Raw genomic sequence first — 144,179 nt, forward strand, 5'->3', positions numbered from 1 at the left:
AACTGCCTAAGTATGTAACAGTACAGACACAGAGGCTATTAAACTGCATAAAGTGTATGAGAACATGATGGAGGAACGTGATTATGTTGTTGTTTTTTATTAATAGGCCACACAGGGATAATTAGGTTAATGCGTTGAGGCGGTAGGCCAATCTGAACAAATGAGTTTTTAGTGCACGCTTAAAACTGTGGGGATTGGGGATTAATTGTATTAACCTAGGTAGTGCATTCCAAAGAATCGGCGCCGCACGTGTAAAGTCTTGGAGACGGGAGTGGGAGGTTCTGATTATTGAGGATGCTAACCTGAGGTCATTAGCAGAGCGGAGGGCACGGGTAGGTTGGTAGACTGAGACCAGAGAGGAGATGTAGGGTGGTGCTGAGCCATGGAGTGCTTTGTGGATGAGGGTAGTAGTTTTGTACTGGATTCTGGATTGGATGGGTAGCCAGTGTAATGACTGGCACAAGGTAGAGGCATCGGTGTAACGGTTGGCGAGGAATATGATCCTGGCAGCAGCATTCAGGACAGATTGGAGCGGGGAGAGTCTGGTAAAAGGTAGGCCAATTAGTAGAGAGTTACAATAGTCCAGACGAGAATGAATAAGTGAGACAGTAAGAGTTTTTGCAGAGTCGAAAGTAAGAAAAGGGCGAATTCTGGAAATGTTTTTGAGATGCAGATAAGAAGAGCGAGCCAGTGATCGGATGTGGGGGGTGAATGAAAGCTCGGAATCAAGGATGACTCCAAGGCAGCGGGCATGTTGCTTTGGAGTAATGGTGGAACCGCACACAGAGATGGCAATGTCGGGCAAAGGTAGGTTTGTAGAGGGAGAGAACACGAGGAGTTCAGTTTTTGACAGGTTCAGTTTCAGATAGAGGGAGGACATGATGTTAGAGACAGCGGTAAGACAATCACTGGTGTTTTCTAAAAAGGTCGGCGTGATAACAGGAGAAGAGGTATATAATTGGGTGTCGTCAGCATAGAGATGGTACTGGAAACCAAATCTACTGATTGTTTGTCCAATAGGGGCAGTATACAAAGAGAAGAGGAGGGGGCCTAGGACTGATCCTTGAGGAACCCCAACAGTAAGGGGAAGGTGAGAGGAGGAGGAATCAGCAAAACAAACAGTGAAGGATCGGCCAGAGAGATAGGAGGAGAACCAAGAGAGAACGGTGTCCTTGAGGCCGATGGAGCGGAGCATAGTGAGGAGGAGCTGATGATCCACAGTGTCGAATGCTGCGGAGAGATCCAAGAGAATTAGCATGGAATAGTGACCATTAGATTTAGCTGTTAGTAGGTCAGTAGAGACTTTAGTGAGGGCAGTTTCAGTAGAGTGTAAAGAGCGGAAACCAGATTGAAGAGGGTCGAGAAGAGAATTATCTGAGAGATAGCGGGTAAGACGAGAGTGGACCAGGCGTTCCAGGAGTTTAGAGATGAAGGGAAGATTAGAGACAGGTCTATAATTAGCGGCACAATTTTGATCGAGGGAGGGCTTTTTAAGTAGTGGATGTATGATGGCATGCTTAAATGAGGAGGGAAAAATACCGGAAGTGAGGGAAAGGTTGAATATTTTTGTTAGGTGAGAGGTGACAGCCGGGGAAAGGGACTGGAGGAGATGCGACGGAATGGGGTCGCTGGTGCAAGTGGTCGGGCGAGAAGATGCAAGGAGCCTGCTTACTTCTTCTTCTGTAACTGGTTCAAAGTCAGAGAGTGAACTAGATGCAGTGGGGGAGGGAGGACAGTGCTTGGTATGAAGAGATTGGGAAATGATTTCCTGTCGAATGTGGTCAATTTTTTCTTTGAAGTAATTGGCCAGATCGTCAGCGTGGAGATCTGTGGTTGGGGCCTGCTCTCTTGGGTTGAGTAGGGACCGGAAAGTGTCAAAGAGACGTTTAGGGTTATTGGACAGCGAGGTGATGAGGGTGTTGAAATAGGTTTGTTTGGAGAGGTGAAGGGCAGAGTTGTATGTTTTTAACATGAACTTATAATGGATGAAATCTTCGGGCAGATTAGATTTTCTCCACAGACGTTCGGCGCACCTGGAGCACCGCTGTAGGAAACGTGTTTGCAGCGTGTGCCACGGTTGTCGCCGTCTGTGCCGAGTTGTTCTATGTATAGGAGGTGCAGCTTCTTCCAGGGCACTTTGCAGGGTTTCATTGTAATGCTTCAGAGCAGAATCAGGACAAGAGATGGAGGAGATTGGGGCCAATGAAGACTGCAAGTTCTTCATAAGTTTCTGGGTGTTAATGGCCTGTATGTTTCTATAAGTGTGGAAAGTGGGGATGACCTGAGCGGGATGGCAGTTCTTGATAGAGAATGAAAGAAGGTTGTGGTCAGAGAGCGGGAGAGGGGAGTTTGTGAAATCATCCAGTGAGCAAAGCCGGGAGAAGACCAAATCAAGGGAGTTTCCATCATCATGTGTTGGAGAGTTAGTATGCTGCGAGAGGCCGAAAGAGGAGGTTAGAGATAAAAGGTGAGAAGCAGATGGGGAGAGGGGAGAAGCAATTGGGATATTGAAATCACCCATGATGAGGGTGGGGGTGTCATAAGAGAGAAAGTGTGGAAGCCAGGTGGCAAAATGATCCAGGAACTGGTGAGAGGGGCCGGGAGGACGATACACCACCGCCACTCGCATGGAGAAGGGGACGTAGAATCTGACAGCATGGACCTCAAAGGAAGGGAATACAAGTGAGGGTACTTGGGGGATAACTTGGAAGGTACATTTGGGTGAAAGGAGCAGACCAACGCCTCCACCTGCTCTGTTGTCTGATCTTGGGGTATGAGAAAAGTGTAGTCCACCAAATGAGAGAGCAGCAGCAGCGGTGGTGTCTGACTGCTGGATCCAGGTTTCAGTAAGAGCCAGGAGATTAAGAGAGTTAGAAAGGAAGAAGTCATGAATGAAGGAGAGTTTATTACACACAGAGCGAGAATTCCAAAGAGCACAATTGAAAGAGACAGAAGGCATGCATGGAATATTAATAAGGTTAGAGGGGTTTCTGGGTGTAGCAGTTGGGAGGTTTGACTGGCCCCCTTTCGCCCCAATCAAAATAAATCAATAAAAAAAAAATCAAACCTACACATATTTGGTATCGCCGCGTTCAGAATCGCCCGATCTATCAAAAAAAAAGCAATAACCTGATCGCTAAACAGCGTAGCGAGAAAAAATTTGAAACGCCAGAATTACGTTTTTTTGGTCGCCGCGACATTGCATTAAAATGCAATAACGGGCGATCAAAAGAACGTATCTGCACCAAAATGCTATCATTAAAAATGCCAGCTCGGCTCGCAAAAAATAAGCCCTCAACCGACCCCAGATCATGAAAAATGGAGACACTACGAGTATCGGAAAATGGCGCAATTTTTTTTAGCAAAGTTTGGATTTTTTTTTCACCACAGGTAAAAAATAACCTAGTCATGTTAGGTGTCTATGAACTCGTAGAGACCTGGAGAATCATAATGGCAGGTCAGTTTTAGCATTTAGTGAACCTAGCAAAAAAGCCAAACAAAAAACAAGTCTGAGACTGCACTTTTTTTTGCAATTTCACCACACTTGGAATTTTTTTCCCGTTTTCTAGTACACGACATGCTAAAACCAATGATGTCGTTCAAAAGTACAACTCGTCCCGCAAAAAATAAGCCCTCACATGGCCAAATTGATGGAAAATTAAAAAGTTATGGCTCTGGGAAGGAGGGGAGTGAAAAACGAACACGGAAAAACGAAAAATCCCAAGGTCATGAAGGGGTTAAAGGAAACTTACAAAATGTATTTTTTTTAGGGACTTATCTGTGTTGGAAGTGACTTTATTGGTCCCATATATTGGGAAACCCCCAAAAGTGATACCATTTTTAAAACAGCACCCCCTAACATATTGAAAACTGCGGTCAGGTACTTTAACCCTTCAGGTGATTTTCAGGAATGAATGCAAAGTGGCATGACAAATGAAAATGTGTATTTTTACCACCTAAATGCCTCTAACTTCTGAACAGGCCACAATAGCCTGCAGACTCTAAGGGTACTGTCACACTCTGCAACTTTCCAACGATCACGACCAGCGATACGACCTTGCCGTGATCGTTAGAAAGTCGTTGTGTGGTCGCTGGGGAGCTGTCACACAGACCGCTCTCCAGCGACCAACGATGCCGAAGGCCCCGGGTAACCAGGGTAAACATCGGGTTACTAAGGGCAGGGCCGCGCTTAGTAACCCGATGTTTACCCTGGTTACCATCGTAAAAGTAAAAAAAACAAAACAGTACATACTCACATTTCGGTGTCCGTCAGGTCCCTTGCCGTCTGCTTCCCGCTCTGACTGAGTGCCGCCGTAAAGTGAAAGCAGATCACAGCGGTGACATAACCGAAATGTGACTTACAAGCACGCGCACAGCTGCATTATAGCAGGGCTCCTGCTTGTAAAATATTTTAACCCCTTCAGATTACCTCGTGGGACGTCACAGATCTACGGAAGGTATGTATATTGTGAGTTTATTATTTTGCCAAGCGATGGTCTTCAAATGGATTGAGAGAGCAATAAAATATTAAAACAACCGGTGTGTTTATTTCATTAAAATACTTATTAATAATGTGTGTGTGTGTTTTTTAACCCTTTCAAACAATTGGATTAATAATGGATAGGTGTCAGAATTGACGCCTCTCCATTATTAATCTGGCTTAATGTCACCTTACAATAGCAAGGTGGCATTAACCCTTCATTACCCCATATCCCACCAATACACGGGAGTGGGAAGAGAGTGGCCAAGTGCCAGAATAGGCGCATCTTCCAGATGTGCCTTTTCTGGGGTGGCTGGGGGCAGATGTTTTTAGCCAGGGGGGGGCCAATAACCATGGACCCTCTCCTGGCTATTAATATCTGCCGTCAGTCACTGGCTTTACCGCTCTGGCGGAGAAAATTGCGCGGGAGCCCACGCCAATTTTTTCCGTGATTTAACCCTTTAATTTAATAGCTAGAGCCCCCAAATTTGACCCACAGACACTTCTTACATTAGTGAAGAGGAATATGTAATAAAAGAAGGGATATGAGATGGTTTACTGTATGTAAACTATGTCTCATATTCTGTCGGGTTTGTGAAGGAGAAATGAAAAGCCGGTAATTGAATTAGCGGCTTTTATGCTCTCTAGCGCTGCATTAAATATAAATATACATATATAGGTGTCTCACTGACATATATATATATGTATATATACACATTCTATGTGTATATATCTATTCTATTCTAACCTGTCAGTGTGATTTTACTGTACACAGCACTGATTTGCCGGCTTTTCAAAGGACACCGGTGCGTACAAATCGGACAGTAATACGGATGTCATGCGGATGATGCGATTAAAAATCGCATTGCACTCGCATGAAAATCGCATACGTTACATCCGTTTTTTCGGTCCAGATTACGGACCGATTTGTCTCTCGCCAGTGGAAATGAGCCCTAATAGAGAGGACCTTTGCTCCCCCTGGTGGACTGGAGTGTGAAGTGTGTTGTGTGTGGTTGTGATACCTGGACAGAAGATCTCCTTTATTGCCTTCAGACGTAATATTGCTCTCCCTGGTGGAAGAACAACATTACTGCAAAGACCAGGACTCTGGGCTCTGCATATCTACAATAATATATACCTGACAGGAGCCCATACAGTCTGTATCTACAATAATATATACCTGACAGGAGCCCGTACAGTCTATATCTACAATAATATATACCTGACAGGAGTTCGTGCAGTCTGTATATACAATAATATATACCTGAAAGGAGCCCGTACAGTCTGTATCTACAATAATATATACCTGACAGGAGCCCGTACAGTCTGTATCTACAATAATATATACCTGACAGGAGCCCGTACAGTCTGTATATACAATAATATATGCCTGAAAGGAGTCTGTACAGTCTATATCTACAATAATATATACCTGACAGGAGCCCGTACAGTCTGTATCTACAATAATATATACCTGACAGGAGCCCGTACAGTCCATATCTACAATAATATATACCTGACAGGAGCCCGTACAGTCTATATCTACAATAATATATACCTGACAGGAGCCCATACAGTCTGTATCTACAATAATATATACCTGACAGGAGTCCGTACAGTCTGTATCTACAATAATATATACCTGACAGGAGTCCGTACAGTCTGTATATACAATAATATACACCTGACAGGAGCCCATACAGTCCATATCTACAATAATATATACCTGACAGGAGCGCGTACAGTCCATATCTACAATAATATATACCTGACAGGAGCCCGTACAGTCCATATCTACAATAATATATACCTGACAGGAGCCCGTACAGTCTATATCTACAATAATATATACCTGACAGGAGCCTGTATGGTCTGTATCTACAATAATATATTCCTGACAGGAGCCCATACAGTCTGTATCTACAATAATATATACCTGACAGGAGCCCGTACAGTCTATATCTACAATAATATATACCTGACAGGAGCCTGTATGGTCTGTATCTACAATAATATATACCTGACAGGAGCCCGTACAGTCTGTATCTACAATAATATATACCTGACAGGAGCCCATACAGTCTGTATCTACAATATTATATACCTGACAGGAGCCCATACAGTCTGTATCTACAATAATATATACCTGACAGGAGCCTGTATGGTCTGTATCTACAATAATATATTCCTGACAGGAGCCCATACAGTCTGTATCTACAATAATATATACCTGACAGGAGCCCGTACAGTCTGTATCTACAATAATAAATACCTGACAGGAGACCGTACAGTCTGTATCTACAATAGTATATACCTGGAAGGAGCCCGTACAGTCTATATCTACAATAATATATTCCTGACAGGAGCCCGTACAGTCTATATCTACAATAATATATACCTGACAGGAGCCCGTACAGTCTGTATCTACAATAATATATACCTGACAGGAGCCCGTACAGTCTGTATCTACAATAATATATACCTGACAGGAGCGCGTACAGTCTGTATCTACAATAATATATACCTGACAGGAGCCCATACAGTCTGTATCTACAATAATATATACCTGACAGGAGCCCGTACAGTCTGTATCTACAATAATAAATACCTGACAGGAGACCGTACAGTCTGTATCTACAATAATATATACCTGACAGGAGCCCATACAGTCTATATCTACAATAATATATACCTGACAGGAGCCCATACAGTCTGTATCTACAATAGTATATACCTGACAGGAGCCCGTACAGTCTATATCTACAATAATATATACCTGACAGGAGCGCGTACAGTCTATATCTACAATAATATATACCTGACAGGAGCCCATACAGTCTATATCTACAATAATATATACCTGAGAGGAGCCCATACAGTCTGTATCTACAATAATATATTCCTGACAGGAGCCCATACAGTCTGTATCTACAATAATATATTCCTGACAGGAGCCCATACAGTCTATATCTACAATAATATATTCCTGACAGGAGCCCATACAGTCTGTATCTACAATAATATATACCTGACAGGAGCCCATACAGTCTGTATCTACAATAATATATACCTGACAGGAGCCCGTACAGTCTGTATCTACAATAATATATACCTGACAGGAGCCCATACAGTCTATATCTACAATAATATATACCTGACAGGAGCTTGTACAGTCTGTATCTACAATAATATATACCTGACAGGAGCCCATACAGTCTATATCTACAATAGTATATACCTGACAGGAGCCCATACAGTTTATATCTACAATAGTATATACCTGACAGGAGCCCGTACAGTCTATATCTACAATAGTATATACCTGACAGGAGCCCGTACAGTCTATATCTACAATAATATATACCTGACAGGAGCGCGTACAGTCTGTATCTACAATAATATATACCTGACAGGAGCCCGTACAGTCTATATCTACAATAATATATACCTGACAGGAGTCCGTACAGTCTGTATCTACAGTAATATATACCTGACAGGAGCCCGTACAGTCTATATCTACAATAATATATACCTGACAGGAGCCCATACAGTCTATATCTACAATAGTATATACCTGACAGGAGCCCGTACAGTCTATATCTACAATAGTATATACCTGACAGGAGCCCGTACAGTCTATATCTACAATAATATATACCTGACAGGAGCGCGTACAGTCTGTATCTACAGTAATATATACTTGACAGGAGCCCGTACAGTCTGTATCTACAATAATATATACCTGACAGGAGCCCATACAGTCTGTATTTACAATAATATATACCTGACAGGAGCCCATACAGTCTATATCTACAATAATATATACCTGACAGGAGCCCATACAGTCTGTATCTACAATAATATATACCTGACAGGAGCCCATACAGTCTGTATCTACAATAATATATACCTGACAGGAGCCCATACAGTCTGTATCTACAATAATATATGCCTGACAGGAGCCCATACAGTCTATATCTACAATAATATATACCTGACAGGAGCCCATACAGTCTGTATCTACAATAATATATACCTGACAGGAGCCCATACAGTCTGTATCTACAATAATATATACCTGACAGGAGCCCATACAGTCTGTATCTACAATAATATATACCTGACAGGAGCCCATACAGTCTATATCTACAATAATATATACCTGACAGGAGCGCGTACAGTCTGTATCTACAGTAATATATACCTGACAGGAGCCCATACAGTCTGTATCTACAATAATATATTCCTGACAGGAGCCTGTACAGTCTATATCTACAATAATATATACCTGACAGGAGCGCGTACAGTCTGTATCTACAGTAATATATACCTGACAGGAGCCCATACAGTCTGTATCTACAATAATATATTCCTGACAGGAGCCCATACAGTCTGTATCTACAATAATTATATACCTGACAGGAGCCCATACAGTCTATATCTACAATAGTATATACCTGAGAGGAGCCCGTACAGTCTGTATCTACAATAATATATACCTGACAGGAGCTCGTACAGTCTGTATCTACAATAATATATACCTGACAGGAGCCCGTACAGTCTGTATCTACAATAACATATATCTGACAGGAGCGCGTACAGTCTATATCTACAATAATATATACCTGACAGGAGCCCGTACAGTCTGTATCTACAATAATATATTCCTGACAGGAGCCCATACAGTCTATATCTACAATAGTATATACCTGAGAGGAGCCCGTACAGTCTGTATCTACAATAATATATACCTGACAGGAGCCCGTACAGTCTGTATCTACAATAATATATACCTGACAGGAGCCCGTACAGTCTGTATCTACAATAATATATACCTGACAGGAGCCCGTACAGTCTATATCTACAATAATATATACCTGACAGGAGCCCGTACAGTCTGTATCTACAATAATATATACCTGACAGGAGCCCGTACAGTCTGTATCTACAATAATATATACCTGACAGGAGCCCGTACAGTCTGTATCTACAATAATATATACCTGACAGGAGCCCATACAGTCTGTATCTACAATAATATATACCTGACAGGAGCCCGTACAGTCTGTATCTACAATAACATATATCTGACAGGAGCCCATACAGTCTGTATCTACAATAATATATACCTGACAGGAGCCCATACAGTCTGTATCTACAATAATATATACCTGACAGGAGCCCGTACAGTCTGTATCTACAATAATATATACCTGACAGGAGCCCATACAGTCTATATCTACAATAATATATACCTGACAGGAGCTCGTACAGTCTGTATCTACAATAATATATACCTGACAGGAGCCCATACAGTCTATATCTACAATAGTATATACCTGACAGGAGCCCATACAGTCTATATCTACAATAGTATATACCTGACAGGAGCCCGTACAGTCTATATCTACAATAGTATATACCTGACAGGAGCCCGTACAGTCTATATCTACAATAATATATACCTGACAGGAGCGCGTACAGTCTGTATCTACAATAATATATACCTGACAGGAGCCCGTACAGTCTATATCTACAATAATATATACCTGACAGGAGTCCGTACAGTCTGTATCTACAGTAATATATACCTGACAGGAGCCCGTACAGTCTATATCTACAATAATATATACCTGACAGGAGCCCATACAGTCTATATCTACAATAGTATATACCTGACAGGAGCCCGTACAGTCTATATCTACAATAGTATATACCTGACAGGAGCCCGTACAGTCTATATCTACAATAATATATACCTGACAGGAGCGCGTACAGTCTGTATCTACAGTAATATATACCTGACAGGAGCCCGTACAGTCTGTATCTACAGTAATATATACCTGACAGGAGCCCATACAGTCTGTATCTACAATAATATATACCTGACAGGAGCCCATACAGTCTATATCTACAATAATATATACCTGACAGGAGCCCATACAGTCTGTATCTACAATAATATATACCTGACAGGAGCCCATACAGTCTGTATCTACAATAATATATACCTGACAGTAGCCCATACAGTCTGTATCTACAATAATATATGCCTGACAGGAGCCCATACAGTCTATATCTACAATAATATATACCTGACAGGAGCCCATACAGTCTGTATCTACAATAATATATACCTGACAGGAGCCCATACAGTCTGTATCTACAATAATATATACCTGACAGGAGCCCATACAGTCTGTATCTACAATAATATATACCTGACAGGAGCCCATACAGTCTATATCTACAATAATATATACCTGACAGGAGCGCGTACAGTCTGTATCTACAGTAATATATACCTGACAGGAGCCCATACAGTCTGTATCTACAATAATATATTCCTGACAGGAGCCTGTACAGTCTATATCTACAATAATATATACCTGACAGGAGCGCGTACAGTCTGTATCTACAGTAATATATACCTGACAGGAGCCCATACAGTCTGTATCTACAATAATATATTCCTGACAGGAGCCCATACAGTCTGTATCTACAATAATTATATACCTGACAGGAGCCCATACAGTCTATATCTACAATAGTATATACCTGAGAGGAGCCCGTACAGTCTGTATCTACAATAATATATACCTGACAGGAGCGCGTACAGTCTATATCTACAATAATATATACCTGACAGGAGCCCGTACAGTCTGTATCTACAATAATATGTTCCTGACAGGAGCCCATACAGTCTATATCTACAATAGTATATACCTGAGAGGAGCCCGTACAGTCTGTATCTACAATAATATATACCTGACAGGAGCCCATACAGTCTGTATCTACAATAATATATACCTGACAGGAGCCCATACAGTCTGTATCTACAATAATATATACCTGACAGGAGCCCGTACAGTCTGTATCTACAATAATATATACCTGACAGGAGCCCGTACAGTCTGTATCTACAATAATATATACCTGACAGGAGCCCATACAGTCTGTATCTACAATAATATATACCTGACAGTAGCCCATACAGTCTGTATCTACAATAATATATGCCTGACAGGAGCCCATACAGTCTATATCTACAATAATATATACCTGACAGGAGCCCATACAGTCTGTATCTACAATAATATATACCTGACAGGAGCCCATACAGTCTGTATCTACAATAATATATACCTGACAGGAGCCCATACAGTCTGTATCTACAATAATATATACCTGACAGGAGCCCATACAGTCTATATCTACAATAATATATACCTGACAGGAGCGCGTACAGTCTGTATCTACAGTAATATATACCTGACAGGAGCCCATACAGTCTGTATCTACAATAATATATTCCTGACAGGAGCCTGTACAGTCTATATCTACAATAATATATACCTGACAGGAGCGCGTACAGTCTGTATCTACAGTAATATATACCTGACAGGAGCCCGTACAGTCTGAATCTACAATAATATATTCCTGACAGGAGCCCATACAGTCTGTATCTACAATAATTATATACCTGACAGGAGCCCATACAGTCTATATCTACAATAGTATATACCTGAGAGGAGCCCGTACAGTCTGTATCTACAATAATATATACCTGACAGGAGCGCGTACAGTCTATATCTACAATAATATATACCTGACAGGAGCCCGTACAGTCTGTATCTACAATAATATGTTCCTGACAGGAGCCCATACAGTCTATATCTACAATAGTATATACCTGAGAGGAGCCCGTACAGTCTATATGTACAATAATATATACCTGACAGGAGCCCGTACAGTCTGTATCTACAATAATATATGCCTGACAGGAGCCCGTACAGTCTGTATCTACAATAACATATATCTGACAGGAGCCCGTACAGTCTGTATCTACAATAATATATACCTGACAGGAGCCCGTACAGTCTGTATCTACAATAATATATACCTGACAGGAGCCCGTTCAGTCTGTATCTACAATAATATATACCTGACAGGAGCCCGTACAGTCTGTATCTACAATAATATATACCTGACAGGAGCCTGTACAGTCTATATCTACAATAATATATACCTGACAGGAGCCCGTACAGTCTGTATCTACAATAATATATACCTGACAGGAGCCTGTACAGTCTGTATCTACAATAACATATATCTGACAGGAGCCTGTACAGTCTGTATCTACAATAATATATACCTGACAGGAGCCTGTACAGTCTATATCTACAATAATATATACCTGACAGGAGCCCGTACAGTCTATATCTACAATAATATATACCTGACAGGAGCCCGTACAGTCTGTATCTACAATAATATATACCTGACAGGAGCCTGTACAGTCTATATCTACAATAATATATACCTGACAGGAGCCCGTACAGTCTGTATCTACAATAATATATACCTGACAGGAGCCTGTACAGTCTGTATCTACAATAATATATACCTGACAGGAGCCTGTACAGTCTGTATCTACAATAATATATACCTGACAGGAGCCTGTACAGTCTGTATCTACAATAACATATACCTGACAGGAGCCCGTACAGTCTGTATCTACAATAATATATACCTGACAGGAGCCCGTACAGTCTATATCTACAATAACATATATCTGACAGGAGCCCGTACAGTCTGTATCTACAATAACATATACCGGACAGGAGCCCGTACAGTCTGTATCTACAATAATATATACCTGACAGGAGCCCGTACAGTCTGTATCTACAATAACATATATCTGACAGGAGCCCGTACAGTCTGTATCTACAATAACATATATCTGACAGGAGCCCATACAGTCTAGAATCTTCAGTAGTACGCTGGCTACACTGTATGAGCTGCAGTCAGAGAACCTGGAAGGAGCCCATACAGTCTAGGTTCAACCCCTGGGGAGGAGCCTCTATCAGTAGCACACTTGTCTGATCACGTGATCTTGCCGCAGGCGGAGCTTCTGGTCGGCTTCGCGTGACGCGCTTCCTGCAGAGTCGAGCACAGTTTTACGTCAGTGAGGAGCGCTGCACGTGTTTGACAGCTGCTTAGGAGGCAGGCGTGGCAGCTGTTTCGCTGAGACGCGTGTGCATCTGGGTAGGTGGCCTTGCGTGCTCAGGTAAGGACGGGCTATGTGTGGGGTGGGTGCGTGTGTGTGTTGTGTTCGTTCACCGGGAGCTTCCGTGGTCTGCCCCGGTGTATGCTGGGTTATCCGTTACATGTGAGGAACTGTGTCTCCGGCCACTTGGCGATGTCCTGAGCGTGTGCTGCCTGGGGCAGGTGTGCAGCTCCTGTCAGGGAGCCTGGCACAGGCTAAGGCTACGTTCACATTTGCGTTGTGCGCCGCAGCGTCGGCGCCGCAACGCACAACGCAAATAAAAACGCAGCAAAACGCATGCACAACGCTGCGTTTTGCGCCGCATGCGTCGTTTTTTTCATTGAATTTGGACGCAGCAAAAATGCAACTTGCTGCGTCCTCTGCGCCCCGACGCGGGCGCCGCAGCGATGCATGCGGCGCAAAACGCAAGTGCGCCGCATGTCCATGCGCCCCCATGTTAAATATAGGGGCGCATGACGCATGCGGCGCCGCTGCGGCGCCCGCCGCTGCGACGAGGACCGCAAATGTGAACGTAGCCTAACAGCAGCTAGGACACCCCAGCGTGCTACTCAAGCATTGGTGAGGGGTCCGCGTGGTGGCGGCGGCGGCGGGTTCAGGTAGTGTGTGGGGGTGTGTGGGTGGCGGCGTACTTGGGGTGCGCTGACCCAGGCTTGTCATGCTGATGTATCACCTTCACTAGAGGTGGAGTTTAGTTGACTATTTGGCGTAGAGATTGAATAGCCCGGTCCTGTCCCAGGCGCTGATCTAACTGCTCATTATAGATGAACATGTGTAGGTCACACACCCCTCTAATGGTCGCCCTTCTCCATGCTGTGCGATACGTGGGTGACTTGTTAATTTTACTCACTTATAGAACACCATTAGTTTCAGTGATTTTCATACATTATCATTGGGACTCACAATCTACATTCCTGTCAGTATGTTGTGAAAATTCCCTAAAAACTTATTTTTCTCATAAAGGCTAAAGCGAACCTATCACCAGGTTTGGCCGATATAGGATATTGTCACTGCCTCTTTCAGGGCTGATATACAGTAGTCTATAATGCTGTAGTTAAGCCCCTGATCCAACCTGAAAGATGAGAAAAATAACTTATTATATTCAAGCCGTGGGTAGTCTGGTCCGATGGATATCACAGGTTCGGGGCCTCCTATCTTCTTATGATACCGCCCTCCTGCTTCTTCATGGCTTCCCAGCATCACTCTTTGGCCCAGGTGTACTTTGTCTGCCCTGTTTAGGGCAGAGCAAAGTACTGCAGTGCGCATGCACTGGGCCTCTGACCTTTCCTGGCGCCTACCCACTGCAGTACTTTGCTCTGCCGTTAGGCTACGTTCACATTTGCGGTCGGCGCCGCAGTGTCGGTCGCCGCATGCGTCATGCGCCCCTATATTTAACATGGGGGCGCATGGACATGCGTCGCACTTGCATTTTGCGCCGCATGCGTCCCTGCGGCGCCCGCGTCCGGACGCAGCAAGTTGCATTTTTGCTGCGTCCAAAATCAATGAAAAAAATGACGCATGCGGCGCAAAACGCAGCGTTGTGCATGCGTTTTGCTGCGTTTTTGTTTGCGTTGTGCGTTGCGGCGCCGACGCTGCGGCGCACAACGCAAATGTGAACGTAGCCTTACTCTGTATACCTCTGCCATTTGTGTACTCGAGTTTGACATCCCTGTTCTAAACCATCAGATGACCATCATCCCGATACACATTAGTCTGTCAACCGTCCATATCTGGATAATGCCACAGTGATCATTTGCCAACAATTGTCAGAAGTCTGTCATGTTGGTCTGACACCTGGAACTGTCACTGAGTTAGCGGTTAGAAGTTCTGGCAGTGGCCTGATGTTAGTCAGGAGCAGCAGAGGGCCTAACTGGCAGGAAAAAATGACATGTGGAAGATAAAGTGATTACATCGAATCACAGTATGTAAATCACATAACACCCCCCTGTATTATGAGACCGAGCCGAATAATAGCACATTCCCACCACCTAAATGAGCCCCGACTCACTATATACAATTGCTTTGTATTGCAGCTGATTATGGCCACTCTCACACGGACTGACACCTGTATGGGAACTGAATAATCATTTAATACTGTTGTTCTTTTCCTTACAGTTTGTATATTGGCAGCATATACATTATTTACAAATGGCGAAGTGTTTGCCTACAACAATGCGTTTTACTTTGATGAGGAAAATCTCGGTCAGCTGCTAGTTTTGTTCATTTGTTGGCAGATCGGTAGCGTAGTTGCATGGGACAATATTTGGGAACCATCTTCTTATGAACGCTCCTCTGATTATTAATGTCCTTTGTAAATTGGCCTTTAGGGTGGCTATGCACAGTAGATTGAGAGTTAAAGGGACTCTGTCACCCCCTCCAGCCGTTATAAACTAAAAGAGCCACCTTGTGCAGCAGTAATGCTGCATTCTAAAAAGGTGGCTCTTTTAGTTTGTGGTGCAGTTATAGCCAAAATAAAGCGTTTTATAATTTCACCAAAATACCTGTCTTTAGCCCTGGAGGCAGGTCTTAACCCCTCTGCTGCAACCGCCACACTTCAGTCACTCAAATCTTCTTCGGCGCCGCCCCCTCCGCGCTATTTTCCACTCACAAGCAGTCTTGTAGTGTGTTATGCATTATGCACAGTGCGGGGCTGGGCTGGGATTCACAAGCTGAGTGGCTGCACAGGCGCAGTCTGCAAGACTGCGTGTGAGGTCAGACTGCCAGAGCTCACTGCGCCTGCCCCAGCCAGTACTAAACAGCGCAGGCGCCGGATTTGAGTTGAAAACAGTGCGGAGGGGGCGGTGCCCGGCGCCGAACAAGATTTGAGTGAAGTGTGGCGGTTGCAGCAGAAGGGTTAAGACCTGCCTCCAGGGCTAAAGAGAGGTATTTTGGCGAAATTATAAAACGCTTTATTTTGGCTATAACTGCACCACAAGCTAAAAGAGCCACCTTGTTAGAATGCAGCATTACTGCTGCACAAGGTGGCTCTTTTAGTTTATAACGGCTGGAGGGGGTGACAGTCCCTTTAAATGAGGCAGGCACATCCATACACCATTTTGTCCATATTGGCCACTACAGTTGGGACATATGATTTGTAGCCGACTCCTCACAGAACATAGACTAGCACTTATTGGATGAAAGCGGTCAGCTATATTGATCAATCGTTGTTAACATTCATTTGACACATGCTCATTTTACTTGAAATCATCGGTTTTAATCCTTTTTACACTGTGTATGACCTGCATGTTAGCCTAGTCACTGACAGGTGAACTGTATTTGCTGTCCCTTATGTTGAACTTCTGTTATAACATTTTAGGAAGTCTGCTGGTGTTGGATCAATCCTTTTTATATAGTAAAAAATGAACCTATGATTTCTTCTATAGCAAGAAGAATATTTAACATGAAGGGAAAGAAAAACATTAAAAGGAGCGCTCCCGCTGAAGAGGGTAATGAAACAGCTATCAAGAAACCTAAGTGTAAGTAAGAAAAATGAGATAATTGGGATTGAGTATCTGTTCCTAATTCCTAGTGCTTATCTGTGGTAAGAAGGCCCCAATTCATCAGTCTATAACAGGAGCACATTTCTTGCCATGGTGCACGGCAGATGAAATGTGTGAAACTAATTATGAGATGCAGTAATCTTATAAATTTTGCTTGTCTTAGGCCTCTTTCACACTTCCGTCTTTCAGCTCCCGTCAAGATACGTAGATTTTTGAAAATTTGCCGGATCCTGCTTTTTCTCATAGACTTGTATTAGCGACGGATGGACACACGTTTTGTCCGTCGTGCACTGGATCCTGTAGAATTTTGCTGTACGTAATCTGGAAAAAACATTACACTATACGTTTTTTGTGTGCAGTGGAAAAACGTGCAACGACGCATCATACGTCGTTCCATACAATGGGAGCCTATGGACACAGGATCCTGCGCACACTGTAAAACGCAGGAACCCAGTGACTGTTCCTGTTTTTACATTTGAGCATGCCTGGAAGCATTTTCCAACCCGGTGGAAATCTGTCTTTCTCTTTTCTCAGTCCCTCATGACAACACCACAGAGAGAGGGGATCCGCCCTTCAGGGACAGGAAACCTACAGGATAAAAAGGGTGGTACTTCTCCCCTGCATCAGTTTGGTTTTGTGTCCCTGACGGGGAACCTACTAGGATCGGTACCTGAACACGTCCGAAGATCAACCGAGTATCCGGAGCCGGCCAGTCCGAGTTCTGGCGGCGGGGATGCCCCTGCCACGGCTGGTGCAGTGTCCGAAGCCGCCACTGCTGGGACCGATGGGTCTGGAGCGTGAGCGGGGAGAAGCGCAGCCGCTGCTCCGGATTGGAGATGGGGGGGGGGGGGGGCCTTCAGGGACCTGGCGCGCACGATGGGTGTCCTGGGCTTCCAAGATGGACGCCGCGCCGGAAATGGTGAAGGACTTTTGGAGCGGGCGCAGTGAGTGCATGAGGTGCACCAAGATGGCTGCTGCCCTGGAACCAGACTGCATTTCCGGGTCCCTGACAGTGCGCGCATGCGAAGGAGAAGGTGGGGGGGCGGAAACAGCAACGCTTCCTCAGCGACGCAGCCACAGGGGGAGGGGCTGGTAATAGGCACCAGGTTTAAAAAAAAAAAAAAAAAACCGTGGGTAAGGGAGCTCCTTGCTGCATGCCATCCCAAGGTAATACCATGGAAGACAGCGACCAGCAGCTCCAGCCGCCGCCGCAGCAGTGCCACCACCAGCGACTGAAACCGGATGTACAGAATAAGCGAACTTCTGCTGACACCCGGAGTCCTTGGTCCAGTAGCCATTCCACGCAGCGCAGCAAGAACTCCAGCGTGGTGAACCAGCTACCTCCTACGGATCTCACACTGCAGGATCCTACCCCTCCTCCAGAACGGTACCTGTGGCTGCGTCAGATTGGTGAGTGATCTTCCTGAAAGTTCACTGTTGTAATTGGGGTTCCCTCTTCTGTTTATCGTAGGCAAGGAAAAGAACGGGGAAAACAAAACACAGAACCTTCCCCTTGTGCTGAAAAGCTTTACCGCAATCCTGGGATAAGAAGTTGTGTGACTCCTGTATAGGACGAGTCCTCTTTGAGGAAACCCCAATTTTTGCCTCTGAGTTATGATCCGTAATTAAGTCAGAGGTAGAAACTGCATTTAATTCCCTTAACCCCTTCATGACCTTGGGATTTTCCGTTTTTCTGTGTTCGTTGTTCGCTCCCCTCCTTCCCAGAGCCGTAACTCTTTTCTTTTAAATTATTTTTCCGTCAATTTGGCCATTTGAGGGCTTATTTTTTGCGGGACGAGTTGTACTTTTGAACGACATCATTGGTTTTACCATGTCATGTACTAGAAAACGGGGAAAAAAAATTCCAAGTGCGGTGAAATTGCAAAAAAGTGCAATCCCACACTGGTTTTTTGCTTGGCTTTTTTGCTAGGTTCACTAAGTGCTAAAACTGACCTGCCATTATGATTCTTCAGGTCAGTACGAGTTCATAGACACCTAACATGACTAGGTTATTTTTTATCTAAGTGGTGGAAAAAAATTCCAAACTTTGCTTAAAAAAAAAAATAAAAAATTGCACCATTTTCCGATACTCATTTTTCATGATCTGGGGTCGGTTGAGGGTTTTTTTTTTTTGCGTGCCCAGCTGGCGTTTTTAATGATAGCATTTTGGTGCAGATACGTTCTTTTGATCGCCCGTTATTGCATTTTAATGCAATGTCGCGGCGACCAAAAAAAGTAATTCTGGTGTTTCGAATTTTTTTCGCGCTACGCCGTTTAGCGATCAGGTTAATGCTTTTTTTTTTTTTTATTGATCGGGCGATTCTGAACGCGTCGATACCAAATATGTGTAGGTTTTATTTTTTTTATTTTTATTATTGATTTATTTTGATTGGGGCGAAAGGGGGGTGATTTAAACTTTTATATATTTTTTTATTTTTTTCACTTTTTTTTTTTTTTTTACTTTTGCCATGCTTCAATAGCCTCCATAGGAGGCTAGAAGCAGGCACAACGCGATCGCCTCTGCTACATACCGTGTTTCCCCGAAAATAAGCCACCCCCGATAATAAGCCGTAGTGGGGGGTAGAGAAGGGGCGGCTAATATAAGCCATACCCCGAAAATAAGCCGTAGTGGGAAACACGTGGAAAATATAAGCCATGGTACCTTTTGACTGCCTCGGTCCCCTCTGTCCTCTCTCTAGTGGCCCCGAGTGCAGGGTTAACTTTCTGTGTGCCCCGGCCGGAGCTCTGATTGGTCCAGCGGCTCCCCAGCATCTCGAGCGCTGATTGGCCACGGTCTCCGGGTGCCGCAGCTCTTCCCCTGTTCAGCGGTCACGTGGGACCGCACATTAGAGAAATGAATAGGCTGCTCCACCTCCCATAGGGGCGGAGCCGCATAATTCATTTCTCTAATCAGCGGTGCCGGTGACCACTGACAGAGGAAGAGGCTGCGGCACTGAAGACCAGCTGTCCGGGGGAAGGAGCGGGACGCCGGGAGCAGGTAAGTATGACATATTCACCTGTCCGCGTTCCACACGCCGGGCGTCGCGCCATCTTCCTGGCGTCTCTCCTCACTGACTGTGCAGGTCAGAGGGCGCGATGACGCATATAGTGTGCGCGCTGCCCTCTGCCAGTCAGTGCAGAGAGACGCCGGGACGGGACGCTGAGGAGCTGCGGCAAGAGAGGTGAGTATGTGTTTTATTATTTTTATTGCAGCAGCAGCAGCACATCTATGGGGCAATAATGGATGGTGCAGAGCACTATATGGCACAGCTATGGGGCAATAATGGTGCAGAGCACTATATGGCACAGCTATGGGGCAATAATGGTGCAGAGCACTATATGGCACAGCTATGGGGCAATAATGGTGCAGAGCACTATATGGCACAGCTATGGGGCAATAATGGTGCAGAGCACTATATGGCACAGCTATGGGGCAATAATGGACGGTGCAGAGCACTATATGGCACAGCTATGGGGCAATAATGGACGGTGCAGAGCACTATATGGCACAGCTATGGGGCAATAATGGACGGTGCAGAGCACTATATGGCACAGCTATGGGGCAATAATGGACGGTGCAGAGCACTATATGGCACAGCTATGGGGCAATAATGGACGGTGCAGAGCACTATATGGCACAGCTATGGGGCAATAATGAATGGTGCAGAGCACTATATGGCACAGCTATGGGGCAATAATGGTGCAGAGCACTATATGGCACAGCTATGGGGCAATAATGAACGGTGCAGAGCACTATATGGCACTATACTGTTCAGCATGTTAATAAATGTTAACTTTTTGGTTAAAAAAAAGTCGCCTTTTTTTGGCTAATATAAGCCATACCCCGAAAATAAGCCATAGTGGGACTTTTGGGGGTAAAAAGAATATAAGACACTGGCTTATATTCGGGGAAACACGGTAGCAGCGATCTGATGTTCGCTGCTATGTAGCAGAAATGCAGGTGTGCTATGAGTGCCGACCACAGGGTGGTGCTCACAGCTAGCCGGGATCAGTAACCATAGAGGTCTCAAGGACCTCTATGGTTACAATGCTGAAGCATCGCCGACCTCCGATCATGTGACGGGGGGTCGGCGATGCGATCATTTCCGGCCACCCGGCCGGAAGCGATAGTTAAATCCCGCTGTCTGCGTTTGACAGCGGCATTTAACTAGATAATAGGTGCGGGCAGATCGCGTTTCTGCCCGCGCCTATTGCGGGCACATGTCAGCTGTTCAAAACAGCTGACATGTCCCGGCTTTGTTGCGGGCTCACCGCCGGAGCCCGCATCAAAGCGGGGCTTCTGACCTCGGACGTACTATCCTGTCCGATGTCAGAAAGGGGTTAAAGGAGGAAGTAAAAAATTAAAAGAAAAGAACTTCTTGCTTACTCTCTCTCTCTGATTCTTCCAGCCCCAAGAGTAGAGACTCAGATACACGGGACTCCTCCTTCTCCTCCTCGGATAATGAGTGGAGGTCGTCATTGCTTTCCCCTAGATGAAGTTGACGCACTTGTAAGGTCGACTATGGGGGTATTGGACCCTCGTCCTGACAAGACGGTCCAAGATATGTTTGGAGGACTAAGCCCAAAAAAGCGTAAAGTTTTTCCCCTAATGAAAACATCCAAGCGTTAATTAAAAAGGAGTGGAAAGAACCAGAGAGAAAGAACTCATCGGTCCCCTCTATATAAAAAGAAAATATCCCTTTTGAAGAGGAGGCTTCTACTTCATGGGATAAAGCCCCCAAACTCGACGTTGCGGTAGCTAAAGCCTCAAAAAAATTTGCACTACCCTTTGAGGACATGGGAACTCTGAAAGATCCTCTTGATTAACACTAGAAGTCCCAGAGAGGGGTAATTTGACCCTCTTTCAGGACTTCAGGGGGGAGCTCAAAATTTCTGGGACTTCTAGTGTTAAAAGAGCAGGTACCTTCCTTAAAGGGGCCTGGGAATCGGCAGGGGGATGTTTAAGACCAGCTATAGCAGCTGCTTGCACGTCACGATCCCTAATGATTTGGGTTGACAGCTTAGAAAAACAGCTGAGGGATGGGGTGCCTAGAAATAAAGTATTAGTCTATCCCTATGATAAGAGGAGTGGGGGCGTTTTTGGCAGATTCATCTGCTGACTCAATTAAACTAGCATCTAAATCTGCAGCCCTTACGAATGCGACCCTGAGGACATTATGGCTAAAGAGTTGGCCAGGTGACCTACAAACTAAACAAAAGCTTTGTTCAATCCCTTGTGAGGGCAAGTTTCTTTTTGGAGAGACTCTGGATGATATCTTGCAGAAAGCAGATGACAAGAAAAAAGGGTTCCCTAACCTGGCCCCACCATTCACTAAACGGCCCTTTCTTAATAGGAAATTTTTTAGGAGAAGACCACCCAGAGAGCAGAGCAGATGGGATGAAGGGAAAAGAGGCAACGGGTTCCTTTTTGGTAATTCCTCACGGGATAGGAACCACCACGGGATAGGAAGAAATTTGAACCCGCCCTTGGATACTAAACTTAATAAGATTGGTGCTTCGAATAGACTTTCTATCCATACCTCCCCAAAACTACGTGGTAACACCGCCTAGGTCCTCTCTTCAACAACAAGAGGCCCTGGAAATGGAAATCATAAAACTGATAAAGCTGTCATCCAGGAAGTCCCCCCTCTGGAGAGAGGGAAGGGATTTTACTCCCCATTATTTCTAGTTCCCAAGCCGGACGGGTCCTTCTGGACAATAATAAACTTACGGAAGTTAAACACTTATGTAAGAAACCAGAGATTCAAAATGGAGTCAATAAGTCAACGATCAAAAACCTGTTTCCAAACGGTTTCATGATAATACTGGATCTCAGCGACGCGTATTACCATGTCCCCATTCACATGAACTCTCAAAAATTCCTCAGACTAGCAGTGGTCATGAAAGGAGAGATAAGGGAATACCAATACAGAGCTCTTCCCTTTTTGGCATATCAATTGCACCCCGCATTTTTACCAAACTGATAGCGGAAATGATGGCCCATCTGAGAGAGAAAGACCTTTTGATTGTCCCATATTTGGACGACTTTCTGATTGTGAGAAACTCGGCCCAGCTCTGCCGTCAACAATGCGACAGTGATAGATACTCTAAAAAAAAAAAAAATTTAGGCTGGCTTGTAAACCTTCAAAAATCAAAACTAGAACCAACCAGGGTTCAGGAATTTTTGGGTCTCACCTTTGACTATTTCTCAAGAATGCCTCACAGTCCAGAAAAGACGACAAAAGATAATAAATCCAGTATCAAAAGCTCATTCAAACCCTTCCATGACTCTGAGAAAGGCGCTGTCATTACTGGGGTCCCTTTCTGCTTGCCTTCCAGCAGTTCAGTGGGCACAACACTACTCGGGACATCTCCAGTGGGACATTCTAAGAAACCAGGTTTATACTAAGGGGACTTTTGGAAAGTCACATGACTCTTAAGTTTAGATACTATTCATTCCCTAGCTTGGTGGATGGATCCCAACAACCTGTCAAAAGGGATTCCCTGGGTGATAGAGGTGTCTCGGATAGTTAACACAGCTGCAAGTCCCACAGGGTGGGGAGCTCACCTGGACAACAGGGTCATTCAGGGGATATGGACAGGTCAGGAACACGGGGCTTCCTCAAACCAAAAAGAACTGTGGTCAGTGAGTCGTGCATTACTATTTTTTCCTAAACAAATTACAAGGACATCATGTCCGAGTATTTTCGGACAACAGAGTAGTGGTAGCCTACCTAAACAACCAGGGGGGACCAGGTCTCAAGCACTAATGAAAACCACCTCTGAAATTTTCAGCCTAGTAGAGAACAACCTCTTATCCCTTTCTGCCCTACATATAAAAGGTGTAGAGAATCATAAGGCGGACTTCCTGAGCCGTACCCAATTAAAACAAGGAGAATGGTCTCTAAATCAGTACATCTTCGACAGAATTACAGATCTGTGGGGAATCCCTGTAATAGACCTCTTTGCCAATATGCACAACAGAAAAGTGAAAACATTTTGTTCCCTAGACCCCAGGGGGAACCCTCATGCTGTAGATGCATTCACGATTCCTTGGACACAGTCTTGCGTATGCTTTTCCTCCAACTATCCTCATCCCAGCAGTTCTGCAAAAAGTCATGGAGGACAGGTCCAGGCTCATCCTAATAGCCCCCTTCTGGCCCAAGAGGGCCTGGTTCTCCTGGCTGAGGATGTTATCGGTCACCGATCCCTGGGTTCTTCCGGATCTTCCAGACCTCCTATCACAGGGACCGGTGTTGCACCCTCAGAGAATCTCCACCTGACAGCGTGGAATTTGAGAGGTCACTATTGAAGGAAAGAGGATTTTATGACAAGTTAGTTTCTACACTAATGAAAAGTAGAAAGTCCGTGACCACAAAAATCTATGGCAAAACCTGGAAAAAAAATTTTTTGTCCACCTCCGGGGTAAGTGTTGTGAATTCCGTTCTTGTGCTCCATCCTGTGGTTGCGAATGGTATTTTTGGGAGTTCTGCTCTTGGGCTCCCTCTGGTGGTTTCAAGTGGAACTTAGCAGCTGCTTTCACTAATCGGTTCCCTGGCCTTATTTAACTGGGCTTTTGGCTGTAGTGGATGCCAGCTGTCAATGTTTCTTCCTGTGGATTCAGTCCTTTCCTGGAAGTTCTCTGTTGGCCAGTCCATTTCAGCTTAAGATAAGTTCTGCTAGTTTTTGGGTGTTTCCCTGCTTATGACCTTCTGTTCAGTTTGTTATGTCTCTTTTGTCCAGCTTGTCATTATGAAATATTCCGGCTAGTTGGAAGCTCTGGGGTTGCAGATTTGCCCCTCCACACCGTGAGTCGGTGTGGAGGTTAGTTTTGTAAACTCTGCGTGGACATTTAGTTTTTATACTGACCGCACAGTAGCCTTTTCTATCTGTCTATTTAGATAGTATTGGCCTCCTTTGCTAAAATCTAGTTTCATTTCTGAGTTTGTCATTTCCCTCTTCACTCACCGTTAATATTTGTGGGGGGCTATCCTTCCTTTGGGGGTTTCTCTGAGGCGAGAGAGTTTTCCGTTTCCATCTTCAGGGGTAGCTAGTTCTTAGGCTGTGAAGAGGCGTCTAGGCAGAGATAGGAACGCTCCACGGCTATTTCTAGTGTTGGTGTTAGGAGTAGGGATTGCGGTCAGTAAAGCTACCGCCTCCTCAGAGCTAGTACATTATTTGTTTTACCCACTAGGTCATTTCAGTGCTGCTCCGTAATCACTAGGTCATATTGGTGATTACTGTCTGTGGAGCTGCCACCTCCTCTGAGCTTGTCCATGATTGGTTTTACCCACCAGGTCATCTCAGTACCACTCCGTAACCACCAGGTCATAACAGGTAAGATTGCAAATGGGGTCCCAGTTGCTGAAATATTAGAATTTCTACAAAAGGGTTTAGATCTAGGCCTTTCAGTAAGTACTTTAAAAGTACAGATAGCAGCCCTAGGAGCATTGTACTGTGAAAACATAGCGGCCAACTCTTGGGTAACCCGATTTGTCAGAGCAGCCGCAAGGTCTAGACCAGTAACTATACATAGATTACCAACTGGGATTTGAATCTAGTCGTGTCAGCGTTAACAGATTCCCCGTTTGAGCCTATAGAATCAATACCCCTTAAAATTCTATCACTTAAGACTGCCTCCTGATAGCCCTAACATCGGCCCGCAGAATAAGTGATCTCCAAGCCCTGTCTGCAAACCCTCCCTTTACACACATCCTGGATAAGGTTGTATTAAAAACAGACCCTGCCTATCTACCAAAAGTAGCGTCCACATTCCATAGGTCTCAGGAAATATTTCCTTCCTTCCTTCCTTCCTTCCTTCCTTCCTTCCTTCCTTCCTTCCTTCCTTCCTTCCTTCCTTCCTTCCTTCCTTCCTTCCTTCCTTCCTTCCTTCCTTCCTTCCTTCCTTCCTTCCTTCCTTCCTTCCTTCCTTCCTTCCTTCCTTCCTTCCTTCCTCCCTCCCTCCCCACATTAGATGTGAGAAGGTGTCTAGTTCAGTATATAAATTCCACCCAGCAGCATAGGAAGGAAGGGTATCTTTTTTTTTTTTTTCTGCTTCCAGGGACCCAGAAAAGGCCTCTAAAGGCACTATAGCATGTTGGATAACAGACGCGATAGCCTTGGCGTACTCATCCACTGGGAACGTGTTCTGGAGGGACTGAAGGCCCACTCCACAAGGGTTATGGCAACCTCCTGGGCCGAAAGGTCGGAGGTACCATTAGATCAAATCTGTAAGGCTACTTTCACACTAGCGTCGGGCACTGCACGTTGCAATGCGTCGTTGTGAAGAAAAAACGCATCCTGCAAAGTTGCCCGCAGGATGCTTTTTTTTTTTTTCTCCATAGACTTTTATTAGCGACGCATTTCGACACGTCGCAACCGTCGTGCGACGGTTGCGTCGTGTTTTGGCGGACCGCCGCCACAAAAAACTTTACATGTAACGTTTTTTTGTGCGTCGAGTCCGCCATTTTCGACCGTGCATGCGCTGCCGAAACTCCGCCCCCTCCTCCCCGGACCTAAGTTCATAGTCTTGCAGAACCTTTTCCACCAAGACCTGGAGAAACTCACTGGTGTGATGAGCTTTGGTGTCTTTTACTGCCAATGTCTTGGTAACTATTTCATTTTTGTCACAAACAAACCGGACATTGATGGCAAAATAGTTCACACAGTTTAACAAACAGAAAGCGTCCCTTGAGAGTTTTTTTTAAGCTCTTCCTTTTGTTTAAAAGCTTCTTCGATTACTAATTTTCTAATACACACTCTCTTTCTTTCTTTCTTTCTTTCTCTCTCTCTCTCTCTCTCTCTCTCTCTCTCTCTCTCTCTCTCTCTCTCTCTCTCTCTCTCTCTCTCTCTCTCTCTCTCTCTCTCTCTCTCTCTCTCTCTCTCTCTCTCTCTCAAATATTTAATACACAATGCTAAAAGGTTATAAATGGACAAACAATTGTATCGCGAAGGACACAAACAGGACTCAGTCACTTGTATGTAAAAAGGACCGGGAGTTACAACAGCCGTAATATGTATACTGCAACACTCACGGAATACAGGGTATCATATATATTTAATCAAAACCACATCATGACCATGTCCCTATGTAGCGATACCCAAATAATATAAATCCCTGCACCGTCCACGCTGCAATACCTGACCTGCAGCAGAACAATAGAGTGCGCACTTTCCTCGTCGCTGAAACCCAGACATCCTAGGCCAGAGCCTAGGACAGGCCCAGCAGGGCCTGCAGGAGCTGATTGGTGCGATCGATGTTGTCGACGATAGCGACAATCACAGGGCTCAGCAGCGGTCACGTTGTGACCGCTGTGACATGCCTAGGATCTGAGCGATCCTAGGCAGTTGCCATGCTCACCAGGGTCTGCAGTGAATGATGGGATCGATGTGATCATTCGATCCCACCAATGATGGGTCACAGCAGCGGTGTGACCTGTCTGTCACCTGCCTGTGACCTGTCTGACCGTTCTGCAGGTGTCCTCACGCTAGCTGAGGATTCCTCCAGAGCGGTCACACAGCCAGATCTCCTCCTGTGCTGGGCCTTGTGGGGCTACAGAAGCCTGTAACACCACAATCCCTACTGAAGACAGAAGAAAGACTACAACCGTAAGTGTTATCCCTGATCCCTACCTGATCTCTCATCATCCCCCCCTTTGCTCCGCCTCCGTGTGCACATTTAGCAGCCGCCTAGCGTTGATTGGTGATGCAGTTCACCGATCAACACTCGTGCTCGCCTTTTTTTTTTTTCTTCCGCCCCCTTTGCGCCTACTCACACATCCCGCAGCCGCCAAATTTTGATAAGTGACATGGTTCACTTATCAGAGCTAGGGCCTGCTGTTTTAGACTTTTCCTTTCACAGGTGTGTGTGTTTTTTTTTTTTGTTTGTTTGTTTGTTTTGTTTTTCTCCCCATTTCCTTTTTATAGCTTTTTCTTTTCAGAATAGTTTGCACCAATCACTATTCTCCCGTATCGTACCAGGTCAGCATTTTCCGGGGGTGGTCCCGCCAACTGGCAGAAAAGGTAAGCCGCAAAAAAGTGCCAAGTGTGTTACAAAAGGGAATACGCAAGGACACCATTTATCAATGCGATTGCTTCAAATTGTACGACACCTCCATGCACTACTAATTTACTTTACAGGAAAGGGATTAGTTCCAAAGGGGGCACATCTAGATAAGTTCCTTGGGGGTCTACTTTCCAAAATGATGTCACTTGTGGCTTTTTTTTTCCTGTTTATGTACATTAGGGGCTCTGCTAATGGAACATGACGCCCCCAGACCACTCCATCAAAGTCTACGTTCCAAAACGTCAGTACTTCCCTTTCGAGCCCCAACGTGTGCCCAAACAGGTTTTTTTCCCACATATGGGGTACCAGCGTACTCAGGACAAATTGGACAACAAATTTGATGTTCAGTTTCTCCTGTTACACTTGGGAGAATAAAAAAAATTGGGCACTAAAAGATCATTTTCTCATTCGCCTCATTGGGGGACACAGACCGTGTTGTATGCTGCTGCCACTAGGAGGCTGACCCGAAGTGATACAAAGAAAGTTAGTTCCTGCTCTGCAGTATACACCGTCCTGCTGGCTCTCAGCTAATCAGTTCTTGCTTAGTGTCTGTAGGAGGCACTTGGGTCTGGTTTTCAGACCCCAACGTTTTTATTTTATTTTTATTCTGTAAATTTTTATTTTTTAATTAACTGAGTGAAGGGGTGACGGATCCTTTCAAGGTTCCGATCTCCCCTGAATCCTCATCCGATTTTTCCTGAATCATCAACAGGTGCGAACGCGGAGAGTTCCTCACCGTACCCTCTCCTGCGACGTGGGAAGCCATGCCGGAGCTCACTTCAGGGGCGACGGTTCCTTCGAGTCCCGATCTCCCCACACCAGCAGCAGGCGACCACATGGTGTCGCCTCCATGTATCCTCTCCTGGAGCCAGGCCTATAGCCAGACAGTTGGCCCTGTCCACCCGGGGGTGCTTGAACTCCGTGGATGTACAGGCGCCCCCCTCTATGGTGTCCGAGCAGCCCCCACTGTCCCACCACTGTTAAAGCAGATGGCACAAGGAGGCGGACGGTTCCTCTCCACCTCCCTGAAAAAGGGATGGTGGATTGAGGTTTATCCCTCTATCCATGCACCGTCCACGCTGCAATACCTGACCTGCAGCAGAACAAAAGAGTGCGCGCGCTTTCCTCGTCGCTGAAACCCGGTCATCGTGGTGGCTCCATGCTGGGACGCGCAGCGATGGTGAGTGGATCCAGTCAGTGATGGGCCTCTGCAGTGGGATATTCACATGCTGACAGGCAGCCTCAGCCATGGCTTCCCTGTGGCCAACCTCCCTGAGGTAACCGGCCGGCTGCAAAAATTTATCCCCCGGCTTTGGCCGATTTGTAGGCCACATCCCGGAAGCCGTGCCCACATTATGGCACGCTAAAGCGGCTCCGCCCACCTTTTCTGGCGCTTCTTCCCTGGCACGGGAGTGATCGCTTCCCTCGGCAACGCTGGTATTACGCCAGCTGCAGAAATTTAGGCCCTGGCTTGGGCCTATTCATGGAAGTCACAAGGCTCCGCCCACATAGTCTGTGGCTTTGCCCCTCCCCCCCCCAAATTGGCACCTCTCGCTATCTGCGAGACTTAACCATCTCTGCAACTCCCAGTGGCCATCTTGGTCCACGCACGCTATGTTTTTGCATTAAAAGGGCACAACTACTCTGCAACCAGGTAAGGAAGTACTGCACTCTTCCCCTGCTTCTTCCCCTTGTACTTAACATGACCAGTATCTCCTGCCTGGTCTTAAAGGTACATGAACAGTATCGCCTGGTCTTAGGGGCGCATGACCAGTCCGAAGCCGGTCACCCTAGCTCAGGAGCCCTCCGCCGCCGATCCCAGCTTATCTCAGAGTACCTAGTTCCCTGAGTGGGCTTCATCACTGCCGCAACCCATGGATTCTCTGACAAGAGACTGGATCCCTCCGTGAACACTCTGTGGCTCGGAGTGCTCGCAGGACCAATATAGATGTCCTTTTCCATCATGCTAGCAGGAGCCGCAAGTTTTCTAGCAACGTACAGGCGTCTAGAAACGTACACACGCCTAGAAAACGGAAGTTTCATTTCCTGATCCCTCACCAATGATTTGCTGAGAACAAGTCTCTGAATATGGATCGGATATTGCCTTGGTTCTGGAATCACCAGAACTTCAGAAAAGGATGGATTAGCCTATTTATATCATCAACCAATCTCTGTAGATTGACGAGGACTTCGGTTCTACTCTAGATTGCGCAGTGTCCCTCATGAGGAAACTAAACTCCCTCGCAGGACATTTGCCATTCACCCGGACAGGGAGCGTCCGGATAAGCGCTCCACTGGACAGAAACCTCTGCAAGCGCCATATCCTTTTTTTCAGCCAATATGCCAACATGCGGGGTGTCCACTCCACGTATACCCACCTAAGACGTGAGATGCCATGCTTGGTCTGATTCTTAGAGAGCCTGTCACCCCTCCCCCCAGACGTTTGTAACGAACACGCCACCTCGTGCAGCTCTAATGCTGCATTCTGTCAAGGTGGCGCTTTCAGTTCTTTGTGCTGTAACTGCAGAAATATTCAATTTTGCAATTTGTCCAAAATACCTTGAAATAGTCCTGGGGGCATGTCTTTCACCCCCCCCCCAATGCAGACGCAGCACCGCCGTCACTCATGCCCTCCTGGCGCTGCTTCCTCAGCGTTGTTTTCAACGGTGCCTGCGCTGTTCTTATGCCTCGGGCATGCGCAGTTAGCGCTGCCCGTCTTCTGACATCATTTGATTTATTCCCACTGCGGGGCGGGATCTCGGGCAGCGCGGCCGCACAGACGCCGTCAGCAAGACATCAAATGATGTCAGAAGAATGGCAGAGCTAATTGCGCATGCCCAAAGCATAAGAGAACAGCGCAGGCGCCGCGACAGTTAAAAACAACGCTGAGGAGGCGGCGCCAAGAGGGCATGAGTGACGGCGGTGCTGCATCTGCATTAGGGGGGGTGAAAGACCTGCCCCAGGACTATTTCAAGGTATTTAGGACAAATTGCAAAATTGATGTAACAGCCACCTTGTCAGAATGCAGCATTCGTGCTGCACAAGGTGGCTTTAAGTTACAAACGCCTGGGAGGGTGACAGGTTCTCTTTTAAAGGTGACGGGTCCTTTTAAAGGGCACCGATCTCCCCACACCATCAGTAGTCGAGCACATGGAGTCTCGCCTCCCATGTATTCTCTTCTACAGTCAGGCTTAATGCCGGACAACCAGCCCTGTCCACCCAGGGACCTTAACTCTGTGGATGTACAGAGGCCCCCTTTTTTGGCGTCCAAACACATCCTCTGCATCTCCACTATTTAGCAGATGATGCAAGAAGGTGGACGATCCCTCTCCACTTCCCTGTTAAGAGGGTGGTGGATCAAGGGTTCATCATTTTATCTCCGCACCGTCAAGAGAGCAGAGTTAGCAAGAGATGGCTTTTCCTGACCTTCTGCATGCAGCTGCGCATTCTGCCACTTGGCATATTAACCGGGTAGAATCTCCTGTGGTATCCCTACCCGATGGGTCATCAATTAAAAATACAACGGACTGTCAGATGGCAAATCTAGTTGGTTCCGTCTTGCATCCTCCAGTTCAGCGCTCTACCCTTCCTTGGCCCCGCCGCATGTGTTGCTAGAGCAATGGTCTCTTGGTCAGAGACCTTAACTATTTTTGGATTTCCTATAGACTCAACCAGCAGTGGATCAGTTGTCCAGGACGGTCTAGATCTAAGGGATCTTGGTTCCAAAATGGGGACCGAAAAGTAAGACCGACCCTGAACCTCAAACTTCCACCAAGCTTGACAAGGTCCCCCTTCTTCGGATGGAGTTCCTCCGCTCAGCCATTATTTCAATGGAAAAAGGTGGAGTTTCTGGCATCCACCGACATTCAGGATGCTTACCTTCACATTCCTGTTTTCCCCTCTTCAAAAATTCCTTCGTTTTCCCTCTTGCGAACAGTGTTCAAATCACGACCTTGTCCTGCAGCCTTGCTACCGCGCCCAGTGTTCGCAAGGGTTATGGAGGCTGTCATGTTCCTTTTGCACCCTAGAGGCATGGTCGTCCTGCCCTTATCTGGTAGACTTTCTAGCCACTCTTCCAGCCCTGCGCTGAGTCGTCTATATCTCTTGCCATACCCTCTCTCCTGGGCTGGCAGCTAAACTTAGACAAGTTTTTTCCTCATCTCCAGCTCAGCAGAGATGATGACAACGATATTATTCCGCAGCGCTCTACAAATTTATAGATGGGATTTGTACAGACAATAGTCATTTCAGCGTAACAAAAACACAGTTAAAAATGGATACCGAGAGGAGTGATGGCCCTGCTCGCAAGCTTACAATCTACAGGTAAAAGGGAGACTCGAGAGGTGGATGGTAACAATTGCTTTCATTGTTTGGACCAGCCATAGTGTAAGGATCGGGTGTTCATGTGAAGCTGGATCTGGAATCTTCCAGAAAGCTGGTGATTCTCCCTTGAGACAAGGCCATGGCCCTTCAACAGGGAGCTCGTGCACTTGTTCACTCATCCCCTCATTCCATTCGATTTGCTAGGAGGGTTCTGAGGAAAATTGGTGACTACAATGGAAGCGGTTTCCTTCACTCCTTTCGTTTTTCCGCAGGTCAATCAGGCTTTCAGAGGGTAGTCTCTGAGCTCCTTCCTCATCCAGAGGAGATCCTTTCTCCTGGTTAAATGGTTTAGTGACTACCGATGCCAGTCCTCTTCTCCTGATCGTTGTTCTGGGGATCCGAATGGTACGGCTAGTTCTACAGCTGGTCCACTGCCTTCTGGCAGGTCACCCCATTCGTTTTAATCGGACAATCCCACGTCTGTGCCATACGTCAATCATCTAGCAGGTACCCTGGCCGAGGTACCTCACATTCTGTTGGGCCACGATCTATCATTTGGTGATCTCGGCACTACACATCTCAGGTGTAGAACTCTGGGCGGCGGACGCCGTCAGGGTCCCATCTCATGTGAGTGGGAACTTCACCCGGAAGTCTTCCATCAGATCTGTCTTCTCTGGAGCACTCTAGATGTAGGTCGGATGGCGTCCAGACTTAACGCCAATGTACCCTAAGTTCATGGTTCGGCCTCCAGGTCCAAAAGCCATCGCAGTGCATGCTCTGGTTCTTCCATGGTACCAGTTTCCTTCACCCCTCTTCCACTACTTCCGAGATCTTTTCGGAAGCAGGAAGGGCCCCAGTGATCCTGGGAGATCCGCACTGACCATGTCAGGTTTTCTCGTTTGCGGAACTAGTATTTTTTTCCATCTTATTGCAACAAAACTAGCTTAGTACTAAACAGGTACTCACCCTGACACGGAAGGCCACATAATTTAGACTTTGTTTGGGGATCTTCCCTATCGCATACCGTTAGATCTTTGGGACCTTAATGGTCCTGGGAGTCTTACAGTAGACTTTTTGATCCGGACAGACTTTACGCTCAGGGAAGATCGACCTTTTTTTCTCTTCGCCACGACAGCACCCACTTGAGAGAGGGGATCCGCCCCTAGGAACAGGAAAGCCTATGGAGAGATTAAAGGGGCGGTCCCCCTCACTCCCACAGTTGGTTTCCTGTTCCTACGGGAATCCACGGAGAGATGAGGATACCCAGCCGCTTGCGCAGTTTACCTTGAGGACGGCAAGGGCTCCAGAGCTGGAAGCAGCGTCGGGGGTCCTGATTCAGCTTCCCCTCCCCTCTGCTGGCAGACACCGCGAGGCCCAGGACGGAGGGGACGTCTGGCCCACAGGAATCCATCCGGGATGGTCTGCGGGAGCAAGCGCTCAGGTGGGAGTGTCGCCGCGCCGTCCTCGGCGGGCGCACAGGCAGCGTGGAGCTCCAGTGTATTTTCCCCAGAAGTAACAGCTAAAACTTCCGGGGTATACAAGGATAGACTGCGCCTGCGCTGATACCGGTGGCCGCGCAGGCGCATACAGTATGGTCGCGACCCGGAAGTGATGAACACTTCCAGGTTCAACAGGAAGAAGACGGCGGCCCCCATGAATAAAGGACGCCGGCGCTTATACTCCGGCATCCAAATATGGAATCTCCACAGGACCCTGCGATGTCTTCACTAGAAGTCACCGCAAATACACCAGGCAGCCGTACCAGCAGCGGATGCTCCAAACAGAGTGGCTCTTACAGGTAAAGCACCAAGGATAAAAGATCAGACCGATCTATTCCTCAGCCTGTGCCTCAGTCTCCTCCTCGTCAGCCGGTACCTTGGCAAAAAGCTTCACTGGGGTGAGTGTGTATCTACCCTATTAACCTGACTATTGTTCCCTCTTCTTCAGTACACCTTAGGCAAAAAGAACTGAAAAATTGAAAGACAGTGTGCGTTATGTTCCCAGCCCCTCCCGGATAGTCATAAAGAGACTGTGTAATTTGTGCGTTGATTCCACTTTACGTGAAGAGGCCTCAGTAAGATCAGAGGACATTAGGAAAATGATTAGGGATGAATTACGAGTCCTACGTAGTTCGGAGAGTATTCCTCATACTAAAGATAGGAGTAAATACAATTCCCCTAAATCTGACCAGTCTTTTAATACGGACGATAGAGATTCAGACGTTTCCCAGGAATACGTTTCCTCAGAGGGGGGGGGGTCAAGATACATGATTTCCCACAGATAGCATTGACAACCTTGTGAAATCTGTATGTAACACCATGGGCATCGAAGATACTAAGGACCCTAAAACGACATAATGTTTGCTGGCCTATCAGAAAGGAAAAGACCCTCTCTTCCAGTAATAGGAGCAATTAAAAATTTAGTCAAGAAAGAATGGGAAAGCCAGGGGCAAAGGGGATTACCACCATCAAAAAGGCGTTATCCCTTTAATGATGAATTTTTCCACATGGTCAAAAGCCCCAAAAGTAGATGCGGCGGTAGCATCCACGTCCAAAAAATCCTTCCTACCTGTAGAAGATTCAGGTTCGTTGCAAGATCCACTGGACCGTAAAGCTGACTCCCTCTTAAAAAGAGCATGGGAATCTTGTACAGGAGCTTTTAGACCGGCTATATCAGCTACTTGCACTGCTAGGTCCATGTTAGTCTGGTTAAACGACCTGGAGGAGGGGCTAAAAGGCGGTCTCTCGAGAAACTAATCTCCTCTATACCCCTGATCAGAGGTGCTACAGCCTTCTTGGCGGATTCATCTGCTGACTCCATACGGTTGGCAGCCAAATCAGGCCTGACGAATGCAGCACGTCGGGCTCTTTGGCTTAAGGGCTGGAAAGGAGATCCCCAAACAAAATCTAAATTGTGGCCTTCCATGTCAGGGTGAGTACCTCTTTGGTGCTAAACTAGATGAGATCCTAACCAAAGCGGGTGAAAGGAAAAAGGGGTTCCCTAATAATTATTTTCCATCCTATAGGAGAGCATTCCAGAAGCCCGTATTAAATAAAAGGAAGGATTTTAAAAACCAGGACCGCTGGGCCAATAGAGACACCAAACAGAGAGGTGCATTTTTTGGGAAGCGCTCATTTAAAACTGAAGACAAACCCCGTTACAGCAGATCTACCTGTGGGAGGTAGATTGTCTTTTTTCTCGAGTCAATGGTGAGCAATAACCTCCAGCATCTGGGCAAATAGTCTCATAACTTCTGGCCTAAAGTTAAGATTTGCCCGAGTCCCTCCGGACTCATTTTTATTGACTTCATTAAAGTCTCAATCACAACAGAAGGCTTTAGAGCAGGAAATAATAACTCTTCTATCCAAAGGGGTATTGGTGGAAGTTCCATTTCATCAGGAGGGAAGGGGATTCTATTCCCCTTTGTTTTTGATTAAAAAAAACGGATGGATCATTCAGAACCATTATAAACCCTAAAAAGTTAAACATCTTTTTAGAAAATCAAACCTTCAAAATGGAGTCCATCCGATCCACCATAAAACTTCTGTTTCCCCATTGTTTTATGGCGGTACTTGACCTAAAAGATGCGTATTACCATCTACCAATCTTTATCGAACATCAGCCATATCGCCGTGTGGCGATTATGATGGAAGGGCAAATACGGCATTTTCAGTATACAGCAATGCCCTTTGGGCTGTCAATAGCTCCAAGAGTCTTCACCAAACTAATGTCAGAGGTAATGTCATATTTAAGACTGACACCCTCATAGTACCGTACTTAGATGACCTGTTAGTAGTGGGAAATTCTCCTTCACAATGTCATCATCATTTGTATAATATGATTTCATCCCTGCAGGAATTGGGGTGGTTGATAAATTGGGAAAAATCTAGATTGGTTCCAACAACTCGCCAAACATTCCTAGCTCTTATATTAGACTCCGTAAACCAGAGATGTTTTCTTCCCGAATCTTAACAATTAGGAATAAAGTACAGTCAGTGATTAATAACCCTCTAATTTCCCTAAGAGAAGGCATGTCCCTTCTTGGTTCCTTCACGTCATGCATTCCGGCTGTCCCATGGGCTCAGTTTCATTCTAGGCTTTTACAGTATACAATCTTACAAGAGTAAGAAATATTACAGGGTCATTTAGAGGGTCAAATTTCCCTTTCAGCAGAAGTAATCCAATCCCTGTCCTGGTGGCTAGAACCAGATCACTTGGTTAGTGGGGTCCCCTGGGTAGTTAAACCCTCAAACACAATATTTACTGATGCTAGTCCTAGTGGTTGGGGAGCACATTTAGGAAATCAGATAGTCCAAGGTCTATGGTCTATTACAGAGTCAGACTCATCATCTAAGGGTACCGTCACACATTGAAATTTCCATCGCTACGACGTTACGATTCGTGACGTTCTAGCGATATCGTTACGATATCGCTGTGTCTGACACGCTACTGCGATCAGACACCCTGCTGAGAATCGTACGTCGTAGCAGATCGTTTGGAACTTTCTTTCGTCGCTTGATCACCCGCTGACATCGCTGGATCGTTGTGTGTGACAGCGATCCAGCGATGTCTTCGCTTGTAACCAGGGTAAACATCGGGTAACTAAGCGCAGGGCCGCGCTTAGTAACCCGATGTTTACCCTGGTTACAAGCGTAAACGTAAAAAAACAAACCGTGCATACTCTCCCGTCGGTGTCCTTCAGGTCCCTTGCCGTCTGCTTCCTGCTCTGAGTGCCGGCTGGAAAGTGAGAGCAGAGCGCAGCGGTGCTGCGATCTGCTCTCACTGTACGGCTGCACTCAGAGCAGGAAGCAGACGGCAAGGGACCTGAAGGACACCGACGGGTGAGTATGTACTGTTTGTTTTTTTACGTTTACGCTGGTAACCAGGGTAAACATCGGGTTACTAAGCGCGGCCCTGCGCTTAGTTACCCGATGTTTACCCTGGTTACCCGGGGACTTCGGCATCGCTCCAGCGCCGTGATTGCAACGTGTGACCGCAGTCTACGACGCTGGAGCGATGATTATACGACGCTGCGACGTCACGAATCGTGCCGTCGCAGCGATGAAAATTTCAATGTGTGACGGTACCCTAATAAGAGAGCTAAAAGCTATCTATCATGCCCTATGTAAATTCCTTCCGCAGCTACACGGAACACATACCAGAATTTTCTATTCGCCACGACAGCACCCACTGAGAGAGGGGATCCGCCCCTGGGAACAGGAAACCTACAGAGAGATAAAAGGGGCGGCCCCCCCTCACTCCTCAGTTGGTTTCCTGTTCCTAGACGGGAACCCACAGAGAAGACACTATGAGTAACTATGAAGAGGAAAGCCCGCCTGGACTGCCGCCTGTACGACTCTGCTGAGCGGCAGGGGCTCCAGAGCGGGTAGACAGAGACGGGAATGGTCCGGAGGGCCACCCCTCATCTGCTGATGCGGCTGGAATGCCGGCTATTTATCAACAGTCTCCCTGCTGGGACACCGTTGTATGACGCGACCGACCTTCTCGTCCGGCCGGACCTGGGTCAGGTAATATACTCCGCCTCCGGAGCTCCCCGGGGGGTTTTTCCCCTCCTGGTCCCTCCGGAGTGGAGATATTATATTGCTGGTAGCTGCAGGTGCAGCACTTACCATAGCGTCTTCCAGCGTGCAGCAGAGACGCGGGCGCATGCGCAGTAGCATCGGCGTCCCGGAAGTGCTGGGTTGAACTTCCGGGATCGCGGGGGCAGCCTGGGCTCAACTATAGGCACCATTGTACCGGTAATTAGTGCAAAGCGTCTGCGGCTGGAGAAGAAGACTGCGGACCACACACCAGGGCTGATTGCTAATCTCCCCCGATAATCAGGTTTCAAAAAAAAAAAAGGGAGGGAGTGTTTTCTCAGCTGTGGGCAAACGGTGCTATATAAGGCAGTTCAGAGCACTCCTGGTTGCGCAACATGTCGTCCCAGGAGGATATCGAGCGCCCACTGGAGGATTCAATCCTGCCTAGTGGTGATGCCCAAAAAGGCAGTGGACACTCAAAGAGGAGTGACTCCACTGAGAAATCAGGGAAAAAGTCAGGCCGCTCTGCACCGAAGGCTGATCGTACAACCCGGCAGACGGTATTTAACCTTACTCCTGGGCGAATGTGTAGCTGGCTTTATGGGGGCTAATGGTAGTTTCTCCTACTTCTATCTTATAGGGTAAGCGGACGGAGAAATCTAGGCACAAGCAGTGTGCGATGTGTAATGAGCCCCTGCCGGACTCCTATATTAAGAAATTGTGTCAGAGTTGCATAGATTACACCTTACAGCAGGAAAGTTCTGTCAGGATGAAAGAAATTCGTCTCATGATTAGGGAAGAACTTCAGTCCTTGGGAGGTACTCCGGCGGTGATTGTTGAGAAAAGAGCCAGGAAAGCGCCTTCACCTGCAGCAGACACGTCAGCAGAAAGTGGGGAGGTCAGCTCAGACGTTTCTCAGAAATCGGGCTCCTCAGATGACGAGGATTACGTCTGTTTCCCTACAGACAGTGTAAATAATTTGATTAAGTCAGTGAGAGGTACTATGGGGGTATCAGAGTCTAAAGAACCTCAGACACCTCAGGACGCTATGTTTGCTGGTCTTTCACAGAAGAAAGGCCATGTGTTTCCAGTGAATCAGGCCATCAAGGACCTGGTTAAACGGGAGTGGAGTAAAGGACAAAAGGGGTTTGTGCCAGTCTCGTGTAAAAGGCGGTACCCCTTTGATGATGAGGACTTGACCACTTGGTCCAAAGTACCTAAAGTGGATGCGGCAGTGGCATCCACCTCCCGCCGTTCCTCCCTGCCAGTTGAAGATGCAGGTTCCTTATCAGATCCTATGGACAGGAAATCTGACACAATACTTAAAAAGTCATGGGAGGCCTGTGTAACTGCCTTTAAACCTGCAATTGCAGCCACATCTACTAGCAGGTCTATGCTAGTTTGGCTGGACCAGCTGGACCAAAACATTAAAACTGGTGTATCCAGGGAAAGATTGCGCTCTGCTATTCCTTTAATTAAAGGGGCTGCGGCATTTATTTCTGATGCCTCTATTGACTCACTCCGTCTAGCGGCCAGAACGGCCAGTCTTACTAACACGGCTCGTAGAGCCTTATGGCTAAAAAACTGGAAAGGAGATGCCCAGTCCAGGTCCAAATTGTGTGCCATACCCTGTCAGGGTGAGTACCTCTTCGGAACAGTATTAGATGAAATACTCACTAAGGCAGGTGAAAGGAAGAAGGGGTTCCCTAATCCCTTTATTCCTTCTTACAGAAGGGCGTTCAGGAAGCCACCATTCGGCAAGAAGGGAGGCTATAAAGACCGGTGGAATAATAATAAAGAATTTAAACAAAAAGGAAATTTGTTCAATAAACGTCCCTTTAAGCCAGCGGATAAATTCCGTTGACCCGGTTCTGCCAGTGGGAGCTAGACTTCTACAGTTTGCAGAGCAATGGAAGGAAATAACGGTCAATCCATGGGCCATCAATTTAGTATCTTCAGGCCTCGTTTTAGACTTCATCCAAACACCTCCGGATTCCTTCCTTCTTACATCCTTAAAATCTAGGCCTCAGCAGGAGGCCCTGGAAACGGAAATTAAATCCCTCATATCCAAACACGTATTAATAAAAGTGCCACCATCCCAGATAGGGAAGGGCTTCTACTCCCCCCTATTTCTAATTTCTAAGCCCGATGGCTCTTTCAGAACCATAATCAATCTGAGAAAATTAAATTCCTTTATAAAACCCAGAACATTTAAAATGGAATCTATTCGTTCAGCTATTAAAAATTTGTTTCCAAATTGTTACATGGTAGTATTGGATCTTAAGGATGCTTACTACCATCTCCCCATACACCAGTTACACCAACAATTTCTCCGGGTAGCAGTGGTTATAGATGGGCAGGTCTGTCATCTACAATACCGGGCTATGCCATTTGGTTTATCCATGGCTCCAAGGGTTTTTACCAAGTTACTATCAGAGGTAATGTCCTTCCTACGAGTAAGGGACACACTAGTAATTCCGTATCTAGATGACCTGTTGATTGTAGGTAGAGATTCCCTACAGTGTGAGAAGAGGTTGGGGGAAGTAGTTTTTTCTTTGCAAAAACTGGGCTGGATTATAAACTGGGAAAAATCCAGGCTCCAGCCTGTGACATGTCAGAAATTTCTGGGGCTCCTATTGGACTCAGTTGACCAGATATGTAGGCTTCCTGATGAGAAAAAGACCACCATAATACATAAAGTGAGTATAGCCATCAGTAAGCGTAGTATGTCATTGAGGAATGCCATGTCTTTATTAGGTTCCCTGACTTCCTGTCTTCCCGCTGTCCAATGGGCGCAATTCCACACTAGACAGCTACAGAAATTTGTATTACAAGAGGACATTAGGAGGGAAGGAAGGCTGGATGACACAGTCGTTATAACGTCAGATGTAGTACACTCCCTTGCATGGTGGTTAGATTGGGACAATCTATCTAAGGGAGTTTTATGGGTTATCACTCCATCCACTAACATTACCACGGATGCTAGTCCCGATGGCTGGGGGGCACACTTTCAGGATCAGGTAGCCCAGGGTCTCTGGTCTTATGCAGAGCTTGAGAATTCCTCTAATGTAAAAGAGTTGAAAGCTATATTTTATTCCCTGCTCCACTTTCTCCCTCAGCTGAGAGGCTCTCACACAAGGGTCTTCTCCGACAACACAACCGCAGTGGCCTATCTGAACCGTCAAGGAGGTACTCGGTCAGAAAATCTTATGGGAGTTGCTTCAGACATCATGGAGCTAGCCGAAGGTCACCTACTATCCTTGTCGGCAGTTCATATCAGAGGCATAGACAACCTTCGTGCAGACTTCCTCAGCCGCCACACTCTGCATCAGGGGGAATGGATGCTCAACAGGGAAGTGTTCAAGTTAATAACAGCCAAATGGGGTGTACCCCAGATAGACTTGTTCTCCACACGAGCAAACCGTCAGGTGAGGATGTTCGCCTCTCTATGCAGAGAGGACAATCCGGACATATTCGATGCCCTCCATATAACATGGGCATTCGACCTAGCCTATGCATTCCCTCCATGGAATCTACTGCCGGTGGTCATAAGAAAGATAAGGGAAGAAGGGGCAAGAGTTCTACTGATAGCCCCATTCTGGCCCAAGAGGCCATGGTTTTCGTGGCTCAGAGCGATGTCAATTTCAGACCCCTGGATTCTGCCTCAGACCAAAGACCTTCTATCTCAGGGGCCGTTCCTACATCCTCAAGTAAAGGGAATGAACTTGACTGTCTGGAATTTGAGAGGCAATTACTAGAGCTTAGAGGGTTCTCTAGGGGGTTAATAAATACCCTCATGAGGAGTAGAAAGCCTTCCACTACCAGAATTTATGTTAGGATTTGGAAGAAATTTCTTGAATTCCATACTGCACAACTCTCTTCGGAAGTTCCTATATTCTCAATATTAGAATTTCTACAGAAGGGTCTGGACTTGGGACTCTCGGTTAGCACATTAAAGGTCCAAATTTCGGCTCTAGGAGCTCTGTTTAATTCTGATGTTGCAGGCAATAGATGGATATCTAGATTTATTTCCGCTTGCGAGAGATCAAAACCTATTAAGGTACCACAGATTCCTCAGTGGGATCTGACGTTAGTCCTGGATGCATTGACACAAAGCCCTTTTGAGCCTCTTCAGACAGCCTCTCTGAAGCATGTCTCATTAAAAACGATATTACTAGTGGCATTAGTATCTGCCAGAAGGGTGAGTGATCTCCATGCCTTATCAGTAGATCCTCCATTCCTATCAGTGACTTCTGACAGAATAGTTTTAAAAACAGATCCATGTTATCTCCCTAAGGTAGCCACTAGTTTTCATAGGTCTCAGGAGATCTTGTTACCTACCTTTTATGAGAACCACTCGACTCCAGAAGAAGCTAGGCTTCATACCCTAGACGTTAAAAGAGCTATTCTAACCTATATTGAAAGAACTAGGGACTGGAGGGAGAGTAGGGCTCTCTTTGTGTCTTTCCAGGGGAAAAACAAGGGATCCAGAGTCACAAAGTGCACACTGTCGCGCTGGATCCGGGATGCTATAATCTTGGCGTACAGATCTAAGGGAAGAGATCTTCCTCTGCATATCGGAGCACACTCCACTAGGGCCGTATCGACTTCCTGGGCAGAAAGAGCGAACGTGCCAATACACCTTATATGTAAGGCTGCAACTTGGTCTTCGCCTAATACCTTTTATAAGCACTATAGACTAGACCTATCTGCTGCTTCTGATCTAACCTTTGGGGTGTCGGTTCTCGGCTCAGTTAACCCACCCAATCTATAATCTCTGTAAATCTCTCAGTGGGTGCTGTCGTGGCGAATAGAAAATACCGGATTACTCACCGGTAATGCTCTTTTATAGAGCCCACGACAGCACCCATTCGATTCCCTCCCTTTTCTTTATTTAGTTGCACGTGGTGTCTTGTAGGGAGATGTATATAATAGAGTAAGATGATATGAAGTTGTAAATATGTGTATATATAACTAAACCTGTTAAACTAAAACACCTGGCGGCGGTTCCTCCTTATTCTCTGTAAAACTGAGGAGTGAGGGGGGGCCGCCCCTTTTATCTCTCTGTAGGTTTCCTGTTCCCAGGGGTGGATCCCCTCTCTGTGGGTGCTGTCGTGGGCTCTATAAAAGAGCATTACCGGTGAGTAATCCGGTATTTTGTCAGACAACATGACATCAGTGGCATGTATAAATCATCAAGGAGGAACAAGATCAGGAGCTCTCATGTCTATAGCTGATGACATCCTAGCTATGGCCGAGGAACGTCTTCTGTCACTATCAGCACTGCATGTCAGAGGAGTGGACAATTCAAAGGCAGCCGTCATACCCTCCACCAAGGGGAGTGGGTTCTCAATCATCATATATTCACAATGATAACCAGGAAATGGGGTATACCCGAAATAGATCTCTTCGCTACAAGAAACAGACAAGTAAAAAGATTCGCTTCACTATTCCTAACAGACAATCCCAATATCCTCGATGCCCTCCAAGTTCCATGGACATTCCAAAAAGCTTATGCCTTTCCTCCATTGATACTACTTCCAACCGTGATCAGGAAGATAAGGGACGACAGAGCGAATGTGATTCTAATTGCTCCATTTTGGCCAAAGAGACCATGGTTTTCCTGGCTCAGGGCCATGTCAATCTCAGATCCATGGATTCTCCCAGAAGAGCAGGATCTTCTCTTCCAGGGCCTCTTCAACCACCCTCATGTGAAGGGCCTACGGTTGACAGCCTGGAATTTGAGAGGCAGCTGCTAAAACTAAGAGGTTTTTCTAATAAAGTGGTTGATACTCTTCTACGAAGTAGAAAAAAATCCACCACATCGATATATGTAAGGGTGTGGAAAATTTTTTTAAGCTTCTACCCATCAGCCTTAACAGACGAAATTCCTATCTCTATTTTAGAATTTCTCCAGAGAGGGAGTGATTTAGGCCGGTCAGTCAGTACTTTTAAAAGTACAGATTTCTGCCCTAGGTGCCTTGTATAGTCACAACATTGCGGTTGACAAGTGGGTAGCCAGCTTTGTCTCAGCCTGCCAGAGGTGAGAATCAGTTCAAATCCCCCACTTACCTCCTTGGGATGTTAATTTAGTTGTCGAAGCTTTGACAGGTCACCCGTTTGAGCCACTACACTCAGCTCACATTAAACACGTCTCCCTTAAGACTGCTCTTCTCGTCGCTTTAGTATCGACGAGAAGGGTAAGTGACATACAGGCATTATCAATAGATCCTCCTTTTCTGTCAGTATTTCCAGACAGAATTGTCCTGAAAACAGACCCTTCCTACTTACCTAAAGTATGTACTAAATTTCATAGATCTCAAGAAATTCTTCTTCCTTCTATGATAACCCTACAAATCAGGAAGAAGAAAGGTACCATACATTAGATGTCAGAAGGGCTGTAATAACTTATCTAGATAGAACTAGCGCCTGGAGGAAGAGTAGGGCTCTTTGTTTCCTTCCAGGGTCATAAAAAAAGATCTGGAATAACAAAAGGCACATTATTCCGGTGGATTCGGGAGGCAATATGCCTAGCCTATTCGTCTAAAGGGGAGAATCCACCTGAGGGTGTTAAAGCACATTCCACCTGGGCGATAACATCATCCTGGGCTGAATGAGCGGAGGTTCCAATAGAACCAATATGTAAGGCCGCAACCTGGTCTTCTCCTACTACCTTCTATAATCACTATAGATTGGATTTATCTACCTCATCTGACTTGTCTTTCGGTAGATCAGTTCTTAACACGGTGATCCCTCCCAAATGACTATCTCTTAAAGTCTCTCAAGTGGGTGCTGTTGTGGCGAAGAGAAAACACCGGATTACTTACCGGTAATATTCTATTATAGAGCCACGACAGCACCCCTTCACTTTCTTCCCTAATAAGTCATAATTTGATAGTCACTGTTAAGGGTGTGTGGTTCTTATAGTTAGTCACACTTAAGTTAGCTAATGATAAATAACGTTACTGAATTACCTGCTAAATCTGGTGGGCGGTTCCTCGCAATCTCTGTAACCCAACTGTGGAAGCGAGGGGGGCCGCCCATTTTATCTCTCCATAGGGTTTCCTGTTCCTAAGGGTGGATCCCGTCTCTCAAGTGGGTGCTGTCGTGGCTCTATAAAAGAGTATAAGGCTACGTTCACATTTGCGGTCAGCGCCGCAGCGTCGGGCGCCGCAGCGGCGTCGCATGCGTCATGCGCCCCTATACTTAACATGGGGGCGCATGGACATGCGTTGTGCTGCGTTTTGCGCCGCATGGCCGCAAGCGTTGGACGCAAGAAACGCTTCAAGTTGCATTTTTTTTGCGTCCAACTTGCGGGCAAAAACGACGCATGCGGCGCAAAACGCAGCGTTTTAGCGTGCGTTTTGCCGCGTTTTTGTTTGCGTTGTGCGCTGCGGCGCCGACGCTGCGGCGCACAACGCAAATGTGAACGTAGCCTTACCGGTAAGTAATCCGGTGTTTCTCTGTGATCTCCTCATCCTGATGAGTTTTCGGAGCTAGCCACTCTGTTCTTTCAGATTTTATTTTTTTTTTTCCTTATTACCATCAAGGCAAGGTTGCCCTCAGGCCATCCCTGTCCCTTGTTACCAAGGTGGTATTGTATTCCCAATGTTACGAGGGCATTGTTCTTCCCTCATCTCTTTCGGCACCAGTCCACATAACTGAATGGGTTCCCCATATTCTGGACGTGGTGAGTGCTCTGAGTAGGTACGTCTCGAGGACGGCATCCTTACGAAGGTTGGACACTTTATTTGGGCTACCTCACTGTAAGCGGACGGCTTCCTGACGGTTACAGGAAGGGTTTAGCTGTTTCATCGGCCATGTTAGCTTGGTGGATTTGTTACACCATCCAGGAGTCCTTCTGTGTTAGTCGGCCTAACTCCCTGTCTATCGAGGTTTCTTGGATTCTAGGCACCAGGCGTCGGCACAGCATGCCTGCAAGCTTGCAGGTTCGTCCAGTCCGCATGAATTCTTGAAGCACTATAATTCCCAGACCTCCACAGATGTGAGTCTGGGCAGGCAGACTCTTTAGTCTGTGGGGTCGCACTTGTAAGTAGCGGTTACACAGGGCCTGATCTGATGATGTCCCCACCCTGGGACTGCTTTGGGACGTACCACGGTCTGTCCCCCAATGAGACGAAGGAGAAAAGGGTATTTTTGTGTACTCACCGTAAAATACTTTTCTCCGAGCCATTCATTGGGGGATACAGCTCCCACTCTATTAGCTTGTGCTTGTTTTATAATTTGACATGCTATACGCTCATTGTTTATTGCTCTCCTACTGCTTTTGCACCGAACTGGTTAGCTGAGAGCCAGGAGGAGGGTGTATACTGCAGGGCATGAGCTAACTTTCTTTGTATCACTTAGTGTCAGCCTCCTAGTGGCAGCAGCATACACCCATGGTCTGTGTCCCCCAATGAATGGCTCTGAGAAAAGGATTTTACGGTGAGTACACACAAATCCCTATTTTGTGGGCAAAAAATTGTATTTATTTTCACGCCCGGGTGTTATAAACTTCTGTGAAGCCCCTGGGGGTTCAAAGTGCTCATCACATATCTAGACAAGTTCCTTAGAGGGTCTAGTTTCCAAAATGGGGTCACTTGTGGGGGGTTTCCACCATTTAGACACATCAGGGGCTCATCAAACGCGACATGGCATCCGATCGCAATTCCAGCCAATTTTAGGTTGAAAAAAAATCAAATGGCGCTCCTTCCCTTCTGAGCCCTGCCGTGCGCCCAAACAGTGGTTCCCCTTCCCTCCCACATATGGGGTATCGGCGTACTCAGGACAAATTGGACAACAACTTTTAGGGTCCAATTTCTCCTTTTACCCTTGGGGAAAAAAATAAATAAATTGTTGCTAAAAGATCATTTTCGTGACTAGAAAGTTAATGTTAATTTTTTCCTTTGACGTTGCTTCTGCTCCTGTGAAACACCTGAAGGGTTACTAAACTTCTTGAATGTGGTTTTGATCAGTTTGAGGGGTGCAGTTTTTAGAATGGTGTCTCTTTTGGGTTTTTTCTGCCATATAGACCCCTACATGTGACTTCAAACGTGAGGTGGTCCCTAAAAAAAAAAAAAAATTTTGTAAAAATGAGATCACTTGTCAACTTTTAACCTTTATAACTTCCTAACAAAAAAAAAAAAAAATTGTTACCAAAATTGTTCTGATGTAGACTTGTGGGAAATGTTATTTATTAACTATATTGTGTGACATATTTTTCTGTGATTTAAGGGCATAAAAATTCAGTTTGAAAATTTCAACATTTTCGCTAAATTTCTGTTTTTTACACAAACGCAAGTTATATAGAAGAAATTTACCACTATCATGAAGTACAATGTCACGAGAAAACAATCTCAAAATCGCCAGGATCTATTGAAGCATTCCAGAGTTATAACCTCATAAAGGGACAGTGGTCAGAATTGTAAAAATTGGCCCAGTTATTAACATGCAAACCACCCTTGGCGGTTAAGGGGTTAAAATAAAGGTTAAATCTAATTTTGTTTAAATTTGCATTCCTTTTCCTTATTTCAGTAGTTACTCACAGCTCCCACAAATCTGCAGGAGGCATTGTACTGACCCTTGGCCAAGGTGATGTAGGTCAGCTGGGTTTAGGAGAAGATGTCATGGAAAGAAAAAAGCCAGCACTGGTATCCTTTCCAGAGCCAATAGTCCAGGCTGAAGCAGGAGGAATGCACACAGTGTGCCTTGGAGCATCTGGTAGTGTGAGTTTACATCACATCGGTAATATATGGGCCTGTGCATACGGTGCGGGTTTTGTTGTTTTTTTTTTTTTTCCTGCTCAGTATGGCCACAAAACCTAAAGCGTTTCCTGATGGCAGGACAGTGAATGAAGATCCTGAAGTCTCGTGCACACGTTGCTTATTTTTTCCTTGCAGATTTGCAGCACTTATTAATTTGTAACATGTCAATTTTCAGTGTGTTTGCTGCAGATTTCAGCCATACTCAGTGGTGAAAAATCGGTACCAAAAACCCTTGTAGAAACACACCTAACTTACACTGCATTTTTACTTCCAAGAGATGCAGAAATATCTACTGCTCTTTTTATATACCATAGATTTATACCTATGGCTGTAATGATGAAGGGGCACTGGGCCGGGACACCACAGAAGAAGGATCAGAAACTCAACCAGCCAAGGTTGATTTGGCAGAACAGGTGGTGCAGGTCTCAGCCGGAGACAGTCACACTGCGGCACTGACAGCGGATGGACGAGTATTCCTCTTTGGAGCTTTTAGGGTAATGTTTGCTTGTTTAATCTGTTTGAGATGGTTTCTTACCCACTGCCTTCTAATTTCTCCCCAAATGTGACTAGGGTTGAATTTCAGAATACTTTTATTTAGTTTGGATTTTTGTTAGGTGCTGGTTCTCTTTGCAGAGATCAAGCTTGTGTAGACAGTCCTGCAGGCAATACCTACCCTAGTTTGTTCGAAAGAATTTAAAATATCTAGCCTAACTTTTTAAGGTTGATATGAACTTGTTTGGGCAGCTTTCATTGCATGGTACAGGGAATTTGTATGTTTAGTCTTTAGACAGCCCTCTTTATTATTTATTTATTTTTCTCTTCTCATGCAGCATTGACTTGAACTAAGTCTCTATATTGAAATGGGTCTCTTCAGTGACAGAGATTATTTCCCTCCCCACTGCCCAAGCTACATTACAGGTGTGGATACTACTTTAGAGAGGCCGCCAGTAGCTGATCAGTTGGCGTGCAGAACCTTGCACCCCCTATCATCTGTTCTGATACTAGTTGTGGTCGCAACTTCTGCAGTCTCAGAGTTTTTTTTTTTGTTTGTTTGTTTGTTTGTTTTTTTTCTTCCAATGGTGTACAACATTAAATATAGGCATATTTGGGGAAAAATCCATTTCCCACAAAACTCTGAATGTCTGGAAGAAACAAACTGCCAAAATCTTAGCCCAGCTGTGTGAAAGGGCCACAGTGCATTTGTAACTGGCACAACCTGGCACATTGAACTTTCTCTGGTACTTTAGCTCTTTCCTGAATAGAATTCTGTGTATTGCTGAACTTTGATTCTTGTATGCTTGCATCCCAAGCATAACTTTTTTACTGTTTTTACGCAGGATAATAATGGTGTTATTGGTTTACTTGAGCCAATGAAGAAAAGTATGGTCCCTGTACAAGTTTATATAAATGCACCAGTTGTCAAAATAGCCTCAGGTGAGTAAATTTTAAAGATGGCAATACTGATTTGTTATGGTTACTTGTGCTGCAAATCAATTACCGTATAAGCTGAGATTTGTCCCAGGGGGTCTGAGGGAGAGTGGCAGCTGTCATATACTCGTCTGCTCCTGGCGCAGTCCCTGCATCTTTGATGGTCTCCGGGCGCCGGCAGCTCTTATGTTCAGCGGTCACATGGTACCGCTCATTAAAGTAATGAATATGGACGTGACTCCACTCCCATAAGGGTGCAGCCGCATATTCATTACTTTAATGAGCGGTACGATGTGACCGCTGAACATAGTCTCCGGGCGCCAACAGCTTCTTCCTATCTGTCAGTGAAAAGCAGGTGAGTATAACGGGGGAGGGTGAGCATTGCACGAAATTCACCAGGAACCACCGCTCAGTCTTCCGCGTCTTCCAGCTGTGACATTCAGGTCAGAGGGCGCAATGACTAGTTTAGTGTGCACCCTCTGCAGTCACTGCAGAGACTCGGAAGATGGAGTCCTGGAATGGAGGACAGGTGAATATCGCAAGTGCCGGGGGCCTGAGCAACGAGAGGTGAGTATGTGGGTTTTTTTCTCTAGTCACCTTCTACGACAGTCACCTTGGAGGATGTCTCCCTGCCCTAATGGGGGACAGGAAACACAAAGAGGTTAAATAACCCTCCCCTTCCTGCTATCTCCAGTGTTTTTCCTGTCCCCCAGTGGGGCATGAAGAGGTTCCTGCAGGTGCTGTCGTGGCCGGTGAACTGAGCACCTGGATACTTTTACCCGCCGGGCAGCCGAGGTCGGGCGGTGTTCCTCTCCTCCTCCACGTGGCTGCGCCCGTCTCCATCTTCTTGGATTCGGGCCCTCCTTGCCGCCCCTCCCGTGCCTCTGTTAGGGGCAAAGCGGGGTGGTGTGCTGCCGGGGTCCTCTCCGAGCTCCCCAGAGTCCTCCTCCTCCGGCAATGTAGTGGAGTTCTGGGTTCGCGCATGCCGTATGTGACGTCAGTGACTCACTTCTGGTTCGTGGCCTGGGACTCCACGCTGGAACGCACGCAATCTCCTGCGTTCCATGCGGGCAGAATTGCCGGCATGTTAGGGTCGTCTCTGGCCTCCCTACGGACCAAAGGGGAGGAGCACATAATTTAACGCTAGAAACCTCGATCTCTTCATATCCTGGTCAGAGGCCTCAAGGTAAGACGCTGTCTCTCTGTCTCTGTGTGACTGTGTATTGCTTGACCATGGACGGCGACAAACCCTCTTCTACATCTGCAGATCCCAGCGTTCACCCTCCTACCGTGTGTAGCTGGGCTGGTCCCTTTACTGTTCAGCTATATTAAAATGGGTAATTTAGTATACCACTCTCTTTTAGGAAGAAAAGGTCGCTGCCCCAAAGAACAAACCCGGCCGCAAGTGTGGTGTTTATGGCTCCTGGCTACCTTCTGCCTACAAGAAGACCCTGTGTCAACCCTGTACGGATGACATATATTACGTGCTGAACAGCCCTCCCTCCTGGACAGCATAAAATCACTGATTAAACAGGAGGTACATACCTCCATGGCGGCTTTCTCACAACCCCAAGTGTTGCATCCCCCCCCCTAAAAAGAGGAAAATGGCCCCAGTTGATACTGATTCTGACTCTGGTGAAGTCCATTTCTCTGAGTCAGACGATAATTGGGAGAATGCGGGCTCCACATCCACCTCTAAACCTGATGGGTAAAAAATATTACTTTTCCTCTGAGGATATGGATGAGCTAGTTTCCATAGTAAGAAGAACCATGGGGGTTGAGGAAGTGGAGGAAAAACATTCCGTACAGGACGAAATGTTTGGGGGCCTGAAACCCAAAACTAAAGGGTTTCCTATTCATGAAAATGTTCAAAATCTCATTTTCTAAGAGTGGGCTTCCCCAGAGAAGGGCCTTAGTGTTCCTTCAGATTTTAAAAAACGTTTTCCCCTAGAAGGTGCCAGTTCTGTTTGGGAGGTTCCCAGGGTGGACGTCCAGGTCTCTAAGGTCACCAAAAAAACGTCTCTCCCATTTGAGGACTCTTCTCAATTGAAAGATCCAATGGATCGAAAAATGGAGACGCCTAAAGAAGTCTTGGGAGTCCTCTACAAACCTGCTTAAAGCAAATATTGCATCTACTTGCATCGCCAGGGCCCTGGTCCTCTGGCTTCGCAAACTAGAGGAACATCTCTTCCAGGGTACTTCCAGAGAGGAGATACTGGACTCCCTTCCCCTTCTTAAAAAAGCATCAGGGTTCTTAGCCGATGCTTCAAGAGAGTCTGTTCGTGTGGCTGCTTGGTCCCTAGTCCTCTCGAACTCATCCAGGAGAGCCCTTTGGCTGAAGTCTTGGGGAGGCGACATTACCTCTAAAACTAAACTCTGCGCCATCCCCTTTCAGGGTCACCATGTTTTGGATGATCTCCTGGATACGGCCTCCGATAGGAAGAAATTGCTTCCCGAACAAAGGGTTGCTAGGAAGCGTTTTTTTTTTTCGCCCCCCTCATGACCAGTCCTCCCAGAAGGACTTTAGGGGAAAAGGTAAAACTGGTCGATGGAGCTACCCGAAAGGGGGTAGAGGCAGGAATATCCTTGTGCCTCAACAGCAACAGACCCCGGATAAACAGTGACTCTCCGGTGGGGGGCTGGCTCTGTTTCTCTCCCAATGGCAGTCCATATCCCCCGAACCAGTGGATCCTCCACACCTTACATTTCGGACTGAAATTGGAATTTGAGAGGCCCCCACCCCATGCCTGAGAATTACCCCGGAACAACCCCCAGACCTCCAGGACTCCTTTCTCCTTCAAGTTCAGGATCTCTTGCGAGAAAGTGATCTCTCATGTACCTCAGCTGGAATTGGGCAGAGGTCATTACTCTCGTCTATTCCTCATAAGAAAACCCGGGAAATGCAGAGTGATCATAAGTTTAAAACCCTTGAGTCAAGTCATCAAATACCGAAGGTTCAAGATGTAGTCAGTCAAGATGGCAATCCCACTTATCGGGCAAAACTGGGTAATGGCAACAATAGACTTGAGGGATGCCTAATATCATGTTCCAATCCATCCGGATCACAGGAGGTTCCTCAGGTTCGCGATCCCCCCCACAACCGCAGGATCACTCCCTTCCAATTCAATGTGCTTCCCTTCAGAGTAACCTCAGCCCCAAGGGTATTCTCGAAAATCATGAGAGAAGCCGTCATCTTCATCAGTCTTCAGGGAATCTGCCTTGTTCCTTACTTTGACGACCTCCTCATCATTGCTCCTTCAACATCTCAGCTGAACCAAGATGTGTCAAACTCTGCATATTCTCGAGTCCCTAGACTGGATCCCGAATCTCCAAAAGTCGGACCTACAACCGTCCACAAGGTAAAAATTCATGTGGATTCTCTTAAACTCGGAAGAATGTCCTTCCTTCCCGAAGATCGTCAGTGCGACCTTTGTCAGAGAATCTCCAGATTCAAACAACAAAGGTCCCCAACCCTGAAGGAGTCCATGTCTATTCTAGGGTCCCTAACTTCGTGCATTCAGGCAGTATCCTGGGCCTAGGCACACACGCGGACCCTCCAGACTCACGTTCTCCTATACACTCAGAGGTATCGGATCACTCTGTCCAGGAGAATTCCTCTCCCAGAAATGTGAAGTCAGCACTCTTGTGGTGGCTAAAGGGCTGGAACCTTCGGCAGGGGGTAAGCTGGGACCAGCTTCCCCTGAAAGTGCTTCACACAGATGCCAGCCGAAGAGGTTGGGGTGCTGTGGCGGAACAAACATAGTCCCTGAAAATATGGTCCTCAGACATAGGTTCCAGATCTTCCAAACTGAGGGAATTAAAGGCAGTAGAGGAAGCACTGGTAGCTGCCTCATCTCTAGTCCAAGGCCATCATATCCGTGTCTACTCCGACAATGTAACAACGGGGGCACGGAGTATGAAGCTAGTGGCAGCACGGATATTTCTCTGGGCAGAGAAACACCTGCTTTTAATCTCCACAGTACATCTGAAGGGTTCGGACAACACCCAGGCGGACTTCTCAGCAGGAAGGACGTCCATCCTGGGAAATGGTGCCTGAACCAGGAGGTTTTCCTATCCTTAAACTTGAGATGGGGGGGGGGGGGTGTGCCCAAAACACAAAATCAAAAACACAATCAAAAACACATTTCTCCCTCAGCCCCATGCATGGGGCTCTGGGAATAGATGCTTTCATTCATCCATTGGCCTTCAACTCGGCTTACGCCTTTCCACCAATTCCAATGCTGTCAAGGATGCTGCAGAAGATCCAGTCACAGTCACGACAATCCTGATTGCCCTGATGTGGCTGGGTCGGTGCTGGTACAGCGCCTTGAGGGGAATGGCCGAAGAAGGTCGCATACTTCTTCCTCAAAGAACCGGTCCCCTTCTTTACCCAGAACTCAAAGTTGAACCTGGCTGCTTGGCTATTTAGACCGACATATTAAAAGCCAGAGGCCTCTCAGACAGGGTTATCCAAACTCTCCAAAAGAGTAGGAAACCTGTGACCAACGCCATCTATACCAAAGTATGGAAGAAGTTCTCTTCCTGGTGTCTTCCCAATGTCCCTGATCCCTTCCACCCCAACATTTCTCAAATCCTAGACTTCCTCCAGAAGGGTTTAGATCTTGGGCTCTCCCAGAGTACTCTAAAAGTTCAGGTATCGGCCCTTAGTTCCTTTTTTGACCATGATCTGGCTGGCCACCGCTGGATCAAAAGATTCATGACTACAGCAAGCAGATTACGTCCTAGACTCCCTAGTCGGGTTTTCCCCCTGGGATCTAAATTTAGTACTCAATAGTCTAACTCATCCACCCTTTGAGCCCTTGTCTTTGCCTCTTAAAATCCTAACACTTAAAACGGTGTTCCTGATGGCAATTACCACAGCTAGGCACATAGGAGAATTGCAGGCCTTGTCAGTTCAAGAGCCCTTCCTATCCATAAACTGATAGCATAGTCCTACGACCAGACCCCACCTTTATGCCCAAAGTCGTTTAAGATTTTCATAGGGGTCAGGATGTGATTTTGCCCTCATTTTGTCCAAATCCTTCCAACAAGGAGGAAAACTTCCACACCCTGTATGTCCGCAGGGTAGTCCTCCACTACCTGGAGCACAATTGCAAGCTGGATTAAGCAAGCCATCTGCCTGGCGTATTCGGCAAAAGATCTCCCTCTGCCGATCTCGCTGAAGGCCCATTCTACCCGGTCGGTTTTCACGTCACGGGCAGCAAGAGGGAACCCCTCATCGGAGCAGATATGCAGAGCCGCCACCTGGTCTTCTGTACATATTTTCATCAGACACTACAGGCTAAATTTCGACAGGGATCTGACATTCGGCAGACGCGTTCTACAGGCTGTAGTCCCTCCCTAAAGAAATTAACGTTGGTATAACTCCAAGGTGACTGTCGTGGAAGGTGACTAGAGAAAATAGAATTAGACTTACCGGTAATTCGGTTTCTAGGAACCTTCCACGACAGCACTAATTTCCCTCTCCCTATCTGATATTCACTGGATGATTCCTGCACTCTGGTGGTAACTATTCACGCTAGTATGGCCAGAAAAAACACTGGAGATAGCAGGAAGGGGAGGGTTATTTAACCTCTTTGTGTTTCCTGTCCCCCAAAAGGGCGGGGAGACATCCTCCAAGGTGACTGTCGTGGAAGGTTCCTAGAAACCGAATTACCGGTAAGTCTAATTCGATTTTATTTTATTTTTTTGTTGTAGCAACAGCATATGGGGCATAATCTAAGGAGCATCTTTTGGGGCCCATCATAAACTGTACGGAGCATTATATGGGGCTCCTGATTCAATATGGATATTCAAAAACGCTTAACTTACTGATGTCTCAATTAATTTTACTTTTATTGGTACCTATTTTTATTTTTGACATTTACCGGTGGCTGCTGCATTTCCTACCCTAGGCTTCTACTCGAGTCATTAAGTTTTCTCAGTTTTTTGTGGCAAAATTGGGTGTCTGCTTACTCGGGTCGGCTTATACTTGAGTATGTTATCTGGTTACTTTGAAACCTATATACTACATATTTCATATGGTGTCTCCTGCTATACAATTTGCTATGCAATGGCTTGCTTTGTACAGCTGGTCTGTTTTTAAACTTTTTTTTTTTTCTTCTTAATAAAGGGAATGATCATCTGGTGATGCTTACCTCAGATGGGCATCTTTACACATCTGGTTGTGGAGAGCAGGGCCAGCTTGGCAGGGTGCCAGAGAGGTTCACTAATCGAGGAGGACGTAAAGGCCTAGGTTAGTGGGTTGTTTGTCTTTGTGTGTGTGTGTGTGTGTGTGTGTGTGGTTGTGTTTTTTATATTTGCGGTCGCCATTATTATTAACGTAATCGCAACACTGGGATCAATTAAAAGCCGACTTGAATCATGTTCCCTGAGATCTCGGCTACCCCCGGTAGCCGAGACCCTCGAGAAAGTCTGATGCTGCGGAGGGCGCTATACCCTTATTTCTCAGCGCCGTTAAAAAGCGGCACTGAGGAATAAGTGCCCTTAACTGCCACTGTTAAAAAGCGTATCTGCGGTCGTTAAGTGGTTCATTTGGAGTGTGTGTGTGTGTGTGTGTGTGTGTGTGTGTGTGTGTGTGTGTGTGTGTGTGTGTGTGCGTATATATATGTATATTTTTATCATCAAATTTGCACTTGCACTAGTTTCATCCACGTGTCAAATGACTTAATTTCATACATGGATTCCATATGGAGCCATAATGTAATGTGTATGGATAGACTGCAATTCTTTAACATAAACTATATTTAAGTGTGTGGTGTTTTTTTGTTTTTTTTCCTCTTCCTTAATTATTGCTGCTGTATAAAATGGATTGTGTACAAATGGCAAATCACAAATATGCCCCGCACCATCTCTTGCTCCCTCGCCAGAGAGGGATGAATGGAAAACAAAGATGTAGGAGTGTGCTCTTAACCCCTTAATGACTGTCAATATGTCTTTTTACTGACCCTGAGATATGAGAATAGCATACAGGTGACAATTAAGCAGCTGTTTGCTGTACACTATCGCTGTCAACTTGCTGCATTAGCCATGATCAGTGTTGGCACGTCCATATCTGTTTAACCCCTTAGATGCTGTCAATAATGACTACATCATATAAATGGTTAACTGAGTGGGGGCTTCCTATTTATCCCCAAAAGCACCATGAGATCATGATTATATGGTTTTGATGTTTGCCATGGCAGTTCATGGCCAAATAACGACCTTGGAGTCTGCGGGCTATATTGGCCTGTTTAGAAGTTAGCAACATGTGGGTGGTAAAAATAAACTTTTTTTTTCTCTTCGCCAAGACAGCACCCACAGAGAGGGTATTCCAGCAGTCCCATGGGCTCAGTTCCATACTAGACAGCTACAGTATACCATACTGCAGAAAAAAGAGACTACAGGGTTGTTTAGGTAGTTTTTTCCCTATCAGCGTAAGTAATTGAATCTCTAACCTGGTGGCTAGAGCCAGACCATCTCTTAAGTGGGATTCCTTGGGTTACTAAACCTTCAAAGATAATTTTCAGACGCCAGTCCTAGAGGTTGGGGTGCGCACCTAGGAGAACAGATAGACCATTGCCCCTGAGCTATTAGTGAAGCAAATGATTCTTCAAATGTAAGGGAGTTGAAGGCTATCTATCATGTCATACGTAAATTTCTTCCGCAGTTGCAAGGAACACACGAGTACTATCAGACAATATGACATCCGTGGCGTATATAAATCATCAAGGAGGAACGAGATCAGGAGCTCTCATGTCTATTGCAGACAAAATCCTAATAGCCGAGAAACCTCTCCTATCCTTGTCAGCTCTGCATTTCAGGGGAGTAGACCACTCGAAAACAGATTTCCTCAGCCGTCGGACCTTGTGCCAAGGAGAATGGGTACTCAACCGTCGCATTTTCAAAATAACAAAAAGGTGGGGCACACCAGAAATAGACCTTTTTGCGACGAGGAACAGACAAGTCGAAAAGTTTGCTTCATTATATGTGACAACCCGAATATTCTCCACTCCCTCCAAGTCCCATGAACATTTCACTGGGCGTATGCATTCCCTCTGATGATTCTTCCAGTAGTCATAAGGAAGATAAGGGAGGAAAGCGCGAATGTGATTCTAATGGCACCTTTTGGGCCCAAGAGACCATGGTTCTTCTGGCTCAGCCATGTCGGTTTCAGACCCGTGGATTCTCCCGGGAGATCAGGATCTGCTATCTCAGGGGCCCTTCTACCACCCTCACGTGAAGGGCTTGCGACTGACAGCCTGGAATTTGAGAGGCAATTATTAAGACTAAGAGGTTTTTCAGAGAAACTAGTTGACACCCTTTTACAAAGTGGGAAAATGGCCACCACAAAAATTTACGTAAGGGTATGGATGACATTTCTTTGTTTCCATTCAGCATGTCTTTCCAAAGAAGTTCCCATTCCTGCTATTTTAGAGTTCCTACAGAAGGGGTGTGAATTGGGCCTTTCAGTCACCTATGGGAGGTGGAGCCGCATATTCATCACTGTAATGAGCGGCACCTCGTGACCGCTCACACAGGACAAGCTGCGGCGCTGAGAGGAAGCATCGCGGGAGCTGGGTGAGTATTTTAATGCCAGCGGGCGGGCGCACAGGGGGTGGGAGGCGGGAGCTGACCGTGAACTTTATTTTAAAAACAAAAAAATTAAAAAAAAACATGATTTTTCATTCCTTCTCTCCAGCGAACGCTGCTGGAGAGAAGGAATGAATGGCGGCTTCAGCACCACACGCTGGGGACAGCGCTTAACTCTAGCGCTGTCTCCTGCACTCTGTGTGGTCCTCAGTCAGCACACCGGAGGCACACGGACAGCATCCGTGTGCGGTACGTGTTTACACGGACCCATTGACTTTAATGGGTCCGTATGATCCGTGCGCTCCCACGAACACTGACATGTCTCCGTGTTTTTCAAACGGACACACGGTCCGTGAAAACACGCTGACATGTGCAGAGACACATTTATTTTAATGTGTCTACGTGAGTCAGTGTCTCCGGTACGTGTCTCCGGTACGTGAGAAAACTGTCACCACATGTACCGGAGCCACTGACGTGTGAAACAGGCCTAATCCTGTTGCCCATGTGAAAATGAAAAAATTGAGGCTAAACAATCTTTTGTGGTTTAAAAAAAAAAAAAAAAAGTACTTTTTCATTCTTACGGATCAATTTGTGAAGCACCTGTGGGGGTTCAAAGTGCTCACTATGCATCTAGATAAGTTCCTTGGGGGGGTCTAATTTCCAAAATGGGGTCACTTGTGGGGGCGTCCAAACATTAGGCACACAGGCGCTCTCCAAACGCGACATGGTGTCCGCTAAAGATTTGAGCCAATTTTTGAGCCAAGATTTGAAACACTGGTTTCCCCCCACATATGGGATATCGGCATACTCATGACAAATTGGACAACAACTTTCTCCTTTTACCCTTGGGAAAATAAAATAAATTGTTGCTAAAATATCATTTTTGTGACTAAAAAGTTAAATGTACGGTACGTTTTTTCCTTCCATATTGCTTCTGCTGCTGTGAAGCACCTGAAGGGTTAATAAACTTCTTGAATGTGGTTTTGAGCACCTCGAGGGGTGCAGTTTTTAGAATGGTGTCACTTTTGGGTATTTTCAGCCATACAGACCCCTCAAACTGACTTCAAATTTGAGGTGGTCCCTAAAAAAAAAACAAAAAAAAAATGGTTTTGTAAATTTTGTTGTAAAAATGAGAAATCGCTGGTCAAGTTTTAACCCTTATAACTTCTTAGCAAAAAAAAAATTTGTTTTCAAAATTGTGCTGATGTAAAATAGACATGTGGGTAATGTAGTTTATTAACTATTTTGTCACACAACTCTCTGGTTTAATAGAATAAAAATTCTAAATTTGAAAAATGTGAAATTTTCAAAATTTTCACCAAATTTCCATTTTTCACAAGCGCAAAAATTATCGACCTAAATTTACCACTAACATGAAGCCCAATATTTCACGAAAAGTGAAATGGAGTTACCTCCTAAAGGGACACTGGTCAGAATGGCAAATAATGGCCGGGTCATGAAGGGGTTAATTGCCGCCCTTAAAAGGCGTATCGGCGGTCTTTAAGGGGTTAATGTTGCTTACAAGTGCGCTTCCACTCTTAACATTGTGTATCTTATTTGGACTTAGTTAATGAATAGCTTCCATTTCACTTTCATATCTTATGTATTTAACCAATATTCTCTTTTTTCACAGACCGGCTGTTAATTCCTCAGTGCATCCAGTTGAAGGTTAAAGGCTGTGGGCGTGTTGTTTTTCTGGACATATTCTGTGGTGCATACTTTACTTTTGCTATCTCACAAGAGGGACATGTTTATGGTTTTGGCCTTTCCAACTATCATCAATTAGGTGAGTTGTTTTTGACTTGCAAGTCACACTACATTGTGTGCGGAATTAAGCAAATGAGTATTTTGACCGTATCATTTTTATGCACATTTCCCAGCTCCAGGCTTTATAAACTTGAATGCTTTTTGGATGAAACAGATCAGGTGATGTGTATTTTAGTAATGAGGGAGGGAGTGGCCTGAAGATACAACACCCTTCATCAAGTTGTGCAGAACTCGGGCAGCTTGTTTTCCTCGTTAAAATGGGCCAAAAAGATTAAAATGTATTATGTCTGTAGAGTCAGTTGAGAGGGATGCAGCACTCTTAAAATTAAAATATTGGGGCATTATCACAGGACCATTAAGTTTTATTGTAAATGGTTAACATGATTGCATAAAAAGGTGAGAAAAAAAGATGCACGTTAACTGTCCAAATTTGAGAAAAATTAAACTTGAAATGGCCAGGAACCCATTATCCTCCAGTTCTGTCGTGTTCTAGAACTGCAACCTCCTTCCTGTGACCGAAGTACAAGGTGTTTAGTGCTCAGACACCTGGCCAATATAAGGAAGGCTGAGCCTGACAACCACTGATTTATGAAACGCTTGTTGAAACATCAGTGTTGGGCCAAGAAATATCTGAGATCTCACACACACTCACTCACACACTCACTCACTCACTCACAACCCCTTTCCCCAAGTTTTATGTACTGAGATTAGTGATCTTGAAAGGCCAGATGGATGTGCTCATGTGGATCTGTAGTAAGCACAGATATCTTATTCATCTTGGATGCCAACGACTTGGAAGTGGGCTACTAATATGGGATTGTATTTTTAATGATGATCAAATTGGACCTTTTCAGGTTGAAGATGGAATTGTGGTAGTTTTGTTCCGTCTCGGTTAGATTACAGGATCACCAGTGAAGTCAAATTGTGTGATTAGGCCCTCTTGGTCACAGACACTCGGCGAAAAGAATGCATACTGATCGTGAGCATAAACTATTGTTTATTACCTTGTGAGCAATATTCTTATACCATTTAAAGAAACTTCCGCGTGAACCTAAAATGCACACCATCCTTTTCAGGTGCACTAAATTACCTTCTTTAGACTTTTGAATTCACATGTCCAGTTAAGTTTCAGTACTTTTTGCCCAACTTTCTGTTCACTAACAAAGCGCTTAACCCCTTCATGACCTTGGGATTTTCCGTTTTCCCGTGTTCGTTTTTTCGCTCCCCTCCTTCCCAGAGCCATAACTTTTTTATTTTTCCATTAATATGGCCATGTGAAGGCTTATTTTTTGCGAAACAAGTTGTACTTTTGAACGACATCATTGGTTTTAGCATGTCGTGTACTAGAAAACGGGAATAAAATTCCAAGTGTGGTGAAATTGCAAAAAAAGTGCAATCCCACGCTTGTTTTTTGTTTGGCTTTTTTGCTAGGTTCACTAAATTCTAAAACTGACCATTGCCATTATGATTCTCCAGGTCATTACGAGTTCATAGACACCTAACATGACTAGGTTCGTTTTTTTTATCTAAGTGGTGAAAAAAAATTCCAAACTTTGCTAAAAAAAAAAAAAAAAATAAAAAAAAATTGCGCCATTTTTCATGATCTGGGGTCGGTTGAGGGCTTATTTTTTGCGTGCCGAGCTGGCGTTTTTAATGATATTATTTTGGTGCCGATATGTTCTTTTGATCGCCCATTATTGCATTTTAATGCAATGTCGCGGCGACCAAAAAAAAGTAATTCTTGGCATTTCAATTTTTTTTTCTCGCTACGCTGTTTAGCGATCAGGTTAATGCCTTTTTTTTTTTTTTTTATTGATCGGGCGATTCTGAACGCTGCGATACCAAAAGTGTAGGTTTGATTGTTTTTTTGTTTTGTTTGTTTTTTTAATTTATTTTGAATGGGGTGAAAGGGGGGTGATTTAAACTTTTAAATTTATTTATTTCACATATTTTTTTTTTACCATTTTTTTTTTGCTTGTTTGTTTTTTACTTTTGCCATGCTTCAATAGCCTCCATAGGAGGCTAGAAGCTGGCACAACTCGATCGCCTCTGCTACATAGCAGCGATCATCAGATCACTGCTATGCAACAAAAATGCAGGTGTGCTATCCGGGATCAGTAACCATAGAGGTCTCAAGGACCTCTATGGTTACTATGCAGAAGCATCGCTGACCCTCTGATCATGTGACGGGGGTCAGCGACGCGCTCATTTCTGGCCGGAAGCGGCGGTTAAATAGCGCTGTCAGCGTTTGACAGCGGCATTTAACTAGTTAATAGCGGCGGTTGAATCGCGATTTCACCCGCCGCTATTGCGTGCACATGTCAGCTGTTCAAAACAGCTGACATGTCCCGGCTTTGATGCGGGCTCACCACTGGAGCGCGCATCAAACCCGGGGTTCTGACCTCGGACGTACTATCCCGTCCGAGGTCAGAAAGGGGTTAATGGCCAAATTCACAACAAATGTTTGATCCATTTATCGGCCAATACATTTTAGGGTTCAATTAAAATTAGTATTTAACCCCTTCCCGACCCATGACGCCTATGCGGCGTCATGGAATGATCGCATCCCTGCAGATCGGGTGAAAGGGTTAATTCCTATTTTACCCGATCTGCAGGGAGAGGGGGAGTTGTACTTCAGCCTAGGGGGGGTGGCTTTGCCCCCACGTGGCTACGATCGCTCTGATTGGCTGTTGAAAGTGCAACAGCCAATCAGAGCAATTTGCAATATTTCACCTATGAAAATGGTGAAATATTGCAATCCAGCCATGGCCGATGCTGCAATAGCATCTGCCATGGCTGGAAATCATGTACTGGCCCCCCCCACCGCCCCCGATCTCCTCCCCAGTCGTCCGTTCTGTCAGGTACCCCCCTCCGTCCCCCTGTTCGCTCCCCCGTGCTCCTGTCCGCTCCCCCGTGCTCCTGTCCGCTCCCCCCGTCCTCCGATCCCCCCCCTGTGCTCCGATCCACCCCCTCATACTTACCGATCCTCCCGGTGTCCGGCCGTCTCCTCGCTGGGCGCCGCCATCTTGGAAAATGGCGGGCGCATGCTCAGTACGCCCGCCGAATCTGCAGGCTGGCAGATTCGTTACAGGTACATTTTGATCGCTGTGGTAGGTTCTACCACAGCGATCAAAATAAAAAAATAATAAATAACCCCCCCCCCCTTTATCACCCCCATAGGTAGGGACAATAATAAAATAAAGAAAATATTTTTTTTTCTTTTACCACTAGGGTTAGGGTTAGAACTAGGGGTAGGGGTAGGGTTAGGGTTACGGGTAGGGTTAGGGTTAGGGGTAGGGTTATGGCATGTGCACACAGAGCGGATCGGCCGCGGATCCGCAGCGGATCGGCCGCGGATCCGCAGCGGATCGGCCGCGGATCGGCCGCGGATCCGCAGCGGATCGGCCGCGGATCCGCAGCGGATCGGCCGCGGATCTGCAGCGGATCGGCCGCGGATCTGCAGCGGATCGGCCGCGGATCCGCAGTGGATCCGCAGCGGATCGGCCGCGGATCTGCAGCGGATCGGCCGCGGATCTGCAGCGGATCGGCCGCGGATCCGCAGTGGATCCGCAGCGGATTGGCCGCGGATCTGCAGCGGATTGGCCGCGGATCGGCAGCGGATCTGCAGCGGATCGGCCGCGGATCGGCCGCGGATCCGCAGTGGATTGGCCGCGGATCTGCAGCGGATTGGCCGCGGATCCGCAGCGGATTGGCCGCTGCGAATTCGAAGCAGTTTTCCATCAGGTTTACAGTACCATGTACACCTAAGGAAAACCAAATCTGCTGTGCCCATGGTGCGGAAAATTCCGTGCAGAAACGCTGCATTGTATTTTCCGCAGCATGTCAATTCTTTGTGCGGATTCCGCAGCGGTTTACACCTGTTCCTCAATAGGAATCCGCAGGTGAAATCCGCACAAAAAAACACTGGAAATCTGCTGTAAATCCGCTGGCAAAACGCAGTGCCTTTTACCTGCAGATTTTTCAAAAATCGTGCGGAAAAATCTCACACGAATCCGCAACGTGGGCACATACCCTTAGGGTTAGGGTTGGAATTAGGGCTAGGGTTGGAAATAGGGTTAAGAATAGGCTTGTGGTTAGGGTTACGGATAGGGTTAGGGGTGTGTTGGGGTTACAGTTGTGGTTAGGGTTGGGATTAGGGTTACGGTTGGGATTAGGGTTAGGATTAGGGTTGGAATTAGGGTTACGGTTGTGTTGCGGTTAGGGTTGTGGTTAGGGGTGTGTTGGGGTTAGGGTTGTGATTAGGGTTATGGCTACAGTTGGGATTAGGATTAGGGGTGTGTTGGGGTAAGTGTTGAAGTTAGAATTGAGGGGTTTCCACTGTTTTAGGCACATCAGGGGTCTCCAAACGCAACATGGCGCCACCATTGATTCCAGCCAATCTTGCGTTCAAAAAGTCAAATGGTGCTCCCGCCCTTCCAAGCCCCGACGTGCGCCCAAACAGTGGTTTACCCCCACATTTGGGGTACCAGCGTACTCAGGACAAACTGGGCAACAACTGTTGGGGTCCAATTTCTCCTGTTACCCTTGCAAAAATAAAAAATTACTTGCTAAAACATAATTTTTGAGGAAAGAACAATTATTTTTTATTTTCACGGCTCTGCGTTATAAACTTCTGTGAAGCACTTGGGGGTTGAAAGTGCTCACCACACATCTAGATAAGTTCCTTCGGGGGTCTAGTTTCCAAAATGGGGTCACTTGTGGGGTGTTTCTACTGTTTAGGCACATCAGGGGCTCTGCAAATGCAATGTGACGCCCGCAGACCATTCCATCAAAGTCTGCATTTCAAATGTCACTACTTCCCTTCCGAGCCCTGACGTGTGCCCAAACAGTGGTTTACCCCCACATATGGGGTATCAGCGTACTCACAACAAACTGGGCAACAAATATTGGGGTCCAAATTCTCCTGTTACCCTTGTGAAAATAAAAAATTGCTTGCTAAAACATCTTTTTTGAGGAAAGAAAAATGATTTTTTATTTTCACGGCTCTGCGTTGTAAACTTCTGTGAAGCACTTGGGGGTTGAACGTGCTCACCACACATCTAGATAAGTTCCTTGGGGGGTCGTTTCCAAAATGGGGTCACTTGTGGGGGGTTTCTACTGTTTAGGCATATCAGGGGCTCTGCAAACGTAACATGATGCCCGCAGACCATTCCATCAAAGTCTGCATTCCAAAACGTCACTACTTCCCTTCCGAGCCCCGGCATGTACCCAAACAGTGGTTTACCCCCACATATGGGGTATCAGCGTACTCAGGAGAAACTGGACAACAACTTTTGGGGTCCAATTTCTCCTGTTACTCTTGCAAAAATAAAAAAATTCTGGGCTAAAAAAATATTTTTGAGGAAAGGAAACACATTTTTTATTTTCACGGCTCTGCGTTATAAACTTCTGTGAAGCACTTGGGGGTTCAAAGTGCTCACTACACATCTAGATAAGTTCCCTTGGGGGTCTAGTTTCCAAAATGGAGTCAATTGTGGGGAGTTCCTAATGTTTAGGCACATCAGGGGCTCTGCAAACGCAACCTGACGCCCGCAGAGCATTCCATCAAAGTCTGCATTTCAAAACGTCACTACTTCCCTTCCGAACCCCGACGTGTGCCAAAACAGTGGTTTACCCCCACATATGGGGTATCATCGTACTCAGGAGAAACTGGAAAACAACTTTTGGGGTCCAATTTCTCCTATTACCCTTGGGAAAATAAAAAATTGTGGGCTAAAAAATCATTTTTGAGAAAAGAAAAATTATTTTTTATTTTCATGGCTCTGCGTTATAAACTTCTGTGAAGCACTTGGGGGTTCAAAGTGCTCACCACACATCTAGATTAGTTCCTTGGGAGGTCTAGTTTCCAAAATGGGGCCACTTGTGCGGGAGCTCCAATGTTTAGGCACACAGGGGCTCTCCAAACGCGACATGGTGTCCGCTAATGATTGGAGCCAATTTTTCATTCAAAAAGTAAAATGGCGCTCCTTCCCTTCCGAGCCCTGCCGTGCGCCCAAACAGTGGTTTACCCCCACATATGAGGTATCAGCGTACTCAGGACAAATTGGACAACAACGTCCGTGGTCCAGTTTCTCCTTTTACCCTTGGGAAAATAAAAAATTTTTTGCTAAAATATCATTTTTGTGACTAAAAAGTTAAATGTTCATTTTTTTACTTCCATGTTGCTTCTGCTGCTGTGAAACACCTGAAGGGTTAATAAACTTCTTGAATGTGGTTTTGAGCACCTTGAGGGGTGCAGTTTTTAGAATGGTGTCACTTTTGGGTATTTTCAGCCATATAGAACCCTCAAACTGACTTCAAATGTGAGGTGATCCCTAAAAAAAATGGTTTTGTAAATTTTGTTGTAAAAATGAGAAATCACTGGTCAAATTTTAACCCTTATAACTTCCTAGCAAAAAAAAAATTTGTTTCCAAAATTGTGCTGATGTAAAGTAGACATGTGGGAAATGTTATTTATTAACTATTTTGTGTCACATAACTCTCTGGTTTAACAGAATAAAAATTCAAAATGTGAAAATTGTGAAATTTTCAAATTTTTTGCCAAATTTCCGTTTTTTTCACAAATAAACTCAGAAATTATCGACCTAAATTTACCACTAACATGAAGCCCAATATGTCACGAAAAAACAATCTCAGAATCGCTAGGATCCGTTGAAGCGTTCCTGAGTTATTACCTCATAAAGGGACACTGGTCAGAATTGCAAAAAACGGCAAGGTCATGAAGGGGTTAACCCCTTTACCCCCCAAGGGTGGTTTGCACGTTAATGACCAGGCCAATTTTTACAATTCTGACCACTGTCCCTTTATGAGGTAATAACTGTGGAACGCTTCAACGGATCCCGGTGATTCTGACATTGTTTTCTCGTGACATACTGTACTTCATGGTAGTGGTAAAATTTCTTTGATATTACCTGCGTTTATTTGTGAAAAAAGGAAATTTGGCGAAAATTGTGAAAATTTCGCAATTTTCCAACATTGAATTTTTATGCAATTAAATCTCAGAGATATGTCACACAAAATACTTAACAAGTAACATTTCCCACATGTCTACTTTACATCAGCACAATTTTGGAACCAAAATTTTTTTTTGTTAGGGAGTTATAAGGGTTAAAAGTTGACCAGCAATTTCTCATTTTTACAACACCATTTTTTTTTTAGGGACCACATTTCATTTGAAGTCATTTTGAGGGGTCTATATGATAGAGAATAACCAAGTGTGACACCATTCTAAAAACTACACCCCTCAAGGTGCTCAAAACCACATTCAAGAAGTTTATTAACCCTTCAGGTGTTTCACAGGAATTTTTGGAATGTTTAAATAAAAATGAACATTTAACTTTTTTTCACAAAAAATTTACTTCAGCTCCAATTTGTTTTATTTTACCAAGGGTAACAGGAGAACATGAACCCCAAACGTTGTTGTACAATTTGTCCTGAGTACGCCGATACCCCATATGTGGGGGTAAACCACTGTTTGGGCGCATGGCAGAAAGGGGTTAAACGACACTTTATCATACCGCCGAACAAAGTGGAATAACACGCAATCAAAAAGACGGATATAAATAACCATGGTGCCGCTGAAAACGTCATCTTGTCCCGCAAAAACGAGCCGCCATATAGCATCATCAGTGAAAAAATAAAAAAGTTATAGTCCTCAGAATAAAGCGATGCAAAAATAATTATTTTTTCTATAAAATAGTTATCGTATAAAAGCGGCAAAACATAAAAAAATGATTTAAATGAGATCGCTGTAATCGTACTGACCCGAAGAATAAAACGGCTTTATCCATTTTACCAAACGCGGAACAGTATAAACACCTCCCACAAAAGAAATTCATGAATAGCTGGTTTTTGGTCATTCTGCCTCACAAAAATTGGAATAAAAAGCGATCAAAAAATGTCACATGCCTGAAAATGGTACCAATAAAAACGTCAACTCGTCCCGCAAAAAACAAGACCTCACATGACTCTCTGGACCAAAATATGGAAAAATTATAGCTCTCAAAATGTGGTAACGCAAAAAATATTTTTTTGCAATAAAAAGCGTCTTTCAGTGTATGACGGCTGCCAATCATAAAAATCCGCTAAAAAACCCGCTATAAAAGTAAATCAAACCCCCCTTCATCACCCCCTTAGTTAGGAAAATGGAAATAAATACATTTTTTTAATTTTTTTTTAAATTTTCCCTATTAGAATTAGGGTTGGGGCTAGGGTTAAGGCTACAGTAAGGGTTGGGGCTAGGGTTAAGGCTACAGTAAGGGTTGGGGCTAAAGTTAGGGTTAGGATTACATTTACGGTTGGGAATAGGGTTGGGATTAGGGTTAGGGGTGTGTCAGGGTTAGTGGTGTGGTTGGGGTTACCATTGGGATTAGGGATGTGTTTGGATTAGGGTTTCAGTTATAATTGGGGGGTTTCCACTGTTTAGGCACATCAGGGGCTCTCCAAATGCGACATGGCGTCCGATCTCCGTTCCTGCCAATTCTGCTTTGAAAAAGTAAAACCGTGCTCCTTCCCTTCCAAGCTATCCTGTGCGCCCAAACAGGGGTTTACCCCAACATATGGGGTATCGGCGTACTCAGGACACATTGGACAACAACTTTTGGGGTCCAATTTCTCCTGTTACCCTTGGGAAAATACAAAATTAAGGGCTAAAAAATAGTTTTTGTGAAAAAAAAAAAAGGATTTTTTATTTTCACGACTGCGTTATAAACTGTAGTGAAACACTTGTGTTGTGAGAGCTTTGTACCACCATCTGGATGAGTTCCTTGGGGGTCTACTTTCCAAAATGGTGTCACTTGTGGGAGATTTCAATGTTTAGGCACATCAGTGGCTCTCCAAACGCAATATGGTGTCCCATCTCAATTCCAGTCAATTTTGCATGGAAAAGGCAAATGGCGCTCCTTCCCTTCCGAGCTCTGCCATGCGCCCAAACAGTGGTTTACCCCCAAATATGGGATATCGGCGTACTCAATTGTACAACAACTTTTGGGGTCCATTTTCTCCCTTGGTAAAATAAAAAACAAACTGAAGTAAATTTTTTTGTGAAAAAGTTGAATGTTCATTTTTATTTAAACATTCCAAAAATTCCTGTGAAACACCTGAAGGGTTAATAAACTTCTTGAATGTGGTTTTGAGCACCTTGAGGGGTGCAGTTTTTAGAATGGTGTCACACTTGGGTATTTTCCATCATACAGACCCCTCAAAATGACTTCAAATGAGATGTGGTCACTAAAAAAAAAAAAAAAAATGGTGTTTTAAAAATGAGAAATTGCTGGTCAACTTTTAACCCTTAACTCCCTAACCAAAAAAAATGTTGGTTCCAAAATTGTGCTGATGTAAAGTAGACATGTGGGAAATGTTACTTAAGTATTTTGTGTGACATATCTCTGATTTAAAGGGAACCTGTCACCCCCAAAATCGATGGTGAGGTAAGCTCACTGTCATCAGGGGCTTATCTACAGCATTCTGGAATGATGTAGCTAAGCCCCCGATGTTACCTGAAAGAGGAGAAAAAGAGGTTAGATTATACTCACCCAATGGCGGTCCCTCTGCGGTCCGGTCGGATGGGTGTCTCAGGTCCGCTCCGGCACCTCCCATCTTCATTCCATGGCGCCCTCTTCTGGTCTTGACGCCGTGGTAAAGGCGCAGGTGTACTTTGTCTGCCCTATTGAGTACTGCAGTACTTTGCGCTGCCCTCAACAGGGCAGACAAAGTACGCCTGCACCGAAGCCGCGGCGTGAAGACCAGAAGAGGACGTCATGGAATGAAGATGGGAGCCCTGTACCGGACCTGAGATGCCCATCAGAGCGGGACCGCCCCTGGGTGAGTATAATCAAACGTCTTTTTCTCCTCTTTCAGGTAACATCGGCGGCTTATCTACAGCATTACAGAATGCTGTCGATAAGCCCCTGATGACGGTGAGCTTACCTCACCATCGATTTTGGGGATGACAGGTTCCCTTTAATTGCATAAAAATTAGAAGTTGGAAAATTGCAAAATTTTCGCCAAATTTCAATTTTTTTCACAAATTAACGCAGGTATTATCAAAGACATTTTACCACTATCATGAAGTACAATATGTCACGAGAAAACAATGTCAGAATCACTGGGATCCGTTGAAGCGTTCCAGAGTTATAACCAGGGCTGTGGAGTTGGAGTTAGTTTTGGTTGGAGTCGGTAGAAATGTTCAGACTCCAGCTTTAAAAAAAATGTATTTGAACTTTCATATGAATTTTATAAATGTTACTCAAATATATATGTTCTATCAAACTATGAACAACAGTGATAAGCAGTTCTGCTGGAGATAGACATTTCTTACTACTTGTGTGTCACTGTTCTCCACTGCCCTTATCTAATCTTATACTTGGTTAACCTCATGCTGCCCCAACCCCCCTACTTACAATGTATGAAACTGAAAGTGAAAATGTGTTGCAAATTCTTAGTAGTAAAGCTCCTCCTCTAGACTAGATGTTTACTAGGTGTGCATCTTTCAAGCATCTCACAGCTGCTACTCAGAAGAGGAAGACAGTAAGAAGTATTATCCTTTCAACAAACTTTGCATCAGTTAACTGTGAGTACATGAGGAATAACAGTATTACTGACCACTATATCAGTTGTTCGACCTGGCAATTTTGTACAATTGTTTTTAGGAAAAACAATTGTCATTTGGATTGTGATTGCAGAATTTAAAACCTAAGAATGTCAAAGAAGCGTCACATTAAATCAGCTGTATTTGAACATTTCACCATCACTCAAGATAGAAAACATTGTCTGTCAGTGTATGACAAATGATCCAGACGAAAACAAATGCTGTGAAGCCAAGATCAGTGCATATTCAGGCAAAGATAAAAATGCTCCTACCAGAGCTTCTAATCTAAAGAGACATTTACAGTGCTTTCATCCAGAAGTACTGAAAGCAGTGGATGAGAGACTGCATCCAAACCAATGAACCAGTGCCCAGCTCTTCCAGCCAAACAAAGGAGCAGAGAACTTTGCAGCCATCAGTTGCAAGATATTTTGTCAGTGACAAAGATACATTTAAAAAACAGATCATAGAGCTTGTTGTAAAGGATAGTGTGCCTATTTCATTATTTTCACGACCAGCTTTTATGTGTCTGAATGGGGAAATGGCCCGCAAGCTTTGTGTTTCTCTGGAGAGAGAGAGAGTATTAGAAAATTAGTAATCGAAGAAGCTTTTAAACAGGAAGAACTTAAAAAAACTCTCAAGGGACGCTTTCTGTTTCTTAAACTGGATGCCTGCACACGTCACAGTGAACTATTTTGCCATCAATGTCCGATTTTGTTTGTGACAAAATGAAATAGTTACCAAGACATTGGCAGTAAGACACCAAAGCTCATCACACCAGTGAGCTTCTCCAGGTCTTGGTGGAAAAGGTTCTGCAAGACTATGAACTTAAAAAAGAGCAAGTTCTTTCTGTCGTAACTGACAATGCTTCAAATACGATAAGTACTATTAAGCTAATGAATGAGAGTAATGATGGTGACCAGCAGCTAGAAGAACATTCTGAGTCCACAGACACAAATGTTTGAAATAGAGGAACACAGTATTGTAACGGAGGAGCAAACTGAAGTTGCTTCAGATGAACAGCAACATGATAGTTTAGATTTTGTTGAAACTGTGTCAGTACGTTCTTTCATTCATTACATGCGCTGTGTTGTACATGCACTGTGTTGTGCATACGCTACAGCTGGCTATAAGACAGTCTGCAAGAAGGACATGCTGCTGCACTGATTGACAAGGTGAGAAAATTGATTACTGTTGCCAGAACCCCTAAAGTTGACTCCATTTTGAAGAGACGTGCTGGAAAAGGGGCAATTATTGATCAAGCCACACAATGGGGCAGTACTTACTTAATGATTCAGCGCTTGGTTGAACTGAAAACCTTTCTTGTAGACATGGCTAACCCTCAACTGACGCTAAGTGAAAGTCAGTGGAATCAGGTGACTGAGCTGGAAAAATTGCTAGAGCACCCATTTACAGTGACTAAAAAATTACAAGCAGAGGACTTAACTCCATGTATTTTCTTAAAGGAGTGGAAGAACCTGATGTTTCGCCTGTCCCAAAGAGGAGGGTTAATTGCAAGTGGCATTGCTACATCAATGAAACTGAGAGAGGAGCTACTATTACAAAATAACATTCTTTTGGCAGCTGTTTATGTAGACCCAATGCATCGGATTCTTCTAGATCAGGTCTGGGCAAGATGCGGCCCGCCTGATAATTTTAAGCGGCCCGCCAGCTAGCTGTCACTTCTGACAGCCGCCCCCGGTACCGCTCAGCCAGCCGCTTCTGACGAGGACCACTGGCGGGTGGAGTGAAGGTCCCGAGCTCATCCACACGCCGTCGGAACTGTATGCGCTTGCAGAGCTGAGGGTGATGAGGAGCCATGTTCCCCTGTGCTGTGTGAGCAGAGCTGAGGGTGATGAGGAGCCGTGTTCCCCTGTGCTGTGTGAGCAGAGCTGAGGGTGATGAGGAGCCGTGTTCCCCTGTGCTGTGTGAGCAGAGCTGAGGGTGATGAGGAGCCGTGCTCCCCTGTGCTGTGTGAGCAGAGCTGAGGGTGATGAGGAGCCATGTTCCCCTGTGCAGGAGGATGCAGCAGCAGCGCCGCCAGGTTCCTGTTTCCTGCTCAATCTTCTCCCTTCCCCCCCCCCCCCGCATCCCAGAAGCCAACGGAAGTCAACATGTCGAGTCTGCACAAGAGCATGTAAGAGCTGCAGAAGAGGGGAGTCCTGGGCAGGACATGCGGGGCTGCAGGTGGGAGAGGAGGGGTGCATGTAAGGCTCGGGACAGCCTGCCAGCAGGGGTGACTGGGGGGCAGCTGCTGTCTGTGTGGGGGGATAGGAGGGCTCCATGCCTGTGCACCTGTATAGAAAGCTCCTGCTTTGTATCATGCATTGTGTTTCTATAACAGATACAAACTCTGTACATCTAGTGCTGAGTGTGTGATCTCGGGGGGGGGGGGGGGTGCGGAGACCCCATTTCAGTGTTTGGGTGGTCCCCAGGACACTATGGGGCTGTTACAGATACCCCAGCACTTGGTGCTCCCGTCAGGCTCATAGCCATTGCACATATGTGTCCACCACTTGGGCGCAGGATCTTGTGAGCAGAGGATCCCTCCTGTGATCAGACAGCTCTTTTCCTGTAGAGGGGTCATAATTGCTCTTCACGGGCCAACCCCTTTAAAAGGGATATATATAAACGGGAGGACACAGAGTTAAACTGAACATGCAATTTATTGAAATTGAAGATAAATACACAAAAAATATCTATTTTACATAAAAAATGGATAATACATCTCAAGATGCAATAAGTGAACTACCCAGGTGAGTATATATGACCTATGGGCCACACAGAGAGCCAAAAAAGAGCCTGCTACTAATCAATGATAACGTAGTAAGCATGGTTTAGTCATACATCTATGCTTCAGCATATAACTAGCTGGCCACCAAACAACACATAAATGTCCTATCAACTTCCTTGGCAAGATATCATCATGCACGGTATATTTGTCTCAATATTTACCCATTTTGGTGTTTCTCAGCTTCCTGTGTGGGCCTCAGTCTCCCCAACGCGCGTTTCGCGTGCTATCAATAGCCTCGCTTCCTCAGGGGGCGTGGCTTGAGTCCCTTCCTAGTCCTCTTTAAATATTACGCCGTTCCGGTCACCTGACCGTGCGGCCACCTATTAGTGTTAACCTTTAGTGCGCTTGCGTGTGTCTAGTGTTCAATTACCATGGTAACCCATGGTTAAGTACAATGCCCCCGCATCAGTGCATATCCGTTGCAAATAGATTCCTCACATAAATGCGGTAAAATGCGGTGATGTAAATGCGGTATAATACCGCTATGAACCTAATCGCACAATATCTAACCGCTCTGATATAGCACTGATCTTGCATATCCGCGCGTCATCCCTCACACGTCGCAACCCCGCCCTCCCGGGTCACGTGAGCGAGCCGGCGCCAGGCTCGCACCACGCCCCCAGCAGGGACGAGATTCACAGCGTGCAAAGGGAACTGCAGCGGTCAAGCAAAGCAAACCATACTAAAAGGCATGTAATCAATTAGTGACTTAGTGCTAGTGTATATAAATATAACAACTGTGCAATATACAATTATTAATATTCAATAAATACCATTACTATTCAATAATTTTAGAAAAAAGGAAGAAAAGTTAAATATATAATTCCTTAACATATATAGCTAATAAAGTGCAATTAGTGCCCTTACATAAATAGTGACATTATAAATTTACCGTTGATACTATTATCCATACAACAAGAAAAAAACAACAATAAACAAATAATGGGATACATTAAGATGTAATTGCGGGGGAAGTCACTCTTGTGCGGGTGGAGTGAAGGTCCCGAGCTCATCCACACGCCGTCGGAACTGTATGCGCTTGCAGAGCTGAGGGTGATGAGGAGCCATGTTCCCCTGTGCTGTGTGAGCAGAGCTGAGGGTGATGAGGAGCCGTGTTCCCCTGTGCTGTGTGAGCAGAGCTGAGGGTGATGAGGAGCCGTGTTCCCCTGTGCTGTGTGAGCAGAGCTGAGGGTGATGAGGAGCCGTGCTCCCCTGTGCTGTGTGAGCAGAGCTGAGGGTGATGAGGAGCCATGTTCCCCTGTGCAGGAGGATGCAGCAGCAGCGCCGCCAGGTTCCTGTTTCCTGCTCAATCTTCTCCCTTCCCCCCCCCCCCCCCCCCCGCATCCCAGAAGCCAACGGAAGTCAACATGTCGAGTCTGCACAAGAGCATGTAAGAGCTGCAGAAGAGGGGAGTCCTGGGCAGGACATGCGGGGCTGCAGGTGGGAGAGGAGGGGTGCATGTAAGGCTCGGGACAGCCTGCCAGCAGGGGTGACTGGGGGGCAGCTGCTGTCTGTGTGGGGGGATAGGAGGGCTCCATGCCTGTGCACCTGTATAGAAAGCTCCTGCTTTGTATCATGCATTGTGTTTCTATAACAGATACAAACTCTGTACATCTAGTGCTGAGTGTGTGATCTCGGGGGGGGGGGGGGGGGGTGCGGAGACCCCATTTCAGTGTTTGGGTGGTCCCCAGGACACTATGGGGCTGTTACAGATACCCCAGCACTTGGTGCTCCCGTCAGGCTCATAGCCATTGCACATATGTGTCCACCACTTGGGCGCAGGATCTTGTGAGCAGAGGATCCCTCCTGTGATCAGACAGCTCTTTTCCTGTAGAGGGGTCATAATTGCTCTTCACGGGCCAACCCCTTTAAAAGGGAACTTCCTGGATGTTTTTTCTTTTAAATATGGAAGCAGTGGTGTAAATTTGTTAGTGCTTGTCCCCCCCATAAAAAAATGAGACATTATTTGTAATGATCCAATGTGCTAATCTTGAGAAATCTTGCATAGAATCCATATGCAAATCATGCAAAAAGTGCACTGTGGGTGTGTCAATGCACTTGGAAGACAATACTTCTGCAGTGACACACCCCCAGTGCACATCCAGCCCGATTTGCATGTGACATCTATACTAGATTTCTCAATATTGGTCCGTTGGATTGCTATACAAAAGGTGTATTGTTATTGGGGACAAAAAGCTCCTCCACAGCAATATTCCTACTGCCAGGTGTAAAGACGCACTGACTGTCCCCTTTAAGCATTTTAAATGAGTTAATTATATTAGTCCGGCCCTCTAAAACCATCCCAATTTCTCATGCGGCCCCATGGCAAAATTAATTGCCCACCCCTGTTCTAGATGATCAACAGCTAACTAAAGGAAAATAAGCTCTGTTTGAAATAGCAGTAAGGATGAAAGGGTTGCAGGACAGTCAGGAGGAACAAGTAGTATTTGGTCGTCCTGCCACATCTTCACCCTCATTAACTGATGAAGAATTTAATTTCGAAAAATATTTGGATCACAAGGACCGTGCAAAGCGTTCCCGCATAGAAGAGTCATCCCCATCAAAGAACACAGCCAGTACATTTCAGCAGAATTTTTCATGTGCACTAAAAGAAATTGAGAAATTTGACCGTTCATCAAAAATAACAGTGCAACAAGTGATTCCTCTGTATCCTGACCTTGTCAGAGATGTTGCCCGAGTGGTTACTGCTTTGCCACCAACCCAAGTTAGTGAAGAAAGGTTGTTCTCTGCTCAAAATAATTAGATCAGATTTGAGGGCATCCATGAAGGAGGATCTGACAGAGGCAATACTTTTTCTGAGGACAAATTTATAGATTTCTTTTCAACTGCATAAGTGTTTATTGCATATTTACTTACAAGAGTTTAGAAAAGTTTATAAAAGTTATTTGCTATATTCTAATTGTATTCTAATAAATATAGTTTTTGCTCCAAGTGGTCTGATTACTTATATGATGGTGAGAAACTGAATAAGCACGATGTTAATATTTTACAACAGTAAATTTATTGTTACGAATTGGCCATTTATGAAGGAGTCTGAGTCGGAACCTGATAAAATCCAGGAGTCGGAGTTGCAACTGTGGCTTACCGACTCCACAGCCCTGGTTATAACCTCATAAAGGGACAGTGGTCAGAATTGTAAATTGGCCTGGTCATTAACGTGCAAACCACCCTTGGGGGTAAAGGGGTTAATGCATTGGGAAAATCCGCGCAAAAAACGCATGCGGATTTCTGGCAGAAATGTCCGTTTTTTGTCAGGAAATTTCTGCAAGAAATCCTGACGTGTGCACATAGCCTTAATCAGCGTGTTCTGTGTACTAGACAACCTGCAAGGGTACCTAACCACTTCCAGGCACAAGCATGGACCAGGGAGCATCTACGCTAGACGGGGGATCAATGGGCCTCAGTTCTGTTCAGTGATGAAAGTCGATACACGCGGAGTGAAAGTGGTGGCCACCAACTATGTTGTAGACATCAAGGAGAGCGCTATGCATCAGCCACTATCACAAGACGAGCCTTGGTGGTGTTGGTTTGTGGGCAGGTGTCTAGTTATTACAGAACTGCCGTACACTTTGGTACAGTGACGACCCCCTACTACTTGAACAACCTAATTAATCCCATCATTGAGCCTCTGCATGAACAAAACACAGGCCTAATTACATCTTTGTGGACAAAAATACTCCAGCTCATCAAGTTTGGATCATTAGGGATTTGGAGCTGGAGACTGCAGTACCTCAAATGGAGTGGCCTGCACTTTCTCCAGTTCTGAATCCCATAGCCTATGGGACCAGCTGAGTCGCAATGTGGAGGCATGTAATTCTGTAGCCTAGAACCTCAATGACCTGAGGGTTGCCCTTCAAAAAGAGTGGAATGCCATGCCTTGGCAGACAAGAACGCTACTTGTGAACAGCATGAAAAGCCAAGCCATAATTGATGCTCAAGACCACATGACACGTTGAGACCTTGACTTTTTTTGTGGTGGTGTATCCACTGTTTGCTTTTTGTTTAAATAAATTGTTTGAGATAAGGAAATCGCTATTGCATGCTTCCACTTAATTTCTCATGAAACTGTTGCATTTATCTCTGTAGTGTGAAATTTTAACATTTTGACTTTCGGTAGAAATTTATGGATAGGTCACTAACTTTTTGTGAATAATGTATGTTATGACCATTCTAACTATCAATCTTTTCCCAGTGTGCTGCCCACAACACTGTTTCTCAGAACAATGCATATGAGAAGGTTTCATATTTAATGTAAATTTTAAGAAAACAGAAGTTTAACCCCTTAATGACCGCCAATACACCTTTTAACTGCGGCAGTTAACCCCTTCACGACATGCCCCGTACTAGTACGGCGCATGTCGTGTCTCCCCCTTTGATGTGGCCTCCGGCGGTGAGCAAGCCTGCAATTCAGCTACATAGGAGCGATCTGATGATCGGCAAAACGACGCATTGTGACGGAATGCAGTTAACGCTAGTGTGAAAGAAGCCTAACAATCTAGCTCATCGCTGTACAGTAAGTCACATTCATTATACCTTACAGTCAAAATAGTGTGCTCTTAACTTCCTGTAGAAGACCAAATTCAAATATAAAACATTTCTATTAGACCTAAATATATAGCATCACCCAAAACACCTGATTAAAAATTGACCTATTATGAGGTTTTAGGCCCAGCTTCGCCCACCTGCCCCAGTATGTCAAATTGCCTCTCCAACAATCCTCTTTTTGGAATCCCAGCATGGACCCCATATTATCTCGCATGTAATTGTTTCGCTTTTTGTATATACCCTTTTCTAGTCTAATATTTATCCTGTTTTTCCAATCGCTAAACAATGGAGATAAGGGATTAATCCATTTGGATGCAATATATTTAATGGCCTGAAATAAAATGTGTGAAATTCTCAGTTACGGGATCAAATTCCATGTCATCCTCTAGTATTCCAAATAGTAGTGTTGAGCGATACCTTCCGATATCGGAAAGTATCAGTATCTGATTGGATCGGCCGATATCGGCAAAATATCGGATCTCGACGATACCCGATACCAATGCAAGTCAATGGGACGAAAATATCAGAATTAAAATAAACCCTTTCTTTCCTTGTAGGTTCATTCTACGTGAAGGAAAACAACTAAGAATAATGTAGGATGTATTGGGGGAGGTGGCGGAGACATTAAAGGCATAGAGGTTTAGCCCAAATAGAATAGCAGGAATTTTATTTTTTTTTTAAGACGTTCGGATTTACCAAGATATTGACTATGTTAATTTCTTTTTTTTTATTTTGTCAGATATTGATGTTTCACTACTTTCACGCCCTTCACCTTTTTTACTTCTCCCACACTTTCTTCATCATCCTCAGCAGCAGCATCTTTGACATCAACTTCTTCTTCACCTTATTCATCTTCATCTTTTTCCATTTTTTTTTTTTTGTTACATTCTTCATATTCTTTTTATTCAACTATTATTTTTCTTCATATTCTACTTCTTCATCATATTCTTATTTGTGACAGGCATTCCTGTAGGTGTTATCTATAAAAGTTTGAAGATTACACCTTCCGTTCTGCCTGTCACAAAAGTCACAACAAGATTTGTCCGTGTTCAGTTTGGCCTGCAGCAGCAGGCTTTATCCAGGGGCACCTCGAGGAGGAACGGACTCACCCCCATACACTGCTTAGTCGTCTTCTGCTTATAATGTAGATAATATCTTTTGCTCTGATATTTAGTCTTATGCTTAATGTTCTTCTGCTCTTTGTTCTGCAGCCTCTTGTTCTTCTGCTTCTCGGTCTTCCAGGTCGTCGTCTCCAGGGTCGTCATCTCCGGGGTCGTCGTCGGGGTGGTCTTCAGGGTCATCGTCTCCAGGGTCGTCGTCATCAGTGGTTGTCGTCTCTGGTGTCGTCGTCATCTTAGGGGTGGTCTTCCGGGTCGTCGTCTTTAAGGTCTTGAACTTAGAAATGTAGCAGAAGGTACAAGAAGGCTGAGAAAATGCTGAGAACCAGCTGATGGAACTGGAACTCGGATGGCTACCAGAAGGTCCAAGAGCCAATGGAACAACCGAGGACCAGCTGACGTTACTGGAACCCGGTTACTAAGCAGGAGGTACCCGTGCCTGAAAGCACTACCAAGGACCACCTGACGTTGGTGGAACTCGGATACCCAGAAGGAGGCACCTAAGCCAAAGGCTCTACCCGGAACCAGCTGACGGTACTGGAACCAGGATGGGGACCTATTCAAGCTTGTCTTCCTAGAGCCCCAACTAGCGGTGTTGGAGCCAAGGGTTAGTAGGGGGAGCAGAGTGTAGGCCGAAGCCTGCACTGGAGGCAGTTTTAGGTCTGTTGTGTCTGCGTGGCGTTTGCAGGACACGTTGCCGGCTACACAGCAGGGGAACAGCTGGCGTTGCTGAACCCCACTGACAGTGGCGAGTGTTTTCTCTGTGCAGCCAGCACTTCCGGGCACCAACTGGCGGTTTTAGAGCCCAGGGACAGCAGGAGGAGCCCAGTGTAGGCCGAAGCCTAATTGAACCAGTTTTAAAGGTAACCTTTAAAGGGAACCTGTCACCACGTTTTTGGAAGATGGGATAAAAATAGCGTTAAATAGGGGCAGAGGTGGGCGTTACATTAGTGTGTTTGTTATGCGTTTATTACCCACCTAAGTTGCCGAAATACCTTTGCAAAGTCTCCGGTTTCGCCTGTCAATCAGGCTGGTCTGGTCAAAAGGGAGTGTTGTCTTCCCTCAGATTTTGCGTAGTTTTCCGTTGGTGGCGTAGTAGTGTGCGCATGCCCAAGGTCCCGAATCCTCTGCCAGGGGATTTAAAACAGCGCGCTGTTCGTTATTTCATTGGTGATCGGTGGGCGCGGCCATCTTCCTTTGGCCGCGCGTGCGCAGAAGCGGCGCTCTGCTGGCCGCGGCTTCAGGAAAATGGCCGCGGGATGCCGCGGGTGCGCAGATGGAGATCGCGGCGGCCATTTTCCTGAAGCCGCGGCCAGAAGAGCGCCGCTTCCCTTTAACCCCCCCTCAGGTGTTAAAAACTAGAAGAGCCACCTTGTGCAGCAGTAATGCTGCACAAGTAAAAGGTTGCTCTTTTAATTTTGTTCCTTGCACACGCTGAATGAAACACGTATAAAATTTAGCCCCTTATACCGTCAAACTGTCTTGTAGGCGGGACTTTCCTTCTTAATGAGACGCAGCACAGCTATCAAAAATACCACCTTGGTGCTGGGCGCAGCCTCCTGAGCATGGTGTTTTGCTGTACAGGAGTCTGCGCTGTTATCCCATGGCCATGCGCTGTTAGCGCTGCCCGTCTTCTGACATCATTTCATGTCGGCCGGTGCGGTTCGCGATGCCCATGAATCCCAGCCCCGCAGTGTCTTTACAGTGTTTCACACTGGGGGGCTGGGATTCATGGCCTTGCGCAGTAAATATGTTCGCCTCTCACTCATGTCCTTACACCTGCTTCAGACTGTGCGGCGTCAGCTGATCCCTTATCGCATGCCACGGCCATGAAGCCGCACAGTCTGAAGAAGGAAGGAGATGAGTGACAGGCGAACTGCTACATATGCACTGCTCATGCCCATCAATCACACCCTCGCAGTCAAAATAAATAAGACACCGAGGGGCGTTGTGTCGGGCAGGGCGGCCGCACAGGCGCAGCCAGCCTGCCAACCAATGATGTCAGAAGACGGGCAGCGCTACCAAGGGGGTTGCTGCGTGTCATTACAAAGGAAAGTCACACCTCAGGGACGGTTTAATGGTATCAGGGGACACATTTTATACGTGTTGAGTTCGACGTGTGCAAGGAGAATAACTTAATGAGCCACCTTGCACAAATGCAGCATGACTGCTGTACAAGGTGGCTGTTATACATAGAAACGCCTGGGGGGGGACAGGTTTCCTTCAATTTCAGTTGTTGTGTCTGCGTGGCGTTTGCAGGACACGATGCCGGCTACACAGCAGGGGAACAGCTGGCGTTACTGAACCCCACTGACACATTGGCGGGTGTTTTTCTCTGTGCAGCCAGCACTTCCGGGCACCAACTGGCGGTGTTAGAGCCCAGGGTCAGCAAGAGGAGCAGAGTGTAGGCCGAAGCCTGCACTGGAGCAAGTTGAAAGAGAACCTTTAACCCCCCCCTCCCAGGTGTTTGTTGCTGAAAGCGCCATCTTGTACAGCACTAATGCCGCAAAAGGAAAAGTTACCCCTTTTAATTATGCTCCTTGCAAACGCTGAACTAGACACTTATGTAATGTGTCCCCTCACACCGTAAAACCGTCCCGGAGGTGGGACTTTACTTTGTAATGTGACGCAGCACAGCCGTCATTCCTACCCCCTTGGCGCAGTGCGCGGCCTCCTTAGCGTTGTTTGATTCTGTCCCGGAGCCTGCGCTGTTGTTATCCCTTTGCCAGGCGCACTTAGCGCTGCCCGTCTTCTGACATCATTTGGTGTCGGGCTGGCTGCTCCTGTGCGGCCGCGCTGCCCGAGATCCCGCCTCGCAGTGTCGTCTAATGTAATCCCACTGCGGGCCTGGGATCCATGGGCATGCGCAGTGCATATCCTTGCCTCTCACTCCCCTCCCTCCAGCTTCTTCAGACTGTGCGGTGTCACGGCCGTGGCATGCTATTAGGGATCAGCTGACGGCGCACAGTCTGAAGAAGGCGGAGGGAGATGAGTGAGAGCCTGAGGTGAAGATATGCACTGCGCATGCCCATGGATCCCAGGCCCGCAGTGTGATAAAATCAGAAGACACTGCGAGGCGGGATCTCGGGCAGCGCGGCCGCACAGGCGCAGCCAGCCTGACACCAAATGATGTCAGAAGACGGGCAGCGCTAAGTGTGCCTGGCCAAGGGATAACATAACAGCGCAGGCTCCGGGACAGAATTAAACAACGCTGAGGAGGCCATGCACGGCGCCAAGGGGGTAGGAATGACAGCTGTGCTGCGTCACATTACAAAGGAAAGTCCCACCTCTGGGACGGTTTAATGGTGTGAGGAGACACATTTCATGTTAGATTCAGCGTGTGCAAGGAGCACAACGAAGAGAGGCACCTTTTCCTTGTGCAGCAGTAATGCTGCACAAGTGGCTCTTTCAGTAACAAACGCCAGGGGGGGGGGGCAGGTTCCCTTAAATTATAGTTGTGCCAGCGTGGCGGTCGCATGACACGTTTCCGGATACACAGCAGGGGAGCAGCTGAAGTTACTGAACCCCAATAACAGGGGAGCGACTGTGACTGTGCGGACAGCACTTCGAGGCACCAACTGGCGGTGTTAGAGCCCAGGGACAGCAGGAGGAGCGGAGGAGCACAGTGTAGGCCAAAGCCTGATTGGAGCAAGTCGAAAGGGAACCTTTAATCCCCCCCCCCAAGGCATTTGTAGCTGAAAGCCATCTTGTGCAGCACTAAGGATGCAAAAGGAAAAGGTGTGTCTTTTAATTATGCTCCTTGCAAACACAGAACTAAACACTTATAAAATGTGTCTCCTGATACCGTGAGACCGTCCCGGAGGTGGGACTTTCCTTCGTAATGTGATGCAGCACAGCTGTCATTTCTACCCCCTTGGTGCCGTGCGCGGCCTTCTCAGCGTTGTTTGATTCTGTCCCGGAGCCTGCGCTGTTTTGTTATCCCTTGGCCAGGCGCACTTAGCGCTGCCCGTCTTCTGACATCATTTGGTGTCAGGCTGGCTGCGCCTGTGCGGCCGCGCTGCCCGAGATCCCGCCTCGCAGTGTCTTCTGATTTAATCACATTGCGGGCCTGGGATCCATGGGCATGCGCAGTGCATATCTTCACCTCAGGCTCTCACTCATCTCCCTCCGCCTTTTTCAGACTGTGCGCTGTCAGCTGATCTCTAATAGCATGCCACGGCCGTGACGCCGCACAGTCTGAAGAAGCAGGAGGGACGGGAGTGAGAGGCGAGGATATGCACTGCGTATGCCCATGGATCCCAGGCCCGCAGTGGGATTACATTAGACGACACTGCGAGGCGGGATCTCGGGCAGCGCGGCCGCACAGGCGCAGCCAGCCTGACACCAAATGATGTCAGAAGACTGGCAGCGCTAAGTGTGCCTGGCCAAGGGATAAAATAACAGCGCAGGCTCCAGGACAGAATCAAACAACGCTGAGGAGGCAGCGCACTGCACCAAGGGGGTAGGAATGACGGCTGTGCTGCGTCACATTACGAAGGAAAGTCCCACCTCCGGGACGGTTTTACGGTATCAGTGGACACATTTTATAAGTGTTAAGTTCTGCGTGTGCAAGGAGCTAAACTAAAAGAGCTACCTTTTCCTGTGGCTCTTTCAGTAACAAACGTCCGGGGGGGGGGGGGGGGGGGTTAGGACAGGTTCCCTTACATTTCAGTTGTTGTGGCGGTCGCAGGACAAATTGCCGGCTACACAGTTGGGGATCGGCTGACGTTACTGACACCCAAAAACACTGGGTCGTATGTTTTGACTGTGCGGCCTGCACTTCTGAGCCTCAACTGGCGGTGTTGGAGCCCAGGAATTACAGTTCAGGTGGTAGAAAGATGAACACAACAGGAGACCTGGATACTGTAGACAGTCACCCAATTATTTAATCAGGAAGAGGAGTGGCAAATTCCTGCGAGATCCAGGCCTGGTTCATTTTCAGAAAAGTAAGCCGGTCAACGTTATCGGAGGATAGTCGCATGCGACGGTCTGTTAGTACACCACCTGCGGCACTAAAGACGCGTTCCGATAATACACTAGCCGCAGGGCAAGCCAGCACCTCAAATGCATACTGGCTTAGCTCTGGCCATGTATCCAGCTTTGAGACCCAAAACTTGAAAGGGGAAGAGCCGTGTGGGAGTACAGTAAGAGGGCAAGACATGTAGTCTGTCACTATCTGACGGAACCGTTGCCTCCTGCTGACTGGAGCCGCCTGTGATGGTGTAGACATTTGTGGCGGGCTCACAAAACTGTGCCACAGTTACTGGTCTTGCCTTGGGCAGAGGCACTGCTTCTGCTCCCTCTTTGTGCAGAGCCTCCTCCACTGCCTCGACGCACTGAGCTGCTTTGTAAAGCACTAGCAGCACTGCTCTGTTGGACTGGAGAAGATGATGGAATTCACCAGTGTGTCTTGGTACTCCCGCATTTTACGCTCCCGGTTCAACGGGGTGATGAGGCTTTGTACGTTGTCCCGGTAGCGAGGATCGAGAAGGGTGTACACCCAATAATCAGCCATGTTGAGAATGTGGGCGATGCGGCGGTCGTTTCTCAGGCACTGCAGCATGAAATCAACCATGTGCTGCAGACTGCCAACTGGCCAAGAAACGCTGTCCCCTGCTTGAGGCGTGATATCTGCCCGCTCTTCATCACCCCACCCTCGCTGTACACACTGACTTCTGGAAAACTGTGTAACTCCCTCCTCTGGACGGATGTCTTCCTCCATTGACTCCTCCTCATCCTCCTCACAAAGTTTCCCCTGCCTACGCGTTTGTGAGGAACCACGTGGCGCTGACTGTCCAGAAGCTGATGGAAATGGTGACTCCTCATCCTCCACCTCTTCCACAACATCATCCCTTAGCGCTTGCAGTGTTTGTTGAAGCAGGCAGATAAGGGGGACAGTCATGCGGACTAGTGCATCATATGCACTCGCCATCCGCGTGGAATAATCGAAGGGACGCAAAACCTGGCAGACGTCCTTCATAGTGGCCCATTCTGTGGTTGTGAAGTCTGAACGGCGCGGAGTGCGACTTCTTTGCGCCTGATGCAGCTGGTACTCCATTACTGCTTGCTGCTGCTCACACAACCGCTCCAACATATGTAATGTGGAATTCCACCTGGTAGGTAGGTCACATATGATGCGATGTTCCGGAAGGCGGAATCGGCGCTGCAGAGCTGCAATGCGCGATCTTGCCGTGCTGGAACGCCCCAAGTGAGCACACTCTAGGCGGACCTTATGCAGCAGTGCATCAAGATCCGGATAGTCCCTCAAACTCTGCATGACCAAGTTGAGCACATGTGCCAGACATGGGATGTGAGTGAGGTTGCCGAGGCCCAGAGCTGCCACCAGATTTTGGCCATTGTCACACACTACCATGCCTGGCTGGAGATTCGCTGGCACAAACCACACATCGCTCTCCTGCTTGATGGCATTCCAGAGCTCCTGCGCTGTGTGGCTTCGATTCCCCAAAGAAATTAATTTCAAGACGGCCTGTTGACGTTTGGCCACGGCTGTGCTCATGTCGGTCGTAACAGGTAAATGTTCATCACGGGTCCATGTGGAGGTGGACTGTGACGGCTCCTGCAGCGATGATTCTGAGGAACTGGTGTATGAGGAGGAGTCAATGCGTACAGACTGGATTCCTGCAATCCTTGGAGTGGGCAGGACACGTCCTGCGCCACTCGCACGATCTGTACCCGGCTCAACAACATTAACCCAATGGGCAGTGAAGGAAAGGTATCGCCCTTGTCCATGGTGACTGGTCCACGCATCGATGGTGAGGTGGACCTTGCTACTGACGGCGTTGAGTAGCGCGTGTTTTATGTGTCCCTCCACATGCTTGTACAGGGCAGGGACGGCTTGCCTGCTGAAATAAAAGCGGCTGGGCACATTGTACTGTGGGACTGCCAATGCCATCAAGTCACGGAAGCTGTCAGTCTCCACCAGCCTGAATGACAGCATTTCAAGGGACAGTAATTTTGCAATGCCAGCATTCAGAGCCTGTGCTCAGGGGTGGTTTGCCGAGAATGGACGCCTTTTCTCCCATGCCTGTACTACCGATGGCTGTAGACTGGGGTGGGAGTGTGAGGATGACTGGGAACGTGGTGCTGTGGGTGGAATTACAGTGGGTCTCTGGACAACAGTGCCAGAGGTTCTTCCATGGCGATTCTGGGAGGAAGCCGAACCAGCTGTGTGAGCTGGAGGAAGAGGCAACACGAGCTGAAGAGGTGGTAGCTGCCGCTGTTGGTTGGCCTAGGTCTTCAGTGTGTTTTTGTAACTCCACCGCGTGCCTGGTCCGCACATGTTTCCACATATTTGAGGTATTGAGGTTGCTGACATTTCTCCCTCTTTTGATTTTATGACACACCTTGCATTTGACAAAGCAAATGTCATCTGCAACTGTGTCAAAAAAGGACCAGGCACTGCAAGTCTTGGGAGCGCCCTTTTTGGCTTTTGGAAGAGGCATGCTCCTAACGGGTGCCGAAGTGGAGGCTACAGGAACCACAGTCTTCCCCCTCCCTCTCCCTCTTTGGCCCGTTCGGGGAATCTCTTCCTCAGAGCTGCTCCCACCACCTTCCTGTACCTCACGCCACGATGGGTCAAGGACCTCATCATCTACACTACCCTCTGCCACTAACTGCTCCTCCTGGGTAGTCTCAGCAGCACAGCACGCACCAGAAAGTGGCACCTGAGTGTCATCATCAGATGCGTACTGCGGTGTGGTGACTGGATGCACTGGCCCACCCGCCTCTTCAGAGTCAGAGAGACAAAGCTGTTGCGCATCACTGCACACTGCCTCTTCCATTTCTCCAATGCTGCTTGGCTGGCCCCCTGTTTCCAAGCCAAGAGATTCAGAGAACAGAAGTAGAGACGGCTCCTGTCCTGGGCTCCCTGACTGCCTGGGCAATTTGGCAGGTGGTGAAGAGACAGATGGGTGCTCTCCAGTGCTCTGTGCTTGAGAGGATGTGGCACTAATTGAAGTCGATGCGTTAGCTGCCATCCATCCGACAACGGCTTCAATTTGGTCTTCACGCAGCAGCGGTGTACGGCGCTTTCCGACAAAGCTGCGCATGAAGGACTGTTCCCTGCTGAAACTGGGTGATGATGAGTCACCGATTCCCGCAGCAGGCACAGAATCCCCACGTCCTCTCCCTGCTCCGCGCCCACGTGCCTTACTCCCTGCCCTCTTCATCTTGGTTGACTGATAAAGATAAGCAGAAAAGTACTAAGGGCTTAGTGTGCTTATTCCTGAACAACTCCAAACAGGTATAAGAAACACTAATTTTCTAAAGTGTGGACTAGACTTTAATATGAGCTAATGTGGCCTACACAACTGTAAAGTGGTGTGTTTGGTGAACTTTATTATTTATTTATTTATTTATTTATTTATTTGCAGAACTGACTACAGGGCGAGCTGCACTCACACGGAGACCGTGCAGACAGCCGTAAACGGCGCTGCAAGGCCCAAAAAACCTCCTCTAGGTTATCCTATGTAGTGTTTTTCCACAATTTAGCTGGATACGGGTGGAAAGCCACTAATAGGAACTATTTGAAAAAATGTGCAGCAGGCTGCACTATTAGCAAAAAAGACAATGGATTTTACGGTATGAGGCAGTGACGCACCCTGAGCTGAATACAACCGGCTGTGGCTGCACACAGACTACAGGGCGAGCTGCACTCACACGGACACCGTGCAGACAGCCGTAAACGGCGCTACAAGGCCCAAAAAACCTCCTCTAGGTTATCCTATGTAGTGTTTTTCCACAATTTAGCTGGATACGGGTGGAAAGCCACTAATAGGAAATATTTGAAAAAAATGTGCAGCAGGCTGCACTAATAGCAAAAAAGATCAATGGATAGAACAGTATGATACAGTGAAGCACTCTGAGCTGAATACAACCGGCTGTGGCTGCACACAGACTACAGAGTGAGCTTCACTCACACACACACACACACACACACACACACACACACACACACACACACACACACACACACACACCTTGCAGACAGCTGTGAAAACAGTGCTGCAAGGCAAAAGCAAGGTGAACACACAGCGGTTGCTAAATTAGCCTAGGAAAGCACAATTAAGCAAATCGCTATCTCAACTGGCCCTCAGTCAGAACACAGCGTACTATGCCTAACTGAATTCACAGCAGAGTGAGCCCGAAATGGTGGCAGTGTTTTTTATACTGCATCATGACATCATTTCAGCAGCCAATCACAGCCTTGCCAGTAGTTACATGCCCACCATGCTGAACAGGATGTGCCCACACTTGTAATCATTGCTCATTGGCTGAATTCGTGCAGTTTGAATTCTGGGAACTTCCGATTCCGGTATCCGATATGCGGTAAATATCGGAACTCTGTATCGGAATTCCGATACCGCAAATATCGGCCGATACCCAATACTTGCGGTATCGGAATGCTCAACACTACCCAATAGGCATTTTTTGGGATCTGGTTGGATAACAATTTTGTAGACTTTCTTTGATAGACAGAGCTCATTTCCAGTATTCTCCCAGTTCCCGACATTCCCACATCATATGTAATAATCCGCATCATCCATTTTACAACTTGGACACTCAGCATCAGTTCTATATCCTCTCAGAGCCGCTTTTAACGGCGCTTAGAAATAAGTGCATAGTGCCCCCCCTTCCCAGCACTGGAAAATCTCTGGGGTCTCCATCGTTTTTAACCATCGGTTAATAACGGTGATCTAAAAAGTCCCATTTTCAATTTTCTCTCTCCTCTGATATGATCTAGCATACCAAAGGAGAGAAATGGGGTACCTGCGCCACCCCCGAACCCTTCTGCTCCATCCCCCGGCCCTCCACGTCATCTGGAAAACGCAATCCGCAGTGCCCATGCTGCGGAAAAAACAGCGCGAAAACGCTGCGGTTTACATTCCGCAGCATATCAATTTTGTGCGGGTTCCGCAGCGGTTTACACCTGCTCCATAATAGGAATCTGCAGGTGTAAAACCGCAGGTGGAATCTGCACAAAATCCACGGTAAATCTGCAGGTAAAACGCAGTGCCTCTTACCTGCGGATGTATGAAATCCGCTGCGGAAAAATCCGCAGAGCTCAAAAATACATGTGCACGTACCCTGAGGGGGGTGCAGTTCTTAGAAAATATCCAAAATTGACACCATTCTATCATATAGAAAATTTACCAAATGGTTTTGTCAATTTTGTTGGAACAATAAGAAACCGCTGGTCAACTTTTAACCCTTATAATGTGTTAACATTTCCCACATGTCAATTTTACATCTGCACAATTTTGGAAAGTATTTTTTAACTATTTTTTGATTTGACTCTGATTTTAATGGCACAAAAAAGTAAACGTTGGTAAATAGGCAAAAATTTTGCAGTTTTCAGGGTTTTTTTTCTGTTACCCATGACTGCACCACGGAGAGAGATGGATCCGCCCTCCAAGACAGGAAACCTACAGGTGAAAAAGGCGGTACCTCTCTTCCACATCAGTTCGGTTTCCTGTCCCTGACTGGGAACCTGCAGCATACCTGGAAAGTCGTCGTGGGATGCCTGGGGTCCATCGGGCCGATATAGGCAGCTGGGGGCCCTGCCTCGGACCTGGTGGTCTTTTCTCCCCTCCGAAGGCCACGATTCTGGGGTCGGCGGGCTCCGTGTGTAGGCAGGGGAAGAAGCAGTGAAGCATGGTCCAGTCTGCCTCTCCCTTTAAAAAAAAAAAAAGAAATCTCTATGGCCGGTAATGGGGACGGCGGTCTCCTGGCGCTAAGCCGCCAGACCACCTAGGGCCAGGAGGAGATGGTGACGGCTACCCACATGGAAGCGCTGCGACTTACGGGGCATCAACAGCTGCCCGTCGCTTCCGACGCTCCCACCTGAGGACTGGACGCCGGGAAAGTGAGGCGCCTGCACCGCAAAGCATCTCTGGGTAATCCAGAGTGCGCAGGTGCGAGTAGGTGTGTCCGGGGTGGCGCGCTGCATTATGGGTAATGGATGCTGTAGCGTGCCGCATGCATGAAGGATTTAAGGGGGGGGGGGGGGCATTTTTGGGAGCCGGTGCTCAATTTTCACCATGAGTGAGCAAGAGCAACCAGCTGAGGAGGCCCTGCAGTCCTCTCCTAAGAAGCACCACCAGCGCCATCGACTTCAGCAGCGACAGCAGCAGAGAGATGTCTCCTTCCAGCATCGCAGTTCAGGATCCCAGCGCAGCAGAGGCTCCGGTGGATCTGAAATGCCAGCAGCGGTTCAAGTAATGGAGACAACTCCTACGCCAGAACCGGTATTTCCCTTACAGCAGGAGGGTAAGTGATCTCCGTGAAAGTCCACCACCTAAATGGGGTTTATTGTGTCTTCTTGGGGAAAGCAGTGTACCGCAAAAGTTAGGCACAGAGTAAGTGCAATCTGTTCCGTGGAGCTGCCCACTACGTGGGTGAAAAAGCTCTGTACTACGTGCATAGGGAACACCATATGTGAAGAGTCCCCAAGATTTGCATCCGACTTGAAAGAGCTAATCAAAACTCAGGTGGAAGATGCGCTCAAAGGGCTTAAAAGCTCAAAAAGAAAACGTAAATCCAGGCATAGGTCCCCGGGTTTAAGTTCCAGTGAGCGAGATAGCGACCATTCCAGTTTAGTTCAGTTCACTCTCTTCACCCTCATCCTCGGAGGGGGGTCGCAGTTGCTTCCCTATTGAAGAAACTGATGCCTTAGTAAAAGTGGTTAGGGCAACAATGGGTCTGGTAGAGCCTCGGGCCAAAAAAAGTGCAAGATTTGATGTTTGGTGGCCTAGAACAAAAAATAAACGGAGGGCGTTCCCATTAAATGAGAAAATACAATCTCTACTAAAAAATGGAATGAAAAAGGCCAGATAGTCCTCTTAACCCCATAGAGAAAATACCCCTTCGATGATCCTGTCTGTTCTTTCTGGGGAAAAGCGCCAAAACTAGATGTCGCCATTGCAAAAGCATCTAAAAAAAATTTGCCTTGCCTTTTTGAAGACACGGGAACCCTATGGACAAAAAGGCAGAGGTATTCTTAAAAGGCTCTTGGGTGGCGGCCGGAGGAGGATTAAAACCAGCTATAGCCGCTACATGCACTGCCAGAGCATTAATGGTATGGCTAGACCACCTAGAGTCACAGTTAAAACATAAGTCTCTAAGAGAATCACTTTTTGACTCGATCTCAATAATGAAAGGAGCAGCTGTGTTTTTAGCGGATGGCCTCTATAGACTGTTAGGCTAGTGGCAAGATCTGCTTCTTTTTCTAATGCAGCAAGAAGAGCTTTATGGCTCAAGAGTTGGCCGGGAGACTTGCAAACAAAGTCGAAGCTATGCTCCATTCCCTCTGAAGGGGAATTCTTATTTGGGCCTACCTTGGATGACATTCTTGAAAGGCAGGGGATAAAAAAAATTCCTTCCCAGGGTTTCCCAACCAGTCCTATAGACTGCCCTTTCGGGGCAGGAGATTTATGCGCAGGAAGCCCTCTAAAAACCAAAAAGAGTGTTGGGAAGACCAGATATAAGGGAAAAGGCTTTATGTTCAATAAACCCGAAAATAAAAAACAACCCCAATGAGGGTGTGCCCCAGGTGGAAGGGAGGTTAACCCACTTTCTTCCAGCCTGGGAAAAAATTTCGGGGAGTGTATGGGTATTAAATATAATAAATACAGGGTTGAAGCTAAAATTCCACACTGTCCCGTCCCATCACTTTGTCATAACCCCTCAAAGGAAAATAGAGGCCGAACAACTAGCCCTTCAGAAAGAAGTACAGACTCTTTTGTTGAAAAACATTGTATAGGAAGTCCTACAAGAGGAGAAGGGCACGGGGTTTTACTCCCCTCTTTCTCCGGATAAAACTGGATAGAACTTAAAGGACAATTATAAACTTGAAAAAACTAAACAAATTCTTGGTGACGGAAAGTTTCGAAATGGAAACAATAAAAACTTGTGTGAGCACTCTCTATCCGTTTTGTTTCATGACTTTCATCGATTTTAAAGGATGCATATTACCATGTACCAATCTATTTTTAGACCACCAGAGATTCCTCAGGGTGGTGGTAATGATGCAGAGGGAATTAAAACATTACCAATTCAAAGCCCTCCCCTTTGGTCTTGCCATAGCCCCGAGGGTTTTTACGAAACTGATGACGGAGGTCATGGCTCACATAAGAGAGCAAGATATACTATAATAGTGCCATATCTGGACGACCTCCTGGTAATTGGCAAGTCCTCTCTCCACTGCAGTCAACAGTTGGGACAAAGTGATGACAACCCTGACAAGTCTAGGTTGGATGTTGAACCTAGCAAAGTCCAGAACTACCCCATCCCAAGTATAGCAGTACTTAAGAATAACGAGACTGACAAGAATGCCATCTCCCCGAAGGGAAAATTTCGAACATGAGTTAGTAGTTCAACTGAGGGGATCCCCAGTCATCACCTTGCGCAAAGCGATGTCCATATTAGGATCAATGATGGCCTGTATATCAGCGGTCCAATGGGCCCAAAGTCATACCAGAGACCTACAATGGGAGATACTAGAAGCATAGCCTCGCTTAAAAGGGAATTTAGAAAAGCGTTTAAAAATCTCCTCAAACAATACGTTCCCTAGCTTGGTGGGTGGATCCGGGCAACCTAGCGAGGGGCGTCCCTTGGGTATGGCCAATATCTAGAACTCTGACCACAGACTCAAGTCCCTGGGGCTGGGGGGCTCATTTAGACAATTGGATGTCTCGGTCCTTGGTCGGAAGAGAAAAAACTCCTCAAATATGAAAACTCCTGGCGGTAGTGTGCTATCAACCACTTTCTAGACTCTCTCCAATACCATCACGTAAGAGTGCTCTCAGACAACAAAGTGGTGGTACCATATTTGAATCACCAAGGGGGCACCAGGCCTCGGCATTGATGGGAGTAACGAGATCCATCCTGCTATCAGCAGAGTCCAACCTAGCCTCTTTATCGGCCGTTCATATCTGGCACGGAAAATCGAGCCGCAGACTTTTTAAGCTGAACACAGTTGAGGCAAGGGGAATGGGAATTGAACCAGGGGGTCTTCAACCACATAGTACAGCTTTGGGGTCTCCCGGAAATTGACTTATTCTCGACCCATGGGGGAGCCCAGTAACCCTAGACACCTTTTCAATTCCCTGGGATTTTCATCTGGCCTATGTTTTTCCCCCAATAGCATTAATTCCCTTAGTGTTGAGGAAGATTCGGGAGGACAGGGCAAGAGTAATTATGATAGCACCCTTTTGGCCGAAAAGAGCATGGTTTCCGTGGCTATGGATATTGTCCATAACAGACCCTTGGGTTTTTCCAGACATCCTGAACCTTCTGTCTCAGGGGCCGGTGAATCATCCACAAGTAAAAAAAACTTACATGTGACGGCCTGGAATTTGAAAGGGAGCTACTAATTAAGAAGGGATTAATAAGGGATTCTCTGCAAACCTAGTTTCTACTCTCCTTTCAAGTAGGAAACCTGTCACTACTAGGGCATACGGGAAGGTTGGAGGTGATTTGTCAGTTTCAGGTGCCAGTCTATCCGGAGAGATCCCAATCAAAGAAGTGCAAGAGTTCCTTCAGAAGGGGTTGGAAAAGGGGTTAGCAACAAGCACACTTAAAGTTCAAATTGCAGCCTTTGGAGCCCTTTACAACTACGACTTAGCGGGGAATCACTGGGTAATGAGGTTTATTAAAGCCTCAGGTAGATCTAGACCCATTTTCCACTGTACTACACCTCCCTGGGACTTGGGACTCTCTGCATTGACCAGGGCACCCTTCGAGCCGTTGTCACAAGCTTCTCTAAAAATCGTGTCCCTCAAAACCTCTCTGCTCGTAGCACTAACATCAGCTCGCAGAATTAGTGATATGCAGGCTTTATCAGCATGCCTGCCTTTAACCCAGATACTAGATGACAGAGTGGTCCTTAGGACCGACCCATCCTACCTTCCTAAAGTGGCATCACGTTTCCATAGATCACAGGAAATCTCTTTACCTTCTTTCTGTCCCAAGCCCAGGAATAGAGAGGAAGAACGCCTACACACACTAGATGTTAAAAGGTGTTGAACCCAATACCTGTCAGCCACAAGGGAGTGTAGGAAGGATAAGGGTATGTGTCCACGTTCAGGATTTGGTCAGGATTTTACGTAGGTAAAATCCTGACCAAATCTGCATCTGAGGTCACTGGCAGGTCACCTGCGTTGTTCTTGCGTTGTTTCAGCAATGTAAGGACATGCTGCGTTCTGAAGACGCGCAGCATGTCCGTTTCCTCGGGTATACCGCATGCGTCTTTTAATGCATAGTGGAGACGGGATTTAATGAAATCCCCTCCACTATGCTGTAACATCTGGACGCTGTGTGTTTGACGCTGCGGCTCTACGCAACGTCAAACACGCAGCGTTTCCTGAATGTGGAAACATACCCATAGGCTCTGTTTGTGCGCTTTCAGGGTCCAAAGAAGGGACATAAAGCCTCAAAAGCCACTCTAGTGAGATGGATAAGAGACGCCATCCTCCTTTCGTATTCCTCGTGTAATGAAGCCATTACAGAGGGGATTAGAGCTCATTCGACCAGATCGGTGGCGACCTCATGGGTAGAGAGAGCTGGAGCTTCTATTGAACAGTTATGTAGAGCAGCCACTTGGTCGTCTCCCTCTACGTTGTTTAATTACCGGCTAGACCTAACCTCTACTTCAGACCTCACCTTTGGCAGAAGGGTTCTGGAGGCAGTGGTCACCCCCTAATGGACATTCTATGAATTTCTCTCCGTGGTGCCGTCATGAGGGAAAGAGAAAATCGTAGTTACTTACCGATAACCGTATTTCTCTGATCCCATGACTGCACCCGTACGATCCCTCCCTTCACATGTGGGTGTGAACACTAGATTTATCTATTAATATTTAGTCACGCGGTGCCTCTTATAAGCTTAAAGTTAAAATTTTAAATATTTTTGTTAGTTTAACTGTTTAAATTACAGCTGAAGTTCTGTTAAGGCTCTGTAAACCAACTGATGTGTTAGAGAGGTACCGCCTTTCACCTGTAGGTTTCCTGTCCCTGAGGGCAGATCCCTCTCTCTCTGTGGTGCCGTCATGGGATCAGAGAAATACCGTTATCGGTAAGTACGATTTTTTTTCACAAATAAATGCAAGTCATATCAAAGAAATTTTACCACTATAGCATGAAGTGCAATATGTAACGAGAAAACAGTCTCTGACTCCAGTGGGAACCATTGCAGGGTTTCAGAGCTACAGCTTCATAAAGTGACAGTGGTCAGAAATGTAAAAATTGGCTTGGTTACTAAGGGGTTGATGAGACTGCTTAATTCTTTTTCTTTACTTTTAGTATTAACCTGTCTATATCAGACTCAAGATCAATTCTCAAATCTCCTGCCAGTTTTAACCCCTTTCAGATCCCCTGCTTTGAAGTGGGCTCAGGCGGTGAGCACGCATCAATGCCGGGACATGTCCACCATCCCCAACACGCGTTTCGGCGCTTAAGCCTTCTTCCGGAAGAAGGCTTAAGCGCCGAAACGCGCGTTGGGGACGGTGGCACCTCAGAGCTCCAGAGTCCTTTCAGGTAAACTACCTTTAGCATTCAGTCACTTTATTGGTCTTTTGCTCAATTTTCAAGGGTGGTATACAGCCCCTTTATATTATATTTAAGGTCTATGCTTTTTTGCACAAATATTGGTGAATTTACCTTGAGCATGCATGTTGCACCTTTAATACATACCTGAATAAACCTGTCTCTGCCTGGGGTGCCATCTACTTTTGGTTTACCTTTGTCACATCCCTGCTAATTTTTGTTTTGGTTTTTATTTCTTATCTTCTAATAAACTTTTGTAACTTTTAACATATTTGGTATTGCCGTGTTCAGAATCGCCCAATCTATCAATTAAAGAAAAAAAAAATTAACCTGATCGCTAAACGGCATAGCGAGAGAAATTGAAACGCCAGAATTATGTTTTTTTTGGTCGCCGCGACATTGCATTAAAATGCAATAACGGGCGACAAAAATGCTATCATTAAAAACGCCAGCCCAGCACGCAAAAAATAAGCCCTCACCCGACCCCAGATCATGAAAAATGGAGACGCTACGGGTATCGGGAAATGGCGCTATTTTTTTTTTTTTTTTTAAACAAAGTTTGGAATCTTCTTTCACCACTTAGATAAAAGAGAACCTAGACATGTTTGTTGTCTGTGAACTCGTACTGACGTGGAAAATCATAATGGCAGGTCAGTTTTAGCATTTAGTGAACTTAGTAAAATAGCCAATCAAAAAACAAGTGTGGGATATCACATTTTTTTTGCAATTTCACCGCACTTGGAATTTTTTTCCCGTTTTCTAGTACACGACATGCTAAAACCAATGATGTCGTTCAAAAGTACAACTTGTTTTGCAAAAAATAAGCCCTCACATGGCCATATTGACGGAAAAATAAGTTATGGCTCTGGGAAGAAGGGAAGCAAAAAACGAACACGGAAAAACGGATAATCCCAAGGTCATGAAGGGGTTAAATAGCATTTCCCTCATGTCTGCTTTACATCAGCACCATTTGTAAAATGTTCTTTTATTTTGTTACATTTTTCAACCTCCTAAAATGCTAGCAGAAATTTTTCATTTTTTTTCAAGGAATCTTACAAAATGTATTTTTCAGGGACTTATCCGTGTTTGAAGTGACTTTATTGGTCCCATATATTGGGAAACCCCCAAAAGTGATACCATTTATAAAACAGCACCCCCTAACATATTAAAAACTGAGGTCCGGTAGTTTAACCCTTCGGGTGATTTTCAGGAATTAATGCAAAGTGGCTTGACAGAAATGAAAATGTGTATTTTTACCACCTAAATGCCGCTAACTTCTGAACAGATTACTACAGCCGTCAGACTCTAAAGGTACCTTCACACTAAGCGACGCTGCAGCGATACAGACAACGATGCCGATCGCTGCAGCGTCGCTGGAGAGCTGTCACACAGACCGCTCTCCAGCGACCAACGATGCCGAGGTCCCCGGGTAACCAGGGTAAACATCGGGTTACTAAGCGCAGGGCCGAGCTTAGTAACCCGATGTCTACCCTGGTTACCAGTGTAAAATGTAAAAAAACAAACAGTACATACTCACGTCCGCTTCCCTGCACTGTGTGAGCGCCGGCAGTACAGAGGACAGCGGTGACGTCACCGCTGTGCTGTACTTTTACTTTACGGCCGGCGCTCAGTCAGTGCAGGAAGCGGACAGCGAGGGACGTGTGACAGACATCAGAAGGTGAGTATGTACTGTTTGTTTTTTTTACTTTTACGATGGTAACCAGGGTAAACATCGGGTTACTAAGCGCGGCCCTGCGCTTAGTAACCCGATATTTACCCTGGTTACCATTGTAAAACATCGCTGGCATCGTTGCTTTTGCTGTCAAACACGACGATACACGGCGATCTGACGACCAAATAAAGTTCTGAACTTTAACGACCAGCGATATCACAGCAGGATCCAGATCGCTGCTGCCTGTCAGACTCAACGATATCGCTATCCAGGATGCTGCAACGTCACGGATCGCTAGCGATATCGTTTAGTGTGAAGGTACCTTAAGGCCGATATTTGGTCGTGAACTGGCATGGCAAACATCAGGACCACACAATCATGATCTGAGGGCACCAGTTGGGATAAAGAGGAAGCCCCCACACTGTTATCCATTGTTAGGGTGGTCTTCAATTCAGACCCTCAGGGATATTGGATGGCTGCCAGATGTGAGGATGCTTAAGCAATGATGGACAGAGACAGACGTAATCTGTTCAGATGCCAAACAATATGGGCGGCTTTGTAGAAAGACCTGACTATAACGTACCTAGAGCTCGGCTGCAGATTATGAGACAGATGAAGACAGAGTTTGTAAGAAACTAATGGTTCTTACCTTCCCGGGATTGTCTGTGTCCTTGGTCTCAGGTCTGCGGCTTGCCGGGCTTCAGATATTGGTGGTCTTCCGTTTTGGCCGTCCACCCAGGGACCCCAAGATGTTGGGGTGGTCTTCAAGTCAGACCCTCAGGGATATTGGATGGCTGCCAGATGTGAGGATGCTTAAGCAATGATGGACAGACAGACGTAATCTGTTCAGATGCCATAAATTTACTGGTTCCGGACAGTCAGTTATATACACTTTTGAGTAGGCGTATACATTATGTTTGTGCGTGAATCAGCTGTTTATTACATATGAGACCATCATTAATTCATTATTAATTCATCAGGTAATTCTTACATAAGAGGTAACCTGCGGACAGACACGTACAGTCCTAAAGTTCATCTGATTAACCTCACCCATGTCAGCAATTCCAATCAATAGTCAATGACTTAGCAAATCTAGGCATGTCCGGGCATATTCTGCTGGACTAAGAAATATATATATGAATTATAAGAATATATCAAGGTGGTCCCTGATTTCCCCATCACCATTTATAATGATGTAGTCACTATTAACAGCAGCATTTAAGGGGTTAGACAGATATGGACGGTGCCAACACTGATCGTGGCTGATACAGGAAGTTGTCAGCTATAGTGGACAGCCGACAGCATTCCCATACAGGTGACAATCCAGCAGCTATTCTCTTATATCTCAGGTCAGTTAAAAGACGTATTGGCGGTCATTAAGGGGTTTTAGTGTAAAACATGAAGAAAAAAAAACTAAAACTCTTTTGGCTTTTTTTTTTTTTTTTCACTCCATGTTATGTCTTTTACTTACCTCAGGGACAAAGACGACTAACTCATGCTATGCACCTCAGAACTTGACATCTTTCAAAAATTCCACAAAGTCCTGGGTGGGGTTTTCAGGAGGGCAGCATCATACAGTTTGTGTAGACTCTGAAGGTTAGTACTAAAAACTTTTAAACTGACCATTAGCTACAAGTGTCAATCTTTGATACCAAAGGTTTAATTTTATTGATTCTTCTTTATAGGAAATGCATATAGTCTTGGCCGTGCTGAATATGGCAGGCTTGGCCTAGGAGAGAATGCTGATGAGAAAAATGAGCCTACCCTTATTTCTAAATTACCCAAGATTGCTACTGTGGCCTGTGGACCTTCAGTCAGTTTTGCTGTATCTAAAGATGGTAAGTATTTGAGACTCTGTATTGAGGTAATGCTCAATTTAGTTACTTCAGACAGGTATGTTAACCCCTTTCAGAAGCCCCGCTTTGAGGTGGGCTTAGGCGGTGAGCCCACCTCAAGCCACGACATGTCGGCTGCAGTGATGAACGAGTATACTTGTTGCTCTAGTGACCTCTGTGTATTTTAGTGCTCGGAGATTTAGTTTTTATCGCCTCAGCTGAATGATTAACAGCTATTGTACAGCTTGATTACATGTGAGGATTCCCTAGCAACCAGGCAACCCCCACATGTACTCAGGCTGGTTAATAGCTGTAAATCATTCAGATGAGTTGAGGAAAACTATATCTGAGCAGTCAAAAATACCCGGGGACCACCCGAGCATGTTCTGGAAAACCAGAGCAACGAGTATACTCGCTTATCACTGGTCTGCTCTTTGACAGAGTCATTTAACACGTGCTTCCGGCCATCGGGCCGGAAATATACGCACCGCTGACCCCCGTCACGTGATTGGGGGTCAGCAGTCCGTCGGCATGACAACCAGAGGTCTCCTTGAGACCTCTATTGTTGTTGCTGCCAGATTGCTATGATCGCCACCCTGTGGGCGGCGCTCATAGTAATGCTGTAATTCAACTACATAGAGGCGATCTGAGCTTTGCCTCTATGTAGCAGAGGTGATCCAGTTGTGGCAGCTTCTAGTCTCCTATAGATGCTATTGAAGCATACCAAAAGTTAAGTGTTTAACCCCTTCATGACCTTGGGATTTTCAGTTTTTCCGTGTTCGTCTTTCGCTACCCTCCTTCAAAGAGCCGTAACTTTTTTTATTTTTCCGTCAATTTGGCCATGTGAGGGCTTATTTTTTGCGGGCCGAGTTGTACTTTTGAACGACATCATTGGTTTTACCATGTCTTGTACTAGAAAACGGGAAAAAAATTCCAAGTGCGGTGAAATTGCAAAAAAAGTGCAATCCCACACTTGTTTTTTGCTTGGCTTTTTTGCTAGGTTCACTAAATGCTAAAACTGACCTGCCATAATGATTCTTCAGGTCAGTACGAGTTCATAGACACCTAACATGACTAGGTTATTTTTTATCTAAGTGGTGAAAAAAAATTCCAAACTTCGCTTAAAAAAAAAAAAAAAAAAAAAAAAAAATTGTGCCATTTTCTGATACCCGTAGCGTCTCCATTTTTCATGATCTGGGGTTGAGGGCTTCTTTTTTGCATACCGAGCTGGCGTTTTTAATGACACCATTTCGGTGCAGATACGTTCTTTTGAGCACCCATTATTGCATTTTAATGCAATGTCGCGGCGACCAAAAAAAACGTATTTCTGGCGTTTCGAATTTTTTTCCCGCTACGCCGTTTAGCGGTCAGGTTAATGCTGCTTTTTTTTTACTGATAGATCGGGCGATTCTGAACGCGGCGATACCAAATATGTGTAGGTTTTAGTTTCTTTTTATTGATTTATTTTGATTGGGGCGAAAGGGGGGTGATTTAAACTTTTTATATTTTTTTTTTTCCACATTTTTTTACTTTTTTTTTTTTTTTTTACTTTTGCCATGCTTCAATAGCCTCCATAGGAGGCTAAAAGCAGGCACCACTCGATCGGCTCTGCTACATAGCAGCGATCTGATGTTCGCTGCTATGTAGCAGAATTGCAGGTGTGCTGTGAGCGCCGACCACAGGGTGGCGCTCACAGCTGCCGGGGATCAGTAACCATAGAGGTCTCAAGGACCTCTATGGTTATTATTCTGAAGCATCGCCGACCTCCGATCATGTGACTGGGGTCGGCGATGCGATCATTTCCGGCCACCCGGCCGTAAGCGGTAGTTAAATGCTGCTGTCTGCGTTTGACAGCGGCATTTAACTAGTTAATAGTTTACGGTGTTCACTGAAGGGGTTAACTAGTGGGACCGTTTTATAGGTCGGGTCGTTACGGACGCGGCAATACTAAATGTGTACTTATATTGTTTTTTTTTATTTAGCTAAAGGAATGTATTTTTTGGAACAATATTTTTTTTATTTAAGAATTTTTAATTTTTTTTTTACACGTATTTTTTATTTTTTACATTTTTACTTTGCCCCAGAGGGGAAACATCACAGTAAAGTGACAGATCGCCGATCTGACACTTTGCTGTGCACTGTGTAAGATCGGCGATCTGACGTGCACTGCTGGAGGCTTCCCGGCGCCTGCTCTGAGCAGGCGCTGTGAAGCCACCTCCCTGCAGGACCCGGATGCAGCCCCGTGGCCATTTTGGATCTGTGGCTTGCAGGGAGGAGACGCTCGGTACAAGGTGAGCACATTGCCTTGTTCCGATCGTCTCAGGGAAGCCCGCAGGGAGCCCCCTCCCTGCGCGATTCTTCCCTGTACCGCCGGAACACTGCGATCATGTTTGATCGCAGTGTGCCGGGGGTTAATGTGCCGGGGGCGGTCTGTGACCGCTCCTGGCACATAGTGCCGGATGTCAGCTGCGATAGTCAGCTGACACCCGGCCGCGCTCCCCCCGTGAGCGCGGCCGATCGCGCTGGACGTACTATTCCGTCCTTGGGAAGTAGGGCCCACTCCACATGGACGGAATAGTACGTCCAATGACAGAAAGGGTTATACTTTTAGTTTAAGACTATGCTTACCCTCTTTTGTTTCTTTGATTTTTAACTGTCTTTACTAGGTCGTGTCTTTTCCTGGGGTATGGGCACCAACCAGCAACTGGGCACAGGTGAAGAGGATGATGTTTGGAGCCCATATGAAATGACTGGAAAGCAATTGGAGAACAGAGAGGTCTTGTCTGTGTCCAGTGGGGGACAGCACACTGTTCTTTTAGTTAAAGATCGTAGCTAACGTTCTGCGTTTCAGGATAGTGATAATTGGTTAGCTGCATGAAGACCTTATTTACCTTGTTGCCACTTCAGAACATTTAATTGGTCCCATACTGTACTAATTACCAAATCTCAAAATAAATTATGGAGAAAAATGGACCAGTCACTCAAAATACTCAAACTTCCAAATGAATATAGCAAGGAGTATTTGACCCCACGAAAGTGAGATAAAAATGGGAATACTCCTTTAAATAAGTCTTTATCATCTCCAAGATCCTATCTCAATATGTAGTAGGTGTAAGAAAAACTAGATTACATTTCTAGTTGGATTTCCTAATCTCTTCTCAGGTATTGCAGGACTTTAGTTAGCTAGTTGCTGTTAGTCGTAACCATCGATACCTGAGGTCCTGCAATGCCTGCACATGAGGAAAGAGACATGGTTAATCAGAAAAACTATACTACACTTCTACTTGAAGGTATTTCCTAATATTGTTTGCACCTACTACATATTGGGATAGCATCTTGGAGGTGAGAATACCGCTTTACCTGTAAACAAAACAAACAAAAACTTTTACATGTATCAAAAATAATCAAAATATATAGTCTTTGTCAATAAAATATGTATAGTACTGGATCAATGATGAGTACACAAATGGAGAGCACCAAGGACAAAATGTATAATAAGCAAATAATTGGCAAGAAATGAATACAAACTTGGTTAAATATCACGGACCATGGAAAGATTGAGTGTTTCAGGAAAGTGAAAGTATTAATGTGGTGGTGCCCCCCGCACAATAGCACAAGGCTCATATAACTACTGCATCACCCAATGATGCATAATGGTAACTAACGGTGTAAAAACAGCAGTTAGGAGGGTCAAATAATGTACAAAAATCGTGACAACTGCTTGCCCATAAAGTAATACGCCCATTTGCTGCAGCCCCTAGTATACATATTTTATTGACAAATAATTGTCTTTTTGATGCATGTAATACATTTTTTATTTTTTTTAAATGGATATTTATCATTTTTCTCTCACTTTCTTAAGGTCATTTACTCCTTGCTTTTTGTAGCATATAATGTATTAATATCCTTTCTGGAACATTGGGGATATCCTCTTTGCTGTCTTCATGTATTCTTTTCTGTGTATTTCCCAGAAATTCATAAATATCTGCTTGTAGTCACTTCTACCTCCAGATTTGAACACAATTGAGCCCCTATTTTGATCCTGTCCTGTGGCACTAATATTGCTTGCAGATTACAAAAAATTGCTCCATGCACTGTTCTTCACTTATACTTGTTAAATAATTTTATTTTTTAATATCCGGTCATAAAAAAGCAAATTGCTTTATTTTTGTAAGCGTGGGATTGGGTGTGCATAACTGTAATAAAAAAAAAATGTAAATTTCTTAATGTTTCATTTTACCCGATAGGGATGTGAAACCTCTTTTAAAGAAACTGTCTGTCTTTTGGAATAAATCTTTTTCACAAGCCATTCATTCTTCTGTATGTACAGGTCTTTACTTAATAGATTTGTTGTTGAGCACCATACATGACTTGATCCTTTAATGAGAACTTTTGACATGTTTGTAGAGTGAAAAGGGGGATATTAAGTACTAGTTATGCAATGTGTAGTTTTCATATAATTTGGTAAGATTATAAGATCTATAGAAATGAAAAGCATGGTCATGACACTTGGTCTTTAATACTGTACACTTCTCAAATATGCAAGTCACTTGTGAATACACAACTATGTAACTGTTCTTTGCTACAATTCTGTATCGGAGCAATGTAATCATCTTGTTGTTAATTGCTACATAACAGGCCTAAGGCTGGTTTCACATTTGCGTTTGTGGCCGCAGCGTTTGTACCGCATATAAACGCATGCGTCGTGTATTCCTATATTTAACATTAAAAACGCATGCGGTTTTTTTGTTCACGTTTTGCCGCGTTTGACGACGCATGCATCGTCTCGTCGTTTGCGGCTTGGCGCGGAAATGCAACATGTAGTAATTTCTAGAAGCGTCTATTTGCCGCCAGGAAACACATGCGTTTGATTGCGCAAGGATTGCGACAAAAAAAGCATTGCTGTCAATGTAAACGCATGCGTTTTTAAGCACATGGGTTTTGTTGCCTTTTTGAACGCATGCGTTTCAATTGACAAAAACATGTCTAGACACTGATAAGCCACCCCCCACCATGAAGGTGATAAAGGGAGGATGTGGACAGTTGCAGGTCACTTCTGACCAGACTCTAAAGTAGACGAGACGCAGGCTACATCCTTGGAGGAAAACAAGACCCTGAACAATGTGAGTATATCCTATCCAATGCCTTCATTTTCTATTTTCTGTCTCTACATGTCGTAATTTCTTGCATTTCTTTCTTTCTACATGCATCAGAATGTCTTCTTCGGATTCTTCTGGTGAAGAGTTTCGTCCTGTGCCGTCGGAAGTAGAGCATGTCAGTGAGGTGAGTACTTGCCTCGTCAGATTGGTAAGTATTCACTGTCACATCGACACATGTGACAATTTGATTTTTTCCTTTTTTTAGAGCTCTTCTACTGCGGCAGAGACAGGGCAGGAGCAGCGGAGTCAAGGTCCGGTGGAAAGACTGCAGCGGGTACGTATACAAGGCTGACTGTCCTGTGTAATATTCTTGAATCTTCCTTTCTTTCCACTCGTATTTCTTTACTTTTTTCTTCTGGAATCCTTTTGTATGTTGACTTTCCTATTCATGCCATTTCTCAGCATCTTTTTTTTTATTTTTTTATTTTCCTTATGTTAATTGAGCAAACTTTAATGACTTTCTTTAATTTTTAGGTTTCACAACGGGAGGATGATCTGATAGAGAATGACCTCCTTATCACCCTGGTTCAGGAACAAGTCCTGTTGTGGGACACCCGGGATCCACTGCACTCGAACAACATCACGATCCGGCGGTTATGGAATGAGGTGGCCCAAGCGATGTGGGATGGCTGGGACAACGCCCCGACACGGGTCCGAACTGCATTTGGTAAGTATTGCACTGCAGTGTGAAGTAGCAGAGACCTTGGCCGTGCTCACTCGACTATGTGTGATGAAAGAAACACTCAGGAGTTTCTCTCATCACACAGTTGTGTGAGCACGGCCAAAAGTACTTTTTCTGACGACAATTTTTTTCTTTACAGTATCCAAAGTCAAAACACGTTGGCGTTCGATGAAGGACTGCTTCAACAAGGACCTTCGTCAAGAGAGCCGTGTTCCCAGTGGTTCAGGAGCAAGGATCAGATGCTACAAATACTATCGCGTTCTGTCATTTTTAAGACCGGTCCTTGCCCAGAGAACGTAAGTATTTATCACGTGCATTAGGTTGTATTGTCATAATCTGTATTTTTACATTCCACAGGATTTTGCGTCTGGTAAATTTTTGATAGTAATTTTCTTTTTCCTTTTTTCACAGCACATACAGCACTACTGTTGGCCCAGGTTCTGGAGCGGTCCTTCATCTGACAGCCACGGACCCGTCCCAGCCATCCAGCAGCTCAGCAGCAAGTGGGCCTTCCACACTAACTGGAGACCAGGGAGCTGGTCCATCAGGTCTTCCCCTTTCACAGTCCTCTTCCACTGCCCCCTTTTTTTTGGGCTCATCCCGGCAGCGGCAGAGGGCTTCAGACAGGTCACTCATGCCCTAGTTTTTGCACTTGAGCTCGGTTTTACACGACGCAATCAAGGCTTTGAGTGACCGAATGGATGTTTCACATAACCTCTTAAATGCACGTATCCATGAGGTCAGCAAAAGCCTTGATCCAAGTGAAAGCCGACCTCCAGAGGCCAGCACATCATTTTTTTAATCAAATTGAGCAGGGCATGGACAATGGACAATGATGATTCCAGAATTCGCGGCAGACTGTGCCCGTCGCTGATTGGTCGAGGCAACCTTTATGACATCGTCGCCATGGCAACCATTATGACATCTACGTCGATACTGTGCCCATCGCTGATTGGTCGAGGCCTGGCGGCCTCCACCAATCAGAGACGCGGGATTTCCATTATGACATCATCGTCGCCATGCTGTGCCCGTTGCTGATTGGTCGAGGCCTGGCGGCCTCGACCAATCAGAGACGCGGGATTTCCAGGACAGACAGACAGGCAGACAGGCAGACAGACAGACAGACAGACAGACGGAAAAACCCTTAGACAATTATATATATAGATGACTCTTAGGAGGGAGGGAGGCTTGTCACGTGGGGGCTGTCACCTGCCATCATTCTCCATGGACGTGAGACAAGTTGCACAAGGAATGAACAGCTGGTAGCCATGATTCTACTCCATGAAAGAAATAACTTCTACTCCATCTCAGAAACGAACAGGAACAAGCGCTGATGGGAACAAATGGACAATCTTCGTAATTATTTAATCTATTTTTGTTTTGCTGCAATGTGGTTTTTCTGTGGACAATTCAATAAACCCCTACATTTTTTATGAAAATATCATGACATTTTTTCTTAAACCCCTTCATGACCCAGCCTATTTTGACCTTAATGACCTGGCCTTTTTTTGCAATTCTGACCAAGTGCCCTTTATGAGGTAATAACTCGGGAATGCTACAACGGATCCTAGCGGTTCTGAGACTTTTTTCATGACATTGGGCTTCATGATAGTGGTAAATTTAGGTCGATAATTTTGGCGTTTATTTGTGGAAAAAAAATGGAAATTTGGCGAAAATGTTGAAAGTTATGTGACACAAAATAGTTAATAAATAACATTTCCCAAATGTCTGCTTTACATCACCACAATTTTGGAAACAAAATTTTTTTTTGCTGGGAAGTTATAAGGTTTAAAATTTGACCAGCGATTTTTCAATTTTACATCAAAATTTACAAAACCATTTTTCTTTTAGGGACCACATCGCATTTCAAGTCAGTTTGAGGGGTCTATATGGCTGAAAATACCCAAAAGTGACACTATTCTAAAAACTGCACCCCTCAAGGTGCTCAAAACCACATTCAAAAAGTTTATTAACCCTTCAGGTGCTTCACAGCAGCAGAAGCAACATGGAAGGAAAAAATGAACATTTAACCTTTTATTCACAAAAATGATCTTTTAGCAACAATTTTTTTATTTTCCCAAGGGTAAAAAGAGAAACTGGACCCCAAAAGTTATTGTTCAATTTGTCCTGAGTACGCCAATACCCCATATGGGGGGGGGGGGGGGGAACCACTGTTTGGGCAGCACGGCAGGGCTCGGAAGGGAAGGAGCGCCATTTGACTTTTTCAATGAAAAATTGGCTCCAATCTTTAGCGGACACCATGTTGCGTTTGGAGAGCCCCTGTGTGCCTAAACATTGAAGCTCCCCCACAAGTGATCACATTTTGGAAACTAGACCCCCCAAGGAGCTTATCTAGATGCATAGTGAGCACTTTGAACCCCCAGGTGCTTCACAAATTGATCCGTAAAAATAAAGTACTTTTTTTTCACACAAAATTTTTTAGCCTCAGTTTTTTCATTTTCACATGTGCAACAGGATAAAATGGATCCTAAAATGTGTTAAGCAATTTCTCCTGAGTACACCGATACCTCATATGTGGTCACAAACCACTGTTTGTGCACACTGCAAGGCTCGGAAGGGAAGGAGCACCATTAGACTTTTGAATGAAAAATTAGCTCCAATCTTTAGTGGACACCATGTCGCGTTTGGAGAGACGCTGAGTACCAAAAGACTGGAGCTCCCCCACAAGTGACCCCATTTTGGAAACTAGACACCCCCCCCCCCCCCCCCAAGGAACTTATCTAGATGCGAGCACTTTGAACCCCCAGGTGCTTCACAAATTGATCCGTAAAAATGAAAAAGTACTCTCTTTTCACAAAAAATTTCTTTTAGCCTCAATGTGTTCATTTCCACATGGGCAACAGGATAAAATGGATCCTAAAATTTATTGGGCAATTTCTCCTGAGTACACGGATACCCCACATGTGGGGGTAAACCACTGTTTGGGCACACGGCAGGGCTCGGAAGGGAAGGAGCGCCATTTGACTTTTTGAATGAAAAATTAGCTCCAATCGTTAGCGGACACCATGTCGCGTTTGGAGAGCCCCTGTGTGCGTAAACATTGGAGCTCCCCCACATGTGACCCCATTTTGGAAACTAGACCTCCCATGGAACTAATCTAGATGTGCGGTGACCACTTTAAACCCCCAAGTGCTTCACGGAAGTTTATAGCGCAGAGCCGTGAAAATAAAAAATCATTTTTCTTTCCTCAAAAATTATTTCTTAGCCCTCAATTTTTTATTTTCACAAGGGTAACAGGACAAACTGGGCAGCAACTATTGGGGTCCAATTTCTCCTGAGTATGCTGATACCCCATATGTGGGGGTAAACCACTGTTTGGGCACACGTCGGGGCTCAGAAGGGAAGTAGTGACATTTTGAAATGCAGACTTTGATGGAATGGTCTGCTGGCGTCACGTTGCGTTTGCAGAGCCCCTGATGTGCCTAAACAGTAGAAACCCCCCACAAGTGACCCTATTTTGGAAACTAGACCCCCCAAGGAACTTCTCTATAGACATGTGAACACTTTGAACCCCCAAGTGCTTCACAGAAGCTTACAACGCAGAGCCGTGAAAATAAAAAATCATTTTGCTTTCCTCAAAAATTGTTTTAGTAAGCAATTTTTTTTATTTTCACAAGGGTAACAGGAGAAGTGGACCCCAATATTTGTTGCCCAGTTTGTCCTCAGTACGCTGGTACCCCATATGTGGGGGTAAACCACTGTTTGGGCGCACGTCAGGGCTTGGAAGGGAGGGAGCACCATTTGACTTTTTTGAACGCAAGATTGGCTGGAATCAATGGTGGTGCCATGTTGCATTTGGAGACCCCAGATGTGCCTAAACAGTGGAAACCCCTCAATTCTAAACCCAACACACCCCTAATCCCAACTCTAGCCATAACCCTAACCCCAACACACACCATAACCCTAACCACAAGCCTAATCTTAACCCTATTTCCAACCCTAAGGCTATGTGCCAACGTTGCGGATTCGTGTGAGATTTTTCTTCACCATTTTTTAAAAATCCGCAGGTAAAATGCTCTGCGTATTACCTGAGGATTTACCGCAGATTTCCAGTGTTTTTGTGCGGATTTCACCTGCGGATTCCTATTGAGGAACAGGTGTAAAACGTTGTGGAATCCGCACAAAGAATTGACATGCTGCGGAAAATACAATGCATCGTGGGCACTGCGGATTTGGTTTTCCATTGGTTTATATGGTACTGTAAACCTGATGGAAAACTGCTAAGAATCCGCAGCGGCCAATCCACCGCGGATCCGCAGCCAAATCCGCACCGTGTGCACATAGCCTAATTCTAACCCTAGTGGAAAAATAAATGTAAATATATTTTCTTTATTATTGTCCCTACCTATGGGGGTTCATTTACTATTTTTATTTTGTTCACTGTGATAGGTTTTATCACAGTGATCAAAATGTACCTGGAACGAATCTGCAGGCCGGCAGATTCGGCCGGCGCACTCCGCATGCGCCCGCCATTTTGGAAGTTGGCGGCGCTCATGGAAGAGAAGGACAGACACCGGGAGGCTCGGTATGTATGAGGGGGGATCGGAGCATGAGGGGGGGGACATGAGGACAGAGGGGAGCAGAGCACGGGATGGAGGACTGGGGAGGAGATCGGTGTCGGGCAGATCAGGGTTTCCAGCCGCGGCCGATGATATTGCAGCATCGGCCATGGCTGGATTGTAATATTTCACCAGTTTTCATAGGTGAAATATTACAAAACGCTCTGATTGGCTGTTGAAAGTGAAACAGCCAATCAGAGCGATCGTAGCCATGGGGGGGTGAAGCCAGTCCCCCTGTCCCTGCAGATCGGGTGAAATTGGAGTTAACCCTTTCACCCGATCTGCAGGGACACGATCATTCTGTGACAGTATATGCGTCACAGGTGGGATTGGCACCGACTTTCATGACGCATACGCTGTTTCACAGGTTAAGAGTAACGCACCTGGTGAATAGTTCTGATTAAATAAATGTGCAAAATGAGCATATTTAACATTGGCCAAGCCAGCCAGATTTGATTTTTTTTGTGTGTGCTATTTTTGCGTGAATTTCCTTCACCTTGCACACGGGGGGAAAAGAAGAGCTTCATTAAACGTCAATTTTGCAAGTTTTCAGGAATTCCACTACAAAACTTCAAGTCACAAGAATCACACAGAGCCTAACAGGTGCCAGACGGATGGACAAGCACTAGCATTACAAGTGCTGAAAATAGACGTGCTGATGATCAGAGCCCAGCGTTGTCCAGCAAAGGAACTACGAGCTGAGATAATTCAAGGTAAAAAAAAATGGATTTAATACGTATGCTAAATAAAGTCGGATTGAATTTGTAAGTTTGTACAAATCTAGCTTAGAAATATTTTGGCTTAGCCTATATGCAGAATGCAAGATAGCAAATCTAAAGATAGATTCTAAGCTAATTTACAAAAAAGAAAAATAGCAAATTACAAATATTTTACATTTGTTTGATGTATTTCACAAGTTTGTTAGAGAAATCCAAAAAAGACTGTAGAAAATTTCTAAGGAAATTAATGATGTTCCCAAGATTGACTGTAATGTGGAGAGTAAACAAGATGTGAGGCACATGTCTGTAATGGCCACTCAAGGTGACCTTGTGTCTCATGATGAAAAACAAGATGGAGGAAACGTAGGAGAGATGACAACTGACAAAGATTATGTACAAGGGACAGTTGTACAAGGACCACTAAAAATAGAAGTCTCGGAGGCCCAACTCCTCCCAACTAAATCTAGGAAAATCTTGTTAAAATTATGCAAAATCATTCCTGCATATGATGACAAAATCCATGTGTGCAGAAATTCAGAGATATTTGAGAGGTTTGCTGATAAGTTTGATTTGACTAATGAGGAGAAAAATCAGTAGTTTAACCCCTTTCTGTCATTGGACGTACTATTCCGTCCATGTGGGGTGGGCCCTACTTCCCAAGGACGGAATAGTAAGTCCAGCACGATCGGCCGCGCTCACGGGGGGAGCGCGGCCGATCGCGGCCGGGTGTCAGCTGACTATCGCAGCTGACATCCGGCACTATGTGCCAGGAGCGGTCACGGACCGCCCCCGGCACATTAACCTCCGGCACACCGCGATCAAACATGATCGCGGTGTACCGGCGGTATAGGGAAGCATCGCGCACGGAGGGGGCTCCCTGTGTGCTTCCCTGAGACCCCCGGAGCAACGATGTGATCGCGTTGCTCCGAGGGTCTCCTACCTCCTTCCTCGCTGCAGGTCCCGGATCCAAGATGGCCGCGGCATCCGGGTCCTGCAGGGAAGGAGGTGGCTTACCGAGTGTCTGCTCAGTGCAGACGCTGGTAAGCCTGCAGCCCTGTCAGTGAGATCGGTGATATGACAGAGTGCTGTGCACACTGTCAAATCACCGATCTGTGATGTCCCCCCCCCCCCCTGGGACAAAGTAAAAAAGTTAAAAAAAAATGTCCACATGTGTAAAAAAAAAATAAAAAAATTCCTAAATAATTAAATAAAAAAAATTATTCCCATAAATACATTTCTTTATCTAAATAAAAAAAAAAATCAAACAATAAAAGTACACATATTTAGTATCGCCGCGTCCGTAACGACCCCACCTATAAAACTACATAACTAGTTAACCCCTTCAGTGAACACCGTAAAAAAAAAAAAAACGAGGCAAGAAACAACGCTTTATTCTCATACCGCCAATCAAAAAGTGGAATAACACGCGATCAAAAAGACGGATATAAATAACCATGGTACCGCTGAAAACGTCATCTTGTCCCGCAAAAAACGAGGTGCCATACACCATCATCAGCGAAAAAATAAAAAAGTTATAGTCCTCAGAATAAAGCGATGCCAAAATAATTATTTTTTCTATAAAATAGCTTTTATCGTATATAAAGCGCCAAAACATAAAAAAATGATGTAAATGAGATATCGCTGTAATCGTACTGACCCGAAGAATAAAACTGCTTTATCAATTTTACCAAACGCGGAACGGTATAAACGCCTCCCCCAAAAGAAATTAATGAATAGCTGGTTTTTGGTCATTCTGCCTCACAAAAATCGGAATAAAAAGCGATCAAAAAATCTCCCGTGCCCGAACATGTTACCAATAAAACTCAACTCGTCCCGCAAAAAACAAGACCTCACATGACTCTGTGGACTCAAATATGGAAAAATTATAGCTCTCAAAATGTGGTAACGCAAAAAATATTTTTTGCAATAAAAAGCGTCTTTCAGTGTGTGACGGCTGCCAATCATAAAAATCCGCTAAATAACCCACTATAAAAGTAAATCAAACCCCCCTTCATCACCCGCTTAGGCTACGTTCACATTTGCGTTGTGCGCCGCAGCGTCGGCGACACAACGCACAACGCAGGAACACCGCATGCACAACGCTGCGTTTTGCGACGCATGCGTCCTTTTTTTGCTTGATTTTGTACGCACAAAAAATGCAACTTGCTGCGTCCTCTGTGCCATGACGCGTGCGCCGCAGTGACGCATGCGTCGCAAAACGCAAGTGCAACGCATGTCCATACGCCCCCATGTTAAATATAGGGGCGCATGACGCATGCGGCGACGCTGCAGCGCAGAACGCTAATGTGAACGTAGCCTTAGTTAGGGAACAATTAAAAAAATTTATTTATTTCCATTTTCCCATTAGGGTTAGGGCTAGGGTTAGGGCTAGGGCTAAGGTTAGGGCTAGGGTTAGGGCTACATTTAGGGTTGGGGCTAAAGTTAGGGTTAGGGTTGGGGCTAAAGTTAGAGTTTGGATTACATTTATGGTTGGGAATAGGGTTAGGGTTAGGGGTGTGTCTGGGTTAGAGGTGTGGTTAGGGTTACCGTTGGGATTAGGGTTAGGGGTGTGTGTGGATTAGGGTTTCAGTTATAATTGGGGGGTTTCCACTGTTTAGGCACATCAGAGGCTCTCCAAACGTGACATGGCGTCCCATTTCAATTCCAGCCAATTCTGCGTTGAAAAAGTAACAGTGCTCCTTCCCTTCCAAGCTCTCCCGTGCGCCCAAACAGGGGTTTACCCCAACATATGGGGTATCAGCGTACTCGGAACACATTGAAGAACAACTTTTGGGGTCCAATTTCTCCTGTTACCCTTGGGAAAATACAAAACTGGGGCTAAAAAATAATTTTTGTGGAAAAAAAAAATATTTTTTTATTTGCATGGCTCTGCGTTATAAACTGTAGTGAAACACTAGGGGGTTCAAAGCTCTCACAACACATCTAGATGAGTTCCTTAGGGGGTCTACTTTCCAAAATGGTGTCACTTGTGGGGGGTTTCTACTGTTTAGGTACATTAGGGGCTCTGCAAACGCAATGTCACGCCTGCAGACCATTCCATCTAAGTCTGCATTCCAAATGGCGCTCCTTCCCTTCCGAGCCCTCCCATGCGCCCAAACGGTGGTTCCCCCCCACATATGGGGTATCAGCGTACTCAAGACAAATTGGACAACAACTTTTGGGGTCCAATTTCTCCTGTTACCATTGGGAAAATACAAAACTGGGGGCTAAAAAATAATTTTGGGGGGAAATTTTGTATTTTTTTATTTTCACGGCTCTGCGTTATAAACTGTAGTGAAACACTTGGGGGTTCAAAGTTCTCACAACACAACTAGATAAGTTCCTTGGGGGGTCTAGTTTCCAATATTGGGTCTCTTGGGGGGGAATTCTACTCTTTAGGTACATTAGGGGCTCTGCAAACGCAATGTGACGCCTGCAGACCATTCCATCGAAGTCTGCATTGCAAATGATGCTCCTTCCCTTCCGAGCTCTGCCATGCGCTCAAACGGTGGTTCCCCCCCAGATGTCAGGTATCAGCGTACTCAGGACAAATTGGACAACAATATATAGGGTCTAATTTCTCCTGTTACCCTTGGAAAAATACAAAACTGGGGGCTAAAAAATAATTTTTGTGGAAAAAAAAATATTTTTTACTTGCACGGCTCTGCGTTATAAACTGTAGTGAAACACTTAGGGGTTCAAATCTCTCACAACACATCTAGATGAGTTCCTTAGGGGGTCTACTTTCCAAAATGGTGTCACTTGTGGTTTTTTTTTTTACTGTTTAGGTACATTAGGGGCTCTGCAAACGCAATGTGACGCCTGCAGACCATTCCATCTAAGTCTGCATTCCAAATGGCGCTCCATCCCTTCCGAGCCCTCCCATGCGCCCAAACGGTGGTTCCCCCCCACATATGGGGTATCAGCGTACTCAGGACAAATTGGACAACAACTTTTGGGGTCCAATTTCTCCTGTTACCCTCGGGAAAATACAAAACTGGGGGCTAAAATATAATTTTTGTGGGAAAAAAATTTTTGTTTTATTTTTACGGCTCTGCATTATAAACTTCTGTGAAGCACTTGGTGGGTCAAAGTGCTCACCACACCTCTAGATAAGTTCCTTAGGGGGTCTACTTTCCAAAATGGTGTCACTTGTGGGGGGGTTTCAATGTTTAGGCACATCAGTGGCTCTCCAAACGCAACATGGCGTCCCATCTCAATTCCTGTCAATTTTGCAGTGAAAAGTCAAACGGCGCTCCTTCCCTTCCGAGCTCTCCCATGCGCCCAAACAGTGGTTTACCCCCACATATGGGGTATCAGCGTACTCAGAACAAATTGCACAACAACTTTTGTGGTCCAATTTCTTCTCTTACCCTTGGGAAAATAAAAAATTGGGGGCGAAAAGATCATTTTTGTGAAAAAATATGATTTTTTATTTTTACGGTCCTGCATTATAAACTCCTGTGAAGCACTTGGTGGGTCAAAGTGCTCACCACACCTCTAGATAAGTTCCTTAGGGGGTCTACTTTCCAAAATGGTGTCACTTGTGGGGGGTTTCAATGTTTAGGCACATCAGTGGCTTTCCAAACGCAACATGGCGTCCCATCTCAATTCCAGTCAATTTTGCATTGAAAAGTCAAATGGCGCTCCTTCGCTTCCGAGCTCTGTCATGCGCCCAAAAAGTGGTTTACCCCCACATATGGGGTATCAGCGTACTCAGGACAAATTGTAGAACATCTTTTGGGGTCCATTTTCTCCTGTTACCCTTGGTAAAATAAAACAAATTGGAGCTGAATTAAATTTTGTGTGAAAAAAAGTTAAATGTTAATTTTTATTTAAACATTCCAAAAATTCCTGTGAAACACCTGAAGGGTTAATAAACTTTTTGAATGTGGTTTTGAGCACCTTGAGGGGTGCAGTTTTTAGAATGGTGTCACACTTGGGTATTTTCTATCATATAGACCCCTCAAAATGACTTCAAATGAGATGTGGTCCCTAAAAAAAAAAATGGTGTTGTAAAAATGAGAAATTGCTGGTCAATTTTTAACCCTTATAACTCCCTAACAAAAAAAAAATTTGGTTCCAAAATGATGCTGATGTAAAGTAGACATGTGGGAAATGTTACTTATTAAGTATTTTGTGTGACATATCACTGTGATTTAATTGCATAAAAATTCAAATTTGGAAAATTGCGAAATTTTCAAAATTTTCACCAAATTTCCATTTTTTTCACAAATAAACGCAGGTAATATCAAAGAAATTTTACCACTATCATGAAGTACAATATGTCACGAGAAAACAATGTCAGAATCACCAGGATCAGTTTGAAGCGTTCCAGAGTTAAAACCTCATAAAGGGACAGTGGTCAGAATTGTAAAAATTGGCCCGGTCCATAACGTGCAAACCACCCTTGGGGGTGAAGGGGTTAAAATGTGCTTCCAGTAACTTTTTCCAGAAGGTTCTCATTAAAAATGCAGAGTGATGAGTTCCATGAAGAAATGACTGATATAGATAGATTAAAAATGTTGATATTCTGTGGATTAAAAGAAAATTATCCAGATATTCTAAAATTAAGGATTGGCCGGAAAGAATGTACTTTTACATTCATGTCCATATTTGAAAGGTTATTGAAATTTGTAATGAGTTTTATACAAACAATCAATGATAAATTGTTTTGTAAACAAATTTGGATTCCTAAATTCTGCATCTCGTGTTATTGCGTCACAAAAAGATTCTTTATTTGAATGTGCGCAATCCCTTGATTTTTCTAGAAAACATTTGAATTTTGAAAGGAAAATAAATCATACTGAGTTTTTGAAAACAGACATTAAATCTTATAAAAATTCCAAAACTGACCCAAAATCACATCTATGAAGTACGAAGAAAATTACATATTTGTTATAAGCCCTATCAAATGATTCAGGAGTCCTTTAAAGAAGTTGCTCTGAAAGGGTTAAAAGCTGAAGGTTCAGATCTCTGTAAAGATGGCGGAAATTGACAGACAGAAACAGGTGAGCTTAGGGGGTAGACTGAATACCCCATTAACAGAGCTCTTCAAAGAATCCATAGGTCTAAAAATGACAATTTTAACCCCTTTCTGACCTCGGACGGGATAGTACGTCTGAGGTCAGATCCCCCTCTTTGATGCAGGGCTCCAGCGGTGAGCCCGCATCAAAGCTGGGACATGTCAGCTGTTTTGAACAGCTGACATGTGCCCGCTATAGCGGCAGGTGAAATCGCGATTCACCTGCCGCTATTAACTAGTTAAATGCCGCTGACAAACGCTGACAGCGGCATTTAACCGGTGCTTCTCGCCATCCGGCCAGAAATGAGCGCATCGCTTACCCCCGTCATGTGATCGGGGGTCAGCAATGCATCAGAATGGTAACCATAAAGGTCCTTGAGACCTCTATGGTTACTGATCCTGGCTAGCTGTGAGCGCCACCCTGTGGTCGGCGCTCATAGCACACCTGCAATTCAACTACATAGCAGCGATCTGATGATCGCTGCTATGTAGCAGAGGCGATCAAGTTGTGCCAGCTTGTAGCCTCCCATGGAGCCTATTGAAGCATGGCTAAAGTAAAAAAAAAAAAAAAAAAAAAGTAAAAAAAAAAGGTGAAACAAATATAAAAGTTTAAATCACCCCCCTTTCGCCCCATCCAAAATAAATCCATAAAAAAAATCAAACCTACACATATTTGGTATCGCCGTGTCCAGAATCGCCCGATATATCAATAAAAAAAAGGATTAACCTGATCACTAAACGGCGTAGCGAGAAAAAAATTTGAAACGCCAGAATTACATTTTTTTGGGTCGCCGTGACATTGCAATAAAATGCAATAACGGGCGATCAAAAAACGTATCTATTTTGGAAACAAATTTTTTTTTGCTAGGAAGTTATAAGGGTTAAAATTTGACCAGCAATTTCTCATTTTTACAACGAAATTTACAAAACTATTTTTTTTAGGTACCGCCTCAAATTTGAAGTCAGTTTGAGGGGTCTATATGGCTGAAAATACCCAAAAGTGACACAATTCTAAAAACTGCACCCCTCAAGGTACTCAAAACCACATTCAAGAAGTTTATTAACCCTTCAGGTGCTTCACAGCAGCAGAAGCAACATGGAAGGAAAAAATTAACATTTAACCTTTTATTCACAAAAATAATCTTTTAGCAAGTTTTTTTTATTTTCCCAAGGGTAAAAAGAGAAACTGGACCCCAAAAGTTATTGTACAATTTGTCCTGAGTACGCCGATACCTCATATGGGCGCACAACAGGGCTCAGAAGGGAAGGAGCGCCATTTGACTTTTTCAATGAAAAATTGGCTCCAATCTTTAGCGGATACCATATCGCGTTTGGAGAGACCCTGTGTACCAAAAGATTGGTGCTCCCCCACAAGTGACCCCATTTTGGAAACTATACCCCCCAAGGAGCTTATCTAGATGCATAGTGAGCACTTTGAACCCCCAGGTGCTTCACAAATTGATGTGTAAAAATGAAAAAGTATTTAAAAAAAAAAAAAAAATTAGCCTCAATTTTTTCATTTTCAAATGGGCAACAGGATAAAATGGTTCCTAAAATGTGTTGGGTAATTTCTCCTGAGTACACTGATACCTCATATGTGGTCACAAACCACTGTTTGTGCAGACGGCAAGGCTTGGAAGGGAAAGAGCGCCATTTGACTTTTGAATGAAAAATTTGCTCCAATTGTTAGCGGACACCATGTCGTGTTTGGAGAGCCCCTGTGTGCCTAAACATCGGAGCTCCCCCACATGTGACCCCATTTTGGAAACTAGACCTCCCATGGAACTAATCTAGATGTGCGGGGTGACCATTTTAAACCCTAAGTGCTTCACATAAGTTTATAACGCAGAGCCGTGAAAATAAATCATTTTTCTTTCCTCAAAAATTATTTTTTAGCCCTCAATTTTTTATTTTCACAAGGGTATCAGGAGAAATTGGACCCCAATAGTTGCTGCCCAGTTTGTCCTGAGTATGCTGGTACCCCATATGTGTGGGTAAACCACTGTTTGGGCACACGTCGGGGCTCAGAAGGGAAGTAGTGACGTTTTGGAATGCAGACTTTGATGGAATGGTCTGCAGGCGTCACATTGCGTTTACAGAGCCTCTGATTTGCCTAAACAGTAGAAACCCCCCACAACTGACCCCATTTTGGAAACTAGATCCCCCTAGGAACTTATCTAGATATGTGGTGAGCACTTTAAACCCCCAAGTGCTTCACACAAGTTTACAATGCAGAGCCGTGAAGATAAAAAATCATTTTTCTTTCCTCAAAAATTGTTTTAGCAAGCAATTTTTGATTTTTGCAAGGGTAACAGGAGAAATTGGACCCCAATAGTTGTTGCCCAGATTGTCCTGAGTATGCTGGTACCCCATATGTGAGGGTAAACCACTGTTTGGGCGCACGTCGGGGCTCGGAAGGGAGGGAGCACCATTTGACTTTTTGAAGGCAAGATTGGCTGGAATCAATTTTGGCGCCATGTTGCGTTTGGAGACCCCTGGTGTGCCTAAACAGTGGAAACCCCTCAATTCTAACTCCAACACTAACCCCAGCGCACCCCTAACCCTAATCCCAACTCTAGCCATAACCCTAACCCCAACACACCCCTAACCACAACCCTAACCCCAACGCACCCCTAACCATAACCCTAACCACAAGCCTAATCTTAACCCTATTTCCAACCCTAACTCTAATTCCAACCTTAAGGCTATGTGCCCACGTTGCAGATTCGTGTGAGATTTTTCTGCACCATTTTTGAAAAATCCGCAGGTAAAATGCACTGCGTTTTACCTGCAGTTTTCCAGTGTTTTTTTGTGCGGATTTCACCTGCTGATTCCTATTGAGGAACAGGTGTAAAATGCTGCAGAATCCGCACAAAGAATTGACATGCTGCGGAAAATACAAAGCAGCATTTCCACGTGGTATTTTCCATACCATGGGCACAGTGGATTTGTTTTTCCATAGGTTTAGTTGGTACTGTAAACCTGATGGAAAACTGCTACGAATCCGCAGCAACCAATCCGCCGCGGATCCGCAGCCAAATCCGCACCGTGTGCACATAGCCTAATTTTAACCCTAGTTCTAACCCTAACCCTAGTGGAAAAACGAAAGTAAATATATTTTCTTTATTTTATTATTGTCCCTACCTATGGGGGTGATAAAGGGGGGGGGTTCATTTACAATTTTTTTTATTTTGATCACTGTGATAGGTTTTATCACAGTGATCAAAATGTACCTTGAACGAATCTGTCGGCCGGCAGATTCGGCGGCGGCAGTGCATGCGCCCGCAATTTTGGAAGATGGTGGCGCCCATGGAGCAGACGGGACGGACACCGGGAGGCTCGGTAAGTATGAGGGGGGGATATTGTGATAGAAATATATATATCATGTAGATCTCACTTGCATGTATACTCCTCTATAATCAAATATATACTTATATGCTCACAGCTAATATATACATTATAATCAATGGTTTAAAATGGCTGACACGAACTAATATAACCCAGACAGATCATATGGGGTTTTCCATCCCTAAAGCAGAACAGAGTCAGATGTTTGGTGACTGCTGATCAAATGTCTCAACTCTGTCCTACATACAGAACTCAAGTTTAGTTGCTTAATCCGCTGTCATATGAGCATTAATCACAATATTCCATATATGTTTAGATAACCAATGACAGAAGAGCTAGACAATATGGTAATTAACTAACCACCCCTGACAACCCCTAACCACTCCTTTCTATGTGAAAATATAAAACTATGTATGTACAATAAAGTACCAGTATTGATGGAATGTTGTTCTGTCACAGTTGTGTACAGTCCATTCTTGATGAGCGCTCAAAATACTCAGTCTAATTGGGAGCGGCCGCAGCACACACAGGGATAAGATTTATCCAACCCAAATATTTCCATAACAATATTGGAGTACCTGGGGTGGGATCGGAGCATGGGGGAGCGGACAAGGGAGCAGACGGAGGGGAGCGGAGCACAGGACGGAGGACTGGGGAGGCGATCGGTGGGGGGGCAGATCAGGGTTTCCAGCCATGGCTGACGATATTGCAGCATTGGCCATGGCTGGTTTGTAATACTTCACCAATTTTCATAGGTGAAATATTACAAATCGCTCTGATTGGCTGTTTCACTTTCAACTGCCAATCAGAGCGAACGTAGCCACGGGGAGGGGGGGGGGTCAAGCCACCCCCCCTGGGCTGAAGTTCCACTCTTCCTGTCCCTGTAGATCGGGTGAAATTGGAGTTAATCCTTTCACCCAATCTGCAGGGACGTGATCCCTCCATGACGCCACATAGGCGTCACAGGTCGGATTGGCACCGACTTTCATGACGCCTACGTGGCGTCACAGGTCGGGAACGGGTTAATATAGTATACAGTAAATACTGTAGCATATTTGTATAAGTAAAGATTATATTAACTATTTAATATGTATAGTGAAATAATTAGAATTGACTCTAGTAATATTTAGAACTACATTAAATACATATATTAAATATATACATATGTATAAGATATTTAAATTATTTTGTTTTTTAAATAAATATGAAATTAATCTTTATCTTTTATTTTTCCTTAGAATTTTCATTTTAAAACAGGAATTGATAGACCTAAATCCATGTAAGAGGTTTTTTTTTAATTACACAGGAAGTTATAATAACTGCATGATTCTATATATTTAACATTTAAAAATAAAAAAGACATAACTAACAATCTAAAATTTGTGTACTGTAAATTTTCTTTCTGTAGCATAATCTAAAACTTGTTGTTTTTTTCCTTTGCATGGTAATAATTTTTTTTCACTGCATGGTGCATGACGTGACAACTGGGGGTTAAAAATAAGGATACCATATACCCTTGTTTTAGTTTAAACTTGTAACCTTAGAAAGAAGAAACTTTTGAAGTGCCTCAGCCTTTAAAAGTCAAAGGTCGAGTTCTTATAAGCTTTCCTATCTATAGATGTTTTACAAAGTGTTAGGTTATGTGTATTTGGGGAATATTCTATGAAATATTAAAATATTAAATTTAATAGTTTACAATGCTCATTGATAATTTGGATACAATATTTTGGGTTAATATACATGTATTCTTATTCTTTGTATGTGAAATATGTAGTTTTAACTTATATGTGTGTCATAGTCTGAGTGACAGATGACAGAAGAGCTTATGAGCAGCTGCTAAGAGTGCACTTAAAGAAGTCGTCCACTACTATAACTTTTTTTTTTTATACATCTTGCTATTATGTGCCACTGAAAACATCCACTGTGTTTATTTTAGCAATATTACCTTTTATCATGCTGTAGCAGCACATCTTTAGTGCTGGATCCAGCTCTCATGGGGTTAATCGACAACTTCCTTTCTCCTGACTTACTGTGCTCTAATACTACAAGTTCCATGATGCATTGCACTCGCCTGTAACTCTGCACCTGGCACACCCACTCCAAAACACACCCCAACCCCTCCCTCCTCTCCCCCCTCTATCTTCAAAAAGATTTGTGATGTCATTTCTGTCCAACCTCCTCTTTTACATTTGTCCAACCCACACTCCATTACACACGGATAGATAGATAACAAATATAGATGAATACATACAGGTATCTATATATCTGTCTATTTCCATAGATATGTCCACCATATCCATGTTTCTAAACCCCTTCACCCCTGGAGCTTTTTTCGTTTATCCCTCCCCTTGTTTCCAGAGCCATAATTTTTCCATCAATATGGCCATGTGAGGGCTTATTTTTTGCGGGACAAGTTTTACTTTTGAACGACACCATTGGTTTTACCATGTCGTGTAACAGAAAATGTGAAAAAAATTCAAAGTGCAATGAAATTGCAAAAAAAGTGCAAATCCCACGTTGTGCACACGTTGCGGATTTGATTCCAGATCTGCAGGGTTTTTTGCCGCACAGAATTGCATCAAATCCGCAGTGTAGTGCACAACCAATGTAAGTCTATGGGAGCCGCAGACTTGTTGTGCACATGCTGCGGAAAAAAGCCGCACCAAAACGCAGCTTTTTTTTCTCGCAGCATGTCACTTCTATTGTGTGGAACTGCAGCGTTTCTGCACCTTTAGACTTTCATTGAGTCGGGCACATCCGCAGCAAAACCGCAGATGTAAAAAAGATCTGCAGTTTAGACGCGGATGTGGGTCCGAGAAACGCTGCAGTTCGGGAGGAGGGAAGTGTGGGCGGTGACTGTGTGCGTGTATGTGTGTACTGGGTCTACGGGCTGTTCGGGTGTGTGCGGGGGGTCTTTTGGGGTGTGTGTGTGCAGGCGTCATCCAATGGGACTACAAGTACGCAGCATCCAATCTGCAGCTAATTCGGATGTAATCTGGACAGTGGACACACACCCTACGCTATCCATACATCTATCAATAGATATATCTATCCAGATATATCTATAGATAGATATATGAATAGATATATGTATGCATCTATAGATCTATCTATATGTAGATCTGTCTATCCATTACATCTATCATCTGTCTATCTGTGTGTAATGGAGTGTGGGTTGGACAAATGTAAAAGAGGAGGTTGGACAATAATGACATCACAAATCTTTGTTTTTTGTTCAATAATACATCTTTATTTAGCTTTCAAAAACGCATAAAAACCGCCAAAAACCACACCAAAAGTGAATTTAAAAATGCATCAAAACCGTGCAAAAAACTGCATAAAAAACGCATCAAAACTGCACCAAAAACTGCACCAAAATTGCCTCAACACTGCATCAAGACTGCATCAACCCTGCGCAAAAACCGCACCAAAAACTGCATCAAGACCGCACCAAAACTGCACCAGGTTTTTATGCAGTTTTTGCACGGTTTTGATGCAGTTTTTGGAAATAAATAAACGAAAAATGTGCATGATTTGAAAAGAAACATGCATGAAAAAACGGATTCCGAGGCCGGATTCATCATTTCACATCTCGGTTTCATACGTTTTTTGCCGGATCCGTCGCTGTGCGTTTTCGCCAGACAGAAAAAAACGTTCCTCTGTATGTTTTCCGTCCGGCGGAAACAGCTTTTTTGACGGATCCGGCAAAAAACTGATGAAACGTGTGGCCATCAGGCGCAATCCGGCGCTAATACAACTCTATGAGAAAAAAACAAATCCGGCGGAAAAAAATGGATCCGTTTTTTTCATAACTCGCCAGATTGTGCCTCACGGAAAAAACCTGATGTGTGAAAGCAGCCAAATATATGGATAGATACATCTATGTATCTATAGATATATCTATCTATAAATATATCTATAGATATATCCATAGCTATATAATAGAAAGGCCGATGTTTCTAAGGCTACTTTCACACTAACGTCGTGCACTGCAAGTCGCAATGCGTTGTTGTGGAGAAAAAACGCATCCTGCAAAGTTGCCCGCAGGATGCGTTTTTTTCTCCATAGACTTTTATTAGCGACGCATTGCGACGCAGTGCCACACATCGCAACCGTCGTGCGACGGTTGCGCAATGTTTTGGCGCACCGCCGGCACAAAAAAAGTAACGTAACTTTTTTGTGCGTCTAGTCCGCCATTTTCGACCACGCATTCGCGGCCGAAACGCCGCCCCCTCCTCCCCGGACCTGGCAATGGGGCAGCGGAAGCGTCTTAAGAATGCTTCCGCTGCCCACGTCGGGCATTTTTGTCACAGTATGCATCGGTACGTCGGGCCAACGCAGCGCGATGGCCCGGTACCAACGCTAGTGTGAAAGCAGCGTAAGGCTACTTTCACACTTGTGTTTTTAGCAATCCGTCTTTTTGGGGGAAAAAACGGATCCTGCAAATGTGCTCGCAGGATGCATTTTTTACCCATAGACTTGTTATAGTGACGGATTGCGACGGATGGCCACACGTCGCGTCCGTCGTGCAACGGATGCGTCGTGTTTTGGCAGACCGTTGGCACGAAAAAACGTTCAAGTGAACGTCGTTTTTTTGTCCGTCGCGTCCGCCATTTTCTACCACGCATGCGCGTCCAAAACTACGCCCCCTCCTCCCCGGACTTCAGAATGGTCAGCGGATGCATTGAAAAACTGCCTCCGCTGCCCACGACGTGCACAAATTTCACAACGTGCGTCAGTACGTAGGCCCGACGCATAGCGACGGACCCGTACCGACGCAAGGGTGAAAGAGGCCTTTATGAGCGTTTAATTTAATAAAAAAAGAAAAAAACGGCATGGGCTCCCGCGCAATTTTCTGCACCAGAGGGGGAAAGCCGGGGGCCAATATTTGTAGCCTGCTATGAATATCAGTCCGCAGCTGTCTGCATAGCCTTTACTGGCTATTAAAATAGGGTGACCCCCCACAAAAAAATGACGTGGGGTCCCCCTAAATTTTATAGCCAGAAAGGCTACGCAGACAGCTGCGGGCTGATATTCATAGCCTAGAGAGGGGCCATGGATATTGGTCCTCCCCCGGCTACAAATACCAGTCCGCAGCCGCCCTGGAACTGGCGCATCTGTAAGATGTGCCAATTCCGGCACTTAGCCCCTCTCTTCCCACTCCTGCGTAGTGGTGGGATATGGGGTAATAAGGGGTTAATGTCACCTTGCTATTGTAAGGTGACATTAAGCCGGGTTAATAACGGAGAGGTGTCAATAAGACGCCTATCCATTATTAATCCAATACTAATAAAGGGTTAATAAAACACACGTTAGGAAAAAAGTATTTTAATATTCTTCATTTAACCATATTTACCATACTTCAGCGCCTGCAAAAAAAGTAAAATAATAAACCATATACTACTTGTTCGCCGTAGTCCAATTAATAACAAGTGTCCCACGACGATCTCCCCTATAGAACAGTGACATCGGGTGATGTCACTGCTCTATAGGACCCTCAGTGACACACTGACAGGAGACAATGGCTCCTGCAGTGCATCACTGAGAGGTTACCTTAGGACAAAGTCTCACTTTATGACAATTGCTGCCTGGGAAAATTTCTCAACAGCAATGCCATAAAGTGAGACTAGGGACTATTTTCTCACTGGGGCGGAGGAATACATTGTGATGAATACATTGTGGAAGGATACCTTCCATCATTGTATTCCTGGAGCCCCTGGAGAGCAGTCGCATCCGCTAATGCTCCTGCTCTCCACGGGAGATCGTCGAGGGACACTCATTTTAATTGGATTTCTGTGGATCAGGGATTATATTGGTTGGTTATTATTTTAATATTTCTTACAGATTACAATGGCTTCGGGGATCAAGGTGACAAGTGATGGTGAGTATGTACTCTGTTACATGTACTGTATGTCTGTATGTATGTTGTATGTATGTACGTACTGTATGTGGCATGTCACATATTGCATGTCGTCGCATGGTGCATGTCGTCGCATGGTGCATGTCGCATGGTGCATGTCGTCGCATGTCCCATGTCGTCACATTTCACATGTCGTATGTCGTCGCATGTCGCATGTCATATATAGCATGTCGTCGCATATTGTTGCATGTCCCATGTTGCATGTCCCATGTCGTCAAATGTTGCTTGTTATATGTTGCATGTCACATGGTGTATGTTGTATGTCTATATGTACTGTATGTATTGTATGTGTTTTTTTTAACATTGAACACATTAGCCGGATGATGGGACTACTACTGTCCCATCATTGGCTAATGTGTCATTCACTGTCACTGTAGCAGGCAGAGCCCGATGGGACTTTTAGTCCCATCAGATGATGCCTGCACACAGAGACATACAGCAATGACACCCGCCTGCCGCAGACCCCTGCAAAGCCAGCGGACCCACCGCACAGCCCGGCGCAGCCCCATGGCACATCCCGGCGGCAGCACATACTGGCACCACGGCACATCCCGCAGACTCCTCCACGTCTGCCCATCCCAGAACACAGCGTTCGCATCCCTGCCTACTACCTATTCCTGCCCGCCCCCAGCGCCGCCCACGGCCCAGTCACTCTTGATGAGTTACTGCTGTCTGTGGAGCCTGGGGTCACGCCTGCTCATGACGTCACGTCAATTTCCAGAGTCTGGAAATTGACGTGACGTCGGCGGAAATTAGCGGTGGCTGCAGCCTGGGGGTCACGTGACCCGGACTCAGCCGCCAGCATAGTGCCGCTCCCAGGCGAAAACTGCAACAGAAGGTATTTACACAATTCATCAGGGGCCCCGGGGGGATACATTGGGGGGATAATTGAAAGTAGTGGACAACCCCTTTAACGTAAGAGTGAATAACGTGGAATGTGTATGTACAGTATGAGAGGCCTTATTGTATTCTATGAAATATTTACTCAACATATATTTCTATATTTCTTTGGTAATTATTTTTTGATTTAGTTAGTGAATAAGTGCAATCACACATCAATATGGTTTATCAAGAAAATCTACATTTAGAACATTTTTCCAAATGATAACTTTATGGTATTTAGTGTTTTTTATAGTTACATAGATGGGTACACATCTTCAAACAAATATAAGGCACAAGCTGATATGACAGTTACAGTCATGGCCAAAAGTATTCACACCCCTGCAATTCTGTCAGATAATACTCAGTTTCTTCCTGAAAATGATTGCAAACACAAATTCTGTGGTATTCTTATCTTCATTTAATTTGTCTTAAATGAAAAAACACGAGAGAATGAAGCCAAACCCAAAAATTGATCATTTCACACAAAACTCCAAAAATGGGCCAGACAAAAGTATTGGCACCCTCAGCCTAATACTTGGTTGCATAACCTTTCGCCAAAATAATTGCGACCAACCGCTTCCGGTAACCATCAGAGTTTCTTACAATGCTCTACTGGAATTTTAGACCATTCTTCTTTGGCAAACTGCTCCAGGTCCCTTATATTTGAAGGGTGCCTTCTCCAAACTGCCATTTTTAGATCTCTCCACAGGTGTTCTATGGGATTCAGGTCTGGACTCATTGCTGGCCACCTTAGAAGTCTCCAGTGCTTTCTCTCAAACCATTTTCTAGTGCTTTTTGAAGTGTGTTTTGGGTCATTGTCCTGCTGGAAGACCCATGGCCTCTGAGGGAGACCCAGATTTCTCATACTGGGCCCTACATTATGCTGCAAAATTTGTTGGTAGTCTTCAGACTTCATAACGCCGTGCACACGGTCAAGCAGTCCAGTGCCAGAGGCAGCAAAGCAACCCCAAAACATCAGGGAACCTCTGCCATGTTTGACTGTAGAGACCGTGTTCTTTTCTTTGAATGCCTCTTTTTTTCTCCTGTAAACTCTATGTTGATGCCTTTGCCCAAAAAGCTCTACTTTTGTCTCATCTGACCAGAGAACATTCTTCCAAAACGTTTTAGACTTTTTCAGGTAAGTTTTGGCAAACTCCAGCCTGGCTTTTTTATGTCTCGGGGTAAGAAGTGGGGTCTTCCTGGGTCTTCTACCATACAGTCCCTTTTCATTCAGACGCCGACGGATAGTACGGGTTGACACTGTTGTACCCTCGGACTGCAGGGCAGCTTGAACTTGTTTGGATGTTAGTCGAGGTTCTTTATCCAACATCCGCACAATCTTACGTTGAAATCTCTTGTCAATTTTTCTTTTCCGTCCACATCTAGGGAGGTTAGCCACAGTGCCATGGGCTTTAAACTTCTTGATGACACTGCGCACGGTAGACACAGGAACATTCAGGTCTTTGGAGATGGACTTGTAGCCTTGAGATTGCTCATGCTTCCTCACAATTTGGTTTCTCAAGTCATCAGACAGTTCTTTGGTCTTCTTTCTTTTCTCCATGCTCAATGTGGTACACACGAGGACACAGGACAGAGGTTGAGTCAACTTTAATCCATGTCAACTGGCTGCAAGTGTGATTTAGTTATTGCCAACACCTGTTAGGTGCCACAGGTAAGTTACAGGTGCTGTTAATTACACAAATTAGAGAAGCATCACATGATTTTTCGAACAGTGCCAATACTTTTGTCCACCCCTTTTTTTTTGTTTGGTGTGGAATTATACCCAATTTGGCTTTAGAACAATTATTTTTGTGTTTTTTTTCATTTAAGACAAATTAAATGAAGATAATAATACCAAAGAATTTGTTTCCAATCATTTTCAGGAAGAAACTGAGTATTATCTGACAGAATTGCAGGGGTGTGAATACTTTTGGCCATGACTGTATAAAATAATTATTTTAAATTTTGGTTTTTACAAATGAATTTTTTCATAAAATAATATTTTTTTGGTAATCAGGGGGAAATGTGTTTTTGATCCTGATTACATCATCACATTTCATCAATACCTCTTCTTTACACATTTTAATAAAGAAGAAATATTAATAAGGTATTATTGGGTATAATAATATTAAGTATTATAAAAGTCATTTTTTACTCTAATGAAGGGTCTTATATGCAAAGTTGCGTAATTTCATTATTTTGGTACTACAAGGTTATGACCTTTAAACATTAAATGAAAACATTTAAATGATGAAAATATTAAGGGAATGTGTTACCGAGACATAACCTCAGCATTTGTCATCAGCATATAAAGGCCTTATTTTTATTTTTCATTTTTAATTTTTTCTTACTTCATTTTTATTATTAATTTATTTTTTATATCAAGAAGAAAAAAAATCAATATTTAATAAAGTAATGTCTAGTACAAGAATATTGTTTCATTAAATATAGTGATTATATGGTTTCATTACAAGAGAAGTGTTCTATCTGAGTTAAATACAACAATTCTTTCATTCATTTATTCATATATATTCTTATTTTGTTTCATGGCTATACGTTCTTACATATTATTGGTCTAATAAATATAATTTATTAATAAAGTTTTAGTAATAAAGATGGAAAAACTTGTTACATAAGTCACACTGACATCTATGGGTTCAAAAGAGAAATTACACCTATGACAAAATGTCCTATCTCATTAAGAATATGGTCAATAATGTATTATCATTAATTATTTTATTTTTCCAAATATGAAATCCATATTAATATTCTGATAATTATATGGATATTATTGATTGCTATGGTATGCTGTGATATTACAAGTTGGAAAAATTACCAAACTTGGTATAAAATAGGGAATGAAGACTTTAATCAAAATACTGAAGTTACGTTAATAAAGACTTTTCATATTTCTAAATTCAATTGATTCTTAAAAGTTGCAAAAAGAAAAAGCCTTTATAGTTTATTTATTATATATTGTTACCTTGCGGACCTTCTGGATGATTTCTGAGTAACAATAGACGGTGTCAAATACAATTCATGTCATCACTGACAACTACAACTCCAGCATCCATCACTGACAACTATGAATACAGTATCTAAACTGACAACCACAATTGGAGAGGATGATGATCATGTGATGCTAAGATGAACTGTTATGTTTTATCATGTTCCAGTGGTTTCCTATCACCTATAAGACTTCCATGAAAGCTGGTGAACAATCAGGTAATTGTCAGGACGCTACAACCCTGACATGTGTCCTGTGCACTAAAGACTGTTAATGGTGTTATGATTAGCAGGGAAGAGTCAATGTAACCCTTGCTGTGCTGACCAAAGACGTCACACCTGTTCCAAGACCAATTTGGATGATATGGAAGGATTCCAGATCCAAGGCGAGCCAATGTAAGTCCAGGTCTTTAAAGGTGACACTGCACAGATATTAACCCCTTCGTGACATGCGCCGTACTACTACTGCGCTGCCGGCACTGCATTTGTGCCAGCCGCAGTACTAGTACGGCGCACCGATCACCGCGGTCTCGCGCTGAGCGCCGCGGTGATCGGGTGCGGGTGTCAGCTGTATATGACAGCTGACACCCCGCAGCAATGCCCACGATTGGCTCTAGCGCCGATCGCGGGCATTTATCCCCTCTGATGCCGCTGTCAGTAGTGACAGCGGCATAGAGGGGGATCGCGCAGGGACAGGGGCTCCCTGCGCTCTCCCACCGGAGCAACGCGATGAGATCGCGTTGCTCCGGTGATCCGGAAGGAGTCCCCAGATCCAAGATGGCCGCGGGACTCCTTCCGGGTCATGAAATGACCTGGCTAGCCGGAAAGCCTCCTGAACTTGCCTGTCAGATCGCTGATCTCACAGAGTGCTATGCACACTGTCAGATCAACGATCTGATCTAATACAATGATGTCCCACCCTGGGACAATGGTAGAAAGTAAAAAAAAAAAAAAAAAATCCCCAAATAAAAAAAAAACATTTCCCAGTAAATCCATTTATGTAAATTAAAAAAAACAATAAAAGTACACATATTTGGTATCGCCGCTTCCGTAACGACCCGCTCTATAAAACTATCCCACTAGTTAACCCCTTCAGTGAACACCGCAAAAAAAGGCAAAAAACCGCGATCAAAAAGACGGATATAAATAACCATGGTACCGCTGAAAACGTCATCTTGTCCCGGAAAAAAAAGCCGCCATACAGCATCATCAGCAGAAAAGTAAAAAAGTTATAGCTCTCAGAATAAAGCGATGCAAAAACAATTATTTTTTTTATATAAAATAGTTTTGTGTAAAAGCTCCAAAACATAAAAAAATTACATAAATGAGGTATCGATGTAATCGTACTGACCTGAAAAATAAAGCTGCTTTATCAATTTTACCACACGTGGAACGGTATAAACGCCCCCCCCCCCTAAAAGAATTTCAGGAATTGCTGGTTTTTGTTCATTCCGCCTCCCAAAAATCGGAATCAAAAGCGATCAATAAATGTCATGTGCCTGAAAATGGCACCAATAAAAACGTCAACTCGTCCCGCAAAAAACAAGATCTCACATGACTCTGTGGGCCAAAATATGGATAAATTATAGCTCTCAAAATGTGGTGATGCAAAAACTATGTTTTGCAATAAAAAGCATCTTTTGGTGTGTGATGGCTGCCAACCATAAAAATCCGCCAAAAAAACGCTATAAAAGTAAATCAAACCCCCCTTCATCACCCCCTTAGTTAGGAAAAAATAATAAAATTTTAAAAAATGTATTTCCATTTCCCATTAGGGCTGGGGTTAGGGTTTCAGTTAGAATTGGGGAGTTTCCACTGTTTAGGCACATCAGGGGCTCTCCAAACGCGACATGGCGTCCGATCTCAATTCCAGCCAATTCTGCTTTGAAAAACTAAAACAGTGCTCCTTCCCTTCCGAGTTCTCCTGTGCGCCCAAACAGTGGTTCCCCCCAACATATGGGATATCAGCGTTCTCAGGACAAGTTGGACAACAACTTTTGGGGTCCAATTTGTCCTGTTACCCTTGGGAAAATAAAAACGTGGGGCTGAAATATCATTTTCGTGGAAAAAAAATATTTTTTATTTTCACGGCTCTGCGTTATAAACTGTAGTGAAACACTTGTTGGTTCAAAGTTCTCACAACACATCTAGATATGTTCCTTGGGGGGTCTAGTTTCCAATATGGGATCACTTGTGGGGGGTTTCTACTGATTAGGTACATCAGGGGCTCTGCAAATGCAACATGACACCTGCAGACCAATCCATCTAAGTCTGCATTTCAAACGGCGCTTCTTCCCTTCCGAGCTCTGCTGCGTGCTCAAACAGTGGTTCCCCCCCATGTATGGGGTATTGGTGTACTCAGGACAAATTGGACAATAACTTTTGTGGTCCAATTTCTCCTGTTACCCTTGGGAAAAAAAATTGCGGGCTAAAACATCATTTTGGGGAAAGATAAAATGATTTTTTTAATTTTCACAGTGCTACATTCTAAACTTTAGTGAAACAATTGGGGGTTAAAAGTGCTCACCACACATCTAGATAAGTTCCTTAGGGGGTCTTCTTTCCAAAATGGGGTCACTTGTGGGGGGTTTCCACTGTTTAGGCACGTCAGGGGCTCTCCAAACGCGACATGGGTTCCGATCTAAATTCCAGCCAATTTTGCATTGAAAAGTCAAACGGCGCTCCTTCCCTTCTGAGCTCTGCCATGCGCTCAAACAGTGGTTTATCCCCATATATGAAGTATCAGCATACTCAGAACAAATTGCTCAACAACTTTTGGGGTCCAATTTATCCTGTTACCCTTGGGAAAATAAAAAATTGGGGGCAAAAAGATCATTTTTTGTGAAAATGAATATGAAATTTTTTTTACGGCTCTACATTATAAACTTCTGTGAAGCACTTGGAGGTTCAAAGTGCTCACCACACATCTACATAAGTTCCTTAGAGGGTCTACTTTCCAAAATGGTGTCATTTGTGGGAGTTTCCACTTTTTAGGCACGTCAGGGGCTCTCCAATCGTGACGGGTTCCGATCTCAATTCCAGCAAATCTTGCATTGAAAAGTCAAATGGCGCTCCTTCCCTTCCGAGCTCTGCCATTTGCCCAATCAATGGTTTACCCCAACATGTGGGGTATCGGCGTACTCAGGACAAATTGTACAACGACTTTTGTGGTCCAATTTCTCCTGTTACCCTTGGTAAAATAAAACAAATTGGATCTGAAGTAAAAATGTTGTTAAAAAAGTTAAATGTTCAATTTTTTTTTAAACATTCCAAAAATTCCTGTGAAGCACCTGAAAGGTTAATAAACTTTTTGAATGTGGTTTTGAGTACCTTGAGGGGTGCAGTTTTTAGAATGGTGTCACTTTTGGGCATTTTCTGTCATATAGACCCCTCAAAGTCACTTCAAGTAGGAGGTGGTCCGTAAAAAAAATGGTTTTGCAAATTTTGTTGCAAAAATGAGAAATCGCTGGTCAACTTTTAACCCTTATAATTCCCTAACAAAAAAAAATTGTTTCCAAAATTGTGCTGATGTAAAGCAGACATGTGGGAAATGTTGTTTATTAACTATATTATGTGATATAACTCTCTAATTTAAGGGCATAAAAACTAAAAGTTTGAAAATTGCTTAATTTTCGACAAATTTTTTTTTTCACAAATAAATGCAAGTCATATCGAAGAAGTTTTACCACTATCATGAAGTACAATATGTCATGAGAAAACAATGTCAGAATCACCAGGATCCGTGGAAGCGTTTCAGAGTTATGACCTCATAAAGTGACAGTGGTGAGAATTGTAAAAATTGGCCCTGTCACTTAGGTGAAAACAGGCTTCAGGGTGAAGGGGTTAAAGCTACATTTCATCTATAAACTTTGTTTTCTTATCAACATTTGAATTTATGGACTTTGACACATGACACAGTCTCTACAATATCTATTTGCTATCATCTATTTCAAAAGAATTATAATAAAGATTGTTTTAAAAGAACAAAGAAGAAGACATCAAGATGAAGACCAGATGACATCAGATGATGATTGAACCTGAGATGCTTCAATTATGTATAGGGAAGTATAATTAGATATTTTATATGAATTTTGGTCACGGCTTACCATAACATGAATTTACATATGTTATTGAGTATGTATAACAATATTATTATTATTTATATTACCATGAACATTATATTATTTTGCCGAAGAAAGAAAATCTTATTAATATGTTTACTTTGAGGGTTCCAATCAATGTCTGTCACCCTCAAAAGGGGCAATTGTTAAATATTAATTGAATTATTTATATACTCAATTCTGTACGGAACATATTGCCTCTCGCTGACATTACAAAAGCTATCTACTATATAATTGTCTAAGGGTCACTTCCGTCTTTCTGTCTGTCTGTAACGGAAATCCTAAGTTGCTGATTGGTCACGGCAAAACAGCCACGACCAATCAGCGACGGGCAGAGTCCGGCGGCAAAATGGACGCTCCTCACTCCCTCCCAGTCAGCGCTCATAGAAGGTTAATAGCATTAACGGACCGCGTTATGCCACGGTGTAACGCACTCCATTAACGCTGCTATTAACCCTGTGTGACCAACTTTTTACTATTGATGCTGCCTATGCGGCATCAATAGTAAAAAGATCTAATGTTAAAAATAATAAAAAATCATATACTCACCCTCCGTCGGCCCCCCCCCGGATCCAGCCCAGGTCTTTCCCGCTCCTCGCGATGCTCCGGTGACCGGTCCATGCATTGCGGTCTCGCAAGATGACGTAGCGGTCTTGCGAGATCGCACATCAACATCTCGCGACATCGCATTGCACTCTTGGGAGCGATGGGCACAGTCCGGCCGCTTCCTACTCTCCTGCAGTCAGTGCCCCCTCTCTACCCCCCAGTCAGCGCCCACCGCCCACATAGGGTTGTAGCAGTCCGTTAAACCGACTGCGTTACACCGTGGTATAACGCGGTGTAGCGCAGTCTGTTAACGCTGCTATTAACCCTATGTGACGGACTTCAGCATCAATAGTAAAAAGATATAATGTTAAAAAAAAATTAAAAAAATTGTGATATTCTCACCTGTCGCCTCCACAGCAGCTTTTCCTGCAGCTCACGATGTTCCGGTCCCACAGCTTCGTTGATTGGCGCGGGATTTAAATCCCACTTCGCTGGGCACGACCAATCAGCGACATTGGCAAGGGATTTAAATCCCGATTCGCTGATTGGTCACGCCTAAGCAGCGACATTGGCGCGGGATTTAAATCCCACTTCGCTGGGCACGACCAATCAGAGACATTGGCAAGGGATTTAAATCCCGCTTCGCTGATTGGTCACGCCTAAGCAGCGACATTGGCGCGGGATTTAAATCCCACTTCGCTGGGCACGACCAATGTCGCTGCTTAGGCGTGACCAATCAGCGAAGCGGGATTTAAATCCCTTGCCAATGTCGCTGATTGGTCGCGTGAGCCGGCTGGGCGTGACAAATCAGTGAAGCGGGATCCTGAAGTAAGGTCAGCGTGCATGTCAGCTGAACCTCAGATACACTTCCTGACCCAACCGCACATGACAGGAAGCGGGTAATTGTGAACGCGATGTAATGTGGACACAGTACTGCGCATGTCAGTATCTATTGCGCTGCCTGTCTGTATAGGAACGGATAATAAATAGCAGTTTTTGGTAAAAAAAAAACAAAAAGCGTTCCGTATTGGAACGCAAACAGATGAGGTCATAGGGATTGGTTGCGAAGCGGGATTGGTCGCGCCGGCTGGGCGCGACCAGTCAGCGAAGTGGGATTTAAATCCCACGCCATTTCGCGGCTGGACTGCACCTGTCGCTAATCAGCAACAGGCGTAGTCCGGCCGCGCATAGGCACGGGATTTGAACCGTGCTTCAGGCCGGACTGCGCCTTTCTCTGGTCACGGCATGCCGGTGGTGACCAATCAATCAGCAAAGTGTGATTTAAATCACGCGCCAATTCGTGGCCGGGGGTGGGACAGGCCCAGTCCGGCCGCGAATTGGCAAAGGATTTGAACTAAGCTTTTCTGATTGGTCGCGGCCAGCGGGCCCTGACCAATCGGCGATATTGGCGCGCAATTTAACCCCCACTCACAGCGAGACGTAGTTCACTGACCTGTCAGAACTTATTCAGTAAACTTCAGTCACAGTGCCACTTAGTTCAGTCAAATTTAATGAACATTTTCTGTCAGTCACATTGAGTAATAGTTCACTCACGTTTAATGAACATTTTCTGTCAGTCATAGTGCCACGTATTTCAGTCACTTTAATTTACACTTTCAGTCACAATGTGACATAGAAAATGTTCATTAAACGTGACTGAAATATGTGGCACTATGACAGAAAATGTTAAACGTGACTGAACTATGTGGCACTACGACTGACAGAAAATGTTCATTAAACGTGACTGAACTGTCAGTCGTAGTGCCACATAGTTCAGTCACGTTTAACATTTTCTGTCATAGTGCCACGTAGTTCAGTCACATTTAATGAACACTTTCTGTCAGTCATAGTGCCACATATTTCAGTCACGTTTAATGAACATTTTATGTCAGTCATAGTGCCACGTATTTCAGTCACGTTTAATTAACAATTTCTGTCAGTCATAGTGCCATGTATTTCAGTCACGTTTAATTAACACTTTCTGTCAGTCATAGTGCCACGTAGTTCAGTCACGTTTAATGAACATTTTCTGTCAGTCATAGTGCCACGTAGTTCAGTCACGTTTAATGAACACTTTCTGTCAGTCATAGTGCCATGTAGTTGTCACATTTAATGAACATTTTCTGTCAGTCATAGTGCCACGTAGTTGTCACGTTTAATGAACATTTTATGTCAGTCATAGTGCCACGTATTTCAGTCACATTTAATAAACACTTTGTCAGTCATAGTGCCATGTAGTTCAGTCACGTTTAATGAACATTTTCTGTCATAGTGCCACGTAGTTCAGTCACGTTTAATGAACACTTTCTGTCAGTCATAGTGGCACGTTCAGTCACGTTTAACAATTCCTGTCAGTGCCACATAGTTCAGTCACGTTTAATGAACATTTTCTGTCAGTCGTAGTGCCACGTAGTTCAGTCATGTTTAATGAACACTTAGTCATAGTGCCACGTTCATTCATGTTTAATGAACATTTTCTGTCAGTGATAGTGCCACATAGTTCAGTCACGTTTAATGAACACTTTCTGTCAGCCATAGTGCCACATAGTTCAGTCACGTTTAATGAACATTTTCTGTCAGTCATAGTGCCACGTAGTCCAGTGACGTTTAATGAACATTTTCTGTCAGTCATAGTGCCACGTAGTTCAGTGACGTTTAATGAACATTTTCTGTCAGTCATAGTGCCACGTAGTTGTCACGTTTAATCGACACTTTCTGTCAGTCATAGTGCCATGTAGTTCAGTCACGTTTAATGAACACTTTCTGTCAGCCATAGTGCCACATAGTTCAGTCACGTTTAATGAACATTTTCAGTCAGTGCCATGTAGTTCAGTCATGTTTAATTAACACTTTCTGTCAGTCATAGTGCCACGTAGTTCAGTCACATTTAATGAACATTTTCTGTCAGTCATAGTGCCATGTAGTTCAGTCATGTTTAATGAACACTTTGTCAGCCATAGTGACACTTAGATCAGTCACGTTTAATGAACATTTTCTGTCAGTAATAGTGCCACGTAGTTCAGTCACGTTTAATGAACATTTTCTGTCAGTCATAGTGCCATGTAGTTCAGTCATGTTTAATGAACACTTTGTCAGCCATAGTGACACTTAGATCAGTCACGTTTAATGAACATTTTCTGTCAGTGATAGTGCCACGTAGTTCAGTCACGTTTAATGAACATTTTCTGTCAGTCATAGTGCCACGTAGTTCAGTGACGTTTAATGAACATTTTCTGTCAGTCATAGTGCCACGTAGTTGTCACGTTTAATCAACACTTTCTGTCAGTCATAGTGCCATGTAGTTCAGTCACGTTTAATGAACATTTTCTCAGTCAGTGCCATGTAGTTCAGTCACGTTTAATGAACATTTTCTGTCAGTCATAGTGCCACGTAGTTCAGTCACGTTTAATGAACATTTTCTGTCAGTCATAGTGCCATGTAGTTCAGTCATGTTTAATGAACACTTTCTGTCAGCCATAGTGCCACGTAGATCAGTCACGTTTAATGAACATTTTCTGTCAGTCATAGTGCCACGTAGTTCAGTCACGTTTAATGAACATTTTCTGTCAGTCATAGTGCCACGTAGTTGTCACGTTTAATTAACACTTTCTGTCAGTCATAGTGCCATGTAGTTCAGTCACGTTTAATGAACATTTTCTCAGTCAGTGCCATGTAGTTCAGTCATGTTTAATTAACACTTTCTGTCAGTCATAGTGCCACGTAGTTCAGTCACGTTTAATGAACATTTTCTGTCATAGTGCCACGTAGTTCAGTCACGTTTAAAATTTTCTGTCATAGTGCCACGTAGTTCAGTCACGTTTAATGAACACTTTATGTCAGTCATAGTGCCACGTTCAGTCACGTTTAACAATTCCTGTCAGTGCCACGTAGTTCAGTCACGTTTAATGAACATTTTCTGTCAGTCGTAGTGCCACGTAGTTCAGTCATGTTTAATGAACACTTAGTCAGTCATAGTGCCACGTATTTCAGTCACGTTTAATGAACATTTCCTGTCAGTCATAGTGCCACGTAGTTGTCACGTTTAAGTAACATTTTCTGTCAGTCATAGTGCCACATAGTTGTCACGTTTAATGAACATTTTCTGTCAGTCATAGTGCCATGTATTTCAGTCACTTTAATTTACACTTTCTGTCAGTCACAATGTGACATAGTTCAGTCACGTTTAATGAACATTTTCTGTCAGTGATAGTGCCACATAGTTCAGTCACGTTTAATTAACATTTTCTGTCATAGTGCCACGTAGTTCAGTCACGTTTAATTAACATTTTCTGTCAGTCATAGTGCCACATAGTTCAGTCACGTTTAATGAACACTTTCTGTCAGTCATAGTGCCACGTAGTTCAGTCACGTTTAATTAACACTTTCTGTCAGTCATAGTGCCACGTATTTCAGTCACTTTAATTTACACTTTCTGTCAGTCACAATGTGACATAGTTCAGTCACGTTTAATGAACATTTTCTGTCAGTCGTAGTGCCACGTAGTTCAGTCACGTTTAAGGAACACTTTCTGTCAGTCATAGTGCCACGTAGTTCATTCTCGTTTAATGAACATTTTCTGTCAGTCATAGTGCCACGTAGTTCAGTCACGTTTAATGATCACTTTCTGTCAGTCATAGTGCCATGTAGTTCAGTCACGTTTAATGAACATTTTCTGTCAGTCATAGTGCCACGTAGTTCAGTCACGTTTAATAAACATTTTCTGTCAGTCATAGTGCCAAGTAGTTCAGTCACGTTTAATGAACACTTTGTCAGCCATAGTGCCACATAGTTCAGTCACGTTTAATGTACATTTTCTGTCAGTGATAGTGCCACGTAGTTGTCACGTTTAATGAACATATTCTGTCAGTCATAGTGCCACGTATGTCAGTCACGTTTAATGAACACTTTGTCAGTCAGTGCCATGTAGTTAAGTCACGTTTAATGAACATTTTCTGTCAGTCATAGTGCCACGTAGTTCAGTCACGTTTAATGAACATTTTCTGTCAGTCGTAGTGCCACGTAGTTCAGTCACGTTTAATATTTTCTGTCAGTCATAGTGCCACGTAGTTCAGTCTCGTTTAATGATCACTTTCTGTCAGTCATAGTGCCACGTAGTTTTCACGTTTAATGAACATTTTCTGTCAGTCATAGTGCCACGTTTTTCAGTCACATTTAATAAACACTTTCTGTCAGTCATAGAGCCATGTAGTTCAGTCATGTTTAATAAACATTTTCTCAGTCAGTGCCATGTAGTTCAGTCACGTTTAATTAACACTTTCTGTCCGTCATAGTGCCTCGTAGTTCAGTCACGTTTAATGAACATTTTCTGTCAGTCGTAGTGCCACGTAGTTCAGTCACGTTTAACATTTTCTCAGTCATAGTGCCACGTATTTTTGTCACGTTTAATGAACACTTTCTGTCAGTCAGTGCCATGTAGTTCAGTCACGTTTAATTAACATTTTCTGTCAGTCATAGTGCCACGTAGTTCAATCACGTTTAATGAACACTTTCTGTCAGTGATAGTGCCACATAGTTGAGTCACGTTTAATTAACATTTTCTGTCATAGTGCCACGTAGTTCAGTCACGATTAAGGAACATTTTCTGTCAGTCATAGTGCCACGTAGTTCAGTCACATTTAATGAACATTTTCTGTCAGTCATAGTGCCACGTAGTTCAATCACGTTTAATGAACACTTTCTGTCAGTGATAGTGCCACATAGTTCAGTCACGTTTAATTAACATTTTCTGTCATAGTGCCACGTAGTTCAGTCACGATTAAGGAACATTTTCTGTCAGTCATAGTGCCACGTAGTTCAGTCATGTTTAATGAACATTTTATGTCAGTCATAGTGCCACGTAGTTGTCACGTTTAATGAACATTTTCTTTCAGTCATAGTGCCACGTATTTCAGTCACATTTAATGAACACTTTGTCAGTCATAGTGCCACGTATTTCAGTCACTTTAATTTACACTTTCTGTCAGTCACAATGTGACATAGTTCAGTCACGTTTAATGAACATTTTCTGTCAGTTGTAGTGCAACGTAGTTCAGTCACGCTTAACATTTTCTGTCAGCCATAGTGCTACATAGTTCAGTCACATTTAATGAACACTTTCTATCAGTCAGTGTCATGTAGTGAATTCACGTTTAATTAACATTTTCTGTCAGTCATAGTGCCACGTATTTCTGTCATGTTTAATGAACACTTTGTCAGTCAGTGCCATGTAGTTCAGTCACGTTTAATGAACATTTTCTGTCAGTCATAGTGCCACGTAGTTCAGTCACGTTTAATGAACATTTTCTGTCAGTCATAGTGCCACGTATTTCAGTCACATTTAATGAACACTTTGTCAGTCATAGTGCCATGTATTTCAGTCACTTTAATTTACACTTTCTGTCAGTCACAATGTGACATAGTTCAGTCACGTTTAATGAACATTTTCTGTCAGTTGTAGTGCAACGTAGTTCAGTCACGCTTAACATTTTCTGTCAGCCATAGTGCTACATAGTTCAGTCACATTTAATGAACACTTTCTATCAGTCAGTGTCATGTAGTGAATTCACGTTTAATTAACATTTTCTGTCAGTCATAGTGCCACGTATTTCTGTCATGTTTAATGAACACTTTCTGTCAGTCAGTGCCATGTAGTTCAGTCACGTTTAATGAACATTTTCTGTCAGTCATAGTGCCACGTAGTTCAGTCACGTTTAATGAACATTTTCTGTCAGTCATATTGCCACGTAGTTCAGTCACGTTTAATGAACATTTTCTGTCAGTCATAGTGCCACGTAGTTCAGTCACATTTAATGAACATTTTCTGTCAGTCATAGTGCCTTGTAGTTCAGTCACGTTTCATGAACACTTTCTGTCAGTCATAGTGCCACGTAGTTCAGTCATGTTTCATGAACACTTTCTATCAGTCATAGTGCCACATATTTCAGTCACGTTTCATGAACACTTTCTGTCAGTCATAGTGCCACGTAATTCAGTCACGTTTAACATTTTCTGTCATAGTGCCACGTAGTTCAGTCACATTTAATGAACACTTTCTGTCAGTCATAGTGCCACGTAGTTCAGTCACGTTTAACATTTTCTGTCATAGTGCCACGTAGTTCAGTCACGTTTAATGAACACTTAGTCATAGTTCGTTCAGTCACTTTTAATGAACACTGTCAGTCATAGTGCCACGTAGTTCAGTCATGTTTAATGAACATTTTCTGTCCGTCATAGTGCCTCGTAGTTCAGTCACGTTCAGTCATGTTTAACCCTAAGGATTCACCATACACAATAGGTGATGTCACAGCTACTCTCCTCCTATTGTACAATGACTGATAACCTCTATAAACAGTAGATAGCTGTTGTGAACTGTGTTTCTGGGCTCCCTCTGGTGGTCACTAACGGTATTGTGTTAGGTATGTCTTGTTGCAGGCCTGAGCTCCAGCTGTGTCTTTAAGCAGCGGGTGTTTCCTATTTGAGTCTCCTCTGGACTCAGTCTCTTGCCTGGCATCGTTGTATCCAGACCTATTTGGTCTCCTCCGGATTCCTTTCAGTCTGCCTCATGCAAGAAAAGCTAAGTCTGTTTTGTACAATTTGGATCGTTTGCATTATTCAGTGTTTTTGTCCAGCTTGCTTTACATTTGATTTTTGACTCGCTGGAAGCTCTAGGGGGCTGATATTCTCCCTCCACACTGTCAGTCGGTGTGGGGGTTCTTGAATGTTCAGCGTGGATGTTTTGTAGGTTTTTCTGCTAACCGCATAGTCCACTATCTATTTTCACGTCTATGATTTTGTCGCTCGGCTCTGGTCAGAATTCTGTCACATTGCATAGAATCAGGTGACCGTTCAGACAGCACCGCCAAAGGATTAACAGATTTGCGCTCCCGCAAACGTCGATCAATTTGAATGGCTAGAGCCATTGAATCATTTAGACCTGTAGGGATAGGAAACCCCACCATCACATCTTTAATGGCTTCAGAAAGACCATTTCTGAAATTTACGGCCAGTGCACACTCATTCCATTGAGTAAGCACGGACCATTTCCGAAATTTTTGGCAATATACCTCAGCTTCGTCCTGACCCTGAGAGATAACCAGCAACATTTTTTCAGCCTGATTTTCAAGATTAGGCTCCTCATAAAGCAAACCAAGTGCCAGAAAAAACGCATCAACATTCACCAATGCAGGATCTCCTGGCGCCAGAGAGAAGGCCCAATCCTGAGGGTCGCCGCGCAAGAAGGAAATAACAATCTTAACTTGCTGAGCGGAATCACCAGAGGAACGAGGTTTCAGAGACAGAAACAATTTACAATTATTCCTAAAATTCAGGAATTTAGATCTATCTCCAAAAAACGGCTCAGGAATAGGTATTTTTGGTTCAGACATAGGGCTATGGATAACAAAATCCTGAATGCTTTGCACCCTAGCAGCAAGCTGATCCACACTAGAAGTCAGAGTCTGGACATTCATATCTGCAGCAGAGGTTCAGTCCTTCATGCATGACATCTTCCGGAAATATCTGGATAAATTTATGATTATTTATCTGGATGATATTTTGTTTTTTTCTGATGATTGGGAGTCCCATGTGAACCAGGTCAGGATGGTGTTTCAGGTTTTGCGGGAGAATGCTCTATTTGTGAAGGGCTCAAAATGTATCTTTGGGGTACAGAAGGTTTCTTTTTTGGGTTTTATTTTTTCCCCTTCTACTGTGGAGATGGACCCAGTTAAGGTCCGTGCCATTCATGACTGGACTCAGCCCACGTCTGTTAAGAGCCTGCAGAAGTTCTTGGGCTTTGCTAATTTTTACCGTCGTTTTATCGCTAATTTCTCCAGCGTGGTTAAACCTTTGACGGATATGACCAAGAAGGGTTCTGATGTTGCGAATTGGTCTCCTGCGGTCGTGGAGGCCTTTCGGGAGCTGAAGCGTCGGTTTACTTCAGCACCAGTCTTGTGCCAGCCGGATGTCTCTCTTCCCTTCCAGGTTGAAGTTGATGCTTCTGAAATTGGTGCAGGGGCTGTTTTGTCGCAAAAAAGTTCTGATGGCTCCGTGATGAAGCCATGCGCCTTCTTTTCAAGGAAATTTTCGCCTGCTGAGCGGAACTACGATGTTGGTAATCGGGAGTTGTTGGCCATGAAGTGGGCATTTGAGGAGTGGCGACATTGGCTCGAGGGAGCTAGACATCGTGTGGTGGTCTTGACTGATCATAAAAATCTGATTTACCTCGAGTCTGCCAAGCGCCTGAATCCTAGACAGGCCCGTTGGTCGTTGTTTTTCTCCCGTTTTGACTTTGTGGTCTCGTACCTGCCTGGTTCGAAGAACGTGAAGGCTGATGCACTTTCTAGGAGTTTTGTGCCTGATTCTCCGGGAGTCTCTGAGCCGGCTGGTATTCTCAGAGAGGGAGTAATTTTGTCTGCCATTTCCCCAGATTTGCGACGAGGGCTGCAAAAATTTCAGGCTGATAGGCCTGATCGTTGTCCACCAGAGAGATTGTTTGTCCCTGATGGATGGACCAACAGAGTTATTTCTGAGGTTCATTCTTCGGTGTTGGCGGGACATCCTGGGATTTTTGGTACCAGAGATTTGGTGGCCAGGTCCTTTTGGTGGCCTTCCTTGTCGCGGGATGTGCGTTCTTTTGTGCAGTCCTGTGGGATTTGTGCTCGGGCTAAGCCTTGCTGTTCTCGTGCCAGCAGGTTGCTTTTGCCCTTGCCTATCCCAAAGAGGCCTTGGACGCACATTTCCATGGATTTCATTTCGGATCTTCCGGTGTCTCGGAAGATGTCTGTCATCTGGGTGGTGTGCGATCGTTTTTCTAAAATGGTCCATTTGGTGCCCTTGCCTAAGTTGCCTTCCTCCTCTGATTTGGTTCCTTTGTTCTTTCAGAATGTGGTTCGTTTGCATGGCATCCCTGAGAATATTGTATCTGACAGAGGATCCCAGTTTGTGTCCAGATTCTGGCGATCCTTTTGTGCTAAGATGGGTATTGATTTGTCTTTTTCGTCGGCTTTTCATCCTCAGACTAATGGCCAGACCGAGCGAACTAATCAGACGTTAGAGACTTATTTGAGATGTTTTGTTTCTGCTGATCAGGACGACTGGGTTACCTTTTTGCCACTGGCCGAGTTTGCCCTTAATAATCGGGCTAGTTCTGCCACCTTGTTTTCACCCTTTTTCTGCAACTCTGGTTTTCATCCTCGTTTCTCCTTGGGTCAGGTTGAACCTTCTGACTGTCCTGGGGTTGATTCTGTGGTGGATAGGTTGCAGCGGATTTGTAACCATGTGGTGGACAATTTGAAATTGTCACAAGACAAGGCCCAGCGGTTTGCCAACCGCCGCCGCGGTGTGGGTCCCCGACTTCATGTTGGGGATTTGGTTTGGTTGTCTTCTTGGCATGTTCCTTTGAAAGTCTCCTCTCCTAAGTTCAAGCCTCGCTTTATCGGTCCTTATAAGATTTTGGAAATCCTTAACCCGGTGTCTTTTCGCTTGGACCTTCCAGCGTCTTTTGCTATTCATAAT

The 144,179-nt window shown here is 44.8% G+C and overlaps 1 protein-coding gene across 5 annotated transcripts; it reads left to right on the forward strand.

The window, feature by feature from the left end:
* Positions 1–13,383: 13,383 nt before the first annotated feature.
* On the forward strand, positions 13,384–102,986 carry RCC1 (regulator of chromosome condensation 1). 5 transcript variants are annotated; one of them, XM_077295622.1, is made up of 10 exons: positions 13,385–13,550; positions 16,931–17,023; positions 47,510–47,700; positions 48,054–48,233; positions 49,077–49,173; positions 55,301–55,423; positions 59,393–59,545; positions 98,321–98,440; positions 98,530–98,682; positions 101,346–102,986. In XM_077295622.1, the coding sequence occupies exons 2-10, from the start codon at positions 16,948–16,950 to the stop codon at positions 101,513–101,515; spliced, it is 1,263 nt and encodes a 420-aa protein (XP_077151737.1). In that variant the 5' UTR covers positions 13,385–13,550; positions 16,931–16,947; the 3' UTR covers positions 101,516–102,986. The 5 variants fall into 5 exon arrangements, with proteins under 5 accessions (XP_077151741.1, XP_077151737.1, XP_077151740.1 ...); XM_077295623.1 differs by having other exon boundaries at positions 13,428–13,528; XM_077295624.1 differs by lacking the exon at positions 13,385–13,550 and adding an exon at positions 14,089–14,108.
* Positions 102,987–144,179: the final 41,193 nt, after the last annotated feature.

The sequence above is a fragment of the Ranitomeya variabilis genome, chromosome 3 (genome assembly GCF_051348905.1).
Source record: "Ranitomeya variabilis isolate aRanVar5 chromosome 3, aRanVar5.hap1, whole genome shotgun sequence".
Classification (NCBI taxonomy): domain Eukaryota; kingdom Metazoa; phylum Chordata; class Amphibia; order Anura; family Dendrobatidae; genus Ranitomeya; species Ranitomeya variabilis.

What these genes read in the sequence shown, in the direction of transcription:
- RCC1 (XM_077295622.1), top strand. Translation starts at nt 16,948, where the DNA reads ATGAAGGGAAAGAAAAACATTAAAAGGAGCGCTCCCGCTGAAGAGGGT. An exon ending in TCCTCTTTGGAGCTTTTAGG is followed by an intron (nt 48,234 to 49,076) that starts GTAATGTTTGCT and finishes GTTTTTACGCAG; the next exon opens with GATAATAATGGTGTTATTGG. An exon ending in AGTTGTCAAAATAGCCTCAG is followed by an intron (nt 49,174 to 55,300) that starts GTGAGTAAATTT and finishes TTCTTAATAAAG; the next exon opens with GGAATGATCATCTGGTGATG.